At 34.4% G+C, this 129,608-nt stretch overlaps 1 non-coding gene and 1 pseudogene across 1 annotated transcript; both read right to left on the minus strand.

Annotated features, from left to right (window-relative positions):
• Positions 1 to 7,248: 7,248 nt before the first annotated feature.
• LOC100727809 (testis-specific gene 10 protein-like) lies at positions 7,249 to 116,088 on the minus strand (annotated as a pseudogene).
• LOC111753793 (U6 spliceosomal RNA) lies at positions 99,547 to 99,651 on the minus strand. The gene has a single exon (XR_002788576.1). It is a non-coding gene; the product is annotated as a U6 spliceosomal RNA (small nuclear RNA).
• Positions 116,089 to 129,608: the final 13,520 nt, after the last annotated feature.

A 129,608-nucleotide genomic window follows, 5' to 3' on the forward strand; every position in this document is an offset into this window, starting at 1 on the left:
TAAATAATATTATAGCTTAATGCTAGATAATACTCAGTGTTTTATACATTCTCAGCAAAACCTACTTGTACTAGAAAAAAATAATCAGGATTAAAATCTACAAACTCAACACAAAGCCTCTGATATCATTGTGCCATGTAGCCAGATGCAGAATCAGGAAGATATGGCCAATTTCTTTCTTGTAATTATGCCAATCTGAGAAAAAAAAGACTCAATACCAGAATTACCATGCTGTCTGATTTTGTGAGTGCCCCCTCAAGCTGCCAGTCTTCCTGCCAGTACTATCGCAGTAGCATTAACCAAAGGAGTGTGGACCTATTTCAAGCCCAGGTGTCAAGCAATTTGAAATGCATGAGTTCCTTGTTGGGAAACAGCCGTTCCCTCTGAGACTCATATTGTCCTCATCACTCCAGAACTATGCACATGGTGAATATGCATTTTCTTGCTTTCCTACAGGACAGCTTCAGAGAAAATTAGAGTATTGCCGTGTGCTGGTCTCTCTATAAGTTCTTGCAGCAAGGATCAGAAAGAAGTTATAAGGGTGGAAGGTACTGAATTTGAAGACTTCAGTAAAACATTCTAAAATTGTGACATTTTCAGGAAACAAAATCAGAACAAAGGATAGTCTCTAATTTAAAAGACAGGTAGACAATTAAGCATTTAATCCTTAGACAAAAGTAAACTACAAACTTTCAAGTTGTAAACACAAGGAGAATTCCTAAACTGCTATGCTTAGGAATTTTTTTTTCTTAGCTAATTGGTGAGTAAGCCTCCTCCCACAGAATAAGCCCCTACTACTAAACACAGAATAACCAAAGGTAATTACGAACAAATCCTTTAAAGTATTTTACTTGGACTTACCTGAAAACATTGCTTATAAAATAACTTCTGTTTTTGTCTATCTGTTAGCATATTGAACTGTACTCTCCTTAGAACAAATACTTATACAAATATTAGTTCCTAAAGTGATGGAGTCTTTATATTGTGGCAATATAAAAATAAAAACATTTCTTCAATTATTTTTCTTTAAATCCCTTTGGCTTCCTTCTCCTCACTCTCCTCTCATTCTTGCTCCCATTGCCATTTGAAAAAGTTCTTCAACCAAAAAACTCAAAATGGAGTTTTTGCAACTGAGAAGACAAGGAAAAGTTGAGAGAGGAAAAAAAATTGTGATGTGTTACGTACATGCACAAATTGCCTAAGATATATATGAGCATTATGTTTTTCAATCATTACTAATAAAAGGCAAATAGAAAAATATTAGACCCACTTAAATTCTTTTTTGCATTTTTATTGTATAGAGTGGTAAATGTATTTGGAAAATATGAATTGTCTATGTTAACATCATATAGAAAAAATTTCACAGCTAAAGTTCCTATTTCATTTAAAAGAAAAACATATGTTTGAGGGAAAGAAAACAACCAATATGGTTGATCAAACAGAATTAGAAATATGACTAAGGTTTTTTTAATAGAAATGCAAGTTCTGGATTCAAACAGCCTAGGGTCTACTTGCAATTCTACTGCAAAACAGTTCTGTACCCTTTGAGCAGCTACATAAACTCTGTGCCTCATTTTTCTAATGTCTAAAATGAAAGTAATATATTATATATAAACATTCTTATAGGGATTAGTCTAACAATTAGATGTGTTAACACTTATCATAGCAATACCAAAACTTAGAATCTATGATCAACCAGTTATCTATGTCAACAAAATTTAAAAATTATATTTTATAACATTTTGTTTAATTCAATGGCTGGTATCACCACCACATTTTGGAAAACATAAGAAACAATGTCTGAGTATCATTAAGATGTGTCCCCAAAATTCAAATTTATTATGATTTATTATTTACAGAGAAAATCTAACAATAAAATAACATATTTTAGAAATTTTAAAGCACAAATAAGTTATATGATTCATCAACAATACACATATAAAGGTCTCTCATATTCATTGTATATTTTCTGATAGACAATTTTTAAAAGGCTATTTTCCCAGAAAGATGCTTTAAAAATATATTGAACATATTTCTGTATGCATGGATATATAAATAAAATATGTTCAGAGTCTGTTTGGATAGTTGTAAGCTAAAAAATTGCCCATGAGACTCTAGAGTAAATATTTTTATGGCAAAGGTATAAAAACTCTAGCATAATTATAGCATCCAGAGAAATACTGGCTTCATGGAGTTACTAAACATTATCTCTGGAAAGGCTTTCGCCAACTGGAAAAATTAGAGCTATGCTAAAAAGTACATAGTTCCAGAAAAACATAATGCTAATTTTTTTCAATGCAAACTAAAAGGACTTCTTAAACTAGGAACAAAGGGCAACATATTTCCAAGCATAAAAAAAAAAAAACCCTACAAATTACATTGAAGTGCTTTGCAATTCAAATACAAAAGCCAGTATTCACATGATAAAAGAACTCATCATCTCTGAAATCTTTATTGGATGTTATGATACCATCGAAAAAATCGCATACCATCTATTAAGACTTTTCATAAAATATCTGGATTTGTCCCTAACTCAATATGTTCATTAAATGGTCCAAATAGTAAAGATGTGTTCTGTGAGCACATCTTGAGTATTTCCATAATTCAGTTCTTACCACATGGAATCATAGCGAAAGAGAAATGTTGACTGTTCAATGGGTGATTTTCTGAACTTCCTTTCTTAAAGAAAGATTTCCTTCTAAGCATACTTTGGCAAAATGTGTAGTCTGAGTTTGGTTAAGAATAGGATATTCAGGAGTCAGAAATTTATTTAGCTACTAATATAATAGGATTTATTTTCTCTTAACATAATCTCTGCTACATATACATGAATTTATACTGACTGTTGTTTAGTGGAGAAACAGACATGCACAATAATCACTAAGGTGATGGTGGCCACAATCTACTAATCAAAGTCTTTTTAATCAGACACACACGTGCTTGAGTTTTTGTAGATCTCATTTTCTGTCAAGAGTCTTCATCTATGGTATATGAAGAGATGCCTTAATAAAAAATTATTGTTTTCCACTTGTAATTATTTTTACTGATGGATTATGAAAGCCACAGAGTTAGACACACGATGGCAAACAGATGTTCAGTTTCCTTGGCCCATGACCTTGGCTATATTTGCTTAACTACCTTTTATTTGGCTTCTATCAGTCAATGTGGGGCCCCTGTGTTTCTCTGATTTGAGAAAGTGTCTGTTATGTACTGTCTTGTCTGAACTTGGAAAGAACAGAGTTAGGATAAGATCCTCAATTCTTCACCCGGATTTCTGTCATCTGTCCCTTAACTCCTACTCAATTTCCTGTTTAGGGAAAGAGTCACCTACTAAGTCAGAGAGAGAGAAAATTCTCAAAAATAAATATCTATTTTGCAAAAGTACATGAGAAAGATTACCTAAAAATTTCACTGATCAACCAATAAAAATTCTAACTAAAAGAAAACAGTTTGAGCCGGGCATGGCGGCTCATGCCTGTAATCCCAGCAATCAGGGGGCTGAGGCAGGAGGTTCCTTGCAAGTTCAAGACCAGCCCAGGCTACAAAGTGAGCTCAAGTCCAGTCAGAACTGCATAGAGAGACCCTGTCTTGAAAAGACAAAAAAATAAAGACAGTTTGACAAAACAAGCTAAAATGAAATCTTTTGAAAGGGAACTTCAAGAATAGTCAGGTAGTGTTCATACAGGGAATTATAATTTTTTCCAATATCACCATAGAGGGAAAGTATAACAAAATTCATTATGTGAAAATTTGATAAACCACACATGTAAATTGAGAATCCAAGTCACTGCAGTATCTATTCACAAGATCTCAAATTTTCATTAAAAAGGTAGAATTAAACACATCATCACTCAACTGATAGTTTTTTGTACCAGACATCCTGCCCAGCAGGTGATGTCAAATTGTTTATTCTTTCTGACATAGAAACATCATTTAGCATTGCTTTGGACTTAAGTACAATTGTTTGACACTTAACTTCTTGTCAGTTACAGTTAAAAAATAACTTTAGTTAATTGGAAACCACGCAAAGAAAACAATTATAAAACAGCATTACCAAAGAAAATTTTCTTAAAGTTTTTCTAGTCAATAAATTATAATTGTTGATATTAGAAATAAGAACCTTCAAGTATTTCATCTCAAAAAAATTTAAATGTAAAAATACTGGCATCATAAACAGATATAGTTATGTGCTATCATAACAAAAATCTAGCAAAAATTTGAATTTAATTAAAATTATGAGTGAAATATCAGAATACATAAAGTAAGTCAGTCAATAAGACAATCAGATATTTATAAATATTTGGGATATAGAGTTATTTACAAAGTTTTATTTGTCATTTTTCAGAACTAATATGAATAGGGAATGAAGCATGAAGTGATTTAATGCTTACAAAGGAAGCAATTTTAGCAGTATAAATATCTGCTTGAAACAGTGATTTTTAAATAAACCAGGGAATTTCATCATGTATAATGGTATGAAATTGATCTATTTTGGCCACTTGCTTTTCAACATAATCTTTACAATAACATTCTTTAGTTGCAAATGTAATATAGCAATTTTATTTGACTTCGTAAAATATAGTCAGATGCAAGAATGTAAGTGGGCTGACACAAACACAGACATCTAACAATATACTTATTATAATTATCTTACCTGTAAATAATTACTCTATAAACCTCAGTGTCCATGTCACAATATTTCACAAATAAAATTCTATTTTTTAATTTTAAAGAGAGTAAAATCGAATGAAATAAAACAGAATAGAATCAACCAAAACAAAACAGTGAACATGGTACTTTAAAACAAACAAACATGACTTTAAAACAAAATACAAGGAAGTCAACAATGGCTACCACATTGTCTCTTGTTATCTTCAAAAGAACTACTCATACCATCAGGCGTAATAAAATCAAACAAAATAGTACAGAATAAAACCAATAAAAACAAAACAATGAAAGCAGCACAAGACTTCAAAACAAGATAATAGTAAAAAGAACTGTGGCTACCCTAATGCCTCTTGTTATCTTCAAAGTAGTTGTCTATATCATCAGATATGATACATCAAACAAAAAATGTGGAATAAAATCAGTCAAAACAAAACAGTGAAAGCAATACAGAGTTTCAACACATGATGATAGAAAATCAATAATGGCTATTGTAATATATTTTGTTATCTTTGAAGTATCTGTCCATGCTATCAAATATAATAAAATTAAATAAACCAAAACAGAATAAAACCAAACTAGACAGAACAATGAAAGCAATGTGGATTCAAATCACAACAATAGATTAACAATGGCCACTGACTTCCCTTTTTAGACACTTCCTCCCTTTCACTTTCACAGTATGCACCATGCATTTTGGGTCCCACTAACTTCTTTAGTTTTCTGTACAAGAGAGACAATACGATATCCATTCATGTGTCTCTGAACCATTTCACCCATGAGCATGATCTCAAGTTATCTTAATCTACCTACAAGAGCCTCGAGGTCATCTTTCTTTATAGCTGAGTAATTTTCCTTTTATAAAAGTGCCATGTCTTTCTTACCCTGTCTGCAGCTGATGAGCAAGCTACCCTGTGAGGCAGCTTCCTTCTCTTTGCCTGTCACATAAAGCATTGTTCTCTCTCCTTTCACTTTCAGTATCTAAACTCCTTTTTCAGGTTGAATGTGTTTCTTATATAAAGCATATGGATGGATCCTGTCTCCTTATCCATTCTGCCTGCATTTCTTTTCATTGGTGAATTGAGGCCATCTGTATTAGTGTTTATGGCCAACATGCTCTGCTTTGCCTGTTTTATGCTATTTGCCTGCCGTGGGTTGCTCACTTTTCTCTCAATTCCATTGTTTGCCTCACTCAGTGATCCCCCTCTGCCAGTGTTCCTAGAACAATAGTCTTTAAAAAAAAAAAAAAAACTCTCTCTCTCTTTCTCTCTCTCTCTCTCTCTCTCTCTCTCTCTCTCTCTCTCTCTTGAACATTCTTCAGTATTCTCTGTAGGGTTGGTTTGATGGTCATAAATTCCTTCTGTTGTTCATTGTCCTAGATTGATCTTGTTTCTCAATCAATTTTGAAAGATAGTTTTGTAGGGTACATCAATCTGGGTTGGAAGTTGTTTTCTTTCAGGACTTGAAATACTTTACTCCAAGATCTTCTTGATTTGATTGTTTGTGCTCAGAAGTCTGTCATGATTCTGATGGGTTTTCCTTTATAGGTGATCTGTTTCTTTTCTCTGACAGCTTTTAATAATCTGTTGTTGTGTTGACTTTCTGGGATCTTCATTATTATATGTCTAGGTATAGATTTATTTTGATTATGATGAAATGGAGTCCTACATGCCTCACTTAGCTAAATGTCCTTTCCTTTTTCCATGCTTGGGAAGTTTTCTGATACTATTTCTGTCAATAGAATTTTAATGTCTTTTGTGTTGACCTCTGCTTTTTCACTCATACAAATTATTCTTAAATTACAATTCTTTGTGTTGCCTTGCAGCAATTCAATTGGTAATTCATAGTTTCCCCCCCCATGATATTTTAATGTTTCCAAGAAAACTTATTTAAAATACAGTTTTTAATAATCTTATTATTGACATATTTTCACCTACCCTTCTGAAGGCAATAGGACTAGACACAGTTGTAGAAAATGCACATTAGTCATTGAGTAATACAATAGTATGGATTTAAAGTCCTGATGCACACCTAGTTTCTGCTGCTTTGAAATCAAATTATGGCATGGAATTTATGTCAGGTTGTTTCAAAAAGAAACTTTGGGTCTTAGGCCATTACTAATAAAATGTGCTGTTTTGGCACAACTTCTCCACCCATAATACCATAAAACAAAAGGAAAAAAAAAATTAACTAACCAATTATTTGAGATACCAAGGAAGAAAAGGAAATCAGTTTTGTAAAAGCACTTTTCATTTTTTTTTAAGCTTCTTTATTTACTCCAGATAGTTAAGAAAACAGTGTCCAATAAAGTAAGCAGAGTTTGCACTCACTATTACTGTATGGATAGAGGGAGCCATATACATTTCTGTTTCTATGCATCACCTCTGATCGCTGTGATATGGCACACAAGAACAGAGACTCAGAGGCAGAGTGTTAATAAATACATCTAACATCATCAAGCATTCAAAAGATAAATGCAATCAGATAGCAAAAAAAAAAAAAAAAATCCATGCCAAGGATGGAAAGAATCTTTTAGCATGTCAGAAATCTCTATAGCCTCTAATAGCAAAGATTCTCCTTGATCTAGGTCTTAGTCAGTATATCATGAGCACATTCTGGTGAATGACATTTTGTATTTGGCTTCATTGAACTCAAATCATAAGCATTGCTTGAAAAATTCTGGTGATGAAGTTCTTGGACAGCCCTCTCCCTTTCAAAATGTTCTGTCACTAGTTGTCACTTAGTAATGTCTAAATCAGCTCTATCTGTGTTACAACATTCTTGAACTGGGCCATGTCTCTAACCTGGGTGGCAATTTTATTTTTGGCCAAGCAAAGGTTCTCTTTAAGAAGCTGAATTTCAGATTTTTTTTTTTTTTTGAAGTGCTTTCTGAGACTTATGTGTTGTCTTGATTGGCCACCATCAAAGCTTCTAGATTCTACATAGGGATTTTTTCTCTTGTCATCTGATTCTTGAAGAGTTCCATTTCAGAACGAGCAGAATCTAACTCATTCTTCATCGTTTCTATTTCTTGATCCTTACTAACCAGCTGTCAATTAAGTAGATCTTTGAGTCAAGTTTAATACAGAGCTCTGATGTGGAAGACAAATCTGCAAAGGCAAACACTTTTTCAAACTGATTCTTCTGTAGTTCCTCTTCCACCTTTACAAGAGATTCGTGTGAAGTTGAAATCTGGGAGTTGTAAGACCTTTCTGCATATAAGTGTTGCCGAACCTCTCTGTTGAGGGCATCTAGTTTTTCTTTCAATCCACTACCCTCTGCTTCAGCAGTGATAGTTCCAATTTCAAGATATTGTTACCTGCCTCCAACTGGTGGCCTTATTTCCCCAGTTTTCAGCATCTTCATTGGCTTTTCAGGATTGATTTATTATTTACCAGTTGTTGGATTCTTCAGACTTTAATATGTTCTTCAGCTTGTTAATTTCTTATTTGAGCTTTCTGTTTTATGTCATTTAAGCTCATCACATGTGTGGTTCAGTTTTTTGGGTAAAGTCTGATTTCTTATCTGGCTTTGCCAAACTGTTTGCAGAGATTGTTATTGTCATGCACAAAAGATATCCCTTTCCTTAGCAATTTGAGCCAGCTTATCATTGGTTTCATCTAGTCATTGGTGCACTCTAGAAGGTTTCAGTAGACTGTCTCGACACCTGTTCCATCTCAGCAATGATATTCTTCATGCCCCAAATGGTCTTTTTCAATTTTTTCATCTAAGCACATAATTTTCTCTTGAATAAGCTGAAGCACATATTTTTTTTTTCTTAGCAAGCTGTTGCTGAGTATCAGAAAGACCTTTTTCTGTGTTTTCATATAAAAGTCAATGAAGAAATGCCAAGGTCCTGATGGATTCACTGCTGAATTCTCAAAGAATTATTCTCTGCTTTTTGTCTGCCACATTCACTCTCCGTATCCATTGCCTTTCTTGCTAGTGATTTCATTTCTTTTTCCACAGTGGTTATGGTTTCCTTCATCAAACTCATATTTGACATTTGCTCCAACGATCATCAAGATTATGAACTGTACACTCCAGCTCTTCTGTCTTTTGATCCAAGTAGGCTTTCTCATTAAATTTTGTCTCTTGAGAAATTTTTAGCCCCTCTGTCACACTGTCCCAATTTGTGGTCATTCTTCGAAAAAAATCAGTGAAGACTGCTTCTCTCTCAGTCTCCACCTGCCAGAGAATAGCATGTGCTGTTGTTGATTTGGGAGACTTATAGGTTTTCATCATTTCTCTTCAAAGTCAGGCAATTTCTTTCTGTGCCTGTTCATAACGAAGGAAGGTCTTGTGTTTCTCAGATGTAAGAACCTTGACATTACCTTAAATTTCTGCCAAATGTTGCTCATATTTTGGTAACATACATTTAACTTATTCACAATCTCATGTTATTGACTCCAAAAGCTCTATATCACAGTTGGCACCCTGGGAAGATGGAGATGGGCATCTCTGGGTTTTTAGATCTGTTTCTGAGATTTTTTTCTCAAATGCTAAATTTTGCTTTTGTAGTAATCTGTCTGCTTCTGTAGTAATCTGATTTCTGCTTTGATGAAGAAATCAAGTCTAGAAGGGGATTTATTTTGTGCTTTTTCAGTCTCTAGAATTACAGACTTAAGCCTTTTTTATAATATCTTCCAATTCTGTTATAGTATTTTGTTAGTTGCTTCTTTGAGTCTTTGTTGGCAGTATACACCACAAATTTTTTTTTCTTCTAGTTGTTTTGGTAGTTGGGCAATTTTAATCAGTTCCTTACAAAGATGCTCATTGTGGCTAGTTAAGTCATCTATTTGACTGCTTACCACCTCTTTACTATTCAAAGTTTCATAACGCATTCTTCCAAGCCATGATTTGTCTGTTAGAGATCTTCAATCTGTAATTTCAATGTAGAGATGAATTTATCTTGGTTTTTCACTTTTTGTTCTAGCTGGAGAGTATTTTGGTGTTTTTCAGTTTCGGAAACTGGAATCTCTAGACCAGAACGATGTTCTGGTCACCTGAATCTTCAGGGGCCTCCTCCTGCTTTTGGGCCCACCATCTTCCCAGTGCTCATCCCTGGCACTGCTGGGTACAGGCCACAGCAGTCCATTCATTGTCCTTCTAGGTCTCCGTTTTCTGCCCCTTGCCCCTCCCCAGTCACCCACTCCCAAATCTGCCAGGCCAAACCCCTGTGGATATAAAGCACGGCAAGTCCCTGTAGGAGGGAGGCAGGGGTGGTTGGTACCAACCTGCAGGCCATCAGGCTCCTCTGGTTTTTGTTTTGTTTTTTTTCAATACCGAGGATCCAACTCAGGACTGTGTGCTTGGCAAGGCAGGCGCTTATGCTGCTGAGCTAAATCCCCAGCCCTCTCCTCTGTTATTTTTTAAGGCATCTTTTCTTTCTTGATCACAAGCTGCAAACCTGTCTTCAAGGTGTGAAAGTCTATCTTCAGTTTCTTTCAAGGTGTTCTGCCAGCTTTCAATGGAATTTTTCATTTCCTGGATATCTCTTTGAATCTGTTTCATGTATTTTAAATTTTTTGTTCATTGTTCATTCAAAGTTGCCCTATTTTTCTATGCTCCTTTATTCTTCCATCTATGTCTTCTTTAGATATACCTACCAGTTCTTTTATTGTTTTTCATTTGTTCTTTTACCTGAGATAGTATTTCTGTTCTAATTTTTTAATAAAACCTCATGAAGTTGTTTCTTTACTTCAGTCGCCATCACTTCAAAAATTTCAGGTGTGCATCTCCCAATCTCTTCTGTGTTTACCTCTCCTGGGCTAGCTTTGCTTTGGTTGGAGGTCAGAGTCTGACTTTTGCTTCTTAGTCTTGACATATTCTTGGGTTCTTTGGGAGAAGAGGGTAGTGGAATCCCAGGCACTTCCTGCATTGGCTCTAATTTCTCTGGAGTGAGACTCTGCTTCTTCTAGCCAGTGCTGGCTATGGGTATGTGATGGTGGCCACTGGGTGTGCTGGTGCAGGGTTGCCTGCTGCTCTTCCCAGCCTATGTTGGTTCACGTTTGGCTGGTGGAGTGCACGCATGGGTGGGGCCAGCCACTGCCTCCAGACTGAGCCGATTATCTGTATGGAGCCCCCACCAAGGCCATTGAAGAACACTTGTGGGTAGGGCCAGCCACTGCCTTCAGGCTGAGCTGGCTACCAGCAGTGAACCTTGGTGATGGCTGCTGGAATGCGTGTGGGATGGGGCTCAGTCCCAGCAGTTTCCCTTGGTCTGCTCCCAACTAGGAGCTGTTGGACGGAGTGGACCAACGTTCTAGTTCCAGGCTTACTCAGCCCAACTCCAAAATGGATACTTGTCAATTGTTCTCTCCCAGGGGAGGACTGTGTGCTCTGCACTCATTGCCAAGCAGTGCATTTCTCTGTATCTACTGGTCCCCTCTACTATTGCTTCTCTTTGCAGAAGCTTCTGGGTCACCAGCCACCACTATCACCACGACCTAAGTTCCAACAGCTCCTCTCTCACAGAGGGTCTGGCTCTGGGCAAAAGCTCTACCAGCTACTGCCTCCTTCTTCGTTTAAATTTTTCTTGTTTACGCTCTGTGGGCTTCAATTCTCACTTTAGATTCATCTTGGTCCAGACAACCCACTTCTTTCCTTCTTGTCTTCCCAATAATGCTATATTCCAGCATCTGGACTATTTCTCTCAGAGACGCTGTTTACTCTGCTGCCTATTATTCTGTCATCTTCCAAAAAGGCACAAATAAAATTCTAAATAAAAAGAACTAAGATATTGTTGTCACTAGGTATAGTTGATTCTATTAATGTGATTTTAAAAATGAGAATTGAAATAACTATTTTTATTTCTTATTCAAAATAAAATAAATTATTTCCAAATTCTTTGCCACAATTATTTATCCATAAAGGTCTCTAATTAAAATGTAACTTATGATGATGCCTACCACGCCAATGTAATTCATGCTCATCTCCATGATTTTCATTGATTTAACTTTACAACAATACTCACAAATTAGAACCATTTGGCATAAAGTAAGCAATCTTGATTGAATTTATTAATGGTCTTTTTGGTGCTACATTAGGACTACAAGGAATTTTGGAATTTTAAGAAATGAATATCTAAATGTAGGAGGCCAAGCACTATCACTAAGAAAACCACATGATAGTTCCTACATTTGTACACTAAGAGCATATGTATTTAGATCTTAACAAAGCAAGCACTTTTGATAGAAATGTTTATGACATAATTATACCACATTAATATATTCAAAATATACCTTTAGTAAAACAACATTTAATGAAATACATATTTTATAAGAAAAATATATAATTGGCTAAAATTTCATAAAGTATTTATTGTTATTAAGCAGTAAAAAGATATTCTTATATTAACCAATGTGGAAGTTGCTAGATTGAGAGGATGAGATATGAACCTGTCATATGTGTGTAATGTGGGCAGCAGACTATTGAATCATTTCTCCAGCCTCCTTGAGGTAGAAATTTTGGAAAAAAGATACTGCTTACTATAGCAGAAAGATAGAGTTTGGATTCTATTTCTATCATTTATTATTTCATAATACTTTATTATTGGTAAAAAATCAAAGACAAGGAAATAAATATTTCACATTTTTCATAAAAAATTACTATCCAGTATTCCATCATTATAACAAAATACTTTAGGAACTATATGATGATGAGAAAAGATTAATGTTGGCTTACAAATTTGTGGGTTTCACTCTATGATTAATTGGTCAAGTTTACCTGGGTCTATGGAAAGTCAGCACATCATGATGACAGTGTGTGATAGAGCAAAATGCCTTTCATCATGCTCCAGAAAGAGAAGAGAAATGATAAAGACCAGGCTCCCAAGATCTCCTTTGAGGACACAACCCAGTAGCACTATTCTCGGGATTAAGTCTTTAACATTGGGCTTTGATGAACATTCAAAGTCCAAACTATAGTATTATGCTCCAGTATGCAATAAGACCACATTCATTCCTCCATTCACAATGTTTGTAGTCCATGTTCAAGAGTTCTTAACTATTCTGACATTGTACAAAAAGTCCAAGTCTTTTCTCCTCTGAGACACTTCACTTGTGAATGTCCAGCATTTTTTCCCAGCAATGAGAAAATGGCTAAGACAGATTTTAGTACCAGCTAGTTAGGTTATATCATGACGCTCCCTGATCATGCAGCTTAGAAGCCTTTGGACCTGGTTTGCAGGAAGCATTTGGAAAGGTTTGGCAATGTCAGCTACAGAAGCAGCTGTGCAAGATGAGGAATTAGGTTTAATAAGACATTCTGGTAAGGTTTCAGAACAGAATAACAACAGATAAACAACTGGTTAAGGCCAGGATCAGGACATTTCAGACCATACTGGCAATGGGAACACATGCCATGTGTGTTATTCTCTGGCCAGAAATTTATCTGCATTTTCCTCATCCTTGGAGACTTTGAAGGAGATTGAGATTAAGGGCACTGAACTAATTAATCTTAGGGAAGAACTTTCAAGGCAATCTAATGTTAAGGCAGTGTGTGTCTACTGTTGGGGACTTGTATCCAGCTCTACCTTGAGAATAAAAAACAGACCATGAGAATGATTTTAAAAGTTTTGAATTTGGCCAGAGAGAAAGCTCCATTAAAGTTGCAGCCTCAAAAAATGAAGTAAAGGAAAAGTTGTTTGCTGAAAATTCAGCATTAAAAAGCAAACAATTTGATGTGCTGAGAGAGGACAGCGTGTGCGGCTGTGAGTGTGAGGGCAGCGGAGACCCCGGGATGCTGGCTAAGGCAGGAAAATGGAACAGCTGTGCAAAGCCACCGTAGTAAGTAAAGCCAACCCAAGAAAGAAACCATGGGAGCTAGAAGGACAGATGTTACCACAGGAAGAATCCAAGTCCTTTGGATTCACATGTGTCCACAGATTGCCTCACATGACTGCCATGAAATTAAGAGACCTCAGGTTTGCCCTGCTGTATTTTAGTTTTGAGATGGTCCTATTTTTCTAGCCTCAGGCTCCTCAGTGCTGGGATGGCAGATGTGTGTCACCATTCCTGGTTGGTCCTATTCCTTTCTAACCCCCTATTTCTCCCTTTTTGCATGAGGATATTTACCTTTGCATATTGGAATTGTCTAAAATTCTTTGCATTTTTAAAGATGATTACAACTAAATTTGCCTTAATATACAGAGAAGAAATTGGAACGTGGCTCTTTCAGCATTACTGAAATGCTTAGGATTTGACAACTCTTAGACTAAATGCATTTTACCAAACGGAATGCACGCGAGTCTTTTGGCAGCTAGGGGCGGAAAGTTGTGGTTTATTTTTAGATATGCTTCCAAAGAATGGAAGGGCATGCTGCTTCCCACAGCAACATCATGAACAAGCCTTCTCTGTGATCCACTTCACCCATGTCATTCTGGTTTGGAATCAGTCATAATTTGTACAATCTGTGATCTAAAATTAACCTCTCATTTTTAATGCCTGGGTTCCAGGTATTTTGTCTCAACAATGACTTAGACACAGGGAAAATGACTTGGCATCTTTTTATCATTACTAACAACTACATCCTCCTGTGTTGTACCATTATACATGCTACTTTTTTGGTGAAACTGAAAAAGTGCCTGACGTTTCTGTTGTTTGCTATCATTATAATGAAATGCCAGAAATAATCAATTTATTAAAAAATTGATTTTGGCTCAGTTTTGGAGGTTCCAGTTTCTCTTCGGATGGCTCCACAGCTTTGACACTGTTACAAAGTTGCTCACAACAGCCAATACGTAGTAGAGCAAAACCCCTCATAAAACTAGGAAATAGAGAAGAGGAATGGACTGGGGTCCTAGGATGTCCTTCAAATGCAGGCTTCCAGTGATCTAAGACCCAAAACCGCATCTCTCAAAGGCTCTACAGCCCCCCAGACAGCACCAGCCCTGGGGTCGAAGCCTCTAAACTACAGCCCTTTGGAAGACATTCAATATCCAAATTGTAGCGGGAATGAAATCAGAAATCAGAAATAAGGATTCCATTTCTATTTATGAATGGACCAACAATCAAATAGGACTAAACATAAAAAAGAAGTTGATAATTTTATCTCTACAATTATACCTGCAAACTAAATTGATTGAGCATTAATGTAATTATAACTGTAAATACTGATAATAAATTCTTTAAAAATTCATGAAAAGTATAATTTGAATCTTAACCTGACTTATGGTGCAATTTGCTAATCAAAATTGGAAAAAAATCTTGCTGGACAATTATAATATACATGTAGGAATCAGGAATATATGCATAACATAAAACCTTAACAAAGACAAATTTTATTGAGGTTTAAAAAATACTCACATCATGAACAAATTTTCTTAAATCTCTAACTTTTGTGATGAAACTCTACAATTTTCAGTTTTGCTTGAATTTTATTACTCCTAGGAAATGTTTGTGTCTGGGAGACAATGAGAAAAACAAATTTTGAAAAAGTTGTGCAGTTTTTGGTTTATTTATTAAATTTAACTTGGTCCCGAAACACTACAATTTCTTGATTTTCATTGAATAGGTAAAATTACTTCCTTTTTTTCCCCTGGGTGAATTCAGGTCCTTTTAATTTCAAGTTGCAAAATTTTGTTTACATTGAGTTAATCAAAAAAGACAGTTGAAGGATCATGCAGTTCAAACCAAAATTCAACCAAATGCCATTTGAGAATCTGTCAAGATCTTTTTTCTTTTTCAAAATGAATTGAAATACAAGAAAGGAAATAAATTGATTGAAACCAATCTCCTGCTAACTAATTAACAAATTTTATCTAGTCTCATATTTCAAAAATGTTAAAAGAAATTACTAAGTAATTAGTTTGGAACTTACAGCTATTTTCTTAACTCTTTATTAACACAAGCATGCAGTACATAATGTTTATATTCCTTGTGTGGAGTTGCTAAACTTAAACATCTTTTTTTGGCTAGATTGCCTAAACATTGTAATGAAATTATGAGAAAATTTATTTGATTTTCTTCAACATCAGATCTCAAAGCTCCTGTTAAAATCCTCATTAACACTTAACCTCAATCATCTGAATAGTTAGAGCAACTTTAATTGAGACAATAAGTCCAATTGTGTAAGTGCAATATATTTGTAAGTTATTTCATCATGAGAAATTTCTCTTTTTCTGTTTAAACATTTGACATGACATACATTCTCTTAACTTTTGTAATGTACAGTACAGTTTTACTAACTAAGGTAAATATATTATAGCAGGTTTCTATAAGCGAATTCTCCAATACACCTGAAATGTAAGTCCTGTTAAATTGTAAATTTTGAATTTCTCTTGCTGACTTTACAATAGCAGGGGACCCTCTGTTTTTAAGTATTTTACTTTGTCATACTTGCCATATAAATGGACTCAAAGAGAACTGTGTTCTGTGACTAGCTTATTTCACTTAGTGTGAAGTCTTCCTTCTTTCTTAGGCTGTTACATATGGGAAGATTTCCATACTTTAAAGACTGCACACTATTCCACTGTATGGATATACAAGATTTCTTTTTTCCATTTGTTTATCTTTTAATGGACATTTATGGTCTTTCTACTCTGTTGCTACTGAGAATAGTGTTAAAATAAATATGGGGCATGAAAAATACTGATTTATGATATACCTACTTTCATTTTTATTAGTTATTGTTTTCATTGAATCTCTTTTTTCCTTCCTTTAAATTAAATCTTGTGTGTTCTTAAATATAAAGTGAATTTTTATAAATAAACTATAGTTGAGTCTAGTGTTGGCATTTATTCAGATGTTGTGTGTCTTTTGAATGAGAAATTAATTCATCTAATATTGGTGAAATTTTAGTTTATATTCATATTCAGAATTTATAAAACAAAACAAATCAAAATCAATAGTATCTTTACATAAGTGCAGAAAAAGTCTATGTATATTTGACATTCCAAAATATTTAATATTTGAATTAAGTTGATATATTAAAATATCTAAAATGTTTGCTACTTCGATGTTATACTCAACGTTGCTCTGGATTTTTTGCCATTGTTTTTGGTTTTTTAAGACAAGGTCTTCCTATGTAGTCCAGACTGGCCCTGAACTCATTTTGTATCCCAGGCTGATTACAAACAGGAGCAATGTTCTTGGCTTAGCATCCAGAGTGCTTGGATTACAGCACCGTCACACCCAGCAACACCACACCCTGCTACACTGATCAACACACCTATGTTGATTAGTTGAGTAACTGATTTTAGCCTGATTGTTCTTTTAATTTTTCAAAGATAAAAATTATTTTATTGTAAACAAAAAGTTGTTCTATTAAAAAAAATCATTCTTATTGTACATTGAGTTAAGCATCTTTAAAGATATAATTTAGTTGTTGAGATTTACAATTAAGAATGATTTCCTTGGTGAGGAAAATATTTTAAACAAAATATTCATGTCCTTTACTTGCTATTATTATATTCACTTAGGGAGTTTACACACATATATATAACAAATTTCAAATTTTGTTCCCCACTTTCTTTCACTATCATTCATTTTGTATACATCAGATTTATTTACCTTGTAAGACTACAAAAGCTAATTATCATATGTAGTGATTAAAACCAGACTCATAGGGAAAAAAGCCATATAAATATGTAAGACAATTATACAAAGCCAATTTTTAGATACACTGTCCTCATTGGATTTGCAATATATTTTTTGCTGTTTTTTCACCTTTTACCTTTTTTTTCACATTTTATTCATATATTGAGTATTCCACATCAGAAAAAACATTTAATATTTAAAATTGTATTTCTGGATTTACTGTACTCAAGGCTATGGTCTCACATTCATTCATTTTCCTAAAAATGACTCAAGTTTATGCTTCTTTATGGCAGAGTAGTACTCCATTGTACATAAATATCATCTTTTCTTAAATCTATCTATCTGTTGATGGACATACAGGTTGTTTCCAATATTTAGCTATTATGAGCTGTGCTGCTTTAAACATGATTATTAATATATCACTGGGGTATGATGTCTTTAACTGTAATATGATTTTTAAAACTCTGTGGGAAGATACCTAATCAATGGATAGATGAATCAAATGAAATTTCTATTTTTAGTTATTTGGAATCTCTACATTGATTTACATGTGTTTTTATCAATTTGCATACCCACTAACAATGAATAAGTGTTCTTTTCTCCCCATATCCTTGCCGATCTTTGCCATTGTTCATTTCTTGATGGTAGCCATATTGTGCAGAGTGAGGTGCAATCTCAGTGGGGTTTTGATTTGCATTTCTTGAATGGCTAGCAATGTTGAATATTTTTTCATGCATTTATTGGCCTTTTGCTTCTCTCCATCTGAGAAGTGTATTCATTTCAGAACCCCATTTTTTTAGTTAGGTCATTATTTTAAATGGACAAATACTGCATCAATATTTAATGAAATCTGTTTAATTTGCTAAGAAAGCAAATTTTAGACTACATGCACTTTCAGAATTGTAAATAAAGGGGTCAGAATTATAATCTGAATGAAATACTAAATAAAATTGCCATTTAACACATTCACATAAGAATAGTGAGTCCATATACTTGTTCTGTACTGAAATATTTTTAAGGTTCTTTCTATTGATATTTATCGTAGAAAGCACATTGAGATGTAACATGAACTCAAGAAATTGCTGGAGAAGCTCATGCTGGAAAGATTGCTCCTTGGAACTGAAGACTACAAAATGTTCCTGCTTTCCCTCTGTCTATGACACCTCTCTGCTTGCTTTCATTTCTTCTTGTGCTTGCATCTGTCTTACAGAAAGATTTTCAGAAAATGTTTGGCAAATATGTCAGGCCTAAATCAGTGTATGATAAATATGGGGGAAGACTGATTTTCATTCCTAATTAATTTGAAGTATGGATGAAGGAAACACATTGTTCAATCCATGGACAAAGGTATCAGAGTGACATGGTTCTATGTTTGGCCCAATTTTAATCATGGCTCCAATGGGTGACCAGCACAGACATCATGAATTAAAACTGAACAAGATCACTTGAGAAAAAAATACTTTCAGAAAATGCATGTATGCTATAGACCAAGTAGCCAGTATCAATCTTTAGTAGTAGATCTATTTTTATCTCTTTCTGGTTGTTATGTATCTTGTTTTATTTTTTTATTTAATTTTAAAGAGGACAAACCTAAACATAATGAAACAGAACAAAGCAGATCAGAAGAAAACAATGTAAGTGACACAGATTTCAAAGCAAGACAACAAGAGATCTACAGTGGTTACCACAATGCCTCTTGTTTTCTTCTAAATAGTTGTCCATATCTTCACATACAATGATTTCATACAAAACAAAATACTATAACACTGATCAAAACAGAATAATGAAGGCATTACAGGCCTTCAAAGCCAGACAATAGGAAAATCAACAATGGCTGCCATAATGTCTTTTGTTCTCTTCAAAATAGCTGTCCATACCTTCATGTATGTTAAAATTAAACAATACAGAACAGACTAAAACCACTCTAAACAAAGAATAAAAGCATTACTGGATTTCACAACATGATGATATGGAATCGGCAATGGGTACCATAATGTCTCTTTTTCTTCAAAGTAGCTGTTCATTTCATCACACATAATATAATTGATAGTCATCAACTGTTTAGGAGAAGTTCTAGGCATGTATATGTGTCTTATTTTAATTTCATAAATTAGGAGAGTGAAACTATAAACTTTAATATGCATTATCTCTCCTAATATCTCCTACAGTAATTTTTCTCACACGTGCAAGATTTTCAGCTTAGGAGAGTCTTTGCCTCCTCTTAATAGGAATAAAATTGCTAGTATTGATAATGATGATAATGATAATCGTGAAGGTGATGATGATTTAGTAATCATGAAAATTGCAAATTTTCTCAGCTTTTGTCACAAGATCCTGGATATTGGTATGCCTTTATTTTTGAAAACTGCCTAAACTTCCTTATTTCAGGCTATAAGAGATGGCAGAAAATTCTATACCAGTTCAATTTAAAGGACACACTTCTTTCTCTGAAAGTTAAAATAATAAAAATGACCATAATTGACTTTAAAAAAAAAAAAAACATTCTTCAACTCACATTGTGATTGGTAGGGTTGATTATGATTTTTTTCTTTTACTGGAAAAATGATTGCTATTACAACTGTTATGAAAACCACACAGCATAAGCAAAAGATACAACAAATTAAATTCATTTAATTGTTAATGAAATTGAGCTATGTAGAGCTACGCTAAAACCAATATTCTAGGATCAGATTTGTATTAGACTTATATTCGTTCAAGTGTGGTCATCACACCTTTGGGTATATTTTTCAATTTCAATGAATAGAAAAATATTTACTCTAATTATATTTAAAACACCTAAATTTATATTAAGTATTGGATTAACCAAATTTTAGTGTATATCATTCACTATGGTTCCTTTGATAATGAACAAAGATAAGTAAGAATAGCATACTATATATTTAGGTGTATATAAATATATTTTATAAATTTAAATGTATTTAAATATTTTAATATATTTCCTGTAAGATGTTAAACTTTTTAACACTGAAAACATTAAAATACTTTTATATAATTTCTATATTTTCTTTCATATCTTTTTTGAATAAAACTCTTATCTTCTGAATTACAGATACCATGTTTTCCTAGTGCATATACTGTGCAAAAATAATTCAGGAATCCTAAACCCAAAATCATATTAAAGCAATTTTTGAATTTTATTTTAATTCCCTGGTTTAAAAGACATATTTGAATCATCATTATTAAATTAGCCAAATAATCAGAATTAAATTAACCAAATAGAATGTATAGACTTAATTGAAATCTGATATAAATAAATTTGTTTTAAAAAGGTAATCTCTGAAAAACATCAGGAAAGTTATGTGCTCAATATTGGATATTATTGAAGACTTATTGTTACCTTTATCAAATATAAAAATCACATTCCTGTCACATTTTAAAGAATTTTCTTTGGTACCAGCACTGTTACTTGGTCCACTTCTGTTACTTGGTCCTTAACCTCCACTGCCATTTCTGCAGTTTATACATCAGATGAATCAATTTCTCCATCTTCTCTTACTACATTAAATGTACGAAGTCACTTTCAATCTTTCTATGAAAAAAAAAAAGGTTTAAAAATCTGTAGAAAGGTCACAAAAAGAAGAAACAAAATTATACCTAATGCATGGAAAATTACATTATTTCCCAACTTGGATCGGTGAGCTAGCTAGTGGTGTTCAGGACTATATTGGAAAAATGTGTGCCCAGTTCATACATAGATCAGGCCATAAATCCCCCTAACATTAGAAAAAAGGATCAGGCCATAAATCCCCCTAACATTAGAAAAAAGGTGGGAGGATGCTTATTTTTGTTTTCTACATATTCTCTGTACACGTCATTTAGACATTATCTTTTGAATACCCTGCTCTGATTGAATTTTTTGTGTATTTCTGTAGTAGTGGAGGCTTAGTGAAATACACTGTAAATTCTGACATAAATCAGAGTGCTCTCTAGACAGTGATGTTTCTGAATGGGAAATTCAGCAGAACATTTCTCTCTTTCATCTCTCAGAGTAATAACTAGCAAAACGTTCTCCATGTGCAAGGGAAAGTCTTTCAGTGTCTTCTGCTCCATTAAAGGCCCTGTCTGCCAGGAACAACTCTGGACTCAGAAGCTGTCAAGGATAACTTTTTGGCTACACAGAACTGCAAGCCAGCTGGCCTCCGAAGCTTGTATTTCTGTGTGTATCATCACCCAAAGCACTTCCGAGTTGCCAATTGGTTCAGGCAGTGTAACACTATAAAGCAGCCCAGCTTGATCTTTGACAAATCTCTCTCATTAAAAACTCAGCCACATCTCTTGGCCAAATCATCTCATATTATTTCAAAAGATAAGCCTCATGTCAAAAGTAGAAAATTATTTCCTATAATTTAATAAGCACCATAAGATTTAAAACAAATATTAACATCAAAATATAGGAACTTAATTAACATAAAATATTCCTCATCATTGTTATCCTTCAATTTATTCGTTCTTTTCTCAAGTATAAGAAAATAAAGGCTGTAAATTTGAATGAACCAAAGCAAAACTGTTCAAGATAAAGGATTCAAGGAGTTAAGATAAAAGAGAGAAGGAAAAAGAGTCAGGCAGTTGAAAAATGTTTAAGAAGAAAAAAAAAACAGAAGAAAGACTGAGATGAATAACGATAAAGATGAGAGGAGGCGTCTTAGTTACTTTTTTCACTGCTGACACAAAATACAAAATGTACAAAATTAAAGGGAGAAAGGTTTATTTAGTTCTCAGGTTGTAGATGTTTCAGTTCATAGTTGAATCTAAGGCAGGTTGACACATGCAGAAGGGTAAGTGTTCATGGCAATGGAACACAGCAAAAACAACCAGAGAGAGCAAGACAAATCTCTTTCTGCCCCTTCTATTGTGTCCAGTGTTCCAGGGTTAGAGCACTGCCAGTGCAGTCATTGAGGTGATCCAGCAGTCACCCACCCTGAATTCCAGCATCTGTTACCCCATAATTGCACTACAAATCAATGACACACTGTAGATTTCAGTCACTTAAAAAAAAAAAAAAAAAAAAAAAAAAAAAAAAAAAAAACAACAACAACAAAAAACTATGAATGCCTGAGGCTTTAGGGGGACATCTAGGCACAAACCACAACACTAGGAAAGACGTTAAGAAGAAAGAATTGCGCGCAGATGATTGCAATCATAATGTGAAGATGCAAAGGATACTCTGCTTTTGGGCATATTCTTCTATCTTTACCTTTTCCATCTCTTCATGACCACGCTCAAGCATCCTTTCTGGCAACACCTTGAATGAATCATTTACTTGAGGGAAAAGGTATTTACACTGAACTTTTTTTTAATTGCTGTATAAAAATGTTGCTTCTTTTTTTTTTTTTTTTTTTTTTTTTTTTTTTTTATCGGTACGGGGATCGAACTCACGACTGCCTGTTTGCAAGGCAGGTGCAAAATGTTGCTTATTACCAAGTGTAATGGCACATAACAATAATACAAACACTCTGAGTAGCTGAAGAAGGAGAATAAGCAGCATGATCCTGACCTGTACAGTTTAGCAATTTAGGGAAACCGTGTTTCAGAAGGAAGGAAGGAAGGAAGGAAGGAAGGAAGGAAGGAAGGAAGGAAGGAAGGAAGGAAGAAAGAAAGAAAGAAAGAAAGATAGAAAGAAAGAAAGAAAGAAAGAAAGAAAGAAAGAAAGAAAGAAAGAGAGGAGAGGGGGAAGGTAACAGCTTAGAGCATTGGCTCTGGGCTCAGACCCCGGTATTGAAAGCAATTTTTTCAGCTTATTAAAATCTTTACTTACAATAAGACCAAGAATGTAACTTAATCATATGCTTTGTTTATCAGAAGTGTTGCCTGTTAGCTATCATTTAGCAGAGTTGCAACTTCCAAGGATATTTGTGTAGTACTCTAGCTTCATTTAAAAATGTGTTAGAGTAAGTTGATTTTCAGTTGTACATGAGAGAAGACACATTAATGTTACTCATTCATTTTCTCCAAAATAATTTCAGTCTTTCACTAACCCTATATAGTTACCGCTTTAAAAAATATTAACATGTATTATTTTCCTAAAGAATTGGCTTCATGAATCACTTTATTTTTAATTCTTAAAAAAGCAATGATTTTTATTGTATGAACTTTTAACCATTATCCAGAGACATCTTCTGCTCAATATGAATTTACCTCAGGAACATATATATTTATGTACATGGAATATGAAACATATGAAATATATATTCCACCATAAAATTATAATATATATGTATATACAGACATATTTTTTTAATCCAAATGACTACTAAGTAGTAATTTTTTCTCTTAAAATTCATACCTTTTCATTATAGTACTTGAGATTTGAGCCAGAGCAATCAGGCAAGAGAAAACTAAATGTGAAAAGTACAAGAAAACAAGAAATTAAACCATCCTTGTTTGCATATGGCACAATACATAGAAGATCCAAAAAAAGGTCACCAAAAGAGTCATAGACTAATAGAGAAATTCATCAAGGTAGCGAAACTCAAAATTGATACAGAAAATTCAATGGTGTTTCTGTACTCCAGCAATGAACCCACCAAGAAATAAATCAGGAAGACAATCTCATTCACATAACTTCAAAAGTAAATACCTAGGAATTAACCTAAGCAAGGGAATGACAGTCCTGTATAATGAAAATTTAATTACAGATCACGGTAATGAACACTAGAATACTGTTTTAAGAACAGAGCAATTGAAATGATCAACAAAATTGGAAAGATATTCATATTCCTGAATAAACAGAATCAATATTGTTGAATGGTCACATTACCAAAAGTAATATATAGATTTAATGTCATTCCAATCAAAATACCAATAACATTCTTCAAAGAACTAGAGAAAAACAATCCTGAAATGTGTACGAAACCAAAAGAGATTCAGAATATCCAAAACACATCTGGGCAACAAGAGCAAAGCAGGAGATTACATTACTAAGCTACTGTGATAGAAACAGCATAGTACCGGCAGAATAAACGTGTTGATCAAACAAACAGAATCAAGGATGAAAACAAAAACAAACACTTTAAGCCATCTGACAGTCAACAAAGATGCCAAAGACATACACTGGGGAAAAAAATAGTCTTTTAAAATAAAGGTGCCAGGAAGTGAATTTGGATCCATCTCCCCTTGTGCTAAAACAAATTCAAAATCTATCAAAGACTTTGACACAAATACAAAAACACTGAGTATGCCAGAAGAGAGAAATGGAGAAAGTTGGTAAATTGCTTAAAGATATAAGCAAAAGCTTTTTCCATTGACCTTAGTTTATTAAGTAATAACAGCAACAAATACCAGATGGAACTACATCAAGTTAAAATATACCCCTTAGGTAGATAACGCATATCTAGGATACAGAGAACTCAGTAGATCAAGCTCCCCCAAAATAAAAGACCCAGTCAAAAGTATTTGAAATGAATAAACACATCTCAAAAGAAGTACAAATAGCCAATATGGACATGAAAAAGTGGCATTTTGAGACATTAAATAATATATATCAAAACAGCACTGACATTCCACACTACTCCAGAAAGAATAATTTTATCATCAAGAACTTAAAAGACAAAATTCAGATGTGGGGAAAAAAAGTCATTTATACTGTTGAGAATGTAAACTTCTGCAACCACTGTGGATTTCAGTAAATACACTCCTCGGATAACTAAAAGTAGAGATTTCATTTGATCTAGCAATATCATTTAGGAGTATCTTCCCCAAAGAGTTAAAGAATTCACATTGCAATCATACATGCATACCCATATATATACTAGCATAGTCATAATTTTTAACTCTTTAAAGCAGCTTATACGCCCATATGTGTGATATATGTTATATGTAACATATGATGGAGTACTATTCAGCCATAAAGAAAGATATATTTGAGTTATCTTAGGAAAATGGATTCATCTTGAGATCATAACACTAAGTTAAATAAATGAGATACAGAAAATTAGATATTGCATGGTTTCTTTCATATAAGAAACCCAAGGTTTAAGTAATTTGAGGAGCAAAATAAAAGACAGTTAACAGGAAACAAGCAAACAGACTTTTTGGAGATAGGAAGAGAGCCTGAAGATGGGAGGAGATGATGGGTATGGAGGAAATAAAAAGGATCAAGATGCAATATGTGTGTATAATAGCAATATCTGCCATGATAAATTTATTTTTATCACAAAAAGCATAAATAAAAATTATAAAATTGAATTTCCATAGTGAATAGAAATCTTCACTATGTTGTACAAAGTGCAATGAAGTTTTTAGCATAAATAAATATAGTTCTAAACATTTAAACTATACTGTTAATAACATACTACTTCTCAGGGTAAACAAACCTTCTTTAATTTAAAATATTTGCAAATTAAAGAAAATCTTAACCAAGTATAGTTTGTCTTAGGCTATAAATCTTTGAGAAACAGTATGTTGTGCACTGTAGCCCAAATTTATGTGAGGTTCATATTATTTTCTTGAGAGATTTCCTAATATGAAAAACTTATCTTTATCATTTAATTTTAGGGAAATAGAAATATGGAAATTAGGACTCATAAAAAAGACCTTATTTATGAGTTAAGCCACATGTAGAGTTTTACAAAGAAAGAGCCCAAGAGAAAAATCATGAATTATGGGTATCAATGATCTTAGCTCCTAACTCTTGTATTTGTGTTGGTTACTGCTGCACAAATTGACAATATCTTGATGTCCCCTTTCTGTGAAGCCTGTCTCTTACCAGGAAGGACTGTGCAGTTTTTCTAAACAGTGTTGAATTGTCATTGCAGGATTACAACTAACTATGTGTGAGTGGCTATGATTTCCTGATGCATAGTAGTCATTGAAGGGCATTTATCTCTTAAAAAGGACTTGGAGTGGGGAAGACAATACCTTATATGACAACAAAATTTTGGAAGTGTATACATTTATACTTCTATATATCTATCCAACTAATGTACTCAAGTCTGACTTAAATTCCCTTTCATTCCCACATCAGTACAGGAAGATTTAGTGAGTTGCGTGTGTGATTAGAATTTTCACTTTACAAACTATAAAGTTGGTACTTGGTCCTAATCCCGAACACTGTCTGCTCAACGTCTACATGAAGATTATGCTTATCATAATTGAAACAGATAATATCAAAATGATATTATGTTCATCTCAGTATATCCCAGAGATTATTTGCAAATAAAGTAGAAATTACTTTTCCTGCCAATTCAGAAAAATTATTTCCCTCTACAGTAGTGTGTATCTCTGTAAAGCGTAAGCTGAAATGGCAGAAAAATAACACCCTAGGAATGTAACTAGTTTTGAGATCAAGTATTTCAGCTTTCCACTCCTTCAGCTGGATAATGCCACATGGATTTTATAATGTCCCATATAGTTTTCCACATGAGACTCAATGAGATTGGGCCTTGTTATGTAGAATAACCATAGATACATAGTGTTTATTTACATTTCCTTTATTCTCCCCCCCGCTGGACTTCACTAGATTGCCTACAAAAATTTACTTAAAAATAAATATTGTTTGAGTCTTCTTCAAAAATCTAAAACAAAACACCAGAGCCATGGCCATGGGAATTTTTCAATTCTTGATCTGTGCCACAAATTGAAATTTCAAGGGACTGATTGTATATATTTATATTTGTAATTTCAACAAAGTCAAATATGTCTTAATGGTCATAGTGGTTGTAGTCACAATCTTCATGACAATGCTCTCTGCGTTTTAATAAATTTGAGTAGTGCTTACTAGGAATCCCAACATTCTTTACCACTAACCTACCAGCAAGGTTTTTATTCATTAAAATGTGAGAAACCAATCTCAAAAATCAATATTTCTATCCCTTCAGCCCAGTTCTGGTTCCCTTTGTTGTATAAATAATATTTGTGCAGAAAAGATAATTTCACTCAGATGTTTAAATAATATTTTTTTTTATTGTTCCAGGGATCACACTCAGGGGTTTGCACATACTATGCACATGTTCAATTGTTGTATCCACTAGACATGAAGAAATTTTAATGGTAGGTTTGTATCTCAGGATACAGGAGTTGACCTTTGGGCTGAGTAGCTTGGAGACTAGCAATATCAAGAAGTCACTATGTCACCTGTACACCTATTACTATTCTTGGAGCTGGAGAGCTGGTGATGCACACTGTTCTTAAAAGGATGCAGTCACTGCCAAATTACTAGACTAAAACTGGCTAAGAGCAGATGAAGGGGTAGCTACCTACCTATATTCTCTTTCCCTTAGTCCCTCCTTACACCTCTGTTAACTACAGTCAATGGCTGAGGAAACAAAGAACAGTAATAAAATTCTTAGTTTCTAACCAGCCTGGATGCAGAGCAAAGCAAAACACGGAGAAAATGGATCTGTTCCAGTACATGGGAAATATTGGTACATGTGTATTAGATTTTACTGCTGTTTTTATTATTAATCTGTTTTCAGTCAATGTGTGCATGTAGTAAAGGTCACCCTATCAAACTGAAATAAATTTAACTCTGTGTCATGACTTGTAGCCAAGAGATTTCTTGACTAAAAGCTATTGCTTGTCTTTAATTTCTTTGGAATGTTTAAGGAGTTGGATTTCAAAAGTTGACTTTTATTTTCTACCACTATGTTTTTTGAAGCATTAGTAATGAAATTAGACAAATGGCAAAGGTAAAATAAAGCTGAAAGTAAAGTAAGTAAAAAATAAAAATTAACATACATATTTGAAAAAGGAAAGGAAAAAAGATTTAAAACTATATATTGGAAGGAAAGGGCAATGGAGCATACTGGGGTTTTTTGACAAGATTTATTCTGAGTAAAAGAAGAAATTAAAATTATATTTCTACAATTAAAATAATTAACCTTCATTGTATTTTAGTCTTTGAACTATCTTTTAAATCAGTTTCCTTAGTTTTCAAAAATTTTAATTAATTACAATATACTTAAAGTATGCCATAATTTTAAGAAAGAACCTTTTAAGAATCAGTGTAACATCTTTACAGGGACCATCTATACAATCCAACCCTGAGTTTCTTCTACAGTGTAGAAAAGATTCAAATAACCATGAATGGATAACTAAAGCTATCCAGTGAATGCATCGTGTTCTTTAAATTTCAAAATTTTAATATTTCCTGCATACATGTCTGAATCTTCTAGTTTACTCAGAAATGAACTTAGACAAATGTTTTTATTTCATGATCCTGAATTCTCCATACTCCATCATGAGCAGAGGCATGTTTTTGTTGGAGCATGCAGATTCTGCAGCTGTCATTAGTAGTGGGCAACGATTCTGGAATGATAAATTGAGAGGCTACACTGAAGCCTTTACCAATGAACTCCAGAAGGCATTCTTGTCCTTGATACAGATCATTGCTTTTTGGAGTAAATTGTCTTACACCTTGGGAGGTTGACAGCTGTTACATATTCTTGAACAAAACTCGAAATTTTTAGTATCATGGTGAACACTAATCACTGTATCACTGTGAGGCTTATTAAAAATCAATGACAATCAAGTGACTAGCTTTTCATCAAAATATTCATGAGAAATTCCTCTTCCAACAAGTGAAGAAGTACTCTGAAGGCTCAGATCCATGCATTAAAGGCTCCCTCAGTATGCACTGAGGCAGTGGACCATAGCAGCTCTGAAAGACCCATTATAGTCTATCACGTCAATGGTCTGTGCACAAGGACTCCCTCAGCATGCGTTGACATGATACACTGTGATGACTTTAGAGCATATGATTATGATTTCAGTGGAAGAACTATAATGGTTGCATTAAGATTTCAGTGAAACTTCTATGGAAGTATCTCATATACTTCTCATGAGATAATGACTCAGACAGCTTTGTTGTTGTTTCTGTAGAAGCACGTGTGTGTGTGTGAGAGAGAGAAAGAGACACACACAGAGAGAGACAGAGAGACAGAGAATGTAAGATAGGGACCTTTTAAAGACAGCTCTTTATTTCTTCTCTATTTCGAGCATTTTCTTATTTCCCACAAACAATAAATAAGCAGAAATGCATTTTTGGAACTAAATAACAATAATCATACTAAGGAGCATTTATTGGGCACTCTGGCTTACTTGCTCTGCATAGACAGAGCTATTTTCTTCATAGTTATTATGTCATTTCATATTCAGAACCATACCTGAGGGTAACAGTATGATTTTTTCCTTTACCGAAGATAAAAAGAGTGAGCTAGAAAAAGGAAACTTCCTCAAGGACCTGTAGAGTTAATATTCTAAGAAATCTAATATAAATAACTCAACTAATCTTCCCTTGTCAACTAGATAAATTTGAATTTGTACATTTCAGAATTCTCATAAATGATTACCACAAAATTTGAGTGTGTATAACATTTCACTGTAACACACAAAGATTTAGGAGAAAACTTTTACAAGGATTTTTCTAAGATTTTTTCATTTGGTTCTCCTGATAGACAAGGTGTGAGTCTTCACTGAATGTTTTATAGTACAGCTGTGGAGATAAAAGCAGAGATCTCTTGTGTGACTTTAGTTTACTCAGTCTGTCTTAGTGAAGCTTAAGTAGCCAATTCATGTCAGGATTAATGGCACTGGTGTTACAATTTGATTCCTCATGTTCACAATCCCAGTTCTTCAAATGAAATTTTAAACCAAAGCATGAAAAAGAACAGAGCTGCTTCTCCTGAAGTTGGACCTAAGAGCTCAGTCTGCTTGCCTTCATAAGCAATACTTATGACTGTTTATAAGGGGACTTCACAAATTATAATCTCAGAGCTTTAAATATTTTTTACTATTTAACAACCTTCAAGGTACACACTGAGTTCTCCAGGGAGCTGAATTTGTTTGAGTTAAATAGAAACAAACTTTTTCATCCATATATATTTTCATCAAACAACTGAATCTTAAATTTACATAGAACTTTAAACGGACTTCAGTGGAAAATTTTAGAGAAACACTTCCTACAAAGACAAGATTATTTGGAGCTCCACAAAGCTGTACTCCTTCCAGTATATGAGAGTTCAATAGAAATCATCTTTAACAAGTGTTAAGTATCAAACTGAAAAAAATTTTATGAGTACTCCATTTCTTTTGTTTAAAAGAGATTTAGAGTGGGAAGAACTATTTTTTTATGTTCCTCATATTACTATAGCAGAGTCCTTGAACCAGTCAATGATCCATGTCATTTCACTGAATATGTCACATTAGAACAGCAAATTAATTCAAAACCAATAATAAACACTCAGAGAAGACATAAGCAACTGCTCCTATAATGTCCAAACAATCACATATGACATTATGCATTAGTATTGTTAACCCTGGTAGTAACCTTTTTCATAATAAAAGAATTCTCTTGCCTGGAAAACAAATCACCTAGAAATGTCATAACGTTCTAGAAAAAAAAAAAAAAAAAACAGTACATGATTACAGAAATATGCTGAGGGTGGCCAAACAAAAAGAAAAATTGTCATCGGTTGTCACAGTTAACTCAAGTAGAAGAATGGGCTTTTGAAAAATAAAATTCAAGCAGAACTATGGTGAATGATGTTTTTTGTTCATTTGTCAATTTGTTTAGGCTGTGAACTGCTTAACCCTAAGTGAGGAATTTGAATATGAAAAGGAAATTTGAATTAACTGCAAGGATACTACTAGAGGGTATGAGGATCTTGTTCATCGTTAATGCTTCATGTCCTGCACCTTTCTAGGAAGGAAAAGAACGTTCAACTGTACCAAGAAAGAAGGTTGCAACCACAGTAGTGCCCCAGATTATAATCCTGCTCTAACTTCAAGGTGGGATTTGAGCCAGGTATTGTGATGTTTCAGTTATTCAGCCAAAGACCTCAGATTCAAGTCAGTCAGAGGAATGGTATTTTCTGCATTGGTGCCTTACAGAGGTAGTGTGATGTTTCAAGACATGATGTCTGTTAAGCACTTCCTTACAAAACCAGTGATTTATAAATACTTTACTTATAAAAGAAAACATAGGTGCTTGAGAGTCACAAGACAATGCAAGGACAGATCTTATTTTTTTTTTAAATACAGCCAAATATATCTCTTTCTAATCAGTAAAAAAAGTAGATCTGTATACATTTTAAAAACAGTAAAAAGAAAAATAAATTCTGAAATATAATCAATAACTTGCTCCATAATTAAGCACATTGAAACATTTGAAATGTATGTACTATTATTGATTTCTCATTTGTATGTGACTAATTATATTAACCCACATTAAAATATAGACAAAAATGAGTATAAATATGTAGATGTGTGTATGTATTCAGGTTAAATATAATTGATGAATACGAGCAAGTGTGGAGGATAAGGTTGTTTTTTAATGTCATTTTGATTTTTCACAACATTATAATCCTTTGACAGGTAGACAATTTTACTCACAAATTGCTTTTCAGATTAAGCAGTCATATAGCAAATACTAATATATATGGATCTACAGTTCCTACACAATAATGTGCATTATTTTTTTCTTTAAATTTATGTTTGGATTCATATTTAGCTATTTACTTAGGACTTCTATAAAGCATCAGTCTTTTTCATAAGTGGAATGCAGGATAATACTTTTTATCACAACTTGGGCACATTCCCTGTGACTGTCAGGATCCAATTTCAGGTGGACAGAGAATACATTCTTTCCTGAGTCAAGCTGCTTTCAAAGTCTGCTTTTCAGTTTGATTTTCCCCCAGGGATTCCAAAATCTTAAAGTCAACTGGAGTTTGACTTCATAGTCAGAATGTTGCCTATGGAAGAAGAAAATTCATTTATCACAAAATTGAAAATGTTAATTTGTCATTCAGGAAAACTGACAATTACTCAGATCTTTTTATATCTCATCTGACCTCCACCCTTTCTTGCTCTATTTTGTAACAGGTATTGAAGAGTCTGGACCTCATGTGTCATCAGTTGTGTGTTCTACTGTTTGAAATATGTCAGGGAAAGATGTAGAGTGTATTACATCCGCTTCCCTACAGAGATGGTAAGCTCCATGGGTTTATTTACTGAAGTGATTGAAACAGCCACAGGAGAACTTATAAAAATCAAGGCAGTGCATACTGTTCCCATGTCAACTCTAAAAGCTCAGGTGCACAATGACAGGTTTCCAAAACCTGACACAGGTTCCTTCTGACTTAAAGATAAGCTAAGGGAAATACATCTCCAACTACTGAAAAGCTCAATTTCCCAAAGATTGAGCCAGATAGAAAAAGGATTTATCTCCTTTGTCGCTGGAGAGATAGTACATTCCCAAGAGTTAAGGTGCAAGTTAAACTGAGAAACTCTATTTAATTGTATAGAAACCTTAACAAGTGCAGAACTTTCATACATCATCAAGTTAATTCTCTGAAGCAAGTCGAATTGTCTGAGTTCCTGTTTTCAGTTAGGTCACAGGAGTAAGTTAGGGCTCTAAGAATCTGCAATTAACTTTCTCAGAACACAGGGGTACCATTGAGTCCATGGCAGCGGCAATTTGCTAAATTGTACTCTAGTGATCTGAAACAGTGAGTCCAGACCCCATGTGCTAACTTATTCCCAGGAAGTCATTAGCACACTGGAAGAATCCAGCTGATTAGAGCTCACTTATCGCTCAAAGTGCTAGATGTGACAGAGCACATATTGTCCATGCAGTGGCTCAGAATCCAAGTCAGATAAACACAGCACAGAGAAAAGCTGGAAGTCAGATGTCAGAGTGTCAGAAATGGCTGAAAGATAGTTGTAATAAGCTGTTTTCTTCAATATATAATACATTAGGTTGCCTGTGAAATGAAGCTATATATTTAAAACGTTTTCATGTTTGAGAAATTTGTCTTGAAGTATAACAAATGCACGTAACCCAATGCCAACAAAGAATAAGCTTTTTAACGTAGTCCTCCACGCTCTTGGCAATTATAGGAGTTCAATAGAGCTTTCAAAACTCAGAATAATCCCACAAAATGTATTGGCAGAGCATTTAAAATGTATTAAATATGGCACAGATGTTTTGAAACCAGGAAAATAGCATTTACAAATTTATATCCTTGTTCTGTTTTCGCTATTTTTGTTTTTGCTTTCCAATTTCAATACATAATATGCTATTTTTTCACTTATTATTTATGAAAAAGCATATTATTCATAGAATATATGTAGTGGGACTTGAAGGTTTTTAAAAATATCATAAGGAAACTAGAGAAAACAAGATCTATACCATGTGTGTCTACTTACAGAATCCTTTAAGAATATGTAATACAAAATTTATTCCACTCATTATACGATATACAGTGCTCATAAAAACTGAAAAATATTGATTTTCAGTAGGTACATTATTTAAAGCATTTATTTTATGCTTGCTGGTTCAGCATCAGCTATAACCTTAAAAAAGTGGCATTTATTTAAATTGTACTACCTTGTATGAAAAGGAAAATGCTGTTGAGTGTGAAGTAGTGGTAGAAGGGTAATTTAATATAATTTTCAAAGATTTTTTTCCTAAAAAGCTGAAAATAATTCACGCTCTACTAGAAAAAGTAGTCTCTCTTCTGGTCAGTGTAAAAGACTTATCCTTGGAAAGAATTTAAGTATAAACTCCAATGAGAACAGCAACACAACAGCAAAATGAATCTTAGAGTCCCTCTTCATTTTTCTCTTGTCTTCTTAGTAAAATAAATTGAAAAGTTTCACTATTAACCAGGCAGTGAGCAATTTTGCCATCACTTGATGTGGAATATTTTTTTCTCACATTTTTTTGATTAAAAATGCCATTATAATTGCAGTGGTATATTCAAGTAAACTACAAAACTCTTACTTAAAATAAATAAAAGGTGGTTTCAAAACAGTTTAACTCAATTCTGTCCATTAAAATGAATCAGTATGAAAATAAGGAAATAAATTTGAAAAGAGAGCTAAGAGTTAAACAATTATTACAGCTAGCAAAGTAGCTGTTATGGTTTGTGTCTAGATATCCCCTGAAAGTCTCATACACTTTTAGATGGGACTTTTCCAGAGGTAGCTGAATCTAGAGTTTGTGATCATTTTAGTGCTGGAATTAAAGGTTCTGGGATTAAGGATGGTTAATTGGTGGATCACCTCATTGGTTGGATTGATATTCTAATCCCGGCAGTGTTGATAAGATAAATGGGGCAGAAATAGTTTTTCTTACCCCTTTTTGTCCTTGTTTATTTTGCTGTCTTCCACTGCCATACACTGTTGCCCCTCTGCTATGTAACAACCGGACTTCAATACAGCTTGTATGAACTGAAACCTCTACAAACTGTGAGCTAAATAAACCATTCCTTCCTTAACTTGTAAGTGCTGGGTATTTTGTCTCGGCAATGTGAAACGTAACTACATCATAGCCTCTATTTTTCCCCCATGATTTGAGTGCCAGAGCTATTCTCTGGGAAAAATGTCATATCCTGTCTGCTAAGGGTTGCTACCAGATGAGTGGTTCTGCCTCGAAGTCCTGATAACAGACTGGATATCAGACTGGATAAAGATGACACTTCATGGAGGGTATAATACTGAGATGTGTTACAAATGGCATTTATTAAATAATTTTACATAATTTTCAAAAAATCCTAACAATTTCAAAATTATATATAGGTTTAGTAAAAATCATAAGTGTATATTTATATATAATTATATATAAGTCATATGTATAATTATTATTATCTCATTGGTGGCATTGTATGTTGGTAGCATTTTCTGGTTTGTAGTACAGTGGTTAAAAGTAAGACACATCTCTAAGGAACCTATGGTGTCTAAGAATAAAACTCAGATTGTATACTTAAAATCACTACAATACATGGCAGAAGTTTCAGCAAATCCAAAAGTAACAATGTTTCGGTGTATGTGTTAAAATATGTTAGGAGAAAATCAAAGTAAACACACTTTACTTTGAAAGAATAAATAAAATAGATAAGTCCCCTGCCAACCTTATTTTAAAAAGGGAAGACAGAGCTCGAATTCATGCAATAAGAAATGAAAAAGGTGAAGTCACTACAGACTCAATAGAAATACAGAAGATCATCAACACCTATTTCGAAAACCTCTACTCAGAAAAGTTTGATAACACAGAAGAAATAGACAGATTCTTAGAAACATATGAAGTACCAAAGCTAGATCATGTCTTCAAACTTGATACTATCATATAGAATGGAACAGAGTCTAATCAGTCAAAACAAGATCGTGGGAGTACTACAGGACTTCAAAACAAGTTAATAGGAAATCAAAAAGAGTTACTATTTATATATCCTAATTTTTTGAATTTTTTCTTTAATTAAGACAAACATAAGAAATGACTAAATAATTTTTTTAAAACAATAAGGGGGAGATTGAGATAAAACAGGACATAACAATATAACAATAGAGGTCACAGCATGACTGTTTCAACAACCTAGTACTTCACCACCATATAACCTGACTTAATAGTAGTTACCATAGTGTCTTTTTCCTTGAAATATTTGGAAAAAACTTCATATACTCTAGCTTCAAATATTTTCATATCAAGAAGCCCAGAAAAAAGCCTTTCTAATTAATGAGTGAAAACTTTATAAGGCTTCAAGGCCACCTAATGGGGAATCATGATTACCACATATTTTTATATATTTGAATCATTACTTACATTAGGGAAACTATTCGGTATTCACACATGCGAGATTGATTTATTTCACTTATGAGTATGGTCTCAAGCTGCGCCCATTTATTGATAAATATCTCAATGTGATCCTTCTTTATAGCTGAATAATACTCCATTGTATAGAAATACCACAACTTTTTTATCCATTCCTCAGTTGATGGACACTTGGGTTGTTTCCAAGATCTGGCGATTACAAATTGTGCTGCTATAAACATAGGTGCACATATATCACTGTGGTATGATGCTTTCAGTTCTTCTGGGAATATGCCTAGAAGTGGAATAGCTGGAATAAATGGGATTTCCAGTCCCAACTTTTGAGAAATCTCCAGACAGTTCTCCACAAAGGCTGTACCAGTCTACACTCCCACCAGCAGTGCAGGAGAGTTCCTTTTTCCCCACAGCCTCTCCAGCATTTGTTGTCTGTTTTCTTGATCCTGGCCATTCCTTCAGGAGTGAGATGGTATCTCAGTGTGGTTTTAATTTGCATTTCTCTAATGACCAATGATGATGAGCATTTTTTCATGTATTTATTTGCCATTTGCATTTCTTCATCTGAGAATTGCGTATTCATCTCAGATGCCCATTTTTGGATTGGATCTTTGAATTTTGGAGGTCTGAGTTTCTTTAATTCTTTATATGTTTTAGACAAGAGGCCCTTGTCTGAGAGAGAGTTCACTAAAATCTTTTCCCAGTTTGTGAGTTTTCTTTTCACTATGCTGGAGATTTCTTTTGACATGCAGAAACTTTTTAATAAGAAGTGGTCCCAGTTATTGATTCTGGGAAGTATTTCCCGTGCGGTTTGAGTCCTGTTCATGAATTCTTTACCTACTCCTATGTCTCCAAGGTTTCTACCTAATTTGTCTTCCAATAGATTTAGTGTTTCTGTTTTAATATTCAGATCTTTGACCCATTTAGATTTTAATTTAGTACATGGTGATAGACATGGGTCTAGCTTTAGTTTTCGGCAAATGGAGAGCCAGTTTTTCCAGCACCATTTATTAAAGAGACTGTCGTTCTTCCAGTGAACCTGCTTGGCTCCTTTATCAAAGATAAGGTGGTTGAGTGTGTTCGTAGTTGTGGTTGTATCTTCTAATCTATTCCACTGATCTTCAGCTCTGTTTTGATTCCAATACCATGTTGATTTTACTACTGTTGCTTTGTAGTATAACTTCAAGTCAGGGATTGTGATGCCTCCTGCTTTGTCTTTGCTGCTTAGAATTGCCTTTGCGATTCTAGGTCTCTTCTGGTTCCAGATGAAATTTAGGAGTGATTTCTCTAGATCTATAAGGTATGTTGATGGTATTTCTATTGGGATTGCATTGAATCTGTATAACAGTTTTGGGAGAATGGCCATTTTCACAATGTTTGTTCTTCCTATCCATGAGCAAGGGATGTCTTTCCATTTTCTGAGATCATCTTCAATTTCCTTTTTCAGTGTATTATAATTTTCACTGTATAAGTCTTTCACTTCTTTCGTAAGAGTAATTCCTAAATATTTCATTTTTTTGCTTGCTAATGTGAATAGTCCAGTTTCTCTTATTTCCCTCTCTGTAATTTTGTTGTTTGTGTATAGGAATGCTATTGATTTCTGAGTATTGATTTTGTATCCAGCCACATTACTGAATTTATTTATTGTATCTAAGAGTATTTCAATGGAGTTTAGGGGTCTTCTATGTAGAGTATCATGTCATCTGCAAACAATGATAATTTAACTTCTTCTTTTCCTATCTTTACCCCTTTTATTTCTCTTTCTTGCCTAATTGCTCTGGCTAGTACTTCCAGTACTATATTAAATAGGAGTGATGATAAAGGACATCCTTGTCTTGTGCCTGATTTTAAAGTAAAGGCTTTCAATTTTTGGCCATTTAGTATGATGCTGGCTGTTGGTTTGTCATAAATGGCCTTTATTATATTGAGGTAAAGACCATTTATTCCAATTTTCTGTAAAGTTCTTATCATGAATAAGTGTTGGACCTTATCGAAGGCTTTTTCTGCATCTATAGAAATGATCATGTGATTCTTATTTTTGGCTTTATTGATATGGTGGATTACATTTATTGATTTGCGTATGTTGAACCATCCTTGCATTCCTGGGATGAATCCCACTTGATCATGGTGTATAATCTTCTTGATGATTTGCTGGATCCTATTTGCCAATATTTTATTGAGGATTTTTGCATCTGTGTTCATTAGGGAGATCGGTCTATAGTTCTCTTTTATAGTTGGGTCTTTCTCAGGTTTTGGTACTAGAGTAATATTTGCTTCCAGGAATGACTTAGGAAGGATTGCTTCCCTTTCAATTTCATTGAATAGTTTGAGGAGTGTCGGCATTAGGTCTTCTTTATATTTCTTGTAGAATTCTGCAGTGAATCCATCTGGGCCTGGGCTCTTCTTGGTGGGTAAGGACTTAATTACATTTTCAATTTCATTAGCAGAGATGGGTTATTCAACAGTTTTATATCCTCTTGATCTAGCTTTGGTACTTCATATGCTTCTAAGAATCTGTCTATTTCTTCTGTGTTATTAAACTTTTGAGAGTAGAGGTTTTCAAAATAGGTGTTGATGATCCTCTGTATTTCTATTGGGTCTGTAGTGATTTCTCCTTTTTCATTTCTTATTGCATGAATTTGAGCTTTTTCTTCCCTTTTTTAAATAAAGTTGGCTAGGGGCTTATTGATTTTATGTATTCTTTCAAAGAACCAACTCTTTGATTCGTTGATTCTTTGGATTGTTTTCTTAGTCTCTATTGCATTGATTTCTGCTCTGATTTTTATAATTTCCTCTCTTCTTTTGGCTTTGGGCTTGACTTGCTCTTCTTTTTCTAGCTGTTTGAGGTGTAGCATCAAGTTATTTATTTGTATTCGTTCTGTTTTCCTGATGTGGGAACTCAGTGCATTAAATTTTCCTCTCAGAACGGCTTTCATTGTATCCCACAGATTCTGGTAAGTTGTATCTGCATTTTCATTTTCTTTTAGGTATTGTTTAATTTCTTCTTTAATTTCTTCTGTGACCCACTGATTACTCAAGAGTGTGTTATTTAGTTTCCATGTGTTTGCGGAATTTTTGCAGTATCTTTTGTCATTAATTTCTAATTTCAGAGGGCTATGATCCAATAATATGCAAGGGATGATTTCAACTCTTTTGCATTTGCTTAAATATGTTCTTTGAGCTAATATATGGTCTATTTTAGAAAATGATCCATGTACTGCTGAGAAGAATGTGTATTCTGATGTTGTTGGGTGGAACATTCTGTATAAGTCTATCAAACCCATTTGTTCACAGGTGTGATTCAGTTCTGTTATTTCTTTGCTCATTTTCTGTCTGGTTGATCTGTCCCTTGGTGTCAGTGGTGTATTAAGGTCTCCTGTTACAATTGTGTTACTGATAATTTGAGTTTTCATTTCTGTTAATAATTGTTTTCTATAACTGGGTGCTCTGGAGTTTGGTGCGTATATATTTAAGATAGTTATCTCTTCCTCTTGGAGTTTTCCCCTTACGAGTATGTAGTGACCTTCTTTGTCCTTTATGGTCATTGTTGGTTTAAAGTTCACGTTGTCTGCAAACAGAATGGCTACTCCTGCCTTTTTTTGGATTCCTGCTGCATGAAGAATTGTTTTCCATCCTTTGACTTTCAGTCTGTGAGTATCCTTCTGGGTTAGATGGGTTTCCTGTAAACAGCATATGGTTGGATTTTGTTTCTTGATCCATTCTGCTAGTCTGTTTCTTTTGATTGGTGCATTGAGACCATTTACATTAATGGTTATTACTGTTAAATGCTGGTTAATTGTAGGAATGTTATCTCTCTGCTGTTGCATCTTTATCTTTCTGTTCTGTTTAATTATTTGCTTTGCTTAGTGGTTTTTTCCTTTGTGTATCTAAACTGTCTTTCAATATTTTTTGCAGGGTTGGTTTGGTGTTCATGAAGTTCTTCAGCTGTTCTTTGTCATGGAAGTATCGTATTGCACCATCTATTTTGAATGATAGTTTTACAGGATATATCAGTCTTGGTTGGAAATCATTTTGCTTTAGGATCTGGAATACTTCACTCCATGCTCTTCTTGACTTTATCGTTTGTGCTGAGAAGTCTGCTGTGATTCTGATAGGTTTTCCTTTATAAGTGATCTGTCTTTTCTCTCTGACAGCTTTTAATAATCTATTCTTATGTTGGATTTCTGGGATGGTGATTATTATATGTCTGGGTGTAGTTTTATTTTGGTTATGACTGTTTGGAGTTCTATATGCTTCACTGATCCTGATGTCAGTTTCTGATCTCATGCTTGGGAAATTTTCAGCTATTACTTCTCTAAATATCCTCCTGACATCCTTCATGTTGTCTCCCTCTCTTTCATTAATCCCTATCATTCTTATGTTATTCTTCTTTGCATCGTCTTGCAGTTGTTGAATTGTTGTTTCCTGATTCCTTGTTATTTTCAAAAGATCTTTCCTTTCCTGTTCACTAGCTGCAATCCTGTCTTCAAGGTCTGAAATTCTATCTTCACTTTCATTAAGGCGGTTTTTACAACTTTCAGTGGAGTTTTTTATTTCCTGTATATCTCTGTGCATCTGCATTATGTATTCTGTTTGTTTCTTATATTGCTCGTCTAGGGATTCTATCTTTTTGTTTAGTTCCTCCAATTTTTTATCTGTGTTTTCTTTAGATATATTTAGAATCTCTTTCATTTCTTTTATCATTTCTTCTTTTATCTGGGAGATTATTTCGAGTTTGAATTTCTTTAAAGCTTCCTGGAGTTGCTTGTCAATTTCTGTGGCTATTGTGTCCGATATATGAGGTGGATGGGATATATTTTCTTCTATATACATTGCTCCTAGGGTTTCTTGAGATGGGCTGGAGGTTTGAGGTTGTAATTTGGTCTTTCGTTTTGTCATTTTCCTATATTTCTGTGTTTCAAGTGTTATTTGAAAGCTTCCTCAGGATCTGTTGAAAATCCCCTTCTATGTTTGGAGCTATTGAGACTCTGGCACCGCGCTACCCCAAGCCATTGGGCCTACAGAACCAGTGGCCCTATTCTGCCTGCTCAGAACTCCGCAGTTCCAGACAAGTTGGGCCTCAGGGACACTGTGCGCCCACCTGCCCCTTGGAAGCTCCACAGTTCTTCAATCGCAGCCGGGTTAGGGTACTCACCACAGGCTGCAGTGCTTCAGGAACCTGTGGACCCTCCCTGGTTGCAGAGATATCCACAGTCCTCCAGACACGCAGAGAGGCCGGTGAGGGCACCCCAGATCTGCCCAGCTCCTCCTCTGCAGACCTATGGCCAGGCGCGGCAGCTAAACAGGCTGGGCTAGGCTGGTAGTGTGGGCCAGCCCACCTATTGGGAGCTCAGCAGGTCTCCAAGTGAAGCCGGAATGGGGGAGGCTGATGTGGAAGCCTCAAACCCACCTCTCCCCTTCACTGCACTTGGAAGCCTGGGGGAACTCCAGCAGTTTGGGCAGAGATATCCAGAGTCCTCCAGACACGCAGAGAGGCCGGTGAGGGCACCCCAGATCTGCCCAGCTCCTCCTCTGCAGACCTATGGCCAGGCGCGGCAGCTCAGAATAGATGGTCTTTACCTCAATGTAATAAAGGCCGTCTACATAGGCCGTCTATGATACAGCCAGTATCATACTAACTTGCAAAAAATTGAAAGCCTTTACTTTAAAATCAAGCACAAGACAAGGATGTCCTTTGTCACCTCTATTTAATATAGTACTGGAAGTACTAGCCAGAGCATTTAGACAAGAGAGAAAAATAAAAGGGGTAAAGATAGGAAAAGAAGAAGTTAAATTGTCATTGTTTGCAGATGACATAATACTCTACATAGAAGACTCCCTAAACTCCATTGAAAGGCTCTTAGATATAATAAATAAATTCAGTAATGTAGCTGGATAAAAAATCAATACTCAGAAATCAATAGCATTCCTATGCACTAACAACAAAAGCATAGAGAGAGAAATAAGAGAAGCCACCCAATAAATGGGTACATCATAATAACTAGTGCTGATTTAATACCATCTTCACACTAGCAAGCAAAAAAATGAAATGTTTAGGAACTACTCTTATGAAAGAAGTGAAAGACCTATACAGGGAAAATTATAATACACTGAAAGAAGAAATTGAAGATGATCTCAGAAAATGGAAAGGCATCCCATGTTCATGGATAAGAAGAATAAACATTGTGAAAATGGCCATTCTCCTAAAACTATTATACAGATTCAAAGCAATCCCAATAAATATACCATCAACATACCTTATAGATCTAGAGAAATCACTCCTAAAATTCATCTGGAACCAGAAGAGACCTAGAATATCAAAGGCAATTAGCAGCAAAGGCAAGGCAGGAGGTGTTACAATCCCTGACTTGAAGTTATCCTACAAAGCAACAGTAGTAAAATCAACATGGTACTGGAATCAAAACAGAGCAGACGATCAATGGAATAGATTAGCAGATACAACTACAACTACAAACACACTCAACCACCTTATCTTCGATAAAGGAGCCAAGTAGGTTCACTGGAAAAATGACAGTCTTTTTAATAAATGGTGTTGGAAAACTGGCTCTCCATTTGCTGAAAACTAAAACTCGACCCAAGCCTATCACCATGTACTAAATTAAAATCTAAATGGATCAAAGATCTGAATATTAAAACAGAAGCACTAATCTATTGGAAGACAAATTAGGTAGAAACCTTGCAGACACAGGGGTAGGTAGAGAATTCATGAACAGGACCCAAACTGCACGGGAAATACTTCCCAGAATCAATAACTGGGATCACCTCTTATTAAAAAGTTTCTGTAAGTAAAAAAAAAAAAAAAAAAATCTCCAGCATAGTGAAAAGAAAACCCATAAACTGGGACTTAGTGAACTTCCCCTCACACAAGGAACTTTTGTCTAAAACATACAAAGAATTAAAAAAACTCAGACCCCCAAAATTCAAAGACCCAATCCAAAAATGGGCATCTGAGATGAATACACACTTCTCAGAGGAAGAAATACAAATGGCAAATAAATACATGAAAAAAAATGTTCATCATCATTGATTATTGGGGAAATGTAAATTAAAACCACACTGAGATTCCATCTCACTCCTGAAAGAATGGCTAGGATCAAGAAAACCAACAACAACAAGTGCTGGAGAGGCAGTGGGGAAAAAGGAACTCTCCTACACTGTTGGTGGGAGTGTAGACTGGTACAACCTTTGTCAGTCTGGAGATTTCTCAAAAAAATGGCATTGGAAGTCCCATTTGTTGCAGCTATTCCTCTTCTAGGCATATTCCCAGAAGAACTGAATGCATCATACCACAGTGATATATGTGCACCTATGTTTATAGCAGCACAATTTGTAATTGCCAGATCTTGGAAACAACCCAAGTGTCCATTAACCGAGCAATGGGTAAAAAAGCTGTGGTATTTCTATACAATGGCGTACTACTCAGCTATAAAGAAGGATCACATTGAGATATTTATCAATAAATGGGTACAGCTTGAAACCATACTCATAAGTGAAATAAATCAAATTCACCTCTGTGAACACCAAATAGTTTCCCTAGTGTAGGAAATGATTCAAATATATTAAAGTATGTGGTAACCATGATTCCCAATTATGTGGCCTTGAAGCCTTATGAAGTTTTCACTCATTAATTGGAATGGCTTTATTTTGGCCTATTTGGTATTATGGCCTGTGATGCAATGAACAGCTATTTTTGAAGAAAACAAGACATCATAATAGCTAGTGCTGATTTAATACCATCTTGTTTTGAAGCCGCACCAAACTATCGCTCTTCTGTCTCCATTGATTTTATCATGTTGTATCTTGCTGGATTTTATCATTTGTGGTAGTATAAACAAAAATTTTTTATAGGCAAGAGAAATATAGTATAAAAAAATTTTTATAGGCAAGAGTATAGAAACCATTGTTCATTTTTCTGTTAGCTGGTTCTAAATACTCTACAATGATTTCATCCACTTGAATGGTGTTACACTGTCTTGATATGTTTGATGCTATAGCATATTAAGTTATATTCAAATATGTTAAGGAAAGAGACACTACGGTAACTACTATTAAGTCGGGTTATTTGGTGGTGTAGCACTAGGTTGCTGAAAGTGTCATGTTTTAACCTGTATTGTTATGTTGCTACGTCCTCTTTTATCTCAACCTCTCCTTTATTCGTTAAAGAATTATTTAATTTTTTAAATTTCTTTTTTAAACTAAGGGGAAAAAGTAAAAAAAAAACTAGCAGGATATATAGTAGTAACTTTTTTGATTTCCTATTAACTTGAAGTCCTATAATACCCCCGTTATCTTGTTTTGACTGATTAGACTCTATTCTGCTCTGTATGAAAGTATCAAGTATCAGAGTATAGGCAACTACTTTGAAGGCAATAAGATTCACTATGATGCCCATTCTGGTTTGACTATTATCCTCTTTTGAGGTTCTGTAAGATTTACAATGTTTAGGTTTTATTGGTCTTATTATCTACTGTTTTGTTCAACTTTAAAATACCTAATGAGATAAACAATTCTTCTTAAGGAAGCAAGAGGCATTATGGTAACCATTGTTGAAAACCTTATACTCTGTTTTTATATCATGTGCTATGTCTATCCTTGGTTTTGACTGACTGCTTTGTTTTATCATGCTTGATTTTATTCTCTTACAAATAAAAGTAATAAGATCTATGGGAGCAATAAAACCCAAAATGTGTAAATTTTGTTGTATTAAAGAGAGGGGAAAAAAAGTGCCCTAAAGGATACAACAGCAAGGGTGTTTAGGTGTGTTAAATAGAAGACCATATTAATATTTTTGATTGGATTACTGAACACAACTATTCAAAAAGTCTCACTGTTTGAATGTTCACTTCGTATGCTTTGATCCTGTGACCTGAAACACCATTTCTAAGATGATAGCGTGTAATCTATTAACTGGTTGCTATACTGGGTTTTTTTTTTTTTTTTGGTTTTTTGTTTGTTTGTTTGTTTGTTTGTTTGTTTTTCGTAGTCCTGAATTACTTGTATCCTTACACTGTTTTGTTTTGTTCTGCTTTTTTTCTCTTTTTCCATTTAAATAAAAAAAAAATAAATAAATCTCAAGAGGACAACATGGTAAGCCGAAATGCAGGCTGTCTACCCAATGTACTGTGCTGTGCTTAAGGAATCCAGAACACAGTGTCCAGAATCTTCTGTACTCTGGAAGAACAAGCCCGTCTCCTTCCCACGGAGAACAATCAATTGGACCGTTGTTCTCTGGTCACTTTGACCTAATAGATGCTGATATGACATGCAACTTAAAATGTTTCATATTGCAGAATGATAACCCTTGACATCTGCCACAATAAAGCAGAAAATTTATTGATGATCAGGCCTGTGTTGAGCTCTTTTTGTTAATGCCAGAATTAGAATGATGTGAGTCATTCTTTCCTAGAAATGCTTTGAAGCCAGAAAGCAAAATAAAATGTAAGTTTCAATGTTTACTCAGTAACTATTGCAAGCAGAAAATGAACAAAAGTATGACAAAAAGGAAAGAGAGCTGGCCTGAGAATAAAATAGGATAAATAAATTGTGGATGAAAGTCATAGATTGGGATAGAACTTTGCAACTTTGATAGACTGGCATTTTGAATGTGGGCATCATAGTTTTTGGCCAGATCTTTCTTACTCGAGAGACCTGTCCACTAGTTTGAAAGACTTATTGTGATTGATACTTTAACTCTGACAGAAAAACTTGTAATTTGTACCAAATAGACTTATAATTTTTACAAGATGATGTACATCACTGAAGCAATTTAACAATTTGAAAAACAGGCTAGAAAAGAAGAGTTTAATAATTATTAGTTGAAGAATGAGTACGACAAAGCTATCTGGTGCTAAAGTCTCTGTTCCTAACCACCCTATAGAGAAGCACTAAAATCAGTTTTTGATATAAGACTTTTATTTCCCTTTTACCGTCAAAAAAGGCAAAATCTAAAAACCAGCCAAGTTTATCTTCTTTCTTGCAGAGAAGCACTGCATTCTATACAAACACTGTAATTTCATTATCGGTTCTTCTGTTCAGGGAAATGTAGGTTGCTTTCCAGGTTTGGTTGTCATGAACGGAAACACTGTTTCATCATGACATCAGCCTGTGTTGCTATCACCCATGACTGATTATTTGTAATGTGTGTCTTTAGCGTACGTGAAACTGTTTATATCTCTGTCACTAACTGCACTGTATATGTTGTAATAGCTACAATTTCTAATCTAGTATATAAGTGACTCACAGTTAAATGGGAAAAATTTTATACTAACCTAGGAATGTATACCATAATGCCATCTCTTATAAATCCACTAACTTTTTTTCTTTTTAAAAAAATAAATGTAACATTTAATATCTTTTTATTTATTGGTACAATTTAGGAATGAATAATTACCACATTAATTATAGGTTATTTATATCTCTACATAATATAGCCTGTTTCTTGCTTTTTTCCTGCATTCCTGTCACCTCTTTTCAATTCCCTTCCCCTGCTTCTTCCCAAGGTTCAGTTATCAATTTATCCTTCTTTTCCCATTTCTTGTCCTCCCTTTTTCCCCTCCCAATCCTTATTTGCCTTTTCCTTTTGAATAGTTTCTTCTTATTTCACATTTACTGTGCATTTATGTTTGTTTTGTAGGAAAGTGGGTGGACCTTAAGACCATAATAATGAATGAAGTAAATCAGACACACAAATTTAAATATCTCATAGTTTCTCTTTTATGCAAAAATAAAGTGCAAAATAAATGACAGAAAAGAGATAAAGAAGAAATAAAAAATCATTGCACTGTATCATGGCCACTGTATCTAAAAGAGTATCAGGACTTAGTGGAATACTCTTTCGCTTCTTGAACTGTATTTGACTAGTTAGTTTGGCCATTAATCTCCGTGTATGGTAATCAATGCTAAAAAAAATTTTTTTTTTTGTCTTTTTCGTTTTTATCGGTACCAGGGATCGAACTCACGACGGCGTGCTTGCAAGGCAGGCACTTATGCCGCTGAGATAAATCCCCAGCCCCATCAATGCTAAAAATTTATAAAATAAACAAATCTGATGCTAGTAAAAAATTTTACAAGTGGGGATGTGGAGAAGGGGAGTTGTGTTATGTACATGAACCAAATCCTCACAAGGAATATAATCATGCATTACGCAGATGTGCTAATATAAAAATAAATTCAAAGATTTTTTCCAAGAATTTCAGCATCAATGTTTATTCAGTTTTTCTAAAAAAATTAATCATCATTTAAAGAAATTCAAACTAAAACAAAGGCTAGGGGTAGATTTATTTGTCTGTATTCCTTTAGAGCCAAACAGAAAAGTAACAGTCATGACTGCTGAAAAACATAAAAGAAAATAAAGTAAAGGCTAGGAAGGGAAAAACAAAGTGAAGGAAGGGAAGGGAAAAAAGAAGGAAGGAAAGAAAGAAAAAAAAGAAGTAAAGAAAGAGAGAAAAAGAAACAAAAGGAGAAGAAAATAACCCTCCATGGAACTTCTCTGCAACATGTCTCTCATGCAGATTTTCTCAAAAGAATTGTCGTACTAAATTTTCTGCTATATTTGCTAGGAAAAAAACATAAATATTAAGAATTGGATGAGCAAACCTTCTTTCTTTCACTTCTTAAGCCTGTTTAGTGATTTTTCTTTGGTTTAACAAAGGAAATCTGCACCTTATACCAAGAGGAATAAATATTATCATTATAAATAATTTTTAAAAATCTATAACAAATACACTATAGTTACGTATTTTCTCTATAATCACAGGGTATTATCTGTAACTGCAATATAAGGAAAGCTTGGGTGGGGAGAGATCCAGTACATAGATGCAGGTAACATAAATGCCTGTAACCCACCTTAGCAATTATTTCATCCATTTAATATTTCTCATTTTTATTTTCAGATACTGAATGAAACTACTAAACTGGCATTTGATATTAGTTACTCATTCAACTTAAGACATTTAAAATTTTTTATAGTCTTACGAATTCTGATGATCAAACTGATTGGCTTTAGAGATGCCTAGAGGAATACTAAAACATATTTCTGGATGTATGCAGGTGGGTTTGGGGGCAGAGCCTCAGGAAGTATACCTGTTTTGAAAATCTTTCCCCTGGGGCATTTGTTCCAAACCACTCTGCATCCCAGTCACCATGAAATGAGCAGTTTCGTTCCATTCTACCTCCCATCATGACATTTCAACCTTGGATCTAGCTTACCATTCACTAAACCTCTGAAATTGTATAAATGAAGCTTTCCTCCTTTAAACTGTATCAAGTATTTTCCCAGCAACTGAAGTTTGATTAAAACACTAATAAATGACTAAAATAGTAATGTTTCCATGTAGAATTAATTCATTCAATTACCGAATCGTTTTTTCTCAACTTAGAGATTTGTTTGATCTTATAATTATACCTTTGAATGTTTATTAAGATCCCATGAACAATAATTCTCATTTGGGATTTGTATCTATAAGAATGTTTCGTATCTTATTTTTTTATTTCACAACCTCTCATACTTAGTAATTTGTCAAGAGCAATTCAGTCACAGTGGAAAGAGAAGGAAAAATGTACCGACTGAACACAACTAATAAAACAGGTTTCCACAGTTAGATTGCCAAATGTTCATACCATTTAAAGAAATTTTGAATTGACTTCTTAGAATACCAAGAACTCAAAATCTATAGAAAAGTAAAAGATCAGCCATTACAGAGATGTAGGTATCAAAGTTTAAAAAATAGTAAACAGAACAAGAAAATTCTGCTGAATACATCAAATTTCATGTTACTTAGTTCCTCTACTCTTGTATTGGTAAAGATTTCAAGACACTTTGAGAAAACTTTTCGCGTGTGTGTGTGTGTGTGTGTGTGTGTGTGTGTGTGTAAAGAAGTAAGGAGAGACAGACTGATGGAAGAAACACTGAGAGGGCACATACTATTTGTTGTCATTCAAGACACGGTAAAAACATAAAATTATTTATACCTTTTAAAATTTGAAGTATAGTTTTAATCTTTTAAAATTAAATACTTGGTACTCCAGACTTCCATAAATAATGTTCATTGCCCAATTATGTCCATGAGATCTATATATAACTCAGTCTGTAGCTCTTGGAACGGAGAAGAAAATTTGTAATTTTTTTAAGCCAATATTAATGTCAATCTTTGATACATTCCCCAGTTAATGAAAATAACATCTGATATTTGTAGAGTCTTTGATAAATTTTTCTAAGTCCTTTACATAAGTTACTGTGTTTAATCTATGAGACACCTTTTTGAGGCCTCTTTTAATCTATAGTAATTTTCTTGAATGATGATTGGGAAACAAAACCAACATAAACATATATTAATTTTTCTAACATTATAAAGGTAGGAATTTTAAATATCTGTGGTATTTCTTCACTTTAATACATGCTTCGTGAAATATTATGTTTTCATTTACACTCAATAAACTAATATTGGGCTGAGGGTTCAGCTCAATGTGACACAAGTATCTTTCTGGCAAATGCAAGGTCATGAGTTCAATCCCCAGTACGAAGAAAGAGAGAGAGAGAGAGAGAGAGAGAGAGAGAGAGAGAGAGAGAGAGAGAGAGAGGCAGTGTTACCTTTGAAAATTTGTAACTTAAGAGTCTTACTGTTTGAAGAAATGATAAACTATATTGCTAGAGGAATTTATATGATTTCCCTTATTCACAGTAAAAGCCCAGGTTTTAACTGTCCTTTAATAACAACCTCATGAAAAGTTTCACTAAGGATTCTTAACTTTTACGAGGATAAAAATGATATATCCATAAGAAAATCACATCTGATCACTAGCATTTGGAAGTCAAACTCATAGAATAATTTTAATATCATTTTTTAGTTGGGAATGACATTGACTCTCTTCCTGATTGCCTTTGCATTCTGAAACGTTTTTATTTGTTTTGGAGATTTCAGTGTTTATTTTTATTTTGAATCCTAGTGGTTGCTTTATTGTAGCTTTAAATCTGTGCTTAAAGTAATATTTTTCTTACTTTGACATATTCCATGCAGCTGAGCTATGGAATCAGTTCACTATGAATCATTGTAAGAAGAATAGAATTGAAAGTTTTTGAATCAGTTAAGTTCATTTTTTTCTTGTCTAAACATTTGTACAGAAGAAGTGTGAAGCATCTAAGTAAATTGCATATTATTTAAAAATTTCCCATGGGCCTACTCAATTTATTGTGGAAGAGGTATCCCTAAGAAGAGATATCCCTAAGAGAGGCATCTCTAAGAATAGGCATGTCTAAGAAGGTACTTACTATTAGACTCCCGTGCTCTAGTCAAATGTTGAAGATCTAGCCATTAGATTCATGGATTCAGAAAAATCCACATACAAATTACTTTTTCATATTAGTCAGACAAAGTTTACTCTCAATATGGCCTTGAAGGAAAGTAATGAAGATTGCTCTATGTTCAAATTTTTTTTTGAAGAACTTAGTTTAAATTACTAATAATGGAGTTACAGCACTTTATACATCTCAAACGTATGGTGATTGCCACTGCCGAGTGCCAGGCAATGAGGAATCAAGCTCATAAAAAGATTATAGTGTGTCTTCATCTACCTAATTTACCATTCTGGCATTAAGAGACTTCTGACTGTTTCTCAAAGTCAAAATGATCATAATTATAAAAGGGAAACACTTTAATTGATTCAAGACATTGAGGCCGCCGCTGCAGCACAACTATAACCTAAAGGAGAATTTCTACAACCATCTTAAAAGCAGCTGTAACAATGGGACAGGCACGTGTGACATGAGGGAAAGTATTTTGATGAAGATTCTTAAGTGTCTTTCACTTTAATATCTTTAAATTTAAATACCCACCATAGTTCCTGACCACACCTCACAACTTTAGTACAAATCTGCCCTCCAATATTCTTTGATGGCTTCTCTAGAAGAAGCAGTTTTCAGAGCATCCCTCGTCAATGCTTGGGTGTAAGATTCCCTTAGCTCTCCCATTTCTCTTTTTATCTTCTAGTGTGAAGTTTTTTTGTAACCAAAGTTTGTGCCAATCTTTTGTACTTTCTCCATGTAATGAAAATGATATTTGATTTTTAAATATTCTCATATATATTTTTATACAGATTATTTTATTTCATCTATGCATCATTTGTTTAAAGATCGTAATTTATTCTCATTTGATAAGTGAGGAAACCAAGATGAGATAAGTATTAGAAAATATCTATCACATGCTATACTTGTACTTAAAATTTACTCCAAGATTTCATTTCTAGTAAATCGCTCTAGAGTTTTGTTACTTATTTCTACCCTAGTAATTAAAGTTTCAAGCAGAAGTATCTGTTGTCAGTTAATCTTTTTTTGCTAGAACAGTACATACTGAGAGGAGATGTGAAGTATCAATTGCACTCTTGAAAATCTTCTAGATATTTTGAGTCTGCTTCAAGAGAAGTATTGCTCCCAAGTCCCTGCCTCACCAAATCTTGTTCCCATACATTGAATGTTCTTTTCTGCAAGGCTGTCTGATCATTCAGCTAATAACAGCTCAATATGTTCAACATGTATCACTACCTGATACCTGCACTGAAGGCTACTCATTCACCTCAAAGGGAGAAAAACTAATCTCAACATCTTCTTTAACAAAATGTCCCTTGGTGCCCCCTTGCCCAGAGAGCCACTCACAAGTTACCTACTGTAGGAACTAAGAGTCATTCTTTTCATGATTTTTTTGTTCTGCTCTTTTCTTATGAATAAATTATATAATTTTACATTTTCAGTGAAATTGTTTCCATATTTCATGTTTGGAATCTCTTTAGACACTGTTTAGTTGGTCTAAAAGCCACCATCAATGTCCTGGAAAAGACAAGTACTATCACCTGCCCAGATGATTTTAGAATGTCCTTAACTGTCATGCCTACCTACAACATTTTCCAGTTTTATTGCAGTCTTGATGATAGTGTGTTTTACCTTGATAATCACCCAATCCCACCCTGCTCTGATTTAACTCCATGAACTCAGTGGAGTTTTATATTCTATTCACATTTATTGATGGATTGTTCCCATTATTTTTTTTCTTAAAGATGTCCTTCTCCGTTTCATGAAGCAGCTTTTAAAAATAATTTCCTTCTTATATAATATAATGTTAATGGACCACACTTCTTATGTTGTGATAGCATTTGATAAGGTAGTGTATTTATGTTTTGGAAACCTAAGTTACATTACAAGCCTTTATAGACTCTTAATTTGTATAAAATTCAAAGTGCTTAAAAATAGACCTCGTTCTTTTTTCAGTTGTAAATCACTTACACTGATGATCAGAAATAAGGAAGAAAAGATGTGGAGAAAAGCTTATTTCTTAGCAGTGAGTGCCCAGACCCCCTATACATAGATGGTCTTTTTTGCCAGGATGATCAGAGTGATTCTTTAAGATTAGAATTTGGCCCAGGACTGGACAAAATTATATTTTTAAGGAAAGTGACTTTGGCAGGTAAGCTGACTGGACTTGCAGTGAGATCCACAAGATGATGTGGAATAAAGATTTCCAAAAAATACTATTACCTATTGAAGGTTAATTAAATCACTCCATTATGGACAACAACTTATCTCTAAGGTATTTTCAGTATGCACTATGAGCTTACTCACTAAAGTGAGTATCTCATGGGAAATATGCAAGAAGCTTTGCTGTTATTTGTTTGAAGTTGAAGACTACTGATTTTTTTCCTCAATTCTTCCTACGTCTGTAAGTAAAAAAAGTGAATCAAAACTGTGAAATAAATCTTACTTATATATTTTGCATCACAAAATAACACTTTTAATTTTCTAGAATATGTAACTAAAAAACATAAAATTTAATGATTTTTCAGTAGTTTTGGCATGCAGAATGCTAATTCCTGAGCAAAATTTCAGTATAAAGTAGAAACACTTTGAGTCAAAATTTCTATGCCAAGTGCTCAAAATCTTGCTAATAAGTAGAATAATCAATAAGTAAAAATAACAACATACCAGTTCTAAAATTCAATAATTTGATGCACATTTACCCAGAAAAAAATAAAATAAATGCTGATATTTTTGACACTTCCTCAGTGCCATTTATCATGTGGATTTCACTACATTAAATACAGTATGTTATACATGTATCAATCTGTCTTAAGATTTACAAATCTGACAGGGTTCTGCTTTTTTACTGAAATGATAATTGAATATGAAAAAAGTCATATTTTATCCCAAACCATAAGAGATAATACATGAATTCTACTTACTTCCTTTTATCAATGGTTTTCTGATTTTTTTGTACTTATGCTTTTCATACCCAAAAGTAATATCAATTGGTAGATTGTGTATATTCCACCTAAATTTATTTATAAATAATATAGTATGGAACACAATGATCTGCACCTATAAATATGACAAGATAGCAAAGGTAGTTTCCCAAATAAAGATAATGCACACATTTCATCTGAAATATTATCTAATGCAATAGACATTTCCCCCTCTGGTTACTTAAAAATATGCAAGAATTTATTTTAATGTATCCAAAAGAAATACACTATCATGCTTTTTATATTTTCTTTTCATCCCTCATTTCATTTTGTCCAGGTGCCGCAGTAAACTAAGACCATTAAAAAATTTGGAGAGATGAATTTGATGGCCAACTATTGAAAAATTGTAGTCATTATTTTTCAAATTATAAACTACAAACTTTTGTGAATTAAAGTTGAGTAATACATTTATAGTCTTCCAAAATTGACCAAACTAGAATTTCAAGCACAATATTGTTGGATTTAAGTCTTAAATTTGTCTTAGATTTACATTGTAAAATTCAGGGAAAACTAAACATAATGTTTAATTTTTCAAGTATACAGGAGGGGTTCATTGAATATGTATAACTGATCATTCACCAAAAAATTTTAATGTAAAAGGAGATTAGAACAGAATTAAAACAAATGCTCAGTGAAAACAGTAATTTTTGTACAATAGACACAATTCTGTGCAAAGCATTTCTTACATTACAGTCATTTCAGCCAGCACTCCAGACAAGGGAGAATTGTGTCTCTGCCTCAATTGTGCCCACTTCTTGCAATTAGTGGATAGTAGAATTTTCACAACTCACATCTAGCCTTTATAACCATTGTCATTAAGTCATAATGTAAATTACAGCAGCTATGAAGATTGCTTCTTACTTTGATTACCAATTACAATATGAGATGCCTCTGATACAGGTGTTCAAAGATCACTGCTATGGACTTTCTGTAAAGTGTTTAGCCAAATGGGGCAGAGACTACTCAAAATAATTTGGAACTGCTACTGTATTTTTATGCTGGGGATTTCAGTTTTAAAAATTTCTTCCTGGAAAAGTAGTCACTTCAGTCTGATCTCTTTGTTTTCATAAACTTCAAGATAATTACACAGGACCAAGCATGCTAACTATAAGAATAGGCACTATTCCAGAATGTGCCATTAGAAACAAGGGGACACAGCTATTCAGTGTAGGTAATTATATTTCCTAGTAAATTAACCAATTATATCTCCAGATACTTTAAATATGCAAAATAATTCTAATATTCATTAAGATGAAGGATGGGATTTACAAATTTCAGACCTTAGTTATAATTTTGCTTATAGATCAAATTAAATTTCTGTGTAATGTATTTCTGTCACAATAGGAACTTTGATTATTTTTATTATTTTCAAGTAAAGATACAATTATTGTCTCTGTATATGTGTGTGCTTAATGTGAGCACACATGTGCTTTTGTTACGAACGATGTTTCTGTGTGTCCATACAACAGAAGGGCTTTAGTGATTGAAACAGACATCATTTCACCAAGTGAACACAGCCTGGGCCTTGTTTATCATTTTATGATGGTCCATGTCTGGTCAGTGCCTGGTTCTTACATACTCCAAAAATTGAAGTTTTATTTCTTTTATGAATAAGGAATTTGAAACTAAAGAAATAATTTACTCCAGATCCTTCAACAATAAGAAAAGAACCAGAAGCAGGTCCTACATTTTGAAATATTTGTTTATTATGAGTCTCTTTGGATGGTAACAAATTCAGATAAATTTTAATAAAGTAATATTGTTTTATTTTTGTTTCAAAGAGATTACTGCATACAAAATGCAAATAGATATCAAATAGAAATCTACTTAAACTGGATCATAAAATTCTAGTAGTCAGATCTAGAATACATGAAAGTTCTTTAAAGCGTAATGTATAAAGTGTAAATTATTGTTACAGGCAAGTTTTAATTAAAAGATGAACCACACTTTAGTTCCTTTTGTGTCTGGCAAAATAAAAACAATATATGTAGAAAGATAACAAGTTTTCAGAAATTTCTACAACTGTTAGATTGAAAAATCAAAGAAATTGAAATATATCTCTTTAGAAAGCTAAATAATTAAACTGAAACATTAATTGAAAGTATATCAATTTTTTTTCTAAAAGATAGCACCTACAAAATGTAAAAAATGTTGTATTTAGATTGCTAAATATCAACATTAAAGAAATAATCAACTGCAAGTATATACCCATTAAAGGAATTTTCTGATAATTAAAGGTATAGAAATTAAAAGTTGATTCATTAATGAACAATGATGAAAAATGATTTGTTCCTTAAATCTGAAAATTATTGTTATATCTATTATAGAGATAGAAATATCATCAAACATCCTCCCTCAGATCTGCCAGTATTAGATAGAATACTTAGGAATGCAGGTTTAGTTTTTTTCTTTTAGAATAGTTAACAGGAGATTATTTTGGGAAAATTACCTGAGTGACACATGTTGATTATATTTTATTTTGAAATGAATACCATAAATTGCACTCTTCAGTTGCTAATTGTACATGAATAGTCCTCAGTTTTACAGTAAGCCTTGTGCACCTGCCAAAATAAAACACCATGTGCATATTCTCACTTTATTAGAAAGAGAATGTCTGATATTCTTCCAGGCATTAAGAATTAAATCTATCTAGTGATATAAAAATATAGCTCTTAGAAACACATTAATATTTCTGGACACATATAGTAACAAGTTTTAAATTAAGTGCAACATTCTTATATTATTAAAAGAAAGGAAACACAGAGTAACCAAATACATATAAATGACAGTGCTATTATCTGAGTAGTTTACTTATTTAGGTTTTTAAAATTAATTCTAATTAACTGTTTCCTTATGTTTTAATTTAAAATGTTAAAAAATAAAAAAATAAAATCATTCCTTAAAAGAAACTTATTTTTACTTATCTTTTCATAAATTCCCAAACCTAACCCATATGAAAACAGTCAGGAGCTCAGAAATTATCGACATTCTTTGCATACTTCTTTTAAGTCATCAAGAAACCTGATAAACCTCACAGGATAATTTTGCTTAGTGCTAGGCAATATATAGAAAATGACAAGAATGAAAAAAATTAAGAAAGAACAAGAGATAAAAAGAAAATAGATAAATAAACAGCAAAAGGAAACTGAAGACTAAAACTATTACTTTAAAGAATTCCATGCACATGAAAAACAGTGCTATCTTGCCTTATTTTATATATTAGGTAAGGATATAATTTTGCTGCATTGCTTTGAGAGTTGAACTGATTATACACTAGTAGATGATAGCATGATGAATCAGAGTCTTTAGATACAAAGTGTATTATTGCATGATTTCAAAAAACCTTTTTATAGATTTGTATAAGCTAGTGGGAATAAAATACGAAAAATAATATGTTCTGGTTAACTCTGGTGTTTGTTCTATTATCATTAATATTAATGCACAATAGACTTCATTATGTGAACTGAAGTATTCTTTTGAAATGTACATGGATTATTTATATATTTATTTTCTATTACCTAAAGTCAAAGTTAGCTTTAAGGTACCTCCTCAAGTTCTAATAAACCTCACCTAGCTCTCCTTGTGAATACTGAGTAATCTGTCACCAACTTGAATGTCTAGGTGAAGCCTCTTTTGTAGAGGGACACAAATTTGTTGCTTGTTAAATTCTTCTTATTTGAACATTGCTTCTCTTTCTGAATCTAATTTAGCAATAATCCACCAAGCAACCATAACAAGTCATATAAATGTAGATTTTCTATAGTTCCAAAAGTTTGTATTTTTACCACTTCAGTTGAAAATTCCATTTTCTTTTCACTCTTTTCTTTTTTACTTGAAAATCTACTTGAAATTATAATAATACCCAATTTTAGCTCCACCAAGATGCTCTGATTGTTTATGTAGGAGGTGTGTGGCCTCTAATCCATACCAAACTACTGAATGTTCCTCGACAAACAGAGTAGCTTTTCCTCCTAGAGTGAATGAGCAAACTATTACATACCTTTGTGGTGAATTTATTACACTTCAGAGTCCTTTTCCAAGTTCTACCTTTTTAGCCTTAAATTGTAACCTGGTTTTATTGTCTTGTTGAAGCCTTTTAGATTGACCTTCCAGCAAGAGCATCCACTTGATACTACCCCATAAAACAGTTTCTTAGATTCAAACCTCATGGCCTGTGTTTCTTACACAAGCACTTAAAGTGCCTTAGTGAAGCACCTGATGCAACTTTCTGCAAAAAAAATATCCCTGAACCCCTCTCTGATAGAACAGCAGCTCTTCACTTATGGTTATTGAGTGTTGGGAAAGTTACTATTGTAATCAGGGATTGCGTTTTTATTTTTAAACAAATTTAAGTAATTTAAATTTAAAAGACTAACTGTAGCTGGTAGTTACTGTATTGACAATATAGGTCTCGGATCTGGGAATCTATCTCAAATATTTTCCTGGAAGTTAATTCATGGATTTTCTTTTTAATTTCTTGGAAAGTAAAACCTTATAATCTGGAAATAGAAACTTTACCAAGAGTGTGTTGTTAATAGGAATGTTCATATTTATTTTGTTGCTTTTTAAAAGTTTTTTTAACAACAACTTGTGCATATATTTATACATAAATGTCTTCCCAAAACCTAATATGCTCCTAGGTGGACCTTTTGAGAGGTGATTGGATCATGGGGTTTCATCATCATCAGTTGTCAGAGGATCAGTCTACTGATTTTATAGCTAAAAGTGATACTGGGAGGAGGTGGGTCACTAGGGATATGTCCTCAAAGGGTATAACTCATGCCCCCTTCCTTTGATTGCACTCTACCTTGGAGACATCTGAATATGGACTGAAATCTCCACACTGTAAGACAAAATACACCTCCTCTCCTATAACTTGTGGATGTCAATTATTTTGATCTAGCAAGGAGAAAGTAAGATAAATGCACTCCATTTGCACCCTGTAAGATTCTGCTATCAACTATGCATTCCTCTCCCCATTAATACATCCTTCAATGACAAGTTTACTCGTGTGACACACATTTTGAGCTTCTCTAGGTGCAAGCACCATGATAGAATGTTTACTAGAATTTAGCTTGTGTATATAACAAGGTTTTTCCTGATAAGAACACTATTGCTCCATTTCTAAGAAATGAGATACTGTATTTTCCTACCAATTGTTCTTTTTCTTGTTCTTCTCTTATCATTAACTTTTGTTCAAAACTCAGAATACATTTTATAAGAATACAATAAATGCTTACTTTTTATTTATTTAAGGCTGTATAAATGCAGTTGTAAAATTTATGGGTAAATAAAAAGATATCATCCCATACCTTTTAGGATGGTTACTACAAAAAGACAAGGGATAACAAATGTCAAAGGTATGAAGAAATGAGAACTCTAGTACATTTTTTATAGGAACACAGATTAATGCAGGCATTACAGAAAATAGTACGGAGGTTCCTAATAAAATTGCAAAGAGAACTGCTGTATAACATAGTATATTCTGGGTTTATACTCAAAGAGGATGAAATTATCACCACAAAAAGATACCTGAACTCTCACATTGACTGCAGCATTATTCACAATATCCAAGATATTAAAATACACTAAGTGACCAATGAAGAGAAATGGATAAAGAAAATATAATGTATGTAAATTTATATGCATGTATGTGTATACATATGTATATAAAATACATAGGAATATTATTATGCCTTTAAAGTGATATCCTGTTACTTGTCACTATTTAGATGGATATGGACAACATTAAACTGAGTGAAATATATGACACTGAAAGAAAAAATTACATAATCTCATAACAATAAAAAGGGTCAAATATACACAGACAGCCAATAAAACAATCATTATTAGAGCCAGGCATAAGAGGAAAATAGACATAGGTCAAAGAATACAAGACAACAGACATGCTACATAAACAAGTCTAGAGATTAAATGTGCTTGAGCACTAAAATTAATAAAGGTATAGGAATTTGTGGAAATAAATACATTTAGCAGCTCTTGCCATACACAGACACAAATGGAAGATGATATTTATGTTAATTTGCTTCACTATTGTTATCATTTACTGTAAATACACAGTCCACAAAATTATGTTGCAGCCTAAAATGTAAATAATAAATTTTATTTTAAAATAATGTGGGAAAGTATCACAGACTCTTTTTCCAAATCACGGCTTCAGATATACTGCTGTGAAACTTTATGCATAATACATCTCTGAATTTTATACTACTGTATTGAATGTGTAAAGTGAGATAGCCTTGTGTACTGTTCCTGCCATTTTCAGATCCTTCTGTCTTCATCACTGCACTATTCTGAATAACTACCGTGTTTTTTTCTGGCAAGTGCACAAAACACAACGAAAACCATACCTAGTCACAATCCAGACACATACTCGATGAGCTGAGTAACATAATGTCTTTCTCCTGGATATTCTACTAGAAGACACGTAACTATACACATAGCCAGGCAAGGCACTTGAGTCTCAAGTCACATACTAGCAAAGCAAACTCATGCAAATGACTTGACCTTCCTTTGTAGTATCTCCACATCTAAATGAGAACAACATACATTTTCATCCGTTGGAATATTGTGAGGAAAAATCAACTATTATACATTACATAAAATTATTAAAAGAGCGTTTATCATAATATAAGCTGTCAATAATTATTAGTTTCTATCACGATCAACCTCATCATCCAGATATTCAATGTCTTATTTCTAAACCTTCAGTTTTGTAGGAATAAATATCAAGGAATACGTAAGAAGGACTTAATAATATTTTTTTTATTTTAAGTGTGTAAAATTATTTGAAGCTTGTTACTTAGTCTAAAAAAGTATTATGATGTTGTGATTTAGCAGAGTGGATGTGAATTTTAAAATCAGACATATATAACTTTTAAAAATTGCCTTACTTCTTGCATCCTTAAACATCTTATCCATGAATTAGAATCAGATCATCATCCTTATTTCATAGGATTTTTATTACTTAAGCAAAACTTGCAAAGGATCTAACACAACTTTGTCACATTAAAATCCTTAATAAACACTCTTTTTCTCTCCTGCCCATTTTATATTTACTAAGTGCCTTTAGGGGATTCAGAAATACAAGTTCCATCAAATATCAAATATGTATATTTCATTTTTAAAAGATAGTCCTAATTGCCAAATCAATGCAAAATTATCTAACTACCATAGATAATTGTAATTCATGATTTATCTCCTCTTCTCACTTGTTCTGCACTAAAGATGAACAGTCACGAGATGTGTGTGGTCTGATGGATGTGATATTGAGTTGGGAGTCAAAGTCATTGCCCATGTGTCCTGTTTGACTGTTTGGTTTTGTGATGTCCATTAGGAAAGTCATTTCTGCTCTTTTTGCTTCATTCCCTCCAGCTATGAAACAAGGACAGTCTTTCCCAGTAGGAAAATTATACAAAATTATGGAAGGTCATGGATGAGACACATGTCTTTTCATTGTTGAATTTGAATTATCTTTTTACTGACATGCTAGGCTGAAGTTCTCATCAGTTGGCAATATGACGACTTTAATCAGTAGTCAGGCATAATTATTTACACTACTTTGATGATCTTAAAAATGACCATGTTATATACTTTACAGATGTCTTACCTTGTTTTTTCACATGGTCCATCCATAGTTAGGTAAAGACCTAGAGATTTTTCAAAAAGTCTGTTTAAATGTAGACTCTCTGTGGATGATCTTGCCAAAACCTGTGGGCACTGCTAAATAGACTCACTGCCTCTATTTGTTCTTTGTAAAAGAAAGCATGTAACTGAAGTGATTAGGATAATATAAACATTGCACAAGTAACGGGGCAGTTTTTTGCATGTCTATCTCCCATCCTGCCTGAGAGTTCTGTGATGGAATAAACTTTACACTTTTTGAAATTGTTTTAAAGTAGCACACAACCTGGAATATAGCATTGACACAATTTGGCATATAGTAAGTATTCTATAAATGAATTATGCAATAATCTGCTCAAGTTTATGACCTTTTGTTTGAGTTATTTGACCCAGCTGAACTAAAAAATAGCACTACATAATTACATTGTACATAAATATCAAAATATTATTTCACTGCTTGACAGTATTTTGGGATTTCCAGTAATATTTTGGGCTAAACTGAGGTCATGAAACTTTTAAGGTACAAATAATATTCTTTTAAAATTAATATCAGCTGAAAAGTTTTCAGTCTCACAACATCTACTCTTTGGGGCACATGTGTTTGCATATGGATACATATCAATAAATCTACACAATATACATATTTGTAGATTTAGAATATACTAAAACATATCAGTTTCAAAGACGAATCTATGATTCATAATTTGATGCACTTAATTCTAAGCTTCATTATGAGCAAAACTGTCAATTATTATACTTATAAAATATAAATCAAATTATATGAATCACATGTCAACAATATTCTGCAAGGAAATTATTAGCTTGTGTACAATAACTGATTAGAATAATTATGTCCCAATATTTATTTAAATTATATCTTCATTAAACCAAAACACCTGCTTAAACAAGTGGGCCATAATTTTGCTTGAAAAACTTTATTTTACTTTGTTTTATTTTGCTTTTTGAGGCATGATTTCACAGTCTAGGCCAGGCTGGCCTTGAACTTGTCATGGTCTTCCTGCTTCAGCCTCCCAAGTCCTAGGATTATAGGAATGCTCTACCACAACCAGCTCCCTTCTCTCTTATTGTATGAAAAATTTTGCTTTGTTCATTTCAGAACAGAAAACTAACCTTACGGCTAGAGATTTTGAGATGTTAATTGGAAGGAAGAGATACATTCTAGGAAATCAGCTGACTAATGATCTTGGCTTCACTGAATCCCAATTAGTGCAGGGTCACCAATTAATTCTCTTCCAGGTGCCAAGTAGTCTTGGATACCACCATTGAGTTGAATTCTCTTAATCCTTTTACCCTGGGCTCCAACTAGACTAATGATTTGACCTTGGTCAGCTTTGGGCAGCAGCGTTGTTCTCAGTTTAAAGGAAAAGTATCATTTCCACTACTGTATGAGTGAGGAAAACCATGCCATTTGTCAGAACATCATTATCTATTGTTATTTATGTTCTCACAAACTCCACTTGGATGTTGCTTTCTGATTAACACGCATAGATGTCCTCTCACACGTGTGCCTCACCACAGCCCTTCAAGCTATTTTGGAATTTTGTCTTACAAAGTACTTCTTCCCTTGGATTTTTTTTTCCCTTCCATTTTTGAATTTCCTTGTTTTCCCTATAGCTTTAAATGAGCCAAGAATTCCCTTCATTACTAAGCAAATCTCTTCACACAAATTGACTAGGACTGTAAACAAAATGTCTATGCTTCAGAGGTGCATTTTCTAAAAGAGAATTTTACAACTATTGTGGATAAATCCTTATTTTGTTACTAATTCTTTGACATAAATTGTCTATATTTTCTCACTGAAGTGTCATTGATTTTTTCCTTTTCAAAGTAGTCAATAAATACCACTATATTAAAAGAGTATACCCCTTTCTATCTTAGCAGTTCAAATCACTGCATCTTATTTCCCTGAAACTGTATTCTGTTTCCATAAGAGAACATGGCCTTAGCCCTCAAATTAAGCATGTTTTGCCTCTTTCTTGTTGAGCACTATGTGCAAAGTTACTTAGCATTTCTGGCCTCAACTTCTTCAATAATAAAACAGGGATAAAATATAAGCCTCAGATCAACTTCTGCATCAATTCCTTGTCAATTCCAGCCACCTGCCTAATTCTAAATAAAAGTTACTTCTTCCTTGATGAACCCACAGATCAGATGAGCATAAAATTTATTTCCAAATCTTATTACATTTTTGTTTGCTGATGAAGAGAGAGTGAAGTACTCCACGTTTGGACAAATTTTAAGTCTCCAGAGCTCAGTTATTTTCTAGAGCAGCCAGAATGCATTCCACTATCAGATTGCTTCCCCAAAAGAGGAGCAGGAGCGTAAGAGTTTAAAGAACTTACTATACTGTAAAATGAAAATAAAAACTAAAGGAAAAAAGATTATTTATTTTAGTATTCTTTTCAACAATCCCTTTAAATACTAAAAATTTCAAAAGGGAGGATTAAAGGCAGACTTTTTTTTTAACTTTCTTTTTTCTGTATTAATATTCTGTATAGTATGACTCAGTAGTTGATATTTGCTTTTTGATCCCTCACACTGCACATTTCTTCCTCCTCCTCTGCTCGGTAGCTACTCCCTTCCTCGGTGCCTACAGCTTCCTCAGCCGTGGAAGGCCTGGCCGTTGTATAGAATCCTGAATGCTGAGAATCCTGACCACAAACGACAAAGCCCCACAGCTGGTGTCCATGCTCTCACTCTGCTCGCTCCAGGCTTCTTCAGATCAACCTGAAAACCTGCCGTGCAGTCCTTGTAAAGCATGAAGATATGAAAAATAAAAACTCTTTGTATTCCTTTAGTGCCTTTGTTCTTTCATCAGGTGTGGCATCTGGACTATTCTTTTAAAAAATTAGTACATGTTTGTGTACATGAGATTTAAATTTCTTGTGTGGAGTCAGGACATGTGTATACCACAATTTAATTACTTTTTTTTTTTTTAATTTTATTTTGAAAGTAGTAAAAATGCAACAGCACAAGACATAACAAAACCAATCGAGACAATGCCGTGAAATTGGTACAGAATTTCATAGTAGGATACTGGGATAGTAATAATAGGTACTATGGTATATCTCCTTAACTTCACAATAGTTGTCCAGTCAATTAGGTATAGCAAAACCAAACCAAAAATAGAACATGATAAAACCAATTGAGAATACTGAATAGAGCAAAAGAAACATCACCAAACAAAACAGTGAAAACAACCTTTGTCTTCAAACAGAAGATAGAAGGAAATCCCCCAGGTTTGCTATACTGCATATGATCATCCTCCCAAGAGATGCTGAGATATCCATCCCCAGTAAATATGGGTGGGGGCGGTGCTTGATTTTCAGCCCTGGTGGCAGTAGGCTCACAGGTAGTTGTTCTCCAGGGCCACGCTGCAGGTGTTTACCAAGAGGGCAGGTGAATAAGCTATCTGAGTCCCACCATGGCTGGATCTCAGGAGTTAGTTCCTTTTTTAAAATCACTTTTTTGCTTCTCTCTATCCATCTCCTTCTATCTCTTGATCCCCTTCCCCTTTGAACAAAAAAGATCTATCTCTGTACTTTCTAGTGCCTTTTATTTTGATTTATGTCCCTTTTAGGTTTCTTACATAAGAAAAATCATGTGATATTTAAGTTTGTGTGTATTTCACTTGACATTGTGGTTTCAAGGTATATCCATTTCCCTACCAATGACTCAAGTTTATCATTCTTCATGGCAGAGTTTACTCTATTGTGTGCAAAAACCACATGATCTTTATCCATTTCTCAGTTGATAGATATAGGAGCTGCTTTCAAGATGTATCTATTGTGAATTGTGCTGCTATAAACATGGGTATGCCCGTGTCGCTGTAATATGCTGTCTTTAGCTCTTTTGGGAAGGCACCTAATAAGGGAAGAACTGGATTGAGTGGAATTTCCTGTCTTAGTTGTTTGGGGAATCTCAGTACTGATTTCCATAGTGATCATATAACGGATTTTTACAATACCATTAACAATATAGATGGTTTCCCTGTTCTCCACTGTCTTGGCAGTATTTACTATTTGAATTCTTGATGGTGACCTTTCTTTCAGTGGTAAGAAGCTATCTCCATGTTCTCTAATAGGCACCAATGATGACAAGTTTTCCATGTATTCATTGGCCATTTGTACTTCTTCTATAAGGACTCATCATTTCACTTGCCCATTTTCTGATTGTGTTTTTTATTTGGGGATGTCTAATATTTTTTGGTTCTTAGTATATATATATATATATATATATATATATATATATATATATAAAATATTAGTGCTCTGTTTGAGGAACTTGGGGCAGTTTTTCCCAGTTTTTAAGTAATCTTTTCAATGTGTTGTTTCTTTTGCAGTGCAGAAACATTTTAAGTTGATGTGATTTCAGTTGTTGATTCTTGGTGCTAGTTTCTGTGCAATGAGGAGTCAAGTTTTGGGTTAGGTACATTTTAGTTCTGTTCAATGATTACAAAACTGTGCTTTAAAACTGATAAGAAAGAGGAATGGTGCAGAATGAGGAGTCCTAAGTAAGGGGAGATATACCCTGCTGACCCAAAAACGAACTGGGCTGAGAGAAACCAACTGGGAATGCAATCTCGGTGCTGTAACAGGAACAGATAAAGTCTCAGCATGGAAGCTGGAACCCGCACCACTGGAAGCTGCGATTTGGGTTTCCTGCTGCCTCTACTGTGTCTGAATCGGGACAGCAAGAAGGGAGATGTACAAAAGCTCTGAGAGCGGGAATTGGCAAATGGAGTTGAGAGCGGGACAGGCAGGAGCCCTGCATCAACCTGCAGTGAGTTAGAGAAACAGAGACTCTTCCATGGACTAGGAGGCTCCAACAGAGGACATTCTGGCACCAGGCAGACTAGCCGGAACAGGATGCTGCCACGACTTTAGTTGCACATACCCCTTCTCAAGCGGGATTGGTGGGGAGTGCCTGGCCTGGGTGACGCCCGTGGACTAAGATCCAGTAGACTATCCCAAACCAGGTCTCAGTGCCTGGCGGTGCACCCTAGCAGTGAAGCTTTCAGTAGGTTGACTGACCTGAGAGGTGGGCCCAGCAGAGGCTGCCCAGGTCTGTGTCTCCCTAGTACACTGCAGTAGGTGGGAACACCTAGCTGGTGGATTCAAACAAGCTGTAATAGACAAGGAAAAAAAAATGGGCCTCCTATTTACACTTGTATGGAAGAAACAAAAAATATGGGAAGAGGGAGCAATAAGAAAGTGCCCTGGGCCCCTAATCCTGAGAACACGGATCCAGGAAAGGTAAATACAAAGGAGAATGAGGACAGAAAACATGCAATATCAGGCACGGCACCAATAGACATAAAGCGATATCTCCAGAGCCTCACAGATGAGTTCAAAAGTGAAGTATTTAATGAAATAAAGCAAGATATAAGTAAAACAGTTAGAGAAATGCTAAGTACTGCCCAAGAAAAAGCACATTGTGGAATGGAAGAACAGAAAAAAAAGCAGAGAATTGTTTGATGGAGAAAATAGAGAAAACATAGAATACGTGAAGCAGATTCAAAGAGATGACCAGGAAACTAAAAACTCTATTTAAAGCTGACATAACAGCTTGAAAGAAACTAAGCATAGATTATCTGAACCGGAGAACAGATTTGTAAAGTGGGAGCATGAAATGAAAAACTTCTTAAAAATAATAAAGAAGGGGCTGGGGATTTAGCTCAGCAGCATAAGTGCCTGCCTTGCAAGCAGGCAGCCATGAGTTCAATTCCTGGTACCGATAAAAAAAAAAAAAAAAAGAAAGAAAGAAAGAAACAAACAGCAATAATACAAAGGCTAGACGATGATAAGAGGATCTATAACTTAAGAATTAAGAACATAAAAGAAGAGGTAGGGACACAAACAAATGAACTACAAAAGCTATTTGCAGAAATAATCCAGGAGAATTTCTCTAATTTGGCAAAAGTTAAAGATACTCAGATGTATGAGACATACAGGACTCCAGCCACGTAGAATGCAAACAGAGCTACACCCAGGCATATAATAATCAAAATTACAGAAATCCAATATAAGAACAGAATATTAAAAGCCATCAGAGACAAGAAATAGATCACTTATAAGGGAACACCCATCAGAATTACAGTGGACTTCCCAGCACAAACCATCAAATCACAAAGAGAGAGGGGGGAAATAATTCAAACTTTGAAAGATAATAACCTCCAGCCAAGATTGATATATCCTGCACATCTATCCCTAGAAATTGATGGAAAAACAAGGTGCTTCCAGGATAAAGAGGAATTAGGAGAATTTGCAACCACCAATTCAACTCTACAGAGAATACTGCAGGGTATTCTAAAAAAGAAAAATACCAAGAGTCCAGAAATACTGGCAGAGAGGCCACAATGAATGAAGCAGAAAGTGAAATGAAGAAGACAAACTGACAACTAATGACAGAAAATGAGGCAACAGAAATGAGGCAGAGAAGGTTAGATGGTAGGAACAGCTATTTTGGAGAAAACAAGACATCATAATAGCTAGTGCTGATTTAATATCATCTTGTTTTGAAGTCCCATCAAGCTTTTGTTCTTCTGTCTCCATAGGTCTTAACATGTTGTATCTTATTGGATTTTACTATATGTGATAATATAAACAAAAACTTTTATAGACAAGGAGATTATACAGAAACCATTGTTCATTTTCTGTTAGTTGATTCTAAATACCCTGTAATATCATTCCCTTGAACGGTTTTACATTGTTTTGATATGTTTGATCCTACAGTATGCGAAGTTATACTCAAAGATTTCGAGGAAAGAGACAACATGGTAACTACTTTTATGTCGGGATTATCTTGTGGTGAAACACTATTTTGCTTAAATGGTTATGTTTTGACCTGCGCTGTTTTGTTGTTATGCCCTCTTTTATCTCAATCTCCATTTTATTATTTACTGTTTTATTTTTATCCTATTAATTAAGGGAAAAATAAATAAAAAATAGGATATATTACAGTAACCCACTTTGATTTCCTGTTAACTTGATTTGAAACCCTGTATTGCTCTCACCATCTTGTTTTGACTGATTTTCCTCTCTTCTGTTTTGCTTGATAGTACCAAGTTTGAAAGTATAGGCAACAGCTGTGAAGATAATAAGATTCATTATGATGCCCATTCTGGTTGACTATTATCTTCTTTTGAAGACCTGTAATGTCTCCAATGTTTTGGTTTTACTGGTTTTGTTCTTTACTGTTTTGTTCAATTTTATTATAACTGATGATATTGGCAATTCTTTTTAAGGTAGTAAGAGGCATTATGGTAACCATTGTTGATTACCTTGTATTATGTTTTTACATTATATATTATGTCCATCCTTTTGATTTGACTGACTCTGTTCTGGTATGTCACATTTGGTTTTACTCTCTTCAAAAAAAAAAAAAAAAAAAAAAAAAAAGTAGTAAGAACTGCGGGAGTAATAAAACCCAAAATGTGTAATTGTCATTGTACAAAAGAGAGGAAAAGAAAGTGCTCTAAACAATATAACTGCATGTATATTTAACTGTATAAGATAGATAATGAGAATACTGAGTTTTGTTGGATCATTGAACAGAACTATTTGCAGTCTCACTGTTTGAATGTCCACTTTATATGCTTTAATTTTGTAACTTGAACAAATATTTCTAAGATGACAATATGTAATCTATTAACTAGTGATTTCCTTACTGTTTTTTTCTGAAATTCTGTATAACTTGCACTCTTTTTCTGCTTTTTTTCCTTTTTCTCCTTAAATAAAATTAAAACAAAAACTGATAAGAAAACTTTGAATTTATGTAGCCATTTATGTTACTTGTGGATTATTTTTATACCAAAAATGAAACAGTGGATCAGATCCTACAGATTTTGGATTACTAATAAACTGCCATTATAACAATTTCAAGAAGTTAACAATTTTTTTAAATTATCATAGCTTATTAAGTTGGATGCATCCTGAATTGAAGCTACATTTTATTTCAATATCATATAAAGTATCACTAAATGTTCTGATATTAAACTTAATGTCAGAGAGCTGAGTCTTATGAAGGTAATGTACAAAATTTTTGTGAATAATAGACTCACTATCAGTAACTGGGAAAATAGGAAATATTAAAATATAGTCTTGATAATTTGGTAGTAAATTTATATAGATTTAACATTGCCCCAAGTTATTATTTAAAACTGCACAAGAAATCAGGTATAATCATGAGGCAAAATATTTTCATAATATCAAAAGTCTTGAGTTCTAGTGTCACTAAGTAAAATTACTCACTGCATTTACAAAAATTAAAACAAAATCTAACCAAGTGTTACAAAGGAATATGACAGAGACAAAGAGCTGGTTTACTGACCAATCAATTTTCATTTTGAAGCCTATGTTTTATTGAAGTATCTGGGGAGGTTTTGTATAATGTAAAATGTATATGCAAAAGATTAAAAAGTTTCCAATCTTCAATATAGATTTTTAAATTAGGATTTTTAGTATGTCAAGAATTAGACAATGTAAAGACAGAATGGTGAATTTTAATACAACAAAATAGAGGAAACACGGGAAAATAAGAAAATACAGAAGATTTTAAAACACAATGTGAGTGAACCATGGGGTACAAACACAGAAGGCCTGTATTTTTATGACATATTAAAATTTTAATTATATGGACATCTACAAAAATCAAAATTTTCATAGTTATTCTTGGAAGTATATAAATGTCAACATTCATTACAAGAATTTCTGGACTCTAAACACTTAATTGAATCTTTCCTCTTGTCAGTTTTTGCCACACAAGGATTTCATTATATGCATAATAAGCGTGCAGTGATGGTTTCAATGCGCACTGTACTCTCAGTGGCTTTGTGTTCCACATACTAAAGAAAAGGCCTGGAAATATGGAACACAATCCAAGAGAAAGACAGCATTGGACTGACAGCTCAGAAACCTCACTCGCTGTGACTCTTTTAGCCACCAACTCTAGTAGGCAGAAAAATCACTTTTCTTCATTGGTTTTTACTTCATCACCTAGAAAAATGAATAAAAATTTGATCGAATAAGCTCCTACAATCTTGTCCTGCCCTATTTTGCACATAGGACTTTTTAAATGTTTATCCATTAGTATGTGAATGTTTCACTAATATATAAGAAAAAACTTAAATTTTCCAAAAAACATTTTAAAATGTCATTAGGAGTCAAACTTTTGAATAAAAATAGGCTATTCTTGCACTCATTTAATAACCATGTGATTATGTATCATCCAATAATTGATACATATGAGCAGAAATTTTGATTTCCACCTCCTCACTAAATACCTCCACTTTTCCTTATCTCGTAGAACTGTATTACCCAGCCACACTCTAATAGTCGTAAATATAAAAATCTAAGCAATCACTTTGGGGATTTTTTCCTCTATTGCATCCATTTCAGCAGATATTTTCAACTATATCCAAAAACAGAATAAGCATTTATGCATTTCTCTCTATCTCTACAATTATCCCAGAAAACATTATTTGTAATCTGATACCCTGTTTTCTCTGTTCAACACTTATCACTGCCACATCCCGAAAACCATATCTGTGTGTTTAGATATAATCAGCCATGTGTAAAGCAGTCAGTCACTTCATGCTACCCTTGCAATAAATCCAGACTCCTTACCCTACTTACAAAACCATATGGAGCCGAACTCAACTTGTCTTAATGTGAAGAGAACATTCCTGGCCAGAATCCCAAGTGGTCCCCAAGATGTACATCATCATATCATTTGTCTTGATTTCTGGAAGGTCATGTGTTATTATCAACTCTTGATATCTCACATCTTCTTGTAAGGTCACTTTGGTGTTCCAATGGAATGGAAACTCCACACAGACTGCCAGTAGTCACCCTGGTTCATAGTCCTCAGTCCCTCCATCAGTGTGTGAGTGCAGAGACATGCCAGCAGATTTGCTACCCTGTAAAGCTTTATAGACATGTGTATCCATATGAATAATAGTCTGCTGATGATAGACGACTCCAAAGAAATGATTTATGGAACTGTTTTCTGTGGTTAGTAGGTAGACTTCTAGAACTGAAAGTTTCAAAATGCCATAATAAACTATATATAGTAAAATGACAAAATAACTACATTCTGAAACAATATCAAGTTTAAGATAAATTAAAATTGTTTAGAAAATTCACTTTAAAGTCTTAATATTCAGAAGTATATATAACTAAATGACTCACAATTATCAGTGTATAATTTAGTACTTCTCTAGAGCAATACGAATTGATTTTAGTTGCCTAAAGAGAATTTTATGGAGAGGACATGGACCACAGAACTGAAGGAATGGCAAAGCTAATTGAAAGTACAAGCAGCACAGGAAGGACATACACTGTGATGACCTGATGACGGGATTCATTTGGTTACCCTGCCTATAGAACTATACAATATTATGATCACCCATGGTTTCTCACAAGTCTTTGAGATTCTTTTAAGTTTGCTCATTAGTTTACAGGGAATGACAGTAAATCTTGACAGTGTGGCAGTGTCAGTTACTGTTTGCCTGACCCTGAGCACCAGCATCACTGAGCCTTTTTAGTTTCGGAATCCTTGTCTATGGAAACCTAATTACAAGTCTCCTTTGATCATCCTCCCTGAGCTGGTTAAATAAGATATGGTAAATAAAGCACTTGCAGGCACTAACTCACCTACACAAATATTATAATCACTGCATTCAAACCTTTACAGAACCTCTTGGGGTCATTTCTCCCATGGAGCTCCTGAGACATTACCATCTAGTCCTATCTAAGGGAGACTTTGGTGAAATTCTTAAAATAATCTTTCTGTCACTGTGTAACTTAAAGCTGACCATGTGCAGATTTATGGAGAAACCACTATTGTTTGCTGCTTGGGTAACTATCACAACTGGTTTTCCATAGTATTTGATCTATTAGTGGCTTCATATATAGTAGTACTTTGGTTTATGAACTTAATTTGATTTACGATTTGGGGAAGATGGCTGCATTTGTGTTTATGTGAGGTTGATGGTTGAGGGTTTATCACCCAATGGGGAATTTGCAGAAGGAAGGATACGTGAACCAAGGCCTTAGTGTAATGATGAACTCTGGGCAACCTTTATATTATAGTGTGTTGGCATCTTGCAAATTTCCTGCTTCATGCTTAGACAATGAAGAAACAGGGAATTGACAATATTTAAATTATTTCTTTTTCAGTATTTCCTAATTAAGCCCACCTCAAAAAACCCAACTTCTACTCAAGAGTGAAAACATGTGGCCTGTCAAGCAAATCAGCTCCTACCACTATAAATTTACGTAGTTAACCACTTAGTCAAATCTAGATTTCACCTTTCTCTTCTTTCTGTTTTTTATATAACAAACAAGTAGGTTGCATCAAGGCAACAATTTAAGTATCATTTTGATGTTCCAAATCTGAAGAATGATTTTAATGGTGAAAGTTTTAAAATTGTTTTGGTGGGGGGTGTCAGTTTGGGGTAGCAGCCTCACAGAGGCCTCTGTGCTTCAAGCAGACACACGGCTTCTTCTTCCTCTCCGTCAGGTCATGAAGTCTTCACTGCTGTGTTCGTTGTTACCAGGGAAGGAGTGCTCGGTGAACGTTGGCTCCAATTCCCTGTTCTTTCCCTGCTGTGCTGCAGGTTAGCATGGGAGGGAGACCAAGGAGCCAATCAGCGTCTGAACACTAACCACATCTGAGGCATCTCTTTTGGTTTTGTTTTTTTTTTTTTTTTTTTTAATTTTACAAAGAGAACGTTTGATTAAAGTCTCACATATTTTTGGTCAGGAAAAAGTAAAAAAACTTTTATCATGCATACTTCCCATTTCATATCATATAGAATGATCTGTGTGTTTTTATAATCTTTCTAGATTTTGATTCTTAATATTTAAAGTCAGCTGATGATTGTAAAATTCTCTTTCCAATATTCCGTTGACTGCCGCAAAAAATGGTCCATATATTTCAAGATAAGATACTATAGATCTCCACAACTTCAATGTGAGTTTAAAATTCAATAATGAATTATCGCCATTCTCAATTTAAAAAGAACTGACTTCTATGACTATATGTGTGTGGGGACATATTTTGAAAAGTACTACATAAAGCACTATCAGTATATCAAGAACATTGTCTACTGGCAGATTTTTTTTTAAGTTTCATTACAACCAAGACATACATGTATGTTCTGTTGATGACTGTCTCAGTGTTTTCAAGATTAAGCTAACTTTGCATCACAGAGAACATATGACTGAAAGAACCTAAACTATTTATATCTGGCTCTGTATGGAGAGTATTTGCTGATATCTTCCATAAGCTTATTTAATATCAGAATATAGTACCACTGCTAAATAAAACTTAGTTCTTATTTTTCTACATTTTCATTAGTTGAATTAGAATAATATATGTCACATTTTGTGTTTGTCCATTAGGTAAATAAATTTCTAGGTAAGATACCAAAAAATGGTCAGGAGACTTTGAATTTCCAAAGTAAATTAAGTTTTACTGAATCTTACTATATCTCAGACACTATGATAAAGTAAAATAAATTGTGTTATCCTATGTCATTATTTCATTTTTGTCATCAGAAAGGATATGTCAAAAAAATTGCAGTTAGGACAGACATACAGGGTCTTTCCCAATTCTCCAAACCTCACCCTGTTAAAAGGATCAAATTAAAGGGGAGGCCTTAAGTGAAACTCATTATCTGATATCAAAACTGTATCATTAGAAATGATGTAACTTATTACTTTTACTTTTTAAATTCCTTTGTATGAAAATATTTTTGTGTTTCATAAAAATAAATGATATATAAAATTGGTTATGATTTTGGTATTTTTTCTTTTGGAGGTAGAAGCAGACTGTGTTATCTGCCTCACCATGATTACTCTGTCTATCTCACTTTTCATTCTTTGTAAAAATCAAATTAGGACAATATTTTCTATTCATGTTTTCTGCCAGCTTCAATTCAATGATCTTTTTTTTCTAATAGGGGTTTTTAGAGAAACCAGATGTTACTAAATATCACTGTTTACTCATTACCAGTTAGACAACAAATATTTTCATCTATCCACTTTGCACCAGTTTGGAATAGCATGTTCTTATAAAGACAAATTGTAGCATCTTTCTGGGTTGCCAAGGATGAGGTTTTGATGTATTTGCCTTTAGGATGGATGACTTCTGTTACATTTTTTAAAACAAGTATTCAAAGTTAGTCACCTTTATCTGTGAGACTTGGGGGGGGGTGTTTAACTGTTTTCTATTCTCTATGAGCAGTCTTCATTGATCTTGTGTTATTTTTTTGTTCTTTTATAAAATGTGTAATTATGAAGTCTATCATGCCACTTGCAGATATTTTATGTTCATGCAGGCATTATAAATTGGTAAAACTGGTGTATGCTGCACATACATGTAAATAATCCAAGGACTGTGAGATTTGTTAACGGATAATCTGTCCACACACTCCCTATGATTCTGTTCAGATAACAAAACACAGTCAGCATGGTCACAGATTATCTGAAAAGGGTTATTGAACCAAAGAGTAGTAGGAAGAAACATAAGAATATATGAAGAAACATAAGAATATATGAAGGGGAAAGAAAAGTTTAAAGGATAAGTAAAATGCTTAGTTTTTTTAATAAAACCTTTCTTTTATGTATTTTTGCTTTCCTTCTCTTTCCTTGATATTTGTAAGCAATGTTTCATGGAGAAAATCCATAAACTTTATTCCATCATTTTCAGTGTCATTTCTATCACATTTCTATTGGTATTAATTAAATTTTGCTCAAAAATTTTACTACAGAATTATTTATAGTAATGGCTTCTCCATTAGTTTAAACTCGTAAAGCAAAAGTGCCTCTTTATATTCATCTAAGAATTTGGAATTTCAATAATACGTACCAGACTCCTATATAACTTTCTTTCCTATATAACTTTGCTCTGGTCCATTTCATTTTATTTTGTTCTGTTTTATTTCATTTTGTGACAAGATCTTACCATATAAAGGAATTTGAACCCTTAATCCTGCTGTCTCATCAGTGCCCGCTGGGATTGTGGGGGTGTACCAACCACATTTAGTGTACACGTTTTTCTTTAAAATAAATAACAGCATGTATGCCCCTTCATTTGTGTGAAAATCTTACAAACATTGAAAAGCTGGTCTTGTGTTTCCTCTCATTATTCCCTCCCCTAAGCTAGGTACCTCATACTGACACTTCATGATTTCTAAGTCCTATTTTATCATGTTGGAACTTTCTCGCTCCAATGCTCTTCACATGTTTGGATTCATATACATAGTGGTTTTTAAATATTATTCTCGATTTTCTTCAACTTCATAAAAGTATTTGAGAGACACATACAATAAATCCAGTCATTGGTAATACCATATAGCATTATGTACACTCATGTGTCAGAAAAAGAAGCAAATTAAAAAGAAGTTTTTCTGTATAAAATGTCATTGTGTCCTGAATGCAAATTAGAATGAAAGGAAAATTTATTTCTAAATAGACAACCAAGTACGGATGGTCTTGTGACTCAATTCGTTACCTTTGCTTTTGTGTAAGAGGAACCGTTTTTCCAGAACACACAGCTACTCAGAGCTTACAACTACTGTCATCTCAGGGAAAGATGACGTATAGTAAAATGTTCATAATGACTCTGATTAGACTTTGATGGGTCTGTCTTGGATTACATGCTTACCCCATGATCAAATATTTATTCAGAAACATAAATATCAGATAATATCAATCCCATGGCAATGTTTAGATTGGAGTCACTTGAGGTTACCTGATCATTAGTCCCAGCAGATGAATGAGTCTTGTTCTCTAAAACAAAGATTTTGCAGGGCAAAAGATAAAAGTGGACATATGGATTAATTTATTTGTTATGAATAACAATATTTCAAATTGTTCTTATGCTTTCATTAACTCTAATTAGTGTCTATTGGTATGTACATTTCATTAAAGTCTACATGTCATAAAATGACAAATGTAACTAGTAAAAAAAGACATTAATAGAGAATGATTTCATATTTTACATGAATATTTGTGTTGTCAGGACTAAATGTTTGTCAAAATTAAAGTCTGCTTAGTAATTATTGGTAATACCTACCATTAGAGGTAATATATTTCCTATTTTTAATGTTCAACATTAAATGTTGTTCATGAATGCATTTGTCTACTAAAAATGTTGGTTTTCTATCTGAACTTAACATATTTTTATGACTAAACATGTAAAATTTAAAATATTTGCATGGTCCAGGACAAAGTGGACAGTAATCACAATGAAGACCACAAATTTTAAATAATTTTGGAATCCTGTCATTTGCTACAGGGTGAATAGAACTAGAGTTAATTATGTTAAATGAACTAGGTCAGGTCCAGACAGTGGAATACGGTATGATCCCAATATTGATATGCCCAAACTAAGACAGTGGATTTCTCAAAGTTCAGAGTACAATGGTGATGGGCACGGCCTGAAAAGAGTTGGTGGGGAAAAGGAATAGCAGGCGAGGGCTATCCTTGGAGCGTAAGTAGCAGTTAAGTAGAAGCAAGAAGTTCTGGTATGTGACTGACTATTGAGAATAAAATTTTACCATACATGTCAAAAAAGGTTTTGTACATAGAGAAAAGGTTTTGAAAGTTTTTCATCGGGAAGAAATAATAAATGTTTAAGAAGACAGATATGTTTGACCTGCTTTAAATACTAGACAACCGATACATGTTTTGAAATATTCCATGGTACTCCATTAATATGTACATTTTTATCGACATGTACCATTTAAAAATATATGCTCACAAAGATTCCTGTGTACATGTATGGGGAATGCTTTAGGATACGAGGTAGACAGCTATTGTAATTGTTCTGCAGTGGAATTGGAGGTCTCAGAGTATCTTTGAAAGTAAGATCATCAGGATTTAATGATTGCTTATTGTTATGTGCATATGTAAATACGACTCATTCTTTTAAACTAATATCAATTTCAGTTGATGTGTTAAACTAAATGAAACTGATTATGTTATTATGGTTGATGAAGAATTTAATTAGTTTCTATGACCCAAATGGTTTAATGGACAAGAATTTTATTTTTAACCTTTCAAAATAACTTTTCCTCTTCGGTAATCATAAACTATTTTGAGCTTTAAATAAAAATTTAAGGCTCATGAAGATTAAAATATTTTAAAATACAACCACTAAAACTTTTTCTCACTGAATTTCTGGAAATGTAAGGAAAAAAATTGTTCAGAGTACAGAAACAAGAAAAGTAGTAAAGAGAAAGACAGTTTAGAAAAATAAGCTGTGGAACATAGAAACCCAGAGGGAACTTGCAGTCTGCTCAGTTTTGAACCTCACATAAATTTGAAATATGCAGGAAGACAATTATATCTACAGGACAAACAGGTATCCAGGAAGTCCTGACTTGAAGCTTACACTGACCTCCTTAAAACGCTCCAAATTCCACACTCACTCTTCTGTAACAAAAATCTGTCTGACTGTAACAGCAGACTCCCTGTGAGCTATGACCTCCCCAGGGCTGTTACGTAAGGACATATAGCACAAAGGACATATTGAGGACTACAAAGCACTACGCCTTATTTTAAATGTTTTACTTGGATTAACTCAATCTCCTAGATTTTTAGATTTTCTTTTCACCTTCTTGCTCATGAAAGTACCATATAACCCTGCTCCCAAGTCACAGAAATGGGATTTGAGCAAATATTTTTTAGCTTTAATACCCATATACTCGAACATTTGTTCCACAAACTACAAAATAGGAGGATGAGTGACAAAAGGTACAGTTTACACAGACTTTATGTCTGGAATTGTTGACTAAAAACTTAGTTTGATCCTGAAAACAAAATAAATAATTTGTTTATCTTATGCAGTTATTCTTATTTTCAGAAAATATATCAGTAGCTGGGAAAGCTTCATCTATTTAAGGTTCATGTAACTGGTAAAACACATAACCAAACCCCAGAATCAGACTTGTCTAAATATGGAAAGTGTCATATTTTAACAGTAACGAGCAGACACAGATCCTCACCTCAGTTTAATTTATGACGGTGTGATCACGAACATTGCTGACTTCTTAGAGTCAGTTCAACTCAACTGTAAAATAAAATAAAAATAGACATAGTCAGTGTTTTCTCAAACTCTAGTAGTTTCAAAATTCTTGTAGTTTATTTGATATGTATATTTTTGATATATATTTTTATTTGATATATGTATCAAATTATGTATATATGACCTGTTGAATAATATATAGCAGCAAGTCCTAAATTTCTTAGTCAAGTAGATCTGAAGTAACTTTCTATCACTTTCATTTTGAACCATATTTCTTAGGTTCTGATTTTCCTTTTGCTCCACCAGCATTTTTCTGAAACTCAGTAACCAGGCCATATTTCCACTTCGATATTTAAGGTCAGTTGATTTAGAGTCAACCAATGGAGTCAGAATATTCTTCTGATTTCTGTAGTCCATACAGTAGGCCTTAAATTCCTATTTTGTGATGTCTTTGATCTCCAGAGTACTGCTTTCAAGATCTAGGTCTGCATGTGTTGTCTCTGTTGCTTTTTCTATTGTGCCCCCACAACAGTCAAGGGTCACATGCACAGCTGCAAGAAAGGTGTATGTGTTACTTTCTCTTCTCAGAAAGCATTGCTGTTATAACAGCTAAAATAACCCTACGAATTATATTTTTAAATCGTTTTATTTTCTCTGTAGTATCTATTGTTATCTAAAATTATTTTATATGTTTTTATGAACATTATCATTCTCCTTCCACTAAAAAATTTTAAAAAGTAGTTACTTTGGTGCCTTATCCTTTCCAGCCACCCCAGAATGCATTATGGTATTAATAGCAAATGATTAATAAGCATTTTTTAACAAGTGACTGACTACATACATTAAAATTTACTCTTGTTTGTAGTGTATTTAAGATGTAAAACTTAAAAGAAAAGCAATTAGTTCATGAATACATAATATATTTCACATACGTAAGCAGGATATTAAGAAACTATATTATACATATACATCATTTTATATTATTTTCTTCTCAACTTTGAGCACAAAGTCCATATATACTTTGCAATAGTTTTTCAACCTTAAAGCCAAGAGTCCCAATCTATAGTTTTAAATGTTGTAGAATAAGCCAGCAAGTAAAGTAAATACAGTAGAATAAAATGGAGTAGAAAACAAACACTGCATCAGAATGCTGCACAAAAGTATACATATATTTTGTTCCTTAACACTTTTTTTTTTGTTGAATGGGCCCATGAATGCTGGTTCAAAATATAAAATAGCTTTGTAAGTGGTGGATTTTAATTTTAAAATGTTGTAAGCTACTGTTACATCAAACTAAAGGCAGAATTGTTCACATTATAGAGACTCGTTAAGGGCCTGCTATTTGATTGATTGGCTGAAATGACTCTCAATTAACATGCACAATTAATGGTAGGAAATTAGGTCTGATGTTAGACAGAATAATTGCATCATTGCTACAACAGTGTATTGAAAGATCATTTTCCTAATTGTTTAAAACTAAAAAGGAAGAATTTAGGTTATAAACATACCATGACTCATTTAGCATCACTTAAACTTTCCACTATTCTGGTTTTCAAATTTAAACTCTTTTTTAATGAAAAATCAACTGCAGTTTCTATATCTGACAAGAACAGGGAGACTAATAGGCTTGTGTTGTTTTCTTAATCACCAAGTAAGAAAAAGATTTAAGGCTGACCTAAAATGTTATATTTGATGAGTTTTAGACTCAGGGCTTTATTTCTCACCACAATAAACATCCAAATTCTAAAACCAATACTTCTCACCATAAGCTTTTCTGTAATCTAAAAAGTAGAACAAAGATTTTGAGTTCTTACAGTTGGTATTAAAAGAGCCCATTTCAGAAACAAGCTACCATTGAATGCAGAATTAAGAGAGATCCCTTTCTAGGCAAGTCTATTTCATTCACATGCTTTTGGTTTACAATCCATTGGCAACATTTGAATAAAACAGAAAAAAATAACAAATGGTGGTTATTTATTAATGAGGATTTAATGAAATACAGTAACATACATAGCAATATGCTAATCAGTGTCAAACTACTCTGAAAAACCGTAGGTGAATGAATTAAAATCACTGCAATGAGTTTTACAGCAACTTTTGTTTTTCTTTTTTCCAGGCAGGAAATGACACTTTAATAACTGTGTCCAGGATGACAAGTTAATGGGAAGGCTGGCCTGGGCCAGTCAGGGGCCATCTCTCCCCACCAGGCCAGCGGGCCGGGGGTTGGGAGTGGGAGCCATCCACATTCCTTTGACGAGGGCAGAGAGCAACGACTTCATCTCTGCCCACTACCATTACTTCCCTGGAAAGTCCTTGGGAGGTGACCAGACACAGCCAGATTGTTATTACAATATCTAAATGGCTTGGACAACAGTGGTTGCAGCACAGAGGGCGAGAACCAAGTGATGCTCCCTGACAAAGCAGACCTAGTAGCATGAGTAAAGGAGAACAGAGTCTGGGATGACTTTCACATATGTGTCTGAGCACCTAGATACACAGACCCCGGTAGAAAGGTACAGGATACGTGCTGCCCAAGCAAGCACGTCAAGAAACAAGTCACAGATTTTACTTTTGGCTGTGTTATCTTTGAAATGCCTGTTAGACTTTCAAATGGAAATGAACAGCAATAAATTAGTCAGATATACCCAAGTCTGAAGTTCAAATGAGAGGTACGGAGATGTCATCAGCAAAGGGATGATGCTTAAAATTTTGATATCTGATGGGATCACTTGAGTAGCTATTATTAGGAATAAAAATTAATTTAATAAGATAGACTTTACCTATTTTAAAATCACAACCCATATATTATTCTTTCCTTTACCCCCATTGACAATATTACAAATAGCACACATTATGTTGCTTATTTTTTATAAAAATCTGGAGAAATTTTAGAAATGACTTTAAATATCAACTCAAATATCCAGATATTCTATTTTTGGTAGTGCCTAAAATAAACTATTTTTAAATTTTGTGTGCTTTCTCCACACATTGTTATTTTTGAGACAAGAAATACTAATGTTAATTATTAACACACTACATTCAATTATTAGTTGCATATGTTCTTTCCATGATAACTCCAAATTTTACCTCTAAAATATGAACTTTCTTAGATGTGGAGAAGAAAGTTGATTTTTTTAAAACAGCAATATTAATGTGAAAGAAATGGAACCATTCCAGGAATAGGAAAGATAAGCAACATAAGAATAGATAAAAAAGAATATGATCAGCAAGCTGAATATTGACTTTACTTATGTGATTCTAATATAGCAAGAGAATGAACTGATAGAGAAGGACTTGTTTTGTTATTGGAGTGAAAATCCAGATCAAATCAGGAAAATTCAATTTCAAATATAAATTAAATAGTGTTCACAAAACACTTAGTTTTATACACAACAAATAGCTGTGAGGAACCACTATTAATATATATTGAGAATTCAGCTATTTACTGATGTTGATACTGAACATTTTATTATCCCCTTGAGTCATCACTTTATTTACAGTCTATAAATTAAACTACCAGTGCTTCAGTGTGAAGCAGATTGATATTAAAGGATCAATGAAAGAATCTCCTACCATAAAGGGATTTTAATTGACCTGATTTGTTTATTAATATCTTGTGTAAAAGTATAATGTACCATCAGAGGGTGTAAGGTGAGTTCTATTTTTCAATGATTTTTTGAATATAGACATCAGAAGTCAGGTGACAATAAATCCAGATAACTTGTTGCGTTTACATGTACTGCTCTCAAGTTTAAATAATATGCAAGACAGATGGGCAAAGACATAATATTATAAATGACATATATAATTCCCCAAATAACTATAAAATGGAAATATTGATGATTATGAATAAAAGGAAGATCGTACCTTCCCTAAACTTTCAATTATTTATTTAAAAACATTTATTCAAAAATAGATTAGCATTTGAGTTTCACATTTTATGTAAAGGTCTGGTGACAAAAATACGAAAATGTCGTTAATATTTAATGTAAAAGGGTCAGCAACAACTAAAAGGAAGCAAAAAGTCCAAAGGCAAGTGATGGGTAAGTTTGGTTGAAATGAGTGAGCAATTATTAAGATGTTTTTACTGAGTAATACACATTCAGCATTGTACAGGGCACTAAGGAATCCAGACTGATTAAGCACAGCTGGTGTGGCGGGTGGGGGGGGGGGGCTGAGACCTCCATAATCATTCCATGTAAATTCAATATAATTGACTTAGAGTATCCCAATAGTCTAAGATACTTTCTATCTCCACAAGGAAGTTTTAGAAATAGACTGAACTCTTTCTGTCATTTCTGTCATTGATGGCCTGCAGAATCATCTTGCAATAGCTCAAAGATCTATCTTTGCCAGAAAATATACAATTCATCAAGGAATACTACAGTAAATAGTACAACTCAGAATAATTTGGAGACCAGAAGAAAAAATTTCATCTATCCCTATTTCCCCAAGAAAATGCCAAAAATTTAAAAGTACAAATTTGAGAAATTCTATTACAGTGTTAGATTTATAATACACTTCATTTACCAGAAATATTACTCATTTTGCAGTCTGAGTTTCAGAATCCTCTCTAGTTCCCAGAGACAGTAAGTAAAATATATTTCTTTGCATATTAGCGCTGTTTTTAGGAAATCACATGGACCTGGGAATACTCTGAATTTGAATTGCGAAGGTAACTTGGCTTATTATCTCCAAAGTCATACATACACACAGCTCTCAAAAAAGATAAATGTGCAGTGTGAGTGCCCAAAGGAAATGCTATCCCAGTAAGACTATAAATGAAAAACAGAAAAGAAAGAAAGGGTGAAAAAAGAAAGTAATTTACTAATGCTTGAAAATTTAAATCAAACCTGTATTTACAAATGTAAACAACAACAACAAAAAATCCACACAAAAGAACTATATTAATTAGGCATGAAAAACCTTTATTCACAAATAGAATATGTTATAGTCAGGGTTTACAGGAGATAGATTTTTACATAGGATACATAGTTTATAGGATTATTTTATAATATTCACCCAGAGAGTCAAATGCAAGAGAAATCTGCTGACACACTAATGACCCAAAGAATCTAGCTGAGGGCCTGGATCCCACAGCAATATACTGCTGGAATCCATCAGAAGACTAAGGGCCTGGGTGATATCCTCCACGAGTCCAGTTGGAGGCAGAGATCCTAGGACAATGTCTTGTGCAAGTCTTGTGCAATCAACGATCTGGACTGGAAAGGCCCTAAGGTCAGCTACAAAGTCTGTGCCAGCAGAATTAAGGATCCACACCACCAGGCAGAGTTATATGCCCTGTAGTCGGGAAGTGACAGTTAAGGTAAGATCCAAAGCTCCCTCAAAGAGAATCATAACCATCCCCAGCAACAGCAAGGACCCAAGATCCTATGGTCGCGAAAAAAGCTGAGTTTGTATCAGGAAAGCCAGTGTGACAAGGTTCTCCAGGAGAATCAGTCATCTTCCCCTCCAGTTCTGCTTCTGTGTTGATGGCAACAGTGCTCAGATGGGCTTCCTACATTACAACCCACACTGAATCTCAGGGTGTTACAAGTTGACCACTAATTAATTTACCACAAATATTGACCTCACTAATTTGAAAAATGTCATATAAAAGGTTTAAAGTGATTTGAAGAAATAAAAGTGTTGAATTCATTTTATTTAATATTTACTTCTTGAGATTTAAACTCAACTTTTCCATAAAAGATGTACTAGCTTTAATGGTTAGAAATATTAATTAGTGAGATAATTTTTTCAATGCTGTATGATACATTAATAAAAAATAGATACCACTAGGTACCTCTTACTGTAGTTGAAATATATTTACTTCCTTACTTGCAAGAAACTCACACTTATATCATTGGACTTAAATTTATGAAGGTGTAATATATGTCTTCACATCTTTTCATGTTCTCTGATAAACTTTTAACAATCTATACATTACTTTTGTGCTTTGGCTTTTTTATTTTAAAGAGAAAAAACAGAAAAATCGAGAAGCAAACAAAAAACAGTAACAAAAGCAAAATGACAACAACCAAACAATAGTGATGTAAGATTTTAAAACAAGATGGTATAAATTTAACAATGGTTGTTCTATTGCATATGTTATCTTCAAAATAGTTGATTGCCAGATCCATGCATGCAAGATAGATTAAACAATGTAATTCCCCTTGAGCAATTTCTCTCCCTTTTACTATATCTATTGTAACTTTTGGATCTTTTTACTCTTTCAGTTTCTTACACTAGCAAGAAAATACTGTGTTTACACATGTAAGACTGATTTATTTCACGTATGAGTATAGTTTCTAGTTGCATCCTTTTACCTATAAAAGCCTTGAGTTTATTGTTCTTTATGGTGAAGTACTACACTCTATAATCTTTTTCATCCATTTCTCAGTGGATGGGCATTTGGGTTGTTTCTGAGATCTAGCTATTACAAATTGTGCTGCTATAAATATGGGTGTACATATATTACTGTGGTATGATGTTTTCAATTCTTTTGGGAAAATACTCAGAAGGGGAATAACTGGATTGAATGGAACCTCTTAATCCTAGTTTTTTGAGGAAACTCCATACAGATTTCCACAGTGGTTGTACCAGTATACACTCCCAACAACAGTGGAGAAAGATTCTTTTTGGCTCACATTTCCTCAACAGCTATAAAAATTCCGTAGAGTTGTGTCATAATAGTAGTTAACTTGTTGCAAACTAAGGGAGAGTCTACAAAAGTACATATTCTTGTTAATGGGCCAGGGTAAGGTCTGGGATTCTGTTTTGTTATATATATATATATATAAATATATATATATGCAGAAATATACATATATATGCATATATATGTTATTTTTTAATATTTTTCCATATGGCCCAGGCTGGCCCTGATCTCAAAATCCTCCTGCCTCAGCTTTCTCTGTACTAACATTACACATGTATAGTACTATGCCTGGCATTAAGCTTTTATATTTTTTTTTAATTTTATAAAAGTTAGCAGTATATATTATTGCATAATAATTACATCTATCGTGTTTGTGGGCAATTAGTACACACATTGCATCTTGATCTCCTGTTTTTAACTTCTTTTGCTTTCCTAAATGCTCTTTTTCCAGATCCTCTTCCCATACTTACAAGTTCTAACTGTTTCCTGTCATATTCTTCACTTTGCAGTTAAAATTATTTATACTTTTGGTTTCTCCTATAAGCGAAAACATGAGCTAGGTAATCTTCTGTGTACAGTTTATTTCATTTAGCAGTATGGGCTCACAGTGCATCCATTTCTCCACAAACTACTCAAAATTATTCTTCTTTGTGGTTTAGTATGCTCTATTGTGCATATATGCTAGATTTTCTCATATTTCTAAGCCACCTATACCTACAAGCTCCTTCCAGGTGTATAATGCTGATGCTACCAAACTACCAGACACAATATGCAGGGAAAGACTTTGGATCAAATTTGCTGTCTGTCTTCACTTGTCATTAGACATTTTTTAAGTACGGGAAATCATATACTGCCACAGTTTAAAGCAGTGCTCCTGAATCTGCATCAGACACAGTGTTAATATGCATTGAGGAGAGTGCTGACCAAAAACTTTAGTTTTCTCTAATTCTACTTTAGGGATTTTCTACTTTATCTTAAAGCTTAGGAACACTTTAACAGGAATGAACTTGTAACAGTAAGTGACAGTAATGAAGTTGAGCATGAAACTTCCACCTTACAGCCGATTAGCTTGGTCATTTGATGTCAGTTTGTATCACCTTCACAAAACACTCATGGCAAACGAGAGTTGGGTACAAATTTCTTAGGCTTTCGTCTCTTAATGTAATACTAAACCGAGAATTTCAGCAAAACATTTCAGATTTATATTTACAAAATGTTTATAGGACACGTGGTTTTTTGCAGGGTCACAGTGACATCTGCAACTGTGTACTTTGAGACTTAGAAGTGCCATATAGCATTGGATTAAGTTTAACATTTTTCCAAAATGCATGATATGTACCAGCTGATCTGCAATTAATCCATTAGTATATTTTGCATCTTGCTAATAGTTATGTAGAAGACATTGATAGCAGCATATTTCCTATAAAGCACTGGCTTTTACTAATCTATCAGAATGTGTACCAGTTTTACTGACAAGATCAACAGTACCACAAAAGTGGCTGGATAGGCCGGAGAAAGCCAGGAAGTGTGATACTCATACTCAGATAAATATGGATTATGGGGTAGTGCATAAAGCAAAATTATACAAACTCATATACTGATTGTAATTGCTAGCCTTCCAACAATTCAATAATCATCTTCGTGTTTAGGAAAGTACAAAAATAGCGAAGTTCAACTTTCAAGCCAATAAGCCTCTTTTTTTCATGCCCTTGGCTTTACTTTTTACATTTCTATGAAGCCCTAAGCAAAGCAACGTCCTTGTTCAATGTGGTAAGATCATCTTAGCATAGAAGAGTCCAATCATAATAAATTGAAGAAACTCACACTGACAACTGAATCCACACTATGCTCACTTTAAGTTAAATTACCTTGAGAAATCAAAGTCACTATCTGTAGAAAATTAAAGACCATGCTTATTAGGTCACTATGTTCACAATTCTACATATATTTCTTATAACAATGTCTATATTTCTTATAGCAAATAAATAATCGCTAATCTCACAAAACAGATATAAAGCACCAGAATGAATGCTTAGCTAGGGACATCAGTAATATGTACAAATATAGAAATGGAAATATTAACAACACATTAGGGAAAATCAGGAATGTTTTTCCAGGTTATATAAAAAAAGAAATTTTTGTAATTTGTAAAATAGGAAAATTTAAAGAATTTTACAGTAGAATAATAAATTTGTATGAAGCCATTTTGTAGATATATACTTATATTAAATGTATATAATTTATTATGTGGGATGACATATATAATATACATATAGTTTAGTGATAACGAACCACTAAAAGTGTTCAATTTAAAGAAAAAAGCATCATAATTAAAATACGGGAGAATTAGAAATAATTTATGCTATTCTCATTAAAACAGATCACTGGCTATGTTCTGCTTTAAATTTTGACATGTTCAAATCCTCCATTAGGAAATAGGAACCGAATTCAAAGAAAGGTAAAAATTTTAGTGATAGAAATCGCAATCAAAACTTAATATTTAATATTGTTGCATCTAACTAGAAGAATGTTAGCAAGATTTTTTTTTTTAATTAGCCTTAGACACACCAAAGATCAATACAAAGCCTTTATTCATTTAAGGCACAGGTTCATTTGAATGTTGAATTTACAATATTTTGTGCTGAGTTGAGCTGAATGTGCAAATCTCTTCGTGCTGCATGTTTCTTAATTTTAGTTGTTCAATTAGTTGGGGCAACCTTGTTCATGTTTAATAGGAGCAAGCTAGATCACTTTAGCAAGCATCATGGTTTGGTCTGGCAGTTTACCTAATGTGTAACTAGAAAGCAAATTACCCTGCATTCTTCAAAAGCATTTTCATAGGAAAACCAATATCTAAAATATAAGAATAATGAATCGAAGGTACGTGTTAAGAATGTTACTTTGTTTACTCATTATTTTGAATTATTTTCTCAAACATATTTTAAAGATATGCTTCATCATTGTAGAACACTTTGATTAGAAAGAATAATCTATTGTTTTAAACAACTTTGTGAAAATTACTACCTGCTCTGGAAAATGGAGACAACCAAAAATATTTGATTACTTCTAAAAACATAAAGAAGCAGCTATCTTAACATAAAACAGGTGATTTGTTTTGGACAAGCAATTGATCAATAAATCCAAAAAAATCCCACAAAAATTTCACTTACTATACAAGATATTAATATTTTAATTTTCCATTTTAAGTATTATTTTTTCATTGACTTTGTCAAAAAGCAAAGCAAAATAAATTTTTAAAACATGTGATTTTAAAGCGATTTTCAGATATTTATGTATACATATTTTCCTGGTGCCTTTAAAGCATTTACAGCAAAAAATTATAAAAATCATTGTAAATTATAAGTGTTTAACTTCAAATATAAAACATTATATTTGTAGCATAGTTAAAATTAAATTACCAACCATTGTGGCAAATTATATGCCATTTAATAAAATGATATTAATTCTCTTTAAAAGATAACAATACTAAAGTGTTTTCTACAAAACATACAATTTATATTACTCTGAAATAAAAATTTTAAGTCATGTTCTCAAAAATCAAGGAAAAAAATAACTTTAGTGTCCACAGATGTTGGTATCTGGCAGTTCTCATGGCAAATCCTCTGTAATTTTCTTCATGGGTTAGCTAAATCCTAGACTGGAGATGACCAAAGAAATGTATGTTGAACTTAAAGAGAAATATATAAAATTCATCCATGTGGAAGAATGGGACCGTAAAAGAAGTAACATCCAAAGAACAGAGCCTCAGATATAAGGAGACTCACATAAGTATATTTTGGGGAACACTAGAAGAAGAAAGAGGACAATGTGGCAGAAGAAACAAATGAAGCAGTTTTTGAAAATTCACAATTCAATTTGTGTTTTAGTTACTTTTCTCTGATTGCTGAGACAAAATACCCAACACCCAATGTTACTGGAGTAAATGTTTATTTAGCTAACAGTTTGTGTAGATTTCAGTCCATAATCAGCTGGTTCCAAGGCGGGTGGCACATAGCAGAGGGGCAACAGTTCATGGCAGTGAAAGACAGCAAGAACAACAACGGAGAGGGAGAAGAGACAAGCTTCTTTCTGTGCCTTAAGACCGTCCACCCTAGGCCTGCGGGAAGCTTTAGGGGTCATCTAGACAAACACTGTAACACTTTTATAAGTCAAACTAACGCAGAATAAATAAATACAAGGCAAACTATTAGAATGCAGCATATTAAGACACTGAATGTCAAAATTAAGGGGAAAGATACTTCAATGCAGAGAAAATAATTGATACTGGGGAATAATGATATAACTTATGGCCAACTCGTGTCAGAACATAGCAGTCAGTGATAATAAAATATAGCATTAAAAGATTGACAAAATTGTCCACTCATTTATCTATATGCTTTGTAAATATTCAAAATACATTAAACTAAAAGCAAAATTGGCATCTTGAGAGAAGCAAAACATATTTTATTGCACAATGAAATGTACTATAGCGCACAATGTAAAAAAAATAATATTAGAAGAAAATTGAGCTCTAAGGAAAAGACAAGAAAAAAATAGAAATGTTACAGATGATTTTTTGTTGATTTCATAATTTTCTTGACTACAAATGTCTGCTTAAAACAAAGGTACTGATTTTAAGATGATTAAAATGTGTCTATAAACTTATCATGTTTGTATCATACTGTATAAAATTAAATGAATATTAATATAACAATAAATCTAAAAAGATTGTGATAAATATAGCATATATACTTTAATTCTTGGGGCAAACATTAAAGGTATTAAAGTACAATGTAGTTAAATTTTTAGGGCACTGCTTGGCACCATTATTTGTTATTGAAATCATTTTTATACTAATCAACAGTATTTAGGTTATATAATAGAGGTATTTTCATTCATGTATAAACAGGTAATTGACAGGTAATCATCGGGGAGAGAGAGATGGAGAGAGGGGAGAAGAGCAACAGAAAAAAGATAGGGAGATGAAGAGAGGGAGAGGGAAAGGGAGAGACAGACACAGAGACAGAGACAGAGACAGTATCTTGAGTGGAAAAACCTAGATACAGATACATCCTTATCATGTACTCTTCACGTGAATTCCGAAAGATTACCTAAAATTTTTGTTTTGAACTTCTTTAGTAAAATAGGGTCAATAATATATTCTCCTTATATGGGTTTTCAAAAGTGCTTCAAAAATTATATCACTCAAATTTTTATAACATGGGGCTGGGGATTTAGCTCAGCAGCATAAGCTCCTGCCTTGTGAGCATGCAGTCGTGAGTTCGATCCCCAGTACCGATAAAAAAAAAAGAAATCAAATTTTTTAACAGTAGTTGACACATGATAACCCGCAATATATACCCACAACTACTTCACTTTAGTTTTGTTTGCTTTGTTTGGGCAAAACAAGAGACATCTTAATTTGACTTTAAATTCATTATTTGCTTATTTGAGCTTATTTCCTTAAAATTTCATGACATAAAAACAGTGTTAAATATTAAAATTTTCTGAGTTTATGCAATTCAGAGTGAATTTTTGTACATGATTGTAAACCCCCTGGGAGAAAGGCCTATTCTAACTAAATTAGCTGTCATACCCCATGCAAGTGGACAAACATGTGGCCATGTAGATGGTTATAGAATCTTTCTCATTGAAGAAATACATTTCATACAAATAGATAACATTGAGAAAGTATTTGTGTGTTTTAAGAAATTGTGCCATTTATCACTGTTGACAATTATGTATAGTAAAGGGAATAAAGTCCAAATAAAATATTTTCCACATCTAGGCTTGTATTTTGATATATTTATAAAGCTCTTTCCCCAATTTGAAAGCTTAAAATGGAAGGAAAATAGTTAAACACATTGTATTAAGAAAAAGGAAAAGTATCTGCTTTTTCTTAAATTGAATTTAAGACAAAGCACAAACATTAAAGCTCTGCTGGTATTCAGTATGAAATTCATTCAGTATTAAGCAAATACTGTTTTTTTACCACTTCACTCGAAAGGTAAGATAGAAAAAAGGAAAAGTTAAATGTAAGCAAGCTTTTTGTTTCTATTAACTTGCCATGGTATACACACTGCGTCAGAACTTGAAGACACTGAAGCAATTCTTGCACCACCAACATCAAATGCAAAAAAAAAAAAAAAAAAAAAAAAAAAAAAAGTTATCGGCAAAGGAAGGCTCATGCAAAGGCTTTTCATATACATAAGTGACTTTGAAGCTTGAAATGTAATTGAAAAATAGGATAAGAAAGGAGAGGTAACAAAGGAAAAGAAGGCTTCAGAAGATGTTAAGATAAATAATAAGCCATTTTTTAACATGAAGGAACAAAAGGTCAGTGACAGAGAGAGGAGTTTCTTACAGCTGGCCAGAGCAATTTACTGACTGAGAAGACAGCATTACTAAAACAAAATCAAATGAGTTCATTGCCTTTCTATTCTGACAGAGGGCTTGGGGAACAGAATCAGAAATAGACACAAGCCTCAGAGGAAAGAGGAAAAATTACCGAAGGAGGCCTGGGCTGTGCTGAGCAAGCACCTAAAAATAAGATCGATGATGTTTTCTTGAAAAAGAACTAAAGATCAGTAGCGAAAATATACTCTTTTATAATTTTTAAATGGAAATCTTGAAGGAGGTTTTCAAGAAAAACCATAGCAGAATAGAATTAGCTCCACCCAAGTTTGTGATCTAAGTATCTACAACTAGGACTATTATGGGACACTCATTTAAAATCCAGTTCTCAGTTAAAAACAAAACAAAACAAAACACCTGAAAGTCTGAAAACAGTTTCTGGAGGACTCTCAAAATCTCTATGAGCACGCAAAGAGAAAGTCATAGAGTGGTGTGGCTTCTCCAAAAGATCCCTGACTTCTGTTATGCAGAGAGAAATGGCAACAGACAGCATTCTGCTTCTAAAGAAGTTTATAGAAAACAGGAAATGGTTTTTACAAACGTGTCTCTCAGCGTCATTTGCACAATAGTGTTAGAGTAAATGTGTCTGGTTGTATCTGAATCCTTGACCCCACTGCTCAGCTGCTTGAAACTCAGAACTAAATGTTCAGCCCATCACTAGTGTGCTATGTAGCACATCCCTGTGAAGAGTAAGGAAGCAAAGTAAAATTCCACTAATGTCATTTTGGGGAAGAATAATTTGAGGTAATAGAATGAAAGGAATTCAGCACCTAAGAAGCCCATTCGAGTTATAGTTAAGAAAGCAGTGTAGCTTTCCTTGTGTGGAGAAAGTCACATTTCTGAAAAAGAGCTATGGCACGAGGCTAAATGTTTTAGAAATTGCTAAGACAATCTTACTCGTCTTATGTATGTGGTCAGGGTAACCATGAATAGGAGTTCCAATGTGTTTCTTTCCAGAGTCTGTCCATCTGGGAAGCAGATACACAAGTGAAATGATGATTAATTATCTTAACTTGGCTGCATCCTTGTGCCAAAGAATTTAATCAAGCATTATCCTGAATGTTTCTATAAAGGTGTTTATTGGATGAAATTAACACTTAAATCAGTGGACTTTGAATGAAGCAGGTTACTTTCCATTATGTGGGTGAATCTCATCCAATCAATTGAAAGGTCATAGAACAAAACTCATCCCTTTTAAGCAAATAGTATTTCTGCCACTAGATTGCCTTTAATCTCAAATTATGTCTCTATATCTTTAGATTATGGTTAAAACTATTTATCATATTATAGAGTTGTCAAGTCTCCATAATCCTGTGAATACTTTTTCTCTTTCTCTCTCTTTCTCTTTCTCTGTCTTTCTCATCTATGATAAAATTGTAAATGTCTCATTCTGTTTATTATTATTTGAGACGATTTGACTGATTTTCTAATTGTCTAAAATAAGCTCATTGGTTTCCTAATAATTGTGGCATAAATTTAAAGTTGATCTCAGCAAAGTATGTAATGTTTGAGTCAGTAATGACTCCTTTGAGAATTTATTTAATAAAATAATCCTCAAAGAAGACAAAAGTATCTGTAAAAATGTGTTCATTAAAATATCTCAAAAAATTAAAAATTATAATATACTATTTGAAATTAAGTTAAAGGTCCTGGACTAGCCAGCATAATATATCATCAATAAAAATAATTTTTGCCTAGTATGCTATGAACAAAAACTTAGTATAGTATAGGAATTGAAAGTTTCCTTTAAAGTCCAACAACATTAAAAATTTGGACACTTAAGCCCCAACATTAATGAATTCATTAGACGACTATCTGGAAAACTGAATGCTTTTCCATATGTAATATCTTTTTGTTTATATGATTTTCATTTGATCACTAGAGTTCAGAGGCTCTGTTAGAAGATGTACAAGTGGGAAGCCTTGTATTTAAAGATAAAAGGTAAAATTATTTTCACGTTTTACATCTACAGAAAGACACTATGACAGACTTTCAAAGCAGAAGAAAATATTTAATTTTCTGAAAATGCCCAAAATTATGAAAAAAACAGACAAGTAAGAATGTCATAAACTTATAGCTTGAAGTTAAGATTTTGAGTAGAGTTACCTTTCTGTTCACCGTGTCTTTCAAATTTTATGATTGAGTTAATCCTTTAAATCCTCACCCTGTATAATTTGTATTATATGTATTAATGGACTAAATAATTTTAAAGACCACCTTAATCAAAACTATTTGAAAATGTGCATATTTGTGTTGATTTTAGGAAACACTTGTTTGCAACTTATAAAATGAAATGGTCCATGCCAAAAGCACTTCGTAAACAAGGACGTGTTATGCCAAGAATGGGTTAATTAAATAGGGTTGAGGAAAGTTTATCAGTTTCTTGTGGCAAACAGAACCCTTGCTTATTAGTCAGTACAGGAAGTCATAAAAATGCAAGATTTTAAAGTCATGATATTGGGCTTTAATAATGATAAAATCCTCATCTGTTTTCATCACTCAAGAAATGTCTGCCATTGTGCATGTGTTTTAAAGGACATACACTGTAAACAGCAGACCTCAGTAATGGGTACAACTTTTTACATATCTCCTTCAAGTCTTAAGGAATCAGGATCAGGTTTTTGAATTGCGTCTGACAATAAATTGATATCAAGTACAGAAGAGAGGTGTGAGAAGTTCTGTAAGAAATCCATAGCAAATGATTTTTAGGAGCTTATTGCTAGGTCAGTACTTTCAAGGCAGTTTTTCAAAGTTCTAGCTAAAATGTGCTGTTAACATTAAAATAATAAATGGTATTAAACTGAAGATTTTTCAAACGTATTTCAGATTTCATAGCTATAAATTGATATCTATATCCCCAAATCTGTTTTTCTAAATTTATCACTGTTTATAAATCATAAATAAGATCTAATGGCATTTGAAAAAATATTCTATGATAATAGTTTTTCTGGCAGCTCCTAGAAATAATGTATTTCAAAAATTAAATAACAGCTGTTTATTAATTTTTTGATGAAACATGCTACTCTTGTAAAATCAGAAAAATGATATTAAAATACTATCATATATATTGCAGCATTTTTTTGACTTACAAGCTCAGACAAATTAAAAAAAAATTATTAAAACATTTACAAAATGCCTCTGGCATCCTGGAGATAGACTATAGACTATCTATCTATAGTCCCTTGCTGAATGGGTTAAATAACATAGTAGATTGGAGGGATAGTAAAACCGAGCTCTGCTCTATGTTATCCCTATATCAGAAGAGTAGCAAATAGGTGAGCTGGAAAGTCAAAAAAATCAAACTAAGAGTAAGTAAGACATAGAACACAGTAAAAAAGAGATAGAGGGGACCAGGAGATGGATTTCTTGCAGATGGAAAAAGGTCTAAGAGAATGTGAAAGACGGAGGTAAATAGAATAGAGATATGCTATGTACAGAAGCCTAGTAACCTAAAGAAATATAAACATCATTTGTCACAGCCTGAGATAAGGTTAAAGATATAAATAAAACAAACAAAAAAAAAAAATGGGAAAGGAAGATTTAGAGAAAGAGGAAAGGAGGGAAGAGTAAGGATATTTTAAAAAGAATCAAGCTGTACATGTACACAGTCCCGAGAAGACTATAAACTGCACGTAATACAAACATGTACTAACAGAAAAACCAAGAAAACCATTAGACATATCAGTATAGAAATTGCTTAGAATACATTAAAGAAAGTCCAAAATCCCCAAATGGGCGGTTAATATAACTCGATGGTAGAGGACTTCTCCAGCTCCAGGTTGGATCGTAGTGTTGAAAAAGTACCTGAAATACTCTTTTAAAAAATTAGGGTAATATTAACATAAAACTGAATCTAAGCTTAACCCTTTAAGAAAGGATAAATTGATAAATAAAATTTTATTCATATACCAAGCACAATATAAAATACCATATATGTGTATATATATCAGTGATTTCTTCTAGATGAATAACATATATATATATATATATATATATATATGAATATTTTCAAATTCATTGCCAATTTTCCCCCTAATTTCACAAAGGTGCCATTCTATTTTCATTGTTTATTGTTTACATAAAAATTAATAGCTGTGTTCACTTATATTATAGCTGGTCATTTTACTAATTATTTTTTCAATAAGTTTTTAGCTGATATTCTATATGTTTTATATACTTAGTTATATCCTATTAAAATATTCTTTTATTCAATGTTTACAATTATTGCTTTTCATGTCTCACCCAATTATCAGTAAGTTACGACATGAAATTTATTTTTGAACAATTGTAGTAATGTATATCTTTTCTGTTTTTGTTGTTTTATTTTTCTTTTGTCTGGGAGATAAGGGTAAGTACAAATAGCACTGTGTACTTACACCTGACCGGCCTCCACCTAGCAGTCTTCCTGCTTCAGCTCCTGGAGGAGTTAGGACTACAGGTTTTTGCCTGGCTAGTGCTGCTTATCTTGCCATTTCTTTAATACTCTTGACTATAATATTTATTTACTTTGTTAAGGTTTTACACTTGGTTAGTTTTCACGGATTCCTACATTCCTTAGTTTTTAAATTAATAGTCCTTTATAAAGTCTGTCTGTTATGGTTGATACAGTGTGTCAATTTGAGAAGTTTACAAGTTTAAGCCACTAAGCAGGGATCCAGGATCCTTAATTTGTAAACATCCTCAGCCTGTGCAAGAGGAGGGAATGGAGATTTTGTAATTGCTACACCCACCAAGAAGGAGTGGTAGCCTATTTACAATACATGCACAGAGAAGAGGTTTGTCTTCTACCCATTGTGCTCTTGAAGTGTTGCATGTGCCATGCCACACTGCCTTGGAGCCAAGTGATTATGGACTGAAACATCCGCAAATGGTAAGCAAAATAAACCTTTCTTACATTAATCTTAAATGTCGAGTATTTTGTCCCGGCACTGAGAGAACATTAACCAAGACATTTTTCCAAATAAAATATAGATATAGATATAAATAGACAGATACCCATTTTTTTTGTTTATGCTGCTAAATCACATGGTATTTTGCCTTGGAAATATGTTGAATTTTCAAGGGTTGTTGATTTAAAAAAACCGACTCACTATATAAAAAAAGTTGAATCTCTAATATGCATAACATAAACAGAGGCTGAGAATGATTTAAAATACCAATGATAATCATCTGTAATAGAGAATAAAAAATAATATTTTCCTAACTCTAGAGTTAAAAATTACCAAAGTAAATTCCACATTTTAAATACATTGAAAGTAACTGATATAAACATAACTAAGAATATTAATTTATAGCAGTACATCATAAACCAAGTTTACAAACACAAAATCTGCAACATTAAAACCCTGCATGTGTACCTTATTATAGTTCCTTTGGAAGTAAGTGTAGTCATAATGTTGGCCTAAATCTTACAATTCAGGGATTCCAGAGTCCAGGAGAAATTCTCCCTATATGACTATGTGGATATATACAAAGTGGTCCAGTAGGTATTTCTATGTCTGTTAAGATTAACGGCAGTATGATTGTCTATCAGTGCAAGAATGGATTTTTTAAATATTAAATATTCAATGGAGCACGTAGTAGGTTAAAAACAGTGAACTAAATGGACGTACAATACAGAAAGATCTTTAAATAGGTAGCATAAACAAGAAATTCCCAATATAAGTACCAACCTAACTTTTCAATGAACTAAAAGAAATTTGTAGTGTAATTATATTAACTGTCTTGTATACACATACATGTAATTTTATACTTATATATTATTTTCTTTTCTTTCATTATGCTTATATTGTTTGATTAATTTTGCATGCCTATCTTATAACCTAAATAACTACTTTGAAGACAATAATATGCACTATATTAACCACTGTTACTTTAGTTCATTGAAAAGTTTGTCAATATCCTTTTTTGAAACTCTGCATCATTTTTTTAAATTTTTGTTTACTTTTATCTCTTTAAAATAAAATAAAAAGCAAAATATTCCCAAGATTTATAGCAAAATGCATTAAAACACACACACACACAATTTTATGTTAACACTGAAATTTATGTATTTCTAAAACGTAACAAATACAAAATATGAAAGCATTACAGGGTGTGAGTGGAGAGCAAAAGAATCTATTATCTGATATTATACAGTAGAACATAGATTCTTTTTCTTAAAAGTTCAGAAACAATCTTTATAAAAACATTTAGTTACTATTTATTTATGCAGGTTTCAGAGTTAAGCAGTTTTACTTTTCCAAAGAAATTTACACTAAGAGGAAATATTTACTGAAAATACAAGAATTTCCATACCTGTAATTTCAAATTATCCAATTCTCTAGAATTTTACAGCTTATGCCATGATATTATCATTGGTTACACCTGTTCAATTCAGAGAACTTTGGTGGTTTTTTTCTCTACAAAAAATCTCTTACAAGAACCACAAGATAATTATCAAGATCAAGAAATTACCTATTATTTAACACTGTCATCTAATTTATAGACTCCCTTCAAATTTTAATTATCTTCCCAACAATGGCTTTTATAGATCTAAGACCTCACAAATGACCCAGGAATAGCATGCAGTTATCACAGCTCTCTAGTCTTTTTCAATGAAACTGTCCAGTATTTTTCATTTTGAATAAGCTTGACATTAAAAGAAAAACATACCAGTAAGTAGTCTTTAGAATGCACATAGATTTCAGTTGTTCTGCTGTTTCTGTATGATTATATTTCTACTAAAGTAGGAATGCTGCAAGAGGGGTTTAATGTTTTCTATGTATCACATCAAGAGCCATGCTATGCTAGGTAAAGTTTAATTTATATTGCTTGAATCAATGTTATATGCCAAATTTCTTCACTATTAAGTAACTACTTTTAGTTAGTGTTTTACACTATTGAGTCAGAGAATTTATCATTCTATATCGTTAATTCATTTGCATATTATATCATTAAGTACATGGCTGATTGAGGTCTCCTTAAAACTCATGTTGAACTATCAACCATCATTACATCCTACTATAATTACATTAGGAAGCATGGTCTTTCACAGAACTAAGTAAAAATACAGTAAGTCTGACAGAACCTAACCCAATATGACAAATGTCTCCACAATAAAAGCAAATATGGACACAGATAAGCTCTGAGGAAAGACATGAAAACACAAAATCAACTATCAAAATTTATCTTTATTTAAATCAATACATATTTAGAAATATATCATTTGCACATATGCACATACAAACAATATATGCAAATAAACAGTTGCCTTATTAATCAGTATTTTCTTTATAAACAATCATAGTACAAATTTCTCTCAGAAGCCTCAGTGTTGCTCTGCAAGTGATTTTCACCCCAATTTGTTTCTTCATTCCCACCCGTTGGAACATTGATTCTGGGCAAGGTCGGTTGTCTTGTAGTGAAAAAGCCTTGTGCAGAAGTCCTCATCAAAGACCTGAGAAATGGATCACTCTTTTGCTGGTAGAATGTTCTGAAAAGAATTCAGCCTGATCAACATCTTGATTCCTCCTTATGAAAATTTTTGAGAGCGCTTGTACTACAAATACAAAGCTAAGCCATTGCTATATTTCTGACCTCCAGAAAGTGTAGGTTTAAATGCTTATTGGTTTTGGCTACAAAGTGTTGGGCTGATTTTTTGCAATAGGTACTAATACGTTGCTGATCATATGTTTATCACTTTCCTCTTTTTTACCAAAATTCTGTGCATTCTTTTTAAAATATCCACAATATAATAAGTGATTAACCTAGAATTTTCAAATGATAGAGCGAATCTAAACTCTGCCCTATACTTGCAATATTATTGTTATGGTTGATACATTGTGTCAATTTGAGAAGTTTAGAAATTTAACAAAGAAGCCCAGCAGGGAGCCAGGATTCTTACTTTGTAAATAGGATTTTTACTTTGTAAAAAGAGGAGAACACACAGGTGGTGTGAGTGCTACATCTACCTTGGGGGGAAGATAGACTACTTACAATATAAGGGAGGGCAAGAAGCTTGTTCTCCCTACGTCTTGCTCTGGCTGCTTTTGCTGGCTGCTGCCTTGAAGTGTTGCCCTTGTGCCATGCCACCCTGCCTTGGTGTCAAATGATTATGGATTGAAACACCCACAAATACTGTGCTTAATAATCCTTTCCTTCCTTCATTTTTGGTGTTGCGTATTTTGTCCCAGCACCGAGGGAAAAGTAACCAAGACAGCTATCTTCTTTTTTTTCTACCACAGTTGGTTAATGCATTCAGTAAATACAATAATCTCTATATCTTAATTTTTATAAGTATTAAATTATGCCTGCAAAGTACTAACAATATATTGCCTGTATGTGTGAAGTAAATTTTTGTTTTACTTATGTCTGTCACTAACTGCCTCGTGAAATTGTTTTTATGCTTTGCTTCTAAAACAGGACTTTGTGGCTTCCTTCTTACTTCTGAGTCATTATTCCTTGAGATACAGTTTTACCCAGGAATATTTCTTTAACCCATCTATTTATTACTCAAATTATATTAACTACCCATTGAGCTACCTTGAATATCTCATATTCATTTAATTAACAGTCCTACACCTTTTGGTCTATTTGTTTTCATTTTGTTTTCATACATTATTTATTTTTACAAATAGCTCGAATATATATCTACTAAATCAAGGCACAAACATAGGGTTTCAATTTAGTTTATATTAGTAAGTCAAAATATGTTTACTAACAATTACAGTGTAGTTCCGGGGCTTTTTGCATGTCATCCTTGTGCAGGGACCATGTTGATATTTGCATTATTCCAATTTTAATACACATGCTGCTGAAGCAAGCACAGTTCTGGATTTTTTTTTAAATAAAAAGAAAATGATACCTGTTTCACAATTTAAAGAAATATACTATTAGTTAAGTGTACTTAGAGTTATGAATCATCTATCAAACTTTTATGGTAAAATGGCTAGTGGGCAGAAAGAAAAATTTAAAGCAGTCAGGTCCAAGTAAAAATGTTCTGGTCTGCCTTTATAATGAGGATAATGGGAAGCTATTGGTAGATTATATTTGCATTAGATTTGATATAATCCCCACTTCTCCAATCACCAATTTCTATAGATTAAAAATTGGTGGTCAACTTAACACCAGCAGAATTAAATCATCATGGTGCAGAGCGTAGATGTTCTACCTAAGGAAAGTTGCCAGCATGGACAGAGACGTGGAGGAGGAGAAGGGAGGCATTGAAGCGTTGGGTTCTCCTACAAGTTGCTGGTTGAACTGTTTGTTCTCCTGGAGAAGCTCTGGTTCTTACATGGAGCATTGCTTCCTGACTCCGGAGAGAAAGACATGTGCTGCTTAATCTCTAGGATGAACTCCTCATGCTGGCTTCCTGGCATGTACTTGAATGTCGGAGGAGCTCAGGGCCTCTGTGTTGCTGAGGATGGCTGTGGTGCTTTTCAGGACAGCCCTGTCTTTGTTGTGAGTGTGACTTCTCAGCTCCAGCGTAGAACCCTCATCTGACCAGCACAGCTCCTTCACCCCGCTGACATGGACTTTCTGGCTTCCACCACTGACCTTTGGGCCTTCCTAGCATGGATCCATAAAGAGACTGGCATGAGTCCTTCTTGTGGGCTCCAGACCTCCAGCTGGACTCGTGGGAGGCATTGTCATAGGCTTTGAGGTTTTCATCTGAACTCATGTAGGACATAGCTGTGCGATTGAGTCCCTTGACTAAATATTCCATGTCTTTGGTGTTCTGAATAGATTTCCTCTGGGTGATGATCATAAAACAATATTATAAATTCCATATCCTGATTCCAATTGTTCTCCTCACAACCCCTGACTACAGCACCAATTACATGCTCACCTAGTCCTATTGGAAGTATTTCCTCTATGTATTTGTGTTCTTTATTGCTTTTTAAATTCACCTTTGGTGCTTATTTCTGGGATTATCACAACCATCTTCTAATTGGTCTTCACTTTGAAATGTTATGAGTTCTCCTACTTAGAAGCCTAAATGATAACTCTGATCCTTCAGATTAAGATCCTATTTCCATGGCTTGAGTTACACACCAGGAACCATAATCATTCACTTGATTAGCTTTCTAGTCTTCCTCAGCTGTTCCTTTTCTAAACTTAAGTAACATCTTTTCAAATGTGGCAGCAAAGATACTACCATCTTCATAGTGAAACAGGAGTGTCCTGAGGAATTTTAGGATAATCTGTATATATTATTGTTATATGAAAAATAGCACAAATGTAGAAATTTAAAGTAACAATTGTTTACTACCTTACAAATTATGTGGATCAGCAGTTTAAGAATATTCTAGCTGAATAATTCAAGTGTCTCTCCTGAGTCTTGAGACAATATATGTTAGGGTGGAAGTTATCTAAAGGTATCATTTGAGCAGTAAGATCCCTCCCTTGAGGACTCACTCAGTGTTTTTAGAAAGAAAGTTTCCCTCAGTCCAAAGAGCAAGGCTTCAGTTCCTCACCATGTGGCCCTCTCCATCATTCTTGACTGTTCCACTATCTGGCCATTGACTTCTCCCAAAACAAACCAAAGGAAACATTGCTGTATCTTCTATGACTAAACTTAGTGGGCAGATTGCATGACTTTCAATACTGTAGTGTTTATAATAGTGCCTCCTCTCCAAAATAAGAGAAGATGGCATGGGTCATGAATACCAGAAACTGCTTATCACTGTGGGTTGTTATCAGTACTAATAGATTAAAAACTTTAATATTAGTTATATTTTTAATCATACATTAAAATCCTTTCAGTTATTCTAATTGTGGGGAAAAATCGCCTCTGAAAAATTTTGTTATCAAGAAGGCTCCAATTTAAATTAAGAGAAAGTAAAGGGAAAAATTTTAAACATTATTATGAATTGTATGTTATCTTAGTATATGTTCATATATTTGATTTTAATAACTGTACTTTAGCTTGTGAGTGATCATGTATTTTAAGAAAAAATTAATGTATTATGAAGAAGAAAGTTGAAAGAGTAGGAGATTTATTGTCTTGGATTATCAGTGGAACATCATCAGACCGGTTCTGTCGCCATTCAAATGAGTAATAAAATTAATAATACTTATATCTTATAAGACTATTGTTAATATAGTGAGTATTGATGAAAAGCAGTAATATAATTAAACAACTATGAAAAGGTAACATATCTTCATTAAATGATTCATAAAAGTGTTTCATAAATGGCATTTGAATATTTTTAACATTGCAAACAAATAATAATTAGCACAGTGACTATATTTCACTAACTTCTGGTGATTTCTCCCAAGGCACCTTCTTTCCCGGATGAATTAGTTCAACAAGGAGCTAAATTTATAATACTACATGGAAAGAAATTACTGGTTTTCAAGTATCCTTTATCTTCATCTAAACTTAGGATGCAAATCCAAACGCAAAAGGAGGAAGACTGCAAATGTACCTGAAAAGTCTCATTGTTAAATTCCAATGTTAACAACCTTTTCTAGAATGTAAAATGATGTATCAAAACGATCATAAAGGTAACTCCTGGTTCTCAATAAAGCAATTTTCAGTTGCTTCAAACTTCAACTTGTGAATATTCTTCCTATAAAAATTATCATTTGATAATGCTTCATCCATCATGGGAGAATCCATATAATAGGAGCATCATCCATCTACACCAACCATGCACTTGTACTAGCTCTATGGAGCTCGTTAGTCACAGCTGTGCTGTGAACCTAGATTGGTTTTGTTATTCTCTCTGTTGAGAAAGAAGATACAAAGCAGTATTTCTATGAACTAACTTTTGAGTTTATTCTATGAACTGTGAAGTATATTTTTACCTGTAGTAAATAAGATGCTAAAATATTTATCATGTGATTTTAGTTATTCTTTGACGTTTTGTTTGGAGCAAAAACAAAAGCTAAAAATGTCACTTGACTTGCACAAAGGACTTTTTACACATAATTTTAGTCATTGTTTTAAATCTATTGCTTTTTTTAACCACCAAAATTGGACCTAATATGATTGATATTTTTATATGCAGATAGAGAATTGTCAAATACAAATTTAAAGAATGTATCATTTGCTTGAAGTTTGGTGGTGAAACAAGAAAATTGATACTAAATAAGAAAGGAAAGTAATCAGCATATGCAATGATGAGGTAATTACCAATACAGTCTCTATCCTACGTTTTCAGCTACATAATATTGATCCAGAAGAATGTAGAAAAATAATTATAGTAATATGTGCTAGATTTTATTGGTAGATTTTGCAAGATCTTAAATAAAAGGAGATTTCAAAAACTGAATATTTGTAAATAGAAAGCTTAAGAACATCAAAGTTTGGAAAATACAATTATATCTTAATCCCAAACAGTAACTATACAATTTAAAAATTTAGAAATTTTGGGTAAAGGCTGTCTAAGGTGTGGCTGTTTATTCAAAATGACTCTAGGTAAAGGGACAAAATTTACAAATTTACAATTTTACAAAGTACAGAAAGACGAAAGTATCCTTAATTACTTTAACAACATGGCAATGAGAGAGATTGTTTAATGATGAAGGAAAGTAAGCAATTAAATATAGCAAATTCTAAAATTATATCTACTACAAAATAGAAAGTACTGATGCATAGCACTGATTGGAATAAATAAGTTAACTAAGTATATTAGAAGATTACTCTGCTAAAACAAATACTATCCAAAACTAAACGGTGTGGTTTTTTGGAATAAAGTAACTACTGGATCTTTAACTCCTGAGCAAAAAGGTCAGTTCTCAAGAAAGGTGTAATCCACACTATTCAATTTAAAAACCATTGCCGAGGGAGAAAATAGAAAAGTCAGGGCATCCTAGAACTGAGAGCCAACTTACAGCCAATGAACAGATCTGATTCTGATAAAAAATCATTGCTCCAGGGTAAGGGCCTTCACGGCCATCTACCACATAGACCATCGGAACTTGTATCACAATTGTATGGCTCTCATTCTTCTTTCTGTGTATTAGTGTTCACTGTGATCATCTTGATCTTATTTCACCACTTTAAGCTGAAATCATGAGATTTATCAAGAAGATCTAAATAAGAAGCAAATATAAAGTTATTGAGTCTACATTACCCCCGAGAAGAGTTTGATTCCAGAGTTATTCGGGATACCTGGACTATTTTGTAGGAGCGAGGTGCTGAGCGGAGGTAAGATGGTTTCTATTCAGAAAAGAGAGTGACCTATTTGGTGACTAAAAACAAAAAGGAAAAAAAAAAATCTAAAGAACAAAACAAAACCACACCCGGCTGCTGCTCACAGATATTTTGTGTATTCTTTTGACAACAGGGCAGGATTGAAATTTACATGACTTCACCAAGCTTTTTAGAGATGAAATCAACACTCTTAAAAGAGTGCATCAGGCTTCAAAAATTTTTAAATGCTTATATATAATAATACCGTGTCTAATACGGTCTCGCTCTCTCTATCTTTTCACTGGTGACATTCTTTAGGGCTCATTTGTATCCTTAATCGCGTACTGCTTGCCTCCTGGGTGACCTTTATCCATTTTATGGCTTTAGCTCTGAATCCTACTTTGGAAACGTTAAATTCGCCTAGATTCACTATCAAATGGAAATATCTAATAACTAAATATCTTCAAACTCGTTATTTCTCTAAATTTAATTAATGATTTAATCAACACAAATTTGGTTATCTTCCTAAATTTCTCTCCTTGTTAAAAGTTGCATGAGGTCAAAAAACTGGAATTCTCCTAGATTCCATTCTTTATTTCTGCATCTCTAGTTGCTCACAAGTTATGTCAATTCTATTAACTGGTATCTCTAGATGACAAGTGTGTTCTTTGTTGTCACTTACCTCACTAACTCCTGATTCATCATCTATCATAATTATTTGACTGGAGAAATCAGAATATTTTCAACAAATATAATAACAAGGAGTACAATAAATCATAATAAATTCTGTAGTAAAGATATGAAGAAAGAAAAACTTAGGAAAGTCTTCTAATTCACTTTGGAAGACAGGAAACACTTGAGGAATATTGTGTTTCTTTCTTACACAAGTATTTGCCATGGGAAGTCTCAGTGAGAGATGAAGCTTTGCCTTGTAATGGTTAACTCCTCTATAAATTGGATATTTGAAATAGACATGATCAGACACCATTTGTCCTGCATTCCATAAATAAAATGTAGAAAATAATGATGTATGATGTGAGGTTGAAAAGTGCTCCATTCTCTGGAAATAAGACTGGATTGAAATGGACCTAATTGGAAACTGCAGGACTGTTCTTGGAATGTCAATACAGGAGTAGATTATGAAAGACCTTGTATATCTTACCATTCTTTTTGAATCTTATGCTTAAAACAACAAAAATCTGACAAAGCTAATCATTTTCTGGAGAATTTGTGGTGTATAATGGAAAGTGAATCTTTTCTGTCTTTTAACCCTAAAGAGAAAATTCCCCTAGTTGGATTTAAGGGAAGATTGACTTTAACTTAAAATAAAGCTTTAAAACTTGTACTCAAAAATACAAAAATGTGAGATTAAACTTAAAAATTAAAGTAAGGTTAATACTTATACTTGTCCTGGATCAAAATCTACTATAGTGAGAAGTATATTGCCGAAAAAAATGAGTAAAAAAAGATAAAAGCAGAAATTAAGAGAATAGTACAATGAGAGATAGCAGCATTTTACCTGCTAGATTTTTATAAATAGAAGAGTTATTCAATAATTGTTATACTTCACAAATTTTAACAACCTCAAATGTTTTATTTCATAATGAGGAAAAGTAAAGCTATTGATAATTTTTAGTACTTCTTAAACATTAGCAAAACAAATGTTTAATGCAAAATGAATCATATCTTACAGTTGACAGTCATATAGGAGGAAAATATGTGTGCTTATGGTCTCCAACCCTCTCAAATTTTGATGTACTCAATGGAATAATTACAGTGATCAAATGTTCACAAACATTAGGCTACTTGTCATATTTCTCTTTTTTGCTAAATTGAGAAACTTTTAATGACAATGAGTGCAAAGCAAATTAAGGAGAAAGAGAAAAATCAAGAAATAACATTGGGACATCTTCCCACTTTAAAAATGCCTGTAGTTATGTAATCAGTCTATGATGGAATATATACAATTTTGTGATTTTACATAGACACCCAGGCAACCAACATTATTTGCCATTGAAATCATTTTCATTAAATGGTTCTAGTAGGAACAATAATAAACTTTCAAATTATAAAAAAATTTACTGAAATTTGTTTCTTGCCATAATGAAGCCAACTGCTTTACTGATCATTTGGTATTTCAGTTTTAATTGCATCTTATCTAAATACTTTTTTCTAAAATGTTTTAAATTAAAATATTCTCACACTTTTAGCAAAAGTTAAATGCTTCATGATGTCAGGACATATATATTTTTTTAAAGTTAATTTCTTTTCTTTTTTTTTTCCTAGCACCCATGACAGTGTTTTCTTTGTTAAATTTGATTTAAATTTGGGATGCTCTTTGTTGAAGATGACTTAATATTCTAGACTCCCCAAAAGGTAAAGAAATAAAAATCTTGAATCATGTTTTAAGAATAAATGTAATTTTAATGACTTTGCAATCATGGTAACCTTTCAGGCATAAATTGCTTTGAAAGTATTGTAAAGGTCCTGAGTTTTCAGAAGAACAAAACAAAAGTCAGAAAAGTCGCAGATTTCAGATTCAGAAGGGTGTTAATAACTATCTTTTTTGACAGAAACCACAGAAACTAGGTAGAGAATGTCCCTGAGGGAAAGTCCTTATTCAGTGTGTGACAAGGAAGAAGAAAAATGTTACATATGTATCATTGTATTTGTATGCCCAATGTTGTGCAAATCTAATTCTACCTGATGGGCCCCCTAAAGAACAAAAAAACAAACACTGCGTGCACACACACACACACACACACACACAGAAGCACATCTGCACAATACATACAACTAAAATAAGAGTTGAAGAATAATGTCACAAAATCCTCCATAATAAGATTGTTCTTCTTTTTTGTTTTGTTTTGTTTTATGACTTAGTGTCTTTTAAATTTTCAATATAATAAAATAAGGCTTCTAATTCTTCTTTGTAGAGCATAACTGTTCTGTTTGTTGCTCTCTTTTGCCTCTGTCCTAAGAGAAAAACAGAGAGAAAAGATGAGTTTTTCATCTCTTTTGCTACTTGCAAATAAAATGCACACAAAAATAAAAGGTAAAAATAAAGGTTCAGGTAAAGCATCGCTGACTAGTTGTCTTTCAGCAACTCATTCCAAATATAATTTTATTATTTATGAAAAGAATGCATGCATTTTCATTTTTTTATTTCATACATTATGTGCATCTTTAAATGTTTTTAGATTTGGAAGAGTTTACTCAAACATGAAAGCTTCAGTGCATGTAGAATTACAGGACAAGGATTCTTGGAAGTATGTGCACACATGTGCACATATACACACTCATATGCACACACGCACGTGCACATCCCTATTGGTTTCTTTGTTGCCTCAATCATGAATACAGTGCTTATAATTCCTTATTCCTGTTGTTCCTTTTCTATAACTAACTGACATAAAACAGAACAGTTAGGCTTAACCTACTGTCATCCATGCCACTTACTGATGCCATCTTAACTTCAAATGATGCAAAATCATTATTTTCTTTCCAATTTATTTCAACATTTCTTTTGATTTATTTGAATAGTATTTTATCCAGTAATTTTATCGTATACAAATGTCACTCTTTATATAGCAATCATCTTTTTATTATAATCATTAATATATTTTAATTGTATAAAATAGTGAGTTTCATTATGATATTTTATATGCATTATGCAATGGACTTTGATTACATCCACCCTGTCTATTATCTTTTCTTATTGCTCCTCCCCCGATCTCCTTCCCTTTCCCTGATGATCTTCCTTTGTAGCTACGATCCTAACTAAAATTTTAGAAATTGGTGAAAAATACCACAAATGTTTTTGCATAATGTTATTGATGTGACATATATATAGCTTCTATTGTACCTGTTTCAATGGTTCTTCATCATTTAGTGCTACGGAATCCTAACTTTCTTATCTAATCTTACATGTGATTCAACAGAGATTTCAAAGATGCTAATGAGAACTACACATACTTCTCACTTGTTCACTGGATGTTTTCTGTGGCTGACACACACACAGCCTCTTGGCTTCTAATTTGCTCAGTTATTTTAATGAGAGAGAGAGAAAATACCTCCTTTTTTTATATTACTGTCAGTAGAGAATATTCTTCTTTCCTATTTTGGGATTCCAATTCCAAGTGGTTTTAAAGAATTTACTGATAAGCTTGAATCTACCTACAAGGGGACGGGGAATTGAGTACTAGATACAGCATTCTGTATTTAGAATCAGTCTTTTCTGATGAGTGTATTTGATTGTTCTACCAAGTTTTCTACCTTACCATCTTTCATCAAAGAAGATATATTGTAAGTGAAGAAATGCAAAAGGACTTTACAGTGACAAATTCCACTGGTCCTCAAAATATGAATAGGCACATCAAATTTGCTTTGGTAGATGCAGCAGGGTTTTTCTATTACAAATTGTTGAGGGTTAGATTTATTACATAAATATGACAGTCAATATTTTTTCTACTATATGACAATTGATTTCTCTTCAAATATTTACTCTTTCCACTTAGAAATACAATAACTTTCCTGAGTATCACTGTAAATGAGTAGTTTTGTGTTGTTATTTTGTACTCATCTAATGTTATCTAGATTATCTCACATATTTAAATTTCTTTTTCCTCCTAGCACTTTATGTAGTTTTGTGAGTATTAGGAATGTGATCCAATGTATAAACAAAAGAATTATTAAACATTTCTTTCTGAAACAATTTAGATAAACCACATAATAGTTCAATTTCTGAACAGATAATATGCTCTTAATGCCAAATAGACATATAATCAAAATATAGTAATATTATTCTTTGGGATTTAAACTTCATCATATTTGTTGCTCATAATATGTTTTGTGAGTAGCACATTCAATGAATGTTTATTAACTGATTTTCCAGAAGAAAAATCCTTTTATTTGAAGGTCTTGTTCATGTCCATATTGCATAAGCTCCCTCAGTAACCAATTTAAAACAAGCAATATAATAATCTGATGTCACTGCCTATACAATACGGAGAAATGCTTAAAGTCAGTTCTCACAAGCTAGTGCAAGCCAGTTTGAGCCTCCTGTAATCACCATTGTTTATTTTTACCTACCTAATAGTATTTGTAAAGTTTCCATTTTGTAACTCATGCATTTTAAATTTTGAAGTAAAAGTTTATGTAATTTAAGTGATAGTGTTATTTACTGGTCTAAAATGCTAGTCACTAAGAGCCTGCATCTGCAGATAATGAGAATCCTATATCCTGTGTATAAAGGAGAGACATAATAAATAGAAATAATTGGACAAAATTCTATGAGAATCATAGTCTACACCATAATGAAGTACATGGGTGAGACCCATATTCATTAGATGAATTGAAGTCAATTCAAAATGTTATAACAAATTTAGATAGAAAATTATACTTCTTAGAGGTTAGTATATTTTTACACATCTTTCTAGGTTTTTTGTTTGTTTGTTTTTTGCTTGTTTCTGTAGGTACAAGAAATAGAACTCAGGACTTTGCACTTGGCAGGCAAGGTGCTATGTCGCTGAACTATATCCTTGGCTCAAGAATTATATATTCTAAAACTCAGATCATGTTACTACAGAAAAAATATTATGTTATATTTTGTAAAATTTTTAAAAATTATTCATGAAATTCTAACTTTGACTTAGGCAGAAAATGTTTTAATTTTTGTGATTCAAGTGGAATCTTTGAAATATTTCCCTCAGAAGATATATAATAACATAAAATACCAAAGGAATGGAAGTTTTTACTTCATGATTTTGACTCATTCTTCCTTCAAAAAGTTCACTGTGTGATTTACAGAACTTAAGATATCAAATAAAGAAAGCTGGTTCATACATTCCATGATAGAATCATAGTTTCACTGATGATTTAGCTCAGTGGCTCAAGAGCTTGCCTGGTAAGTCCAAGATCGTAAGTTTGATTACCAGTACAAAAAAATAAACACTCATAGTTTCTCAAGTTCGTATGTTACATTTGTTCTGCTCGCATTTACGTGAAGTCAACGGAAACATCTTTGTATTTGAACTTACATATATTTGAAGAGTTTATATTTAAAAAGTTCTTTTATGCTGATCCATTGAATAAAAGTGAGAACAAAACAGATTATACATAATTCTAATATATAAAATACATATGTATTTATACATTCTAATGATAGAAATCTTTCTGATTTTTGTCTCAATTATTTTATTTAATATTACTATATCAATATGAATCTTTCAAAGACTTCCCACAAAATGACAAACACAATTTAAATCATTTTGCTTGTCCTTATGTTGTACTTTAGAAAGAAAGTAAAGAAATGGATAATTTCACCTCCTCGATCATAACTAGCAACTGCATCATTTTCTGCTTATACATAAAATCACTTTGATAACTATCTAAAATTGAGTAGTGACTATAAAACCGATCTGTACAAAATGTTTGCCAATATTTTTGTGCTACATAGTACATTATATTTCATAAATTCCGAGGAATATCATTCTCTTTTCATCTTTATTTCATATTTTATGTTCCTGAAGTCAGATCCATGATGTTTTTGTTTCGTATTTGTCCCTTGGGATTCTTTCTTCTATTCAGTTACAGCCCTTGCTCACCATATTTCTTTATTATTTCCTATTTAGTTATTAAGCTCTGGCATTTATATTGCCTAAAAACATCATAGATCACACAGGACAATACAATATTTCCCACGTGTATGCCTATATGAATAAGAGAAAAATGACTGAAAAGTGGACCCTCAAATAACTATTTTTAGGACATAATATAAGAAATTTTGAAAGTAATAATTGAAAACACCCTCCTCTTTTTCTTATATGGAGTTTTCTGTTTAATAAATGGACAAGACTAAACTATCCTTAGGTTAATAATACATGTATGATATCAAATTTGTGAGTTTTTCTAATCATTGAGTTCTCAGAAATCAATAAAATTTTCATAAATTTTATGACATAATAGACCCAGAATTTATTGACTGAAAAGTGACCATAAGACCCATTACCTTGAGCAAAAGGACAGAAATCATGGATTGAAAATCTCTCTCTCTCTCTCTCTCTCTCTCTCTCTCTTTCTCTCTCTCTTTCTCTCTCTCTCTCTCTTTCTCTCTCTCTCCATCTCTCTCTCTCTGTCTCTCTTTCTCTCTCTCCCTGTCTCTCTCTGTCTCTCTCTGTCTGTCTCTCTCTGTCTGTCTGTCTCTCTCTCTCTGTGTCTCTCTCTGTCTCTCTCTGTCTGTCTCTCTCTCTGTCTCTCTCTCTCTCTCTCTCTCTCTCTCTCTCTCTCTCTCTCTCTCTCTTTCTCTCATATATCCTGAATAGAACTGCTTGCTTTCCTGCCAGCTCTCAGAAAACTTTACTGAAGTAGTTTCATGTAATTTGTGCCATGGGTTAAATGATGCAAAAAGTGGCATCAGCATTATAGAGATGGCATTATTAATGAGGACCTTATAGATAAAGATGAGAGTAGAAGTCAGGATTTATTTTTGCTGATGGGCAGGCAGTGGAATGAAGGGGAAAAGTGACCGGAGCCGCGGGAGACAGGAGACCAAACTCGAGCAGGATCAGCTCTCAAACTTTATTGCGTACAGCGAACCGGACCTGACAAGGTCCGCCACCCTCAGTGTTGATTCCTCTTCCGCCGTTGGGGGCAGGAACAACCTCTTATAAGGGGAAGCAGTATCCAATCACAGAGAAGCGCGCCTAACAAGCTGATAGGCTAGCGTCACGGGTAACTGGGCAGATATGACAATTTGGCGGGCTTGTTCAGGCCGGGAAGAACCCGGAAGCAGGAAATGGGCGCCATTCATAGGCGGCTTCCCACATCTCCCCCTTTTTTATTTATTAAAATAGGATGGTCTGTGGGTCCCTCCAAGGTGTCTATGACCTTGTTGCTGTTAGACACCTAGGAGTGGGCCTACCTTGTAGGCCGAGGCATGAGAGAATGTAGAGGTCTATACCCTGCTGTGCATCACCCTGTTTTGTGCATATCCTTGCGCCAGGACCATGCTCAAGGTGAGTGGTTCATTTTTTCGCAGGGCCAGGCTTTTGTGAACCGAACCTGGATGCATATAGACATTCATTCCTGCCTTCCCCCCAACCTTTGGGGCGGATGGCACTGCAGTACCCTTGGTCTCGCATCTCAATGCCAATAATTTGACTCCGGGAGGGACCCCTGGCCTTATAGGCCATGTATATCTGAGTGGAGCCTGTCTTAGGTTGACCGGGAGGGCTTTTCCCGTCTTACCCGTCATTGGCTTGCCCACTCAGCTCTTATAGCTGATGTTCTGCAATGTGAAGGAGATATGCAGCGGCCTGCTGGCCTGATGGGCCACCTGCTGCCATTTGCATGGCTGCCATGGCTGTGATAGGCGATCTAACAAGCATTTAATAACCACAAGCCCCACTAGGAAGGCCAAGGCAATCAGGATCCAAGTAGTCAGGTTGGGCCAGGAGAACCAGGAGGTGACGCGTTCCCGCAAACTGGCTATAACACTGCCTAAAGTTGATAAATCGAACCTGACTGGACCTAGTTGGATACCGTCCATATTGTCAAGTTCCTGACCGACTATGAGGGACAAATTGTGAAACTTAGGTAGGTAGGTGTCCTGCAGCCAAGCTGTCATATTTTTAACAGTGTTGGTCAAATTTGTGCAAACAGGGGTGATTAATAGGAACCCACAGAATAGAAAAAGCTCCAAACCAGACATTTTAGTTTGTAGATGGTCTCGGGCGCTGAGCGTCGGTCCCAGAAGGGTCGAGTTGACTTGTGTCCGCGGGCTTATCCTCCTGTGCTTTATCAGGAACTGGTGGGGAGTTTACTGCTTGCGTCAATCTTTCCAGGACCCACAGCGGTTCGCAGCCTGGTTCCTGTGGGAAGACACAAACCGCACCTCGGGTCCAGCTAATCACTGGATCCGGGCCCATCCATTGTCCTGTAAGGACATCTTTCCATTTCACCAGCCCTTTGTCGGCCGGGGACGGGTTATTGTGCTCCATGGCAGGGGAATGATTATTGTGATTAAGATTTAAAAAATTTATGGTAAAGAGTGCCAATGATATTCTTCCTTTGGGCGTTAGGCCATGGCCTATTCCCTCCTTTTGTTTTTGTAAGACACCCTTGAGTGTCCGATGGGATCGCTCAATGATGCCTTGTCCTTGGGGGTTGTAAGGAATGCCATGTTTAAGAGTGACTTCCATTTGTTGACAAAATGTCATAAAAATTTTGCTGGTATAGGCAGGACCATTGTCTGTTTTTAGTATATTGGGCTTTCCCCAAGCAGCCCAGGCTGCCAGGCAATGATTAATAGCGTGGGTGGCCCTTTCTCCGGGTTCTGCCGAGGCAAACATAACCTGGGAGGCGGTATCTACCGAAACATGAACATATTTAAGTTTTCCGAATTCTGGGATGTGTGTAACATCCATTTGCCAAATATGATTTGGGCGAAGTCCTCTTGGGTTAATGCCAATAGATTGTCGGGGTGAAGAGATCACACAAGCTGGGCAATACCGTACAATCTCTCGTGCTTGTGCTCTCGTGATGTTGAAGCGCACCATGAGGGTGCGGGCATTAACATGGAACTGAGAATGGAATTTTTGGGCTGCTTCCAGAGGGTTGGGAAAGGTGAAGACCTATATCGGGCGCGTGGCCGAGTCTGCCAAGGCATTGCCCTCCGCCAAGGGCCCAGGTAAATTAGTATGGGCTCTGATATGTGAGATGAACACTTTTGAGGTTCTATTCCATAGCTGATGTTGAATACCTAGGAATATGGAGGCTACCGTTGAAGAGGGTTTAATGGGACCCGCCGTCTCCAGAACTTGGAGAGCATTTACCACATACTTGGAGTCCGACAGGAGGTTAACATCGCCTGGAAAGCGACGTAAGACCTCCTGTATTATTTGGATCTCGACCACCTGGGGTTGGTCTGGAGTAAATTGGATAGTTTTTGGCTCTTGACCCATAACCACATACGAGCCTATGCCTGACTTGGAGCCGTCTGTAAATATTATTGGAGCTCCAGCTATGGGGTGTGGGGACGTGACCTTAGGAAAGATCACAGGATGCACGGTGACAAATTGGAGCAGGGGGTCTTTTGGGAATTGATTATCTATGGTTCCCTGGAAAGTACACCGAAGGATCGCCCAGGAATCCAGGCATGTTGTTAAGGTTTCAATTTGATCTCTTGTGTATGGCACATGTAGGGAGGAAGGAGGCACCCCAAAATGTTGTATAGCGTGTGAGATGCCCTCTAGAGAAAGGGAAGCGACCGCGTCTGGATAATGGTCAATAGCCTTAGCAGGAGACATTTTTGGGTGGACCCAAAGCAAGGGTCCTTGCTGCCAAATGACAGCCGTAGGTTGTCTAGCTGTTTTGAGAACGCACAAGGCGAAGGTCTTTTCTGGATTAATACGCCTTAATGCGGCCGTGGTCAGGGCCCGCTCTACTGCTTGTAGTGCCACTTCTGCCTCCGGCGTAAGTTCTCGGGATGAATTTAAGTCAGGGTCTCCCTTAAGTAAGTCAAACAGAGGTTTTAATTTGCTGTTAGGTAAGGCCAAGTACGGCCTGATCCAATTGATATCCCCAACTAATTTTTGCATGTCATGTAAACTTAAGATCGTATCATGCCGGATAACCAATTTTAATGGTGATACCTGAGAGGAAGTAATTTTTGTCCCTAAATATTGGGCTATCTCTGACTGCTGGATCTTGTCTGGGGCAATGTGCAGATTAGCGGCTCTAAGAGTAGAGACCAGCTGTCTAAGCATTTGCTCTAAGCTCGGGAGGTCCTTTCCTGATATTAGGATGTCGTCCATATAATGGAGGCATCTATTTTTTGGGAATTTATGTCTTATGGGCTCTATGACAGCGTCGACAAACAATTGGCACATAGTGGGACTGTTGGTCATCCCTTGGGGTAACATTATCCACTCATATCTAAGGTCTGGCTTTTCCTGATTGATAGTGGGCAAGGTAAAAGCGAAGCGAGGCGAATCATCTGGGTGAAGAGGGATAGAGAAAAAGCAATTTTTAAGATCGATGACATAGACCGGCCAATTTTGTGGGAGCGCTGATAGTGCAGGCATGCCTCTCTGAACCGCACCCAGGGGTTGCATCTGAGCATTGACTGCCCTCAGGTCATGGAGGAGCCGCCATTTTCCCGAGCGCTTTTTAATGACAAAAATAGGGGTATTCCAGGGGGAGGTTGATGGTCTGATATGTCCCGCCTGGAGTTGGTCCTGAATTAGCTCCAGAGCGGCTTCTGCCTTCTCCTTTGGTAGGGGCCACTGTTGAACCCACACAGGGGTGTCAGTTTTCCAAGTAATTTTTATGGGTTCAGGTGTGAGAAGGCTTTCAGTGACCCCTAGGAAAAACCCAGTCCTTTTTTGTCTTGTTTGGGGCTGCCTTGAATAGGCGAGGTTCGGCCTTGTAGGTGAACGCCCAGGCCTTTTCCAGGGATATACCCTTGTTTTAGCAACATGGAGTGAGCTTTTTGGGAGTAGATGTTAGTTAAGGTGACGCCTATGTCTGTCAAAATATCTCTTCCCCATAGAGATACGGGAAGCTGGAGTACGAAGGGACGGAAGTGACCAGAATGACCTTCCTTGTCGCGCCATGTCAGGAGCGAAGCGCTCACCTTAGGGGCGTGGACAAACCCAAGCCCCTGTAGGCTCTGGGATGCCACATCTGTGGGCCAAGAGCTAGGCCAATCTTTTTGTGAAATGATTGAGCGATCTGCTCCTGTGTCAAGCAAGCCTTTAATGGGTCTGCCATTGATGTCAATGGTTAGCATAGGACGTTCTTGCAACGTCAAATGTAAGCCTTCAAAGGTATCCCCAGAAGAGCCGAAGCCCTGAGCGCCTCGGGTCAGGTTTCTCACGGGGAAGTTTTTATGAAGGCTTGGTAGAACCAACAGCTGGGCTATTTTATCTCCTTTATTAATGATAATCGTGCCTTGTAGGGCTTGAACCATATTTTTGATGGTGCCAGTGAAATCTGAGTCAATTACACCTGGGATGATTGTAAGGCCCCTGAGTGCCACCGAGGACCTCCCCAATAGAAGTCCGACCGTGTCTGGCGGAAGGGGATTTGGCAGGGAGGTTTCAACTAATTGTACTCCCATCTCGGGTGTTAATAGGAGGTCGGAGGTGGCACTGAGGTCCAGCCCTGCTGAGCCTGGGGTTGCCCGCCTAAAGGGACCTGGGGTGTTTGTGGTTGCTGGGGCTGGAACTGAAGGAAGGTTTGGGCCAGAGGGGGCCCCGCCTGCAGGAGGGGCCCCCGTCGGCCGTTTTTTGGCTGATTGTCTGGACGTCCTGAAAGCCTATTGCCGTCTTTATCAAATATCGATCGGCACTCGGCTGCTGAATGATTACCTTTTTGGCATCTTGGGCATAATCCAGGGCCAGGGGCTCCTCCCTGCCCGATCTGTTTGTTGGGGCAATTACGCTTAATGTGTCCTGGTTGGCCACAGCCAAAGCAAGAAGTGTTGTTTTCATTTTTATTTCTATTGCCCCCTACCCGAGGCTTGCCTCCATTGGCAGCACCTTGAAGTGCAGCGACCATGGCGGCAACGAGCCCGTGATTAGTTACCGGGCCGCCCAGTTCACGGCACAGGCGTGTCCACTCTTCTAAAGACCTATTTTTGTTGGACCTTAGGACATCACGACACTCTTTAGTACACTGTTCGAAAATCAGTTGTTTTATGAGAGGGTGAGCTGCCTCAGCGTCTGGAAAAATTCTGTTAGCTGCCTCAAGCATGCGGGCCACGAAATCGGAGAAGGGCTCCCCCTGCTGTTGTAAAATTTTTGTGAGGTGGCCCGTATGCTCTCCCTTTCCAGCCAGCCGTCTCCAGGCCTGGAGGCCACAGCGACTGATTTGTTCATAAACCTGGCGAGGGTACTGGGTCTGATCTTCCTCGAAAGCTCCTCGCCCTAATAACATGTCTCTGTTCCAATCTCTTTGGCCATGTTCCCAGTTAGCCGCCGCCTGCTCTACGCAGAATTCCTCATTCCAAGACTTCCAATCTAAATACTGTCCGGGGGAAAGGCAGGCACGCGCCAGCTGGGTCCAGTCTCCCGGAGTTAAATACAGGCCAGCCAATGCCTCTAAAAGCGCCATGGTAAATGGTGCATTGGGCCCATAAGCTGAAACTGCATCCTTGATAGCTTTAAGTTGTTTAATTTCTAAGGGCTCATAATATCCTCCTCCTCCCCTGCCTCCTACTTGTACCGGGAATGCATGGAGACCGGGACACTCAAAGGGAAGCGCGACCATACCCTCTGGTGGAAGGAACGTCCTCCTCCTCCCCCAGAAGGGGGTGCAGGAGGTAACCCAGGAAATAGCTCTCCCTCTAACCAGGGCGGTGCCATGGATTGTGGGCGCCCTCCGGCGGCCACGGGTGAAGGTGGCAGCCCAGGGAGCAACTCCTCTTCCGGCCACGGCGGTGCAGTAGGGCCTGGCGTCCTAAAGGGGGCGACCATGGATCGCGAGCTTGCCAAGGAGCGGAAGGGCCTAAGTTCCTCCCGCAAAGCGGAGTAGCTCGGGCAGGGTGGTGTTTGGTTCCCCTTTTTATCTTCCCGAGCCCTAAGTTCCTCTTTTAACGGTGTAGGAGGGTCATGCTTAGCAAAGACGACCTCCTCTTCTGAGCCCTCCGAATCCGAATCAGAATCGGAGCCCTTGTATTTCTCTGGAGGCCCAAAGTCAGGTGTGACTTCGGGCTCCTCCGAGCACTCGGATCGAGCTTTGTCAAGAGCCTGTCGGGCTGAGCAAAGCCAGGGGGTTTGTTTGTCCGTCAGACAAGCCCTAATCAGTTCCCACAGGGGTAAAACCATGGGATCCAAGCGTCCCTCTTCTCGGGTGCATCTAAGATCCCCTCCTAACTTCTCCCATGACGGGAGGGTTAGAGAGCCCGTGGGCCAAAACCAGGGGGCAATCTCATTAACACTATCCAGAAACCTCGAAAGGGTGACCCGGTTTATGTAGATGCCTCGGGTCCGCAGCAGGACTCTTAGGGAGTCAGCGAGGGGTTTGCGAGCAGCGTTGCCCACAATGGCGAAACGAAAGCGAAACAAATGCAAAGAAAAAAAGACCGGCGTCCACCCGTGTGGCGCTCAAAATCTGTTAGGTGCGTCCACCCAACCCAGGCGATTCAGTACTCACCTGTCCTGGGAACCGCTGTATCTCACGTAGCTGATCAGGGTGAAGAGAAGAGGTGCTCGGGGCCTTCCGTTGTTATTGAGCCGGGTTCTCCGTCGTGCCGCAGGTGACAGCAGTCGCGCCCGCGCGTCGCTGAACCTCCCCGTACGGGCCACCAGATGACCGGAGCCGCGGGAGACAGGAGACCAAACTCGAGCAGGATCAGCTCTCAAACTTTATTGCGTACAGCGAACCGGACCTGACAAGGTCCGCCACCCTCAGTGTTGATTCCTCTTCCGCCGTTGGGGGCAGGAACAACCTCTTATAAGGGGAAGCAGTATCCAATCACAGAGAAGCGCGCCTAACAAGCTGATAGGCTAGCGTCACGGGTAACTGGGCAGATATGACAATTTGGCGGGCTTGTTCAGGCCGGGAAGAACCCGGAAGCAGGAAATGGGCGCCATTCATAGGCAGCTTCCCACAGAAAAGTAGGCAACAGCAGAAAAATGACATGGCAGAGATGAGGCAGAGAAGGTTGGCCATAGTCACAAATCCAGATGGTCTTGATACACTGATAAAAAGAAACACAGGCAGAGTGGATAAGGATAGGGTTCATCAATTTGCTTAGTATACAAAATATATTTAATCTGAAAGGTGGTTTATAGACTGAAAGTCAAAGACAACAATGCTCAATGTGACAGAGAACGAAAAAAGTGGGGGTAGCTTTCCCAACAGCTGCTGATTGATTAGGAAGCTATAACACTTTTATACAATGGAAAACTACTCAGCTATAAAGAAAGATAACCTTTAGGCTCTTGTAGACAAATGAGTATAACTTGAGATCATGCTCAGAGGTAAAAATGCTCAGAGTCACTTTACGTGAGTAGCTGGTTGCCTCCCTAATATAAAAACAAAAGCAGTTAGTGGGATTCAAAATGCACAATACATCCCGTGAAAGTGAAAGGGGAGGAACTGTCTAAAAAGGGAAGGCAGTGGCCATTGTTAATCTATTATAATGATTTGAAAGCCGTATTATTTTCATTGTTGTGTTTGGTTTTATTCTGTTTCAGTTTGTCTACTTAAATTAGATTTGATGGCATGGAGAGCTATTCCAAAGATAGCAGGATATATTATAGTAACGATTTTTTATTTCCTATTAGCTTGATTTGAAGTTCTGTATTGCTTTCATTATTTTGGTTTGACTGATTTTATTCAAATCTGTTTTGTTTGATAGTATCAAGTCTGATGGCATAGGTAACTACTTTGAAGACAATAAGATGCACAATGATACCCAATGCGGTTTGAGTATTATTTTCTTTTGAAGTCCTATAATGTCTCCATCGTTTTGTTTTCATTGGCTTTGTTCTGTACTGTTTTGTTCAATTTTATTATGCGTGATGGTATGGGCAATTCTTTTGAAGACAACAAGAGCCATGCTGATAGCCATTATTGATATGCCTGTATTTTGCTTTTTAAGTCATATACCGTTTTGTTTTGACACTATTTTGTTTTGTCTGATTTAATTTTATTCAAGATTAAAAAAGAATTTATTTTGATAAATATTTCTAGTAAAATTATCAGTTTTTAAATTTTTAATACTGAGTTTTTTTCCTCAATACTATAGTGTTTGATAGGACCCATTAGCCAGTCCCCTAAACTTACCCTGGATGGACATCCTTTGAAACCAGGCAGGTGCAGGACAAAGTTAAACCCTGGGGCTTCAAAAACACTTCAAAGATACAGTTGCCATGCTAATAATTGCTGAATTTTCTGCCTGAATTTCCACTTAACTTGTACATCTGTTTTTTATTTCTTGGAATTCTATGCTTCTCTACCTATTTCTCTACTGCTATTTTGCTATATTGAATACAAACACGTGTCCCAAATAGTTCACTCTATACATGCCTGGCATTAGCATTGCTCTCCCTGCTCCATGTTAAATTTTCCCCTATTTTACTCTCTGCATATTTCTCCAGTATGTACATCCATAAGTCAACTGTTCCAATTAAAAATAAGTTCAAAACAAATAGTTGAAAATGACAACTAGAGGGACAGAGAAAGAACTGTAAGCCTGATGCTTAAGATGACAATACATAGTCATGATATTTGTCTTGATAATGTTTTTAATTCATCCATGTTTCAGTGTTTTTCAAAGAATATTAAGCATAATTATAAATAAACGTAAATTTTCTGTAATATTCTCAATTCAATTTTTAATTATTTTATAAGTTAAAATATTTATAGGAATAATTTGAATATATCTTGAATGTTTTACTGTACATTAATGCTTTGGCTTTATCCAAATGTTAGCATATCTGAGCCTAAAATGGCTTTTGGCAAGATAAGAACTCAAGTATCACAAACAGCATACATAAATTGAAATAAAAAGAATACTCTTCTGTATTTGCATTAAAGCCCTGGGGATGAAAAAACGAATAAAAATGTGTTGTTTACTTGTACCTGTTACACACAAGCAGTGTGAACAATATAAACTTATAAATATGTACTAATCAATATATTTGTCCATCTCAAAAGCAGTTACAAAGTTACTATATGAAGAGGTGCACAAAAAATACATTGTCATTAAATGCAAAAGGAAAATTAGTGAAGTAGGTCAAGTTAATAGTAAAACTATTACATATTCATTTAAAAAATGAAATTTATCCTTTGTCTTACTTTTTTTTTTCCTATGGTGATGCTTTAACCTCAGTTGTACGATGTGGTAATTTTTACTATGGTAATACAACTGTCTAAATGTGCAATGTGGCTTTTTTATTTGAACGGCTCTCTTCAGGCAGTAAAATCACCTTCACCATTTTCTGACTAGTTTGAAAGCTTAAAAAATGATCTAAGCCATCATGGTAGAATGTGGCAACAGAAATCAATTGAAAATGCCAAGTGTATTCTAACATGTGCCAAAAATATATTTCTTGAGCCAGTGAAACTCAAGCAGACTGTAATAACCTGTTGGGGTGGAAAAGTTTATGCCAAAAGCAAATGATTTCCCTAGAGCCAATCAAAATGATGGAAACATTGGTGCAAAATCACAGCTGAGCAGGTTCAGTCCGCTCTTCACTAGCTACAGATGGCATGTAATTTAGGAATGCCCATTTGGTGGAATTTACCAGTTCCTCTAGAGATCACACATATGGGTTTGCATTTAAAAAGCAATTGCACCACGAATAGCTTTTTAAACAACAGATGTAAGTATTGACAGTGAAAGGATGTCCAAAACGCAAAGTACATCCACCGAAGAAAGAATAGAGTTCATGTTATAATTTACAGCACTTAAATGGCCTTTTAAGTTAAAAAAAAATAAAATAATTCTAAAAATGGATGTGTACATTGTTTGCCAAGCCTTCTGAATTAGATATGAAATTCTGTCTTGATATGGTATTACTTCCCAGTATTCTACTTCTTTTTTTCTATCTTCATATATTGCAATTGCACCCTGAAATATTCACACTGTACAGGCTGAAAAGAGTTAGAGATCTCTGACTCATCTGTGCCCTCTGGTTTTCACAGCACTCATTTTTGTTTGCTTTTGTTAGCAGCAAGTTCATAATGGTTCAGTGAAAATTCCATGGTCATTTAAAAATTAAATGTACCTATGTATTTAAGTGCACACAAAAGGGGATATTTATGTTTGCAAATGTGTACACTAATTACTAACAGATATTAGTTATAACTAGTGAGGTTTCTAATTGCCTATCTTTTATTGCTTCCTTTAAAGATGGAAATTAATCGTGTGAAATTGCATTGCTGGTAAAGTGATACCAGATTGCAATGGCAGCATTGACCTAATCTAGCAATAAAACAGGCAATCACATCACCAGTGAACATTCACAGAAGTATTTGATTTGAAGTGTGTGCAGGACCAAAGTTTCTCTAGAGAAACTCACATATAATTTCTATTTTTGTATTCCAGGATAGTTCTGTTGTGGAGTTTTGTCTGTATAGTGCAAGTTCTTTTTGTTATTATTAAAAAGTATAAACCTTTGTACCTCGCAGTTCACTCCCATATGGAAAGAAACTATAATGAAAAGGCTAGAATTGAACATCAGCCTTTTGACACTGATTGTTTCTTGAGTGAATAAAATATGATGTTACTTTTTCTCCCATTCTCTGATGTGATAGTGTACTGGAATACTAATACATATGCAAATGATGATATTAACAGGAAGTCCATTTTTCTGACTGCTTATTACTAGCATCAGGTGAAAAATTGTGGAAGATTGGATTGCTTTTGTTTGGAGGTGCAAAGATGGGCAATTGGTACTATCTCAGAAAGCAAAGGAAAATGAAATTGCTTGTACAAAAGGATGAACAGATTCGTATTAGTACTGAAATATTTATGACAGCATTATTTGGATGTAGTGAGGATGCAGAATATGGAATGCCCATAAAGTACATATTCAAATAAGGAAACTGTTGTTAATATGCATCTTCCATACTCAGCTTTATTTTTATACTGGATATTTACACAAAAACTATGATATTTCCCAAGTTGTTTTAAATTTGTACATTAAATTAATTCAAACATTTTCTTCTTCATAGAACAGACTATATTAGGAGTATAAATGCTTATATATATTGCATATATAACCATACATGCAATTGATTAGTGTATTTCAGCACTATAGTAAATACTACAGTACAGTGAGATAAAGAACTTTGATTTTAGAAATTTACAATTCAAGAAAAACAAAGAAACTGAATAAAGTTTTTGCTTTAGGTGCAAAATTATACATTGTTTTCATTAGATATGGAATAATTTATGTGCAATTTGTAGCATGAAAAAATTTGCATTATGGTGATTTGCAAAGAAGATCAAATCCTCAGAGAGGAAGACGAACTGAAAATTCAAGAAATACAGAAAACTCCAGAGGTGAAATATAAAAATAAACAGGTGATTAATGGAGGAAGGAAGGTGAAGAAGGTGTAATGAAGTTATTAGGCAGTGTGCCAGGGGCAGCGGGGCAAAGTTGGTTGTGAAATGTTGGAAGGTGTGAGTTTTCCCATATTTCTGACAATCCTGAATGCTCTCCATTGCTCAGAGACAGTCTGTCAAGTCAGACTCATAAAGTAAATATATATATAAATTTAAATATAAATATTCTGTATATTTGGACTTTAGATTTCAAAAGTAGCACTCCGACTGTAGTAAAATAAATTTGAAATATTTGTAAAACAAATAATTTCCATCAACCCTCTTTTCCTAGCTGTTCTGCTGTCTCCCCTCTCATGCACCAGTGCACACACAGAAACAGCATTTCAAAGAGTGAGAGAATCAATGAGCAAAGTAAGCAGACAGAACCTGAGTTTTGTGCTCCCTAGAAGAGCTCATTCGTGTGTTTCTGCCCATCCCTGGGGTAGACAGGTCATCGCGCAGTGTAAGGGAGTGAAAGTATGGGCAGCTTCATACAATTGAGTCATGATAGAAAATAAGGAGACTCCTTTGTTTCTGTGTCTCAATTAGCAGACCTAGATGCACTTTACATCTAAATTAAGGAAATCATGAGCTGTTTAGTTACCCGAACTAAGCCTTACACATAATTCAGAATCTACAATGATTTCTAGGGAGGAGTTAGAAAAGTGCACAACCATTGATCAAATTTACCCTAAAACAGTTGAGGAAATCCTCAAAGAACTGAATTCTAACATTTTATTACCTTTTAAAATGTCTCATTATAGAAATGCATTTCAGTTATAGAAAATAAATACGAATAAATTATGTTTTTGAATCTAGAAGCCGCTCTGTATGTGTTCTCATGTGTTCCTACCTGGGGCTTTGGGAAGGTGACTAGATAGTTCTTTTCATGAGCTTATAGCTAAATGTGAAGTTGGAAGGTGATGCGTAGTGGATGGAGGTGGGTCACGGAGGTGATGGCCTGGAAAGGTTCCCCCACCCAATTCCCTCACCCCTTCTATCTCCTGCCTACCCTGGCATGAGCAAGCCTCCTTTGCCATACCCCTCTGCCAAACTACTCTGCCTTGGAGACGCTGATTCTGGACTAAACCTCTACAAACTGTGCGACTGTGAGTGAACATAAACCACTCCTCCTTTAGCTTCCAGATGTCAGATGTTTTGTCCCAGCAAAAGGAAAGCAATAAATATGTAATGAGATTACATTTTAGTGTATACATGGATAATTAATATTTTCTATGTAAATGAGTCAGTGAAGAAGCATTTTGAAAAATAGTTGTTCCATTTGTTAGTGCTATTTTCCTTGTTTCTCTCCCCTCTCTAGTTCTTATTCCCTTCCCACTTAAACAAAATATCATTCTATTTCCTATTATTGAAAAAAAATGGAACTAGAGTGTTTTCAAATAGGAAGGAGATAAAGAGCTGGAGAAAGCAACGTAAGATTGGAAAGAAAGGAGGTAAAAAAATTAAGATGTGTTGTGTGCATGCATTAACTCCCCTTGAAAAATATAATCATTATGCAATGCAAACATGTACTTAAAAATACATTATAAAAAAAAAAAGAATAGAAATCCCCGGTACTGATAAAAAGACAAAAAAAAAAAAAAAAAAAAAAAAAAGAAAAGAAAAGAAAAAGAAAAAAGAAAGAAAGAAAAAAAGAAGAAGAATCTAGCCTCCTGATACAATTTAGTTGTGAACATAGAACTGGCATACATGAGACACTTCCTGAGTACCCAGGGGTGTTTGTTCCATTAGTAAGAGATGATACAGCACACTAGTATTGTGGACATCTAGAAAAACAGGTGATTAGTGAAAATTGGAGAAAACAAGTGACTTGCTGAAAGTTCTGAAAAGATCACTATAACTTGTACAGAAAGAGAATTGGAGATGAAAAAGGAGCAGAAAAAAGGGAAACCAGACTCTGATAATAATAATTTTAAAAAACTGTACCGTCTATTATACATGACTTCCTCAGTATTCAGTCTGACCCATGATAATAATCAATAAATATTGATTGATACTAAAACAGAAGCATTGTAAATCCCATACATTGTAGTATTAGTTCAAGGTTTCTGTATGCAGTAGTGATACTGTGGATATAATTTGTTGGGAACACTGGATGTATCAAAGTCTCTATGCTCTTACTTTTGAGGCTAGTAGAAACTCCCTTTTCTCAAGCAATGACAATTCAAAATGTTATTGGTAAGTGTTCCTGCAACATAAAATCAGTTCCTGTTAAAGAACTCTCAGAGAAATCCAATGATAGTCTGACAAAAGAATCAAGAAATGAGATATGGCAGGTAGAGTAATTGAACACAGTTCAGGATTATATGCATTACTTTATGAACTGATTCACTCCTCTACTCTTTCAGTATATATCACTTGTTGGGTATATTGTCTTCATGTGTATTGTAATAAGTACTTTAGTATTATTTAGCTCTGAAATACATGTTGCTAACTCTATTTTTCAGGCTTTGAATTGCTAAAAGTCAGACAGCTAATATTTTAACTCAGTGTTGTCTAACTCTAAAGTCATATACAATATTAGATTGTACTGTATCTTTGTCATGCTAATGATTTTTGGAGTAATGATATAGAAAAGTACATACATTTGCATGTATATATGTAAAGTGACACATAAAAATAAATTTATATATGATGTATAAGTGGCAAATAGACATATTTGCTTCCTATCTTATGAAAGAGAAAACAAGTATTTGAAGAGATTTTCTGCAATGACTATATATAACTAAGCTATATAACTAAGCTATATTAATCTTGCTTTATTCAACTTGATTACAGTGTTGACTAATACTTCAATTAGTTCCAGTTTGCTTGATTTCACACTCCATAAAAGTTAATACTGGATATGTGCATACGTAAGGTGGAGATGAAGTGGTCATTGCCAGATTATTAATAGCAAATAAACATGTTGTTATTGAACAAAGGTAGATAGCGATAAGCCTGAACTATTTAGATTGCTTTCTACATTCAGTGCAAATTCATTTTAGATAATGCATTCTTGTCCTATTTTGAGGTCAAATTATTAAAAGATTGAAAATGTTAATTGATCTTTGGTGAATATTATTATGCATTAAATTTATTTCAGTAAGTGAAAGAAAACTAAAGTGAAGAATAATTTTAATGCTACTCAACAGCTAATTTTCAACCAACACAACTTTAAATCTCAATTTCAGACATAAAATAGAAGTGGCAAAAATTTTAACTGAATCACACATTCTGTTTTATTCTTTCTGCTGCATTTACCAAAGATGATCACTCCTCAGTTATTTCTAAGTCTCTGGGCTTTTTAAAGTTAGTACATGTTTGCCATACATAATGATTTCATTCATCATGGGAGATTTTTACCTATATATATCTTAATTTTTCCCCATTCCTTTCCACTCTCTTCAACTCTTCTTTCCTTCACCACATACTAAAGCTCTGTTCCATTTTTTCTTTAATTATTTTTATGTCATTTTCCCTTTCCATCTCCTCGCCTAGCTCCCATTCCCCTTCCCATTTAAACGAGTTCTTCCTACTTCCTGATATCGATCCTTAGGCTTTTAAGGTCAGGAGAATTTTGCTTTATGATGTACAGAGTCCACAATACACTTTCCAATGAGTACACTACAGGGTCATTCACATGGGGAAGTAACAAAGGGGTGCTGGGCATTGTCACTCTCCAACACAAACACAGAGGGCTCAGTTTATGTTGCTCTTTACTGGATTTACCTAAATCCTCAGGCTTTATGCTTGTTCTCCAGCTTTGCCCTTTAAGGCTGGGAATCTGATAGAAATCTCTTGCAAACTCCAAACTTTCCACTATGCAGCATTTTTTCCTTTCATTTCTCCATTAGTTTAAAATAATTATCATGAAACAAATCATATAATGAGTCACCTCCTGCAGAAGTAACTATCTAGTGGCTAGAAAGAGAGTCTTCAATTCCATTGGGGAAATCTGAGTTGTGGTTCCATTCTTGTTGCATGTCCGCCAGCAAGTTTCAAAAAATTGACCATCACAAGTTCACCCAGGTCAATGTATTATGCATATGCTTCTCTTTAAATTATTCCTAACCTCTAAATAAATATAACATATTTTAATATAATTCACCTTATACAACTGTCTTACAAATAACCAAAAATACAACCATTCCTTAATCCAAAGAGGATGCAAAATCTTTCAGTGATATTTGCTTTCTGCTTGACAGCCCATGATTTAAATATAATGTAAAGGTAATAATATTTTATTATAATGATATAAATTCAATACATCTTATGTCACATGATTAAGGAATAAGAATGGAAAGCAAACAAAAATTTTTACTGAATATAAGTATGTGTACACAAAAATGTATTCATAGCAAAATTAGGTTGAAACATGACTATTATACCCTTATTTACATAATTATTCATACCCAGTATGTATAACGTCCTTATACTGATACCCCTTCTGTATTTCTTTGTTTTCATGAAACACGTCATCCAATCAAGGGATAGTTCTTTCTCTGGCAGGATAACCTCAGTCTATATTTATGAAGGATTTAGACTATTTGTAGTCCTTTGAGGACTGGACTATAGTAGTTTTACATTGATTTTACCAACAGAGCACAGTGATGCTATATGCCCCAAAGGATCACATGTATTGCAAACATACTCCTCCTTACCTCTTTTGTGGAGTTTTACAGTCCAGTTTCCTCTTTGTACATCAGATCAAATCATCCAACTAAAATTATAATTCATTCTTTTGCTTTTAGACTCAAAGAAATGAGGAATCAAAAGTGGACAGATGACTGTCTGACTTTCCAGTTCAATAGAATCACTGTTGGTTCTCTTGGTGGAGTATTACTGTACTGGAGCTAAGGCTTCTAAACTAATAGAACATAAATTATGAGAACAGGAAGAACACCACTTGCAAAGGTTCACTGAGCCTATTATTGAGTAGTATCTTCCCCATTTTTACCCCTATATGCCTGAACCTGTGATTCATGGCTGTTGGAGTAATAGCCCCATATCTAGGATTCTTATTTAGTTGTGAGCATCCATATGGATAACTTTGTCCCAGCCTCACAGAACAGTAGTAAAAAACCATTCTTGGTTATTGTGGGTTTCCTTATGAAAGACCACCCTGCTTTCTTCAGGTGTTTTTGTTTTTATCTTTTTTTCTTTTTCTTTTTTACTCAGCCCAAGCTTGCTCTGCACTGGACTGTCTCCTATTCTTCAATTTTACTTTTTCAAATAAACTTTGCCACTTCTAAATAAACAAACCTGAAGTTGGAGCATGTACTAAACCCAGTCAGTTTCATGAATGTGGGCCAACTGCCTCCCTTCTTTTTCTGTGACGTCAGTTACTTGATTAGATCAATGTTACAGGAACTAACATGATGGAGAAATGGGGCATTCTATAAATGTGTAAATGGTGATAACGGCAATAAGATGTCTATGGAGAAAACAAAAACTATATCCAGCATGAGTGTGCATTTTGGTATGGACAAAATGTTTTCTCTCTCATAATGGAAGGAAGTACAGTGAAATCAACCTGCCAGCAATTAACTGCCTAGTCACCATGAGTAATGACATCACATCAGGGAGATGTGTTGCCTCTGTCGCCATATTGGAAACCAAGCAGTGACCGAAGCCAAGTCAATCTTGGTGAATGTAAAACACCCACGTGTTTTAGAATTTACCTAATATATATTCTGGCTACCACTGGGAAATGACAAAAGTAATCAGGGAAAGAGTGAACAGCCATACACAAAACATAATGTCTTATTGTTTTAATTCTTAAAATGCTCCCTTACTGAGTTTACTCTTCTGTGGAATGTTCATATGGAGTACATACTAACCTCATCTTTTCTACCTGAGCAGCAAGATATACCTACATACCTTTTGTTTTTACATTTGTCATTAATTTTCCAATCATATTCCTTGAAAATTTCTGTGTGACAAACCATTGGCTATAGTCCACATATTGTTATATAATTGTGCTCGGGTCATATATCCTTTCAAGAAAATTGTACAACTCTAGTTTCTTATTCATGCTGACATACAGAAGGCACTGTATAGTATGTAGATGGATATGCTGTTTCCTCATTTGATTACTCCAAATTTGCCCATAAAATAAGAAGCATAAGAGTTCTGAATGTATGCTAGCTAAAAAGAACTGTTACCCTTGTTATAATTTTCATCAATCCCACTACCTCGTGAATCCAGTGTACTTGTTACATTGTCACACAGTGTGTTTCAAAAGCCTTTTATGATTACCCTTAGTATGAAATACTAAGAGCATCCGAGTCCAGCATATTTTGAATGTCACATTCCATTTCTTCTACATTGCACATTTCAATAACATGTATATATTTCTTGGTGTCCAAATATCAATGGAGCATCAACCATATGTGCTTTTACTTGTGGTGTTTCCCTGTCCTAAAATTCGTTTCCATCTTCCAAACATTTTAAGCACTTGAAAATTTAGTTTAAGTGATATTTCCTTCAAAACATAAAGATGTGTTCCAGGCCCCTGAGTTATGTTTTCACCCAGTAAAAATATAAGAATGATGAGAAGATGCTTTTCAAAATTG

Source organism: Cavia porcellus, unplaced genomic scaffold, assembly GCF_034190915.1.
Source record: "Cavia porcellus strain 051 isolate PalLab524CR breed Dunkin Hartley unplaced genomic scaffold, mCavPor4.1 scaffold_21, whole genome shotgun sequence".
Classification (NCBI taxonomy): domain Eukaryota; kingdom Metazoa; phylum Chordata; class Mammalia; order Rodentia; family Caviidae; genus Cavia; species Cavia porcellus.